The sequence below is a fragment of the Vanellus vanellus genome (assembly GCF_965231255.1).
Source record: "Vanellus vanellus genome assembly, chromosome: 11".
In the NCBI taxonomy this organism is placed as follows: Eukaryota; Metazoa; Chordata; class Aves; order Charadriiformes; family Charadriidae; genus Vanellus; species Vanellus vanellus.
Window position 1 is genome coordinate 7,558,609 of NC_138916.1, and position 114,733 is coordinate 7,673,341.

A 114,733-nucleotide genomic window follows, 5' to 3' on the forward strand; every position below is an offset into this window, starting at 1 on the left:
TATAAAAGCTCTTGAAAGAAGGACAATATTATCATATAATAATTTAGAAAAAGTTTTGGTTTTTTTTTTAATCAGAAGACTTCTTAAACTGAACAAATTTTTAACCAGCCTTAGTTTTTGTAGCTGGTTTCTTTGTGGCCATTGTATTTTTCAGATCAAAACAAAATTGTTGGAGGCAAGGAAAAATTAGGCAGTCCCCTGTTTCCCTTCTGATTTCATGCATGCTTCTTAGCTCCTCTTTCAGAAAGGCACAACATAGCAGTCTTCGTCCACTAAAACAGGTCTGAGTGGCAAAATATAGTTGTGTTTGGAGAAACTTGACCCAGAAAGCCATGTGTAGACATATTCTTGAACTGTCCTTGAACTTCAGTGACATAATACTGCTTTCACAATTGTATCTGTCCCCACCCCAAAGCATACTGACAGCCTTAAACTGTTGAAGAACAGTGATCATCATTGTTTCAAAGTGTTTAGGGAGATTGTAAGTATATGAAGTATATGGAGATTTTAATAATATGAATCCAAGATCTGCATTAGTGCTTTGTATAAATGAGGATTACAATAGAAGTCTGTATAGATTAAGAATCTGGCTTTTTTTTAAATGCTTGCAAGGGAAAACAAAACAACACGGGAAAGGTGTTCTGATCGGGTGAGATAAAAATGTAGCCAGTCTGTGTTTGAAGCAAATTCATCTGTGACAAATTTGTCTTTCATTTTGCAATTTCATTATGACAACACATGAGGAACAAGGAGCAGGAACAAGGAACAGTTTCTAGCAGTCAGTTTAAACAAAAAATAGATTTTACAGATGAGAACAGAAATTCTGCACATCTTGAGTAAATTTCAAAAACAAATGTCAAAGGGAAAAAAGTCTCTACAGCGAAACATGGTTTCTATCCATCAATGACTAAGACTAGAAATCCACATCTATAGTTGCAATTTCCCAGCACACTTGTCTCAACAGTGGCATTCTAAGTACTAGGTTTTGATAATTTTCTGCATAATAGTATGATGTTATTTGCCTCATTCTTCTCTGTTACCTTTTAGGAATTTTGTTTTCCCAAATATTCAGCACCTCTCTTTGCAGGGAAGGTGTACCACAGAATCATAGAATTGTTTAGGTTGGAAAAGACCTTTAAGATCATCGAGTCCAGACATCAACCTAACACTGCCAAGTCCACCACTAAACCACGTCCCTCAGCACCACGTCTATACATCTTTTAAATACCTCCAGGGATGACGACTCAACCACTTCCCTGGGCAGCCTGTTCCAATGCTTGATAGCCCTTTCAGTGAAGAAATCTTTCCTAATACCCAATCTAAACTTCCCCTGGTGCTACTTGAGGCCATTTCCTCTTGTCCTATCGCCTGTTGCTTGGGAGAAGAGACTGACGCCCACCTTGCTACAACCTCCTTTCAGGTAGTTGTAGAGAGCAATAAGGTCTCGCTTCAGCCTCCTTTTCTCCAGGCTAAACAATCCCCGATCCTTCAGCTGCTACTCATAAGACTTGTTCGCTAGATCCCTCACCAGCTCCGTTGCCCTTCTCTGGACACACTCCAGCACCTCGATGTCTTTCTTGTAGTGAGGGGCCCAAAACTGAACACAGTATTTGAAGTGGGGACTCACCAGTGCCGAGTACAGGGCAACAATCACCTCCCTTGTCCTGCTGGCCACACTATTCCTGATACAGGCCAGGATGCTGTTGGCCTTCTTGGCCACCTGGGCACACTACTGGCTTGTATTCAGCTATCTGTGGACCAACACCCCCAGGCCCTTCACTGCTGGGCAGCTTTCTAGCCACTCTTCCCCAAGCCTACTGTAGCACTGCATGGGGTTGTTGTGACCCAAGTGCAGGACCCGGTACTTGGCCTTGTTGAACCTCATACCATTGGCCTCAGCCCATCGATCCAGCCTGTCCAGAACCCTCTGTAGAGCCATCCTACCCCCAAGCAGGTCAACACTCACACCTAACTTGGTGTCATCTGCAAACTTACTGACGGTGCATTCGATCCCCTCGTCCAGGTGGTTGATAAAGACATTATAGAGAACCGGCCCCAATACTGAGCCCTGGGGAACACCACTTGTGGCCAGCTGTCAACTAGATTGAACTCCATTCACCACCACTCTTTGGGCCCAGGCTTCCAGACAGTTTTTTACCCAGCAAAGAGTATACCCAGCCAAGCCATGAGCAGCCAGTTTCTCCAGGAGAATACTGTGGGAAACAGTGTCGAAAGTTTTACTAAAGTCCAGGTGAACAACATCCACAGCCTTTCCCTCATCCACTAAGCGCGTCACCTTGTCATAGAAAGAGATCAGGTTTGTCAAGCAGAACCTGCCTTTCATAAACCCATGCTGACTGGGCTTGATCACCTGGTTGTCCTGCATGTGCCGTGTGGTGGTACTCAAGAGGATCTGTGCCATAACCTTCCCAGGCACCCGAGGTCAGACTGACCGGTCTGTAGTTTCCGGCATCCTCCTTCTGGCCCCTCTTGTGGATGGGTATCACATTTGCTAACCTTCGGTTAACTTGGACCTCCGTGGTTAGCCAGGACTGCTGATAAATGATGTAAAGTTGCTTGGTGAGCACCTCCGCCGGCTCCCTCAGTACCCTTGGGTGGATCTCATCCAGCCCCATAGACCTGTGTGCATCTAAGCGGTGTAGTAGGTTACTCGCCATTTCCCCTTGGATTATGGGGGCTTCATTCTGCTCCCTGACATTCTTCTCCCCATTGAACAGACAAGAAAGAATATGAGTTAAGGATATGTTACTTGTTCATAAAATACTGGTCAAAAGTTTATGCTTAACTCATTAACCATCAGGACTTACTCATATACTGTTTTGAAAAGACAGAATTTCTTTTTCTCCCCCACCATCAGCTCCACAGTATGTAGGTCTCAGTATCCCACTTGATAATGCTGCTTACAGCATTTTGAAATGCAGAGATTGATGGCAGACTCTACAAACGCATTGATGGCATCAGCTTTTATTGTTTATATTGTATTTTCATACTCCATCCATACTTATACCTTGAAATACAGCTACTATACTGAATGATCATGGTACCTACATAGACATTTTTGAAAGTTCAGTCATAATTTACTATGGGGTTTTGCTAGCTTGGTCTTATTAGCAGGTTTACTGGTTTCACTGTTGTCAGAACAGTGTTGACATTTTGCTTTTCGTGTGGGCTTCTCTTTCATTCAACTTTAGGGAACTTGACATTTTGTAAAAACAGAATGACATTTGAAATTGTTTCACTTCCATGTTTACTTCTGTGTTACCATTCTGTGCAACGATATAGCCATTTTGTATGTGTGGTTAAAATAGCCTCCAATTTGCCAATGCCTTTTTATTGTTTGCCTGCACACTCACCAGAAACTGATTCATTAACAAACACAAAGGGATGCAGCTTTTCAGCACTTTGCTAAACAAGCAGTATGCATTGTGGAACGAAATACAGTGTGTTGCATACCTCTTGTTACATTGTCTTTATAAAATGTGTGTTAAATCATGCTCTGTTTGACCAGTTATTTTTGTAGGATTTACATTACAGATTTATCAGATAGCATGTAGATTTCAAACAAAAACATTTTACCTTTGTATTTATTTACTTCCTTTGTGTAAAGATATTCATAAAGAAACATATGAAAACGATGTGAAACGAATTCAGTATAACAAATTTTTCACTATAGTGATACCAAAACACTTCACTTACCTCTTTCTTCTTATGCGGTGCATGGGCTGAATATGTTCTAAGCTAAGTTTCTTTTTTAACATTTGCCAGTGATTTTCCATAAAGTTCTCTGTACAGCGACAACTTTATAAGGCTTGGGTGTTTTCTGTGGTCTTGCGTAGCATGAACTGAAATGAGAACCATTCTGCCATTAAATGCAAAGTAAATACACCGGCTTTGGCAGAGTTATTTTAGACATACAACCATTTTAATACGATTTAAATATAGCTCTGTATGTGCATAGAAGACCAATAGTAGATTTGGGGCACACTAAACAGAGTAACGATCAATACATTTGCATGTCTGCCTACATGGTTTCTTGAATACTAGATGAAAGGACGCAAGCACAGAATTTGCATTTCTGAAGAGGCAGGTTTAATACTGCTTTTCAGGAAGATGTGTCCCTCCTCTTGCTAAGTATGTGGTGACTCCACAGCAGTGTCGCTGTAAATTCCACTTGCTATTTTTTATTGTGTGCTTGACCTATACTGAACCAGGTCAGTCCTAAAGTGTGTGTACTCTAAAGCTATGTCCACACAGAGACATTACACTGAGGAAATTTAAGTGTGTTCATCTTACAGTATCTTGCAATACAGACATTTCCGTCTCCCTCAAGGCAAATGTTTTAAACACAGTGACTAATTCTAATATTCCCATAGACAGGTTCTTAACTATACCAGCTGATTCCATGGATTATGCCTTTTTACATTGCATCATTCTGGGACTAGCCTGACTTTGCTGTTGCAAGCCTCTCCTATTGGAGAGTCAGTCTTTCCATTTTAGACACATGATTTTGATAGCTGAGAACCAAGAAAGTCCGTTTTCCATATTATTCAGTAATGAATTAAAGTAGCCATTGAAACCTTCCAACTATGGTTTCTCCATACGGCTGCTTTGGATGCTTTCCTAGGTTCTGGGCCTGACTGTCACCTTTGGCAAAATGTATATCTGTCCTTCTAAATAAAAATTAAAAGAATACAAGTATCTGTAAGGTCTTGTCAGAAAACGGGAACATGAGGAAGGTGCATGACCAAGGATGTCAACAAGATTATTTCATGAGATCTGCAAGATCCACAGGATTGTGCCCTGTTACAGGTGTTCTGGGTAGTTATTCCACAAAGCCAGTTTGCTGCGGAGCACTTGCTGTGGAGGAGGTGAGTTTTCAGAGTGACAGCAGCACTTGGACACATTGCTGGGGTCCCACCTAGTGGTGCCATTGCCAGCATATCACTTCTGCACCACTGTCCTGTCTGACTGGTCACTTCTAGTTGAACTAGCGTTAGACTCAAAAACTTGTTATGAGCAAAAAGGAGACACACCTTGTATGTAAAATCAAGAATTTATTGTTAGTGTAACAAATTTTAACAGTCTAATATATGATTCATTATTAGTCTAGATTTAATTACGAGAGGAGAGAGAAGAAGAGAGGAGAGAAAAGAATACTAGTGTACTACTACAGGAAAAAAAAGCAATAAGGTAAAATTGATATATGCACACTTCCTACTATCTCCCCCGTTTTTGATGTTATGCTCACATTTGCACTGATTCTCGGGTCTAACAGTCAGTGGCTGCAATGGGGCTAGTGAGGAAATATTGCCAGCTGTCAGCATGCCACAAGGATGAGCATGATGTTGATGTTGTTCATTTCTTTTTCCTTATTTTTTGCTTGCTTATGGGCATTTTTATGTTTGGTACCACCTTTACATTTTGTTTTTCTTCATTGGCCTTCAAATCCTACAATTACACCTGAATTTCCTAGTCATTAGAAAACAGCTAAACAAACGAAGGCACAGCTGAAAGCACGTTAAGGCAAGTTCAGACAAAGCAATCCTGACAAGCCTCAGTCCTGAGGCCTTACAAAGTCAGCAGAAAGCCGGTGGCCTGTTGCTAGCCGTGATAATACTGTATTTACTGGGCTACAAGGCTACATTGGCCCTAGAGGTGTTTTCCTCTCACTACAGCCACTGCAGATAAATGCTCTACTTTGTACTGTGGTCACCTGAGCCAAGTATTTCAGCCTAATTCTGGATTTTGAATCCCCCATTGGGGGGGGATCAGAGAGAAAGGCAAAACAGACATAAGGACCTGCTTGATATAGCCATTTAATGCCCATTTCAGCTGGTGCCAGGGTCCAGGGGGGCTGGGGTAGTCAAAAAACAGTATGCAGCAGTAGTTTGGATTGCAGGCTGACAAACCACAAGCCTGGGGAGAAGTGAGACAAGAATTACAGATTTCCTTAAAACAGCAATCTTCTTTTGCTTTTTCCAACTTTTAGCCTTATCTGCAGAAACAAAATTTGATATGGCAAAGTGGTGCTTTATGGTTGATGCCTTGTATCCTTACAAATGGATGTCAGGTATGTCTTGGTAATAGGCTTTAAATTATTCTTTGCAGTTGTTCAGCCAAAATATTTTAAGTGCCTGTATCTACCCTTCATTTGGTGTTAAAGCTAATGAAAAAGGAGCTGCATAATTTCATCTGCCTGCTCCTCTTTTGTCTCTACAACATTAAAACCCCTATGAAATCACAGTGCTTCATCCTGCATGATTCTAGATGCCAGTATCTCCTTTTTCTTTCACTAATTGGATTGCTGTGCTCATCAAGCTATTATCTGAGCAGACCAACAGCCTTCAAAAATGGCCATGGAAAAAGATTGGATTCTAGTTTAGAAGCACTGGTAATTTGATAGTCGCTATCACAATACCTGCATAAAATAGCCCAAGCCAGGGTGGAATGTTGTACCAATGAATAGCTCCAGATAACTCTAGGCAAGTAATACCTGCATAATGATTAACAAGAAAAGCACCTTTACGTAATGTAGCAAAGTTCAACATCATTAAGCCTTCACACTGAGAATACTACCTCCACTTTGCAGATGGGCCTTGAGAAGGAGCCCTTTTTCCTGAGATGCCTCAAGAAACTAAAACCTTTGCATAATTTTTATATCTTTGGTGTATCTTTGGCCAAGACTATCAAAGTTGCTGGTTTATGTAAATAATCACACTTTAAATATTCTTCTGGTGGATCTTCATCAAGGAGCCTCAGGAAAGAGATTTTTTTCCAACTGCTTAATAAATTTAAGGCGTAATGTTTTTCTTCTATAAGAGGTGATACAGACCTGTAGGGCTGGCTTCCTCACACATCCCCAGCAAAGTCCCACACTCTGAGTGCAGGCTGTGGCAAGCCGGGTGTGCAAACTGTTGAGTGCACAAGTAGGGAGGGGTCTAGAAAAAGTACTAAACAGTAACACTTGCCATGAAAAATAGAACAGACTTTCATCAGGGAATCCCTGGCTTTGCAGTCTTGCCACAGACTTGCTGTAGCTCTGGGCGCATAGCTCAGCTCTGAAGTCAGACAACACATATGTTGTTATGTCTTGGAGTTCAAACCAAGAATTGAACCATTCTTCAGAAAGCTGTGAAAACACATAAGTTGCTATAGAAAAACAAGCCCGGAAGAGATCATCTGCACTGAGGCAAATACAGCAGTGTAGATAGCATCACTGGCAGGTGGTGGTCTAACCTGTTCTTGAAGGTGTCTAATGAAAGCCATTCTCTATTCACCTGAGACACAAAAAGGGACCATTATAAAAATTTGTTCTGATTTAACCCCAGCCCTCATGCAGTGCACAACTGTACTTCTCCCAACCACAGAGCTGTCTTGTGTGGTTGTACCAGAACTTGTAGAAAGATACCTAATCTGACGTGCAGGAAACACAGCGGGTTATGCAGCATAGCCATAGCTAAGCAGATAATTATCTTCACTGTTACAAACAATTTACTCTGTATGTAAAATCAGCCCCTGGAAACTGCTACACAGCATGTGGGGTGTAATACCACCAGGAGAGAGCCCAAGCTGGTTCTGGGAGGGCCGTAACAGTGGACAAGTGTAAGGCTGGTCAGTCTAGCACACAGGAGATATCACCAAATAACTTAATGTTGAGGCAATGAAAATAACTGCACTGACTAAAGAAATGATGTTTTTTAAATTAATGAGAACAAAACCAGACATCTGCAGCCCTTTCAGTTCAGCTGGCTTTGCTGCATAGCTAGCTTCCCACCATTCTTTCAAGACAGTTCTCATAGCACAAAGGCATTTTCTGAAATCTCTTGTTCAGCAGAACTGTTTGAAGAAAGTGAGCAAGTGCGATAAGCCGGGATGGCTGCAGACGGGCAGGCAGTTGAGTGCATTGCCTAATTGGAGACAGGACCCAGAGGACTTCCCTGCCTGCCCTACCCTACCCTACCCTACCCTACCCTCCCGACCACCTACCGTGCCTGCTCTGCTCTACCCTGCCCTGCCCTGCCTGCCTACCCTGCCTGACTTGCCTGTCCTGCTCTCCTGTCTGCACTGTCTGCTTATATCCCACTGCAAGTTGTGACAGAATTAACTTGCTCTGCCAAAATACTCCCTTCTGTCAAATCAGCTTTGTCCTCCCACTGGCATAAAACTCTTCCAGTGGCAACCTGGGACCAGTTCCAACAACAGTCCTCACAAATCTTGTGATCTTATGTTTATGGAGAGCTTAGTTTTGATTCTGTTTGTTCCTTTTCAGAACAGCACTGCAATTTAAACGTGTTGGTGCAGTCCTTAATGGAAATTTATGCTATCCTATGCTTATTCCCTCAAGAGTAAGATTGCATTTGCAGCCACACCTCAGAAGGCTCTGTGCTGATGCAGAAACACTCTTGTAATTCTGGTGTAGTATAAATAATTGTAATTTTTAATATCTCTAGCAAATTTGTTATATGTAATTTCAAGCCTAGCTGATTTGGGCAGTTTCTGCCTTGCTCACCCCCTTGCTTTCTCTTCCCCCTTTTCTGATCTTAATTTGCATTCAGCAATATTCTGAATATGAACAAAATTTTTTAAAGAAGAATAGAGATGAGGGTGTGTCCCACAGTATTTCTCACTTATCAAACATCCAAAGGATTGAGCTTGTGAAAGGGGTAAGTCGGCAGCAGGAGAGGAGCTGTGGCGTGCTCTCGCAGCATTGTGGAGCACTCAGCGGTACACCACCCAGAGCTTCTGCAGCAGAGTGCACTCTCTAAAATGGATAGGGGCTGAGCCCGAGACCGTGCCATGCTGAATAATGCCACTTAGACAATGATGTTTGCAGCATAAAATAAAAATCTTGTATGTGAAAATACAGGATAAAAAGAAGGGAACTGTTTGCTGACACCAAATAACATGGGACCCTTGTGCAAGGAGGTGCACTTGTTTTAAAAAAACTACACCTGCAAGTCCTAGAGTGGTGTATGGTTATGGAGGTGCTTGCTGGTGTTCTCACCTGGGCTGCTGAAGAGCTTTAAATGTATGCACGCATATGTCAACCATACGTCTGTCTTCAACCTAGGCAGGTATCAGTGGGTTGTTTCCCTCCTCACTGTTGAAACAAACCTCCCTGCTGGCATCAGTGGGGCATCTCTCCTGAGTCGGGGAGTCCAGGTTGTGGCCATTGAGCACCCACCTCTGGCTTCACCAAAACATCCCAGGGTCTACAATGCAATGTGATGTGCATGTGACATGCTTCCTGTTAATGATCGTAAGGGGAGACCTTGACCTGATGTTGGGTGCTGCATGTGTCTGTCACTCTGTGTCTAAAAATGTGCCCATTTTTCTGGAGTCTCCTAGTTCTTTACTGTCTTTATGTCCTGGTGCTATTACAACACTGCTATGCTGTAGCAGCCCTTTACTGATGTTATCTTGCAGCTGTTACAGAAAAATTACAGTATGCTGACCAAAACCATGCTTTTCAATAAGGCGAGGCTAAAGTGCCCAGGTACCAGCAGTTAGTTTGGCGGGTCCTAGCCTCCAACTCTTGCCCCTAAACCACGGGCCTTGCAGGGAACTACACATGTCTCGTAGCTGGAACCATCGCTGTGGTGTGCCAACCGTGGAGCCAGCAGCCTTTCCTGCCCTACCCAGTGCATCAGACCTGCTGTCAAACTGGAGAGACGTGGCTGATTTTACCCAATTCCTTTGTGCTCGGACCATCAGCGGCAGAGCCTAGGCTCTCCCCGGGCCTTTGGTCTCACAGCTGGCGGACCCGTGCAGTCCCACACTGGGGTTCTCGATTAAGCCCCATTTTCATCCAAACTGTTCCTTCTTCTAGGGTCTTCCCAGTGCAGAGGGCAAGTGCATTGCAGTCGGTGCTCACATAAACGCCCACAACACAGACCTTTAAGGGTGCCAAGGGCCACTAAACACATGTGAGTACTCAGTTTCCTACTTTAAAAAAAAAAAGAGAGCAGTGCTAGATTTTGCAGTTTAGGTGCGTAACGGCATTATTTCCATGTCCTTGAGAAGCTCGAGTGTGCCTGGACGCGGAGGTTGGATCTGCAGCCGGAGGGTGACTGCGTGCAGCAGCCCGGAGGCTTCACCCATAGATCAGGTACATTCGGCGGCCACCAGCCGGGAGCCCTTGTGCACAAGGGCCTGGCCGAGCCGAGCCGCGGGGCCGGGCTGTAGGGGCTCTCCCGGGGCGCGGGCTTCCGGCCCCACCGGGCCGCGGCCGCTTGGGCCCTCCGCGCCGCCGTACGGCGGCCCCTCCTCCCGCCCCCAGTATGGCCGCCCAGGCAGGGCCCGCCCCAGCCCGCCGCCCGCCGGGGCCGCTGTCGCCGCCCGCCCGCCGCTGGCGGTAGAGAGGCGCGGGGCCGGCAGGCGGCCACCCTCGCGGGGTAGGCGGAGGGAGCGGCGGGGGGGCTCCATGAGGGGCTGGGGCTGCCCCCGGCCGGGCCTGCCCAGGCGGCTGGCTCCTCCCTGGGGGAAGGAGGGTGCGCTGGGGCCGCCCCCGCCGCCGCCCGCCGGGGCCGCCGCCGTGTGAGGGGGAGCGCGCAGCCCCGAGCGGCTGCGGGGCGCCAGGCCTGAGCCGGCGGGCGGCGACACCCTGCCCCCGCGGGACGGGGCCCGCCGGGCTCCCCGCCGGCAGCCACCATGTTTTCTCTCAAGCAGCCCAAACCCACCTTCAAGTCCTACCTTCTGCCGCTGCCTCAGGTAACGAACGGCCTTTCGCCTCCATCAGCCGCCCCCTCCGCTCGTCCCCGCCCTGCCCGTGGCCTTGGCCCGGGGGCCGCCGCCCGGCGCGGAGCGGGGCCCGCGGGGCGCCCGGGGCTCTGCCCGTGGCTTCTCCCCGCCCGCCTGCGGGTTACCGGCCCGGGGGGGTGTGAGCCCGCACAGGCTGGACGGGGGGGACTCCCGGCCGGCCCCCCCGGGAACGCTCCGCCGCGGCGGGGAACAAAAGCGGCGCGGCCGGTGCTGAGGTGCGGCCTCGGGGCGAGCGTGTGCGGGGAGGAGGCGAGCGCTGGCCGGGGGGCACGGCTCGTATCGCAGTAAACTCTTGCGTCGGTTAAAAACGGCCTATGTGAGATTATTGGGGAAAGTTCTGAGTAACGCTTCAGGTGTTCGGGCTGTGCGCGGTGTCACCCGCGTCCGCGCTGCGGGTGCTGTGGGGAGAGAACAGCTGGCAGCGGCGAGCTCAGCCTCGCCCTGGACATCGTTTATGACTTGGCCGATGGCGTGAATAAGAAAATCAAGTATGCATATCAACTACATATAGTAGAACACTGTATATAGTGCATATAGTATCAAGTGTATGTATTGTAGAACCACCAGGATTTTTCGCGTAGCCTGGATGTGCGCTTGACAGAATGTGATTTTTATTTACCTATTTTAGGCAAGGCAAGGCCTCTTCTAACAACACGTTTGACATGTTGACTCATTTTTGCGTTTTCACAATTTCTTGGTAAAAGTGAAATGTTGATGCAGCGTCATTCCGGATATTCTTAGTCCTGGGCCACGGCCATATCGCTGTCAGCGTAGGAACCACAGGCGTTAAGGTTACTTCACTGAAGGTTCTAGTCTTTTTATAGAAGTATTTTTATTTTTGAGGTTTGGAATTTAAATGCAGGTAGGCACATATGTGTTCTAGGCTTCATCTCTTTGGAAATTTTTCTTATGTCAGAAAGTCATGCACATTAAAAGTTGGTCGAGAGTTTTGTGCAAACTTGAGAGCCCATATCCACGTAAAGCTTGTTGTAGGACCTGAGCCTTTATGGAATGTCAAGCCAAATTGTTTTTTTGTTCATCCTGCGACTTGTTCCAGCCGAGGTTACACAATTAGTTCAACATTAGCACTTTAAATATTATGTTATTCTTCTGGTACGAAGCTAAAAGTACACAAAAATGTTATCATCTTTACAGAAAACTGTTGCTATGATTGGATCCTAGCTCTTTAAGATCAGCTTTTTAAGTTAAAAGAAGGGCTTTCTCCTTTGCCCAAATAGATCAGACTTGTGTCTGACTGTAAAGTTCTGATTCTTAAGTAAATTATCTTTTTTTTTTTTTTTTTTTTCCCTCCAGGCTGAAGACCATATAGCTTCAGAACCAAGGATTAAAAAACTGGAACCAGTACTTTTGCCAGGTAGGCATAAATCAAGAATTGGACAGATAGCTCAACAAGGATATATTTAAGCCTTTTGTTTATTATAACAGAATCGGTAAAGTGTAAATGGTTTTCCTTATTTTACTGTGATTATTGATTTTGGTATATTTTAATCTTGGTGTGCTCCTTGAGGGAATATAACTTCTAAGTAGGAAAATCTAATGATATTTGCATCTGTAGAAAATTGTTCTAACTTGCCTGAAACACTAAATAAATACATAAGCAATTTTGCCTGTGCAATGTGTTAGTATGCGTAGAATAATGTCTTGGCTTTATTGTTAATATTTGAAATTAAACCATTGTAAATCTTGTAACATTTATGACACCTTTTTGAAAACTACTAATAATTATATGGTAGGGGGGTTAGAACTCGATCTTCAAGGTCCCTTCCAACCTAAACCATCCTATGATTCTATATTCTCGTCAGATAGTCAGGCCTTCACCTGTGTGCAGAACCCACAACCATAGCATGTATTGTAGTCTTCCTTTATTTTAAAGGGAAATATTCATAGAATTTCTAGTGGCTAGGTACAATTGACTTCTGTATTGGAAAATTTCTAATGCCATCTTTATTCATTTACTCTTACTGAATATGCAGCTGTTACGTAATTTTGGAATTTGTAAGTGCCTTTAAACTTAAGCAGAATAACCTTTTTAGTGTGTCGATGAGAAAAGCAACGCTTTTATTATTGTTTATAATTACATATTTGTAAAAATGTAGGACATTCCCGACTTCCGTATTTTAAATAAGAAGTAATCTTTGGTAAATGACATTTCGATCAATGAGGATTTCCTAAAAGCCTTTTTCAGATACCAAAGGAACAATCTACTGTTTGCAAGGTTACTTTCATTGCAAACTATACATCACAGTAATAAATTTGGCTTGCTGTTTCTACGGGTAATTTTGAGTGTAAAGCAGAATGGTATACTGCATTTTTTTTCTTAGCATTCAGCTTATATGTTAACAAATGGGAATTGATGCACACTAACATAGGAAGCTATTGCTATCATGTTGTGTAAGTTGATAAAACATGTCAACTTTCAAGGTGATCAGTAGAATAAACAAGTTACTCTTTTTACTCTGTCACTGCTTCTTATGGGACTGTTAATGAAGCAGTACTAGTTGATATGTGGTATGGTCCAATGAGGTACTGATATATTGTGGAAGAGGTTCAACTGAAAGAGTAAATAACAACTGACTGAAACTCTTCATGAAACAGAATAATACAGATTTTGCTTGAGGCACAAATACCCTAAAATACATTGCTAAGATTGCTTAGTATTTGAAATACAGTTATATTTTCATGCTTGCAAAACTTCTGCTTACCACTTGGCATCTTATTGGTTGTGTTGCAGTTGATATTCATCCAAGGTCTTTGACTCACAAGGAAGTGACTGCATGTTCTTCTCTGAGACATTCCACAGCAAATGCAAGGCAGTACGAGGTTTCTTTTCTCAAAATGTAACTCATCTTGCCTTTACTGTGGAACGTGTGCATGAGCACTTACAGAAAACAACTTCTGTGCAGTAACTTTTTGCAGTGTGGTTTATTCTTTATTTGTGAAACTCCAAAGTGTACTTAAAATGATGCTGACTGAGTTTGTTTTTCTCAACCAGCTTATATTTATCCCATGTTTGCATCATTTCCCTTGTCTGCACTATCTTTGAAATAAGCAGTTGATGGCTTTTGGGACGTTTGTAGTAAGTCACCCCAGGTTATATAGAAGCTGACTGAGAGAGTATGACTCACCACAGAATAAAAATTTCCACCTCTGTATCATTCTAAGGTGTTATTTTGAATGATTTCATAATAAAATTTACTGCTCTGTACAGCCACAGAATAGCTCTGACAAAATCTTTTCATTTTTGTGAGCACCAGTCTGTATAAGGGTGGGGGGGAGTTTAGAAGTGACTTATTTTAAATTACTTAAATGAAACTCTTCCTGTTTAAAGTTAAGCGCCGGTCTAAATGCATTTCTTTTGTTTCTGTCATCAAATGGTGCAGTAGAAAAGTGTATAAACAAGTACGCATTGTACTGTTGGATAGACTGGCATTTGGATTTGTCATAACCCTAGTTGCTGGCCAAATTCCAACTCATTTAATTATATTAAGGCTGGCTTGCACTCCGTTGCAAGTACAGTTTGAGTATGGTATTCCTAATATCCTGTCCTTAACAGTTGTGTGAAATTGCTTTTGCTCTCAGGAACAGAGTTAAACCTGAGCGGCTGAATGTTTATTATGCTTCTTTAATTGGGGGAGTTTTTAAGGAGTTCTTTTGGAATTATATTAGCACAGGCAGTTACTGGCTTTAGTAATCTTGGAAAACTGCAAATAATTGTATTAAGCTTTTGATTCCCAAAACGTAGTCACTCTGAGGGAGTAGCTTACTAAAAATTGGAATTCCAAAGTAGCTAAATACCCTACTGTCTAACTTGTATTTCTCTGCAGTGGAGGTTAGGAGAGGGAGTCCCAGACATGAAGGTAATATGAGTCAGGTTACAAAATGGGGAGGGTTTTGTTTTTAAAAAAATATTGGAATTTACATTGGAATCAACTTTCAACCTGTAGAGTTTGTTTTGAAAGTTTCTTCTGGGCACCAGAGGAAAAGAGACTCATCTTTTCAGCTTTTGGAACAAAAGCCTGTGTTCTCATGGAACTGTGTGCCCTGAGGAGGGTGGTGTATTAGGAAAAGCAACAAACATAGTTTAAAGCAAGTAAAAACCTTGATTGTTAAGTGGCAACACTGATACTGCTGTAGGGAAAAGCAAATAATTTTATAGAATCTGGTATAGTTTCTTTCCAAAACACATGATAGAGGTTTAAGATGAAGTTATAAAAATGTTTTCTTTTTCTTTCTGCAGTTCTGTTCTAGTGTAGCTCTGATCAAGAGTTTTTGTTGCATTAGTTGAAGAGTTGGCCTGTGTAGCAGTTTCACTTTGTTTTCCTTTGTTTGCGTAGCTTGTTTTATAAGCATGTCAAAGGGGAAAAGTAGGGAAATAGCAGGTAGTCTACCAGTCAGTCTGTTAAAGCGCCTTGCCTGGCTAGTAGGAAATTAGTTTGTGTATTTTAGGGGAGAATGAAGTCAAAGGTGTTAAACTTGAAGGTGTGTTTTGTTCCGGTAATCAGTTGTGGCCTATTTTCCACAGCAACGTCTGTAGCATTTTTGAGACTTCAACCAAAGCATTCAAAAAAATGTACAACGTAGCTGAAATACAATGCAGTGTATGTTTTCATGATGGCACAGCAGCGAGCAGAGGGATGCATGACATGGGTGGGTAATGAACCAGTCCAGTGTCTGCACTGTAAGCAGTGCCGTGCCGTGGTTTAAGCAAGATCAGGCAAAAAGGTCCTCACTGTTGCTCATGCAGGATGTTCTGCAGGAGATTATAGAACTAATGGAACATCTCATTAAGTGTGAGAAAAGGATTGTTCCTCCTGAATCTTAATACCCACTTGTAGTAACTATTTTAAAGTGTTGCTCAGTATACTAATTTGCTAGTGGATTAAGTTAGTAGTTGTTACCTGTAGGTTTTTACAGAACAGGTAGAAATGGTTTAGTTATTTTTGGTTTTAAAGCTTTATACAGTAAAATTATAGAAGTAAACTCAATTAGAATAGTATTTTTTTTTTATCTTTAAGACTGGCTCACGTTAAGGCAAGTTAAGGGAATATTAGAGGTGAGCTGCTGTTGCAATTCGGTTATTCATAGTCTTTTGTGTCGGCACCATGTTTCATGGTTAGATCATAGAAGTCAACTTCAGTGCCGTTGTTGGTGTGCGATCACGCCCGTGGTGGGTTTATAAACAGGTCCTGAGTACGGTGGGACTGGGCCAGACATCACCTCTTGCTGACAGTGGCTGCCAGCAGGCATGTAGGAAGAGGAAAGAACCAGACAGGCAGCACTCCCAGCTGCTTGTTCTGCCCTCCCTGCACCTCCAGTGTGTGGCATGGGGACTTTCCTCTTAGAGTTAATGGGGAGATCCAAGCGAGGAGTTACAGAGCATCACAGAGCCAGTGCTATCATATTTAATTCCTCTTGCTGGATTTTTCTTACATGAGTTTATCCAATTGCTTTTTATAGCTGTGTAAACTTGTATCACCCACAGCTTCATCTGGTGAGGAGTTCAGCAGTTTAGTTGTATGCTGTGACAAACTACCTTTATTTGTTTGTTCTCAATTTACCACCATCTAGTTTCTTTGGATAAATTCTAGTTCTTGGATGAGACGGCAAACATCAAGCCGTATTCCCCCATTCCATGTGATGGGTGATTTTCAGACTTGTGTCGTATGTCTGCTCTTTTTTGCTTCCCTTTATCTTAGTTTTCTTAGCTGGTCTGTGCTGTGTTCTTGTTGAGGTGGAATTACATATTATGTGATTTTTGCCACTGGATATATTCGGCTTTTATCTAATAATGCCAATCTAATTGACTTTACCACCTGCTTTTTTGTTTTGGTTTGCATTTTTGTATACATGTGCCCTTAGATAGGCAACTGACTGTAGAAATTTAATTGTGGGAGGTTTTTAAGACTGTATCATGGAAAGTTTTAATCTTTTCGAAGTGTCTGATTCTCCCAGCTCTCTTTCTATTTTTTTTTTCTGCTTTCTGCAAATCCTTAGTACATTAAGTCATGTGTTCCAGAGCAGCTGCAACACATCTTGTGATAGGAGAAGGGAAGAAACTTTTTGGTGAGGCACCCTTGCGTGTTAGTACCCCAGGTACGTTCACTCCTGACTGCTTTGAACCCCTGTACCTCTTGCTTGGCATTTTCATTGATTTGTGGTGTCCCAGAGCTGGAGAACAGAGGCCGTGGTGTTGCAGTGTGAGTGCAGGAGGCCAGTGCAGTACTCGGGGGTAAGAAATAGGGACTGAGTTAGCGAGGTTAGTGCATAACCCCAGAGATTTGTCAGGTGTGCTTTTCTTGTGTATTAGGAATCATTTGGGCTTAACATCTCAAAGGGGAAACTGGGATGGCTTAATTGCTTGGTACAAGTAGTAATGCTGTTCCTGTCAGTGCCTTTTTCCATGTATATTCCTGGAATGAGCTTTTGATACTCCTGTATGGATTGGTCTGTTAAGGATGTTCATCTGTTGATGCGAGTTGCAATAGCCTATCAATGCTGATAATAACTGAATTGAACTTGTATGAAGTCAGTTTCTGATTGTTTCCAAAGCATGTTCAGTTGTTGATTCTGATTTCCAGTGTTGTGGTGTGCTAGCCAAGGCTCTCTTACTCGTTGTGCAGCTGATTAAGACATCATATTGCAGAGTTTGGGGGTTTTCCCTGCATCCAAGTTTCTTGTTTGAAATTGAAATGTTACTGTAAGTTTGTTTTTAAAGTTAGTGTGTGATATTAGACAAGTAAATGAAATAGCTTTGTAATTTCAACTCATTTTCAGGAATCATTGTTATCATAAGAGCATGAAATTATTTTCAACATTTCAGAATGACCAGATTAGAAAATCAGAATGGCAATTTAGAAAGTAATAAAATCCCCTAAAGCTTTTCTAAAGTAGATTTTTGGGGGGGGGGTCTACACCAAGAAGATTACCAAAAGTTTTATTTAAATAAATTATGAGAGATTCAAATTTTAGGTTTGAAATCTGAAACAGCAGCTTTCTGCAAACTAATCTTTCATACTGCAAGAAGTTTAAAAATGAACCAAGCATTTGATTTATATTTAGAATAAATGAGGCATCACTTACAGTAAGTATATAGTAAATACTCTTTTCTATTATAGCTCTTTTTTGTTTATTTGACTCAAAGTAAATTTTCAGGCAAGCTTTGGGTTCAGTTAACTCCTTGTTTTGTTTTTGGTTTTGCTTTTTTTAAAGATTGGCATGTTATTGGTACTATCAAGGCAGTCTGCATGTAGAATCTAAGTTCCAGATAGTCTTATAAGTGGATTTTGCTGGATGGAGTCAGTTTTGTTCTTTGTTACGAATATATAGACTGCATTTCTTAAAGTTTCTGACTAGTAATATATTTTAAGTATTTGTAAATATATACAAAAATACTTCCCTATTTGCAACAGATTAGCTGTAGGACAATATGGAAATAATTCTGTAAAGGTAGAAAGATAAGCATGCTTTAAAATTAAATATTTTCATGTTTCTGCATGTGCATTCTGCAAACCAGTTCCAAAGTAATTGGTTTGTGCCCACTCTGTCCCAAATATATTTAATGCCACAAGTCATTAAAATCCAGAAGTAGGATAAAGTGTTAGCGTAGATTCTGAATTGTCAGCTGACCAGACTACTGTTGGGTTTTTTTTTTGTCTCCTGGCAATTATATTTGCTTCCAATGAAGTAAGTGTTCAGCAAACTAATTTATATGGAACGTGTGTTTCTGTATTGATTTATTTATTTAGCCAAACCTGAGTAATTTATGCTAGACCCAGTAATACATTACAAGTTCAGAACAGCATCTATAACTTGTACTGGTGACATAGTTGTACAATAACAGGCTGAAAACCACTGTCCTTTCAAATTGTTACTGATTATATTGTTTAGGCAAAGTCAGGCTTTGGCAATCTGTAGTTTGTGGAGCCAGATTGAAAATACGCAAAACAGAAAGTGCTCTCCCTCCTCGCTGGCTTGTCTATTGTTCACGTTACAGAACTCTGACCGAATCGTTGCTAAAACTTGGGGGAGTGAGGACGTTGCAATAGGGTTATTTTAATTTGGCCTAAAAAGGCATGTTGATGCCAAGAGGAGCTGTTTATTATTCCATTCTTTCTCATCACAGGTGTTCCTTTAGCTACTTGGTGCTGACACTTTTTTGTGCAACCAGAGAACAAGCCAGATCAGAGAGCTAATTCTGATGAAATTAGAGCTGACAAAAAAGGAAGAAAAATACATGGTTAGAATTATTTTCACTGGATCAATTCTCTGATATGACTAACAAAGTCTTTCACAAATGGCAGTGCCGGCACAAGGGTCGAGGTGGGAATGAATGTTGGCTATGGAACTGTTCCCATTTTAGGGGTAATAGTGAGTTGCTGGATTAAAGCAACTCCGTAATCATGATCAGCTTTTTAATCTACTGCAATACTTTGTTTTGGATCTAGCTGCTATTGAGAGCCTTGCTCGTGGTGGATGTTCCTGTCTTGCCATGGGAACTCCTGTTGGTTGCCTGCACTACGTTCTTGTGTCTTTCATTGTGTTTCTGGGACACGGGGAAAGTTTCTGTGGGGCATCCCATCCTAGTTCAGAAAAGCAGTGCCTTATCAGATCCCTCCTGTGGTCAATTCCTTTTGCAAGGGTCACAAAGATTAGCCATTATTGCACAAGTACTGGTTTTAATCTTGTTATTGTGCATGGGAAAAGAATAGTTGTTCTTTGAAGGCTTTTACCAAAAAGTCTTCTTTTTTTTTTTTTTTTGCTACTTTTTTCCTTGTTGAGCGTTTCTAAAATTTAGCTGAGCTCTTGTCATGCTCTTTGTCTTTTTCTGTTTGTTAGCACACTAGAGAAACTACAATATTCATATGATATGTTAACAACAATTTTTCTAATCAGATTGGCAGAGCAAGCTCTTTTGGTACTGCACATCTAAAACACACCACTCTTCAAGCAGTGGTTAGAGTTGTGTGTTGAAATAAATTCCAGGTTCTCCTATTAAAAATTAATGCAAATAGCATATAGCCAAATTGTTTTTCATTCCAAATAATCACAGTATTGAGCTGTCCTTTCAGAACATTTTTACTTTGTTTTCCTTTTTTTGGTTTCTGTGGATGTACAGAAAATGAAGTGTAGTCTATTTTTTAACTAATTGTGAAAGTATTGAAAAATAGTTGGGGGAAATAAAAAGATGGGTGATATCTATAATACTGTGCAGCTTTTTTTGTCTTCACATACCTTAAATCCTTAAATACATTGTAAGAGCTCATGAAAATCAGAAAAGAGATAAAGGAAAATTATTTCATGAGTTTACAAATACTTTTTTCTTAGTTTGGAAGTGGCTGAGCACACTGAACAGAAGATTCATTTAGAAGTGGATTAGAGACATTTACATCTAAATGCTTGGTGCATACTAATAAACTCATACAATTTTGGTATTCTCTCTGCAAAAGAACAGCTAAGAAAAGGCAGCTAAATGGGTGAAGACGTTCTCGGTTTCAGTTACTTATTAATGAAGTTTTTTATTGGAAATTCTTACTCAGAAAATTACAGAAGTTAATTATTTGCCAATCATTTTGGAGCAGTTTTAGACTTAGATCTTTCCAAATGCAAGAGAACTCACTGATGTGCATTTTAAACAGCTAAATGGCTACTTGAAATAACTTTTGCTGTTCTATTGTGAACCTTTTAGGCTATCTTTCACAAAAACAAGTGGGTATAGACACTATCAGCATTATAAATGAGGAACAGGGGTTTAGTTTCCTAAGTTTATTTAACTGCTAGGTTTTCCTGAATTTAGGTAGGAATTACATGACCGCGTAAAGTACGTAATACCCTCTATTGTCCTTAGTCTATTAGACCTTGAACATACACTAAACATAATCAGATTTTGATTTAGAAGTTCAGTGCTTGTTAAAGGAAGCTTATACTAATACATCTATTCTTATGCTTCTAGTACAGCTTTGAAAAACTTCTCTTAGCATTATGTAGGGTACCTGCAAAATTCTTAAGCCTGTAGGATTTGCATTATTAATTTATGGAGTCTGATTTCAGCCATTCATTGCCTCTAGCAAGTATCAGGTTCTTAATGTGCTAGAAATACTCAATGTTACCATTTGAACATGTGTATATATGCATATGCACGCTCTGTCTCTGAGTATGTATCAGGAGGTGTATATATGCATACAATACAGTATGAATATATAACCTTGTAAACTGCTCAGTTACTTTATTTCATTGTGCAATATTTTTGTATTCAGTCAGTATTGTTAGATTTGTTGAATACTGTTCAGTCTGTTTCACCTCGTAAGGCTGTGGTCCTAGATGCTATTCCATCAGCATTCTTCCCTGAAAACTAAGGTTTTAAGATACACTGTCCAGCTGTATACCTTCTGTATCCACAGGCAGCAAAATTCTGCTAGAACCTGTTGGGTGGAAGGATTTGGCAACTGCTTCAGCGAGCAACTGAAAACCTGGAAATTACTTGAGGTCTTTTTCTTTGTTGGCGTGTTTCTTGAATTGTAAGCTAAGATAATACAGAATCTTAAAATAGCAGACACTGGGTATATAGGTGAAGGAGGATGATTTATGCATCTCCTTCTCCTATAAAGAATCCAGACCCTTGTCTCTAGAGAAAATACGGACATTTCCGATTACGAGTTCCAATGCAGTGCTAATTCTAGCAGCTGTTCCTCAGTTTTTGAGATCTATCAAATTTCCTTATTGTCTGATTGCCCTGTTATTGATAAAAAATAGTGATAAAACTGACGCAAAATAAACAAAAAGCTAAGAAATTTTTTTTAGATATTTTGTGTGATCTGCATGTATGCAGGTTATTGCATCCAGCATTCCTGATTGTAAGTTACGAATTACTACCTTTGTAAGATAAACAAAAAAATTAAACTTGATCGTGTGGGACATGGCAGGGATTGTGTCTTCAAGTTTTGCAGAAAGAAACTGCCCTGAAGCCTTGACCAGGCTTGCTTAGTGTGACTGCCAGCTGGGGGGGCAAAATGGGAGCTGCTGCACAACAGCTCTGATACCTATTGATGTCTCGTTCTGTTTCAGTCCTGCCTCTGTTGTCATCAATTCCCATGAATGCATGCTCTGCTTTCTGGCTTTTGTTTGGATTGTAGGAGGTTACGCACGATGGTGGATTAGATATATACCTTGAATTCTCTTAACATCCAAAACATGAAACGGTCAAATTGCACGTGCTTTTGGGTGGTTTAGCAGATTTTTTCCTGAAGTTTACAGTTTCTGAGGCTGTGTGTCAAGTGGAAGGTGTATTATCTAGAGAGATCCTTCAGCCTCTTGTGTTATTTTTGTGATTGGCGTATTCGACGTAGAAATATTTTTATTAAACATGATTAGGCTTTATATAGAAGGGTGGCAACCTGTAATTTTTCGTCTGGTTTCCTGTCAGAGTTTAAACAAACTGCTCTTGTCTCCTGAGATCATACTTTGACTGTTCGAGTCACATGGAAGTGTTGACTGCTGTTCCGTGTCTGGAACAGCTTGTGACTGTTTACTGGAAAAAAGCAGCAGCTACATTGTAAAAATGTGCAGTGTAATATCTCTGAATAGCTCTGTTGTTGACACTTGTATAGAAAAATCACCTACTTGACTACAAATACAAGAAGGGTTCATTGTATAAGACCAACGTGTACTACTGATGTTTTATCTACTTTTCTAAATTTGAGTTAAGTTTGGAAGGTTTGCACCTTTTTTTATAGCTCGTTATAGATGTCCAAATGAGGGATAAAAGCCAGGTCGATGTAAAATTCTAAACCTGCATTTTAAAAACAAGGTTCAGTTTCTAGAGGCTTTTGAAAACTGCATCTATTAAATTGTCATTGTAAACTTTCTCACGCTTCATTGTAAATGTTTAAACCCTTCAGCTGAAATCAGTATGCATGCGCTCTTGCCGTATCATAGTACTCAGGTTCAAAACTGACAGTTCTGTGTTAGGGCTGTAAACTTGAGTGCAAAGGAGAAGCTAGGCTGAAAAATCCAGAATGTATTTGTGTTGGATTAAATGAGAATAAATGAAATTGCACTAAAATAGGATTAGTATTAACATCTTGTGCTGTCGCCACTCAATTATGTGGAATGGAGGAGGGAAGTAAAAAGGACTGGCTTTGGTAAGGAGAATGATGTAGCAGGCGCGTTTTAAATTGTAGTAGATTCAAATTGAAGAAGTTTGCAGGAGAGCAGCAATGGATCTCTTATTTCTCTACTGTTTTGTAACATCAAAGACGTGAAGTACTGAAATAGTTTGGTAATAGTAATTTGTGCTTTTAGCAAGAGTGTCTCCTCTGTGATACTAAAAATATTACACTTTAACAGGTAAGAGAATGTTATATGGGGGGAAAAAGTACTTATGGAAATTGCACTTCATTTCACTGTGTATTTGGCCCTTCTTATTTTTTTATTACAAATGCAGTGATAGACTGGAGGTGCTGAGAGAGGAAAGAATAAAAACTGTTTAGGTTTAGAAGAACTGACTTTGTGGAGAGGGAAAGCTTCTCAGACAGAATGTGACTGAGAACTTGACATTGAGTAGTTGAAGATTAACACCAACTGTGAGAAGGAGTTGCTTTAATATACAGTTTGGGCTTTTGCAGTTAAGTAAATAGCTTATTAGAAAAGATGCTGGGCATTAAGAAGTTTCAGGCCAGACTCTGCTAAAAGTATTGAAACATTTTCATTACGATGTTTAACAGAAGTAGGGCTTGTCATTCTCATGTACCCCATTATATGACGTTGCTTTCAATTGCTGTGGTCTTGGCTGAGCTTTAACTATTTGTACTGAAGCTGTCAGAATCAGATTTTTTTTTTTTTTTTTTACCAAAATGTTTGAGAAAAGACTTTAAAGCTCCATCACATCTGTCTATGGGGCATTTTCACAACTCTTGCCACTTCGGGCATAGATTATGTGTGTATATGATAACCACAGGTCAATTAAACTTGTCCCCTTGCATCTTCAAACGGTCCCAGAATACTCAACATAATTCTGCCAGCTGAAGGCTACAGAGTTAGTCTAAGGAATTTTTGGAGCTGTTTATTATAACTGAACTAAAAGCAGGGGCTCTGATTGCTGCTGCTCTTAGTGGTTTCCAGGCTGATGCCTAATCATATTAGGGGCGAGAGAGCTGGCGGGGCAGCTTAGCGGGAGAGCTTGGGATGAGGCGCATGTGCAGGGACTGGGTCTCAGGACTAGCAAAAGGGACGTTTCTGCTCAAGCGTCTGGAATGCTAAAGACAGTTCTTTGAATGTATGGTTACTTGGGTGCAGTGATAACTACCTGAGGAAAATACCTTCTCTAGATCAAGAGACCGATGGGAGATTTATTCAAAGCTATATGCATACTCATTGGGCATACAGATAACTGATTGCTGCCATTATAGCCACCCAAAGAACTGATTGTTTTCTTGTGAACCATAGGACACTCTGAGATGGCATTTTGGGCAACTGGGACTAAATATGCCCAACCTGTTGCGAGTAAAGTAGGCGTTAGCAATCTTTAGTCCTTAGTCTTTTTTAAACAAAATCCTACAGCTGGTATAAAATTACACTTTTCTTGAACACGCTTCGACTTGCACGCTATTTATGGTAGACAGCAGCAGAAGGAAGTGGTTGATCTGATGACAGAAGTGAAAGCCCTATACAGGAGTGAAATAAATGACCAAGTTCATTTCCTGAAGTAAGAATGAAATTACTGTTTAGCTTTCAGAAACCTCTGTTGTGGAACTAAAAAGTAACTTTATGTATAGCAATTTACTTTTTATTTTTAAATGGTCCTCAGTCTCTGAATTCATGAAGTTCATAAAACTTTCTAAAGCACTTAACAATAGCCAGCTAATTTCAGATTTTAAAATAAATGCTAGCTGAAGTACATGAGTGTATACCTTTTTTAAAGGACAGTGTTGTCCAAACCAATGAATTTTTAATAGTGATGAATTGCAGATTTTGATCTCTGGGTATAAGGAAGGTGATGTGGGCTTTATTGGGGTTTTTATTGTTGTTTTTTGGGGTGGGGTGTTTTGGTTTTTTTGTTTTGTTTCTTTTTTTTTTTTTTTTTTTTTGCTTTTAACTGCTCCAGAATATTGTCTGTTTTGGAATGATAGTTTTCTTTTTTTCCCCTGGAGTGGTGTTTGTTAAACTCCAGGTTTACTCAGAAGATGTGTTTAACTTGAAACAGATAAAGAGTTAGGGCTTTCTTGGTACTACAGACTTAGAACTGTTGTACCTACAAGATTTATATAGGCTTGCTTTTCCACTCCCCTTTTTCTGTTTCAGGTGAAATTGTGGTAAATGAAGTAAATTTTGTAAGAAAATGCATCGCAACAGATACAAGTCAATATGACCTGTGGGGCAAATTGGTTTGCACTAACTTCAAGATTTCTTTTATTACGGACGACCCAATGCCACTACAGGTTTGTTATTACTCACATCACTACATCATGACAACAAATGTGGTAGGTAAAATGGATTTAATTAGAATACAGTGAATCTGTCCTATATCTGATATAAATATGATGCCTTCTAAAACAAAGCAACCTAAATGATGAGGTTTTACTGACCTGTTCTGAATGTAAAACAAAGCAGCCTAAATTATGACGTTTTACTGTCCTGTTCTGAATGTGTTGCTGTTCTGTCCCTTCACTGAGAATATCAGAACAGAGCAAGTTTGGTGTGGAAGTACAGCCAGCTCTGTGTACCTCTGTTTATAGAGGCTTCATTGGGAAGTGGTTTTATAAAAGGCAAAGCAGGTATTATAGAAAAATGTGTTCCTCCTTGAAGAAGATAATTGCAAATGTTCCTTTGACTAGACAAGCATCAGATCAGTAAAGGCTTTAATGCATCCAAGTTTTATTGGCGTTACTGATGGAGGACAACTTCAAAAAATTAATTTTTGACATGAAGTAGTTGTGAAAGCTGAAATCTGAATTAATTTATTTCTTTCTATGGTTACAGTTGGAAATTTTTTATATCGTGTATATATATATTTTACACTTCAGATTGTATTGAATTTCTATCAGCAAATTTTGAGGCTAGTAAATTTGATGCAAGTAGTGGGGTTATTTTGCATATTCCACTGGGGTTTCTAAACCATTTGGTATGCATTTGCCAGCACAAGAGAGCTGTTTCCACAGCCTCTAATTGCCTGTGAATAGGCAAGGGTTGTACATGTCAGAAAAGTCTCGGCATGCCCAATTTTTATCATGGTTTCTTCAAAATAGTGTTGTATATCTGGTTGTGAACTGCAGAACTGCAATTAATGGCTATGAGTTCATGTATTTCAGAAATTCCATTATAAAAACCTCCTCCTTGGTGAACATGATGTGCCACTAACATGCATCGAGCAGATTGTCACAGGTACGTCAGAAATAGTTAAGTATGATGATAGGCTTTACAATTACTCAGTTCAAAGTTGTTAACTGCTTGTTAGGTTGTGCAGAATTGTTGACGCTTAAGGTTTTATGTCATTAATCTTCGCTGATTTGAAAATGGGATTTATTTAAAATTAGGATAAAAGCCTTAAAAACTGAATAAAACTTGAGGTACAGGGTGGGACACGTGGAGGTGTCCTAAAACATTTCTCTTGAGTTCTGTGGAAGTACTTAAATTTAATCTGGAAGATACCTGCAGCCAGGCAGCCGTGTCAATTAATCACTCAACAGCTATGTGCCCCAGTTTTCCCAGTTACTACAAATAAAATCTCTGTGGCTTCTGTGACTCTTACTTTCTACAACTTGATGTTCTCTGTTTGAAAAGGCCAAGAGACATAGGCTGTCTATGCAAGTCTAGACAAGCTGGTAATTTACAATACTTACATTCTTGAGTTTTATGTAAGGAATAAGGAGTTAATCTTAGTCTTAGCTCTAGCACTTTTTTTATACATCCAAGTAACAAAAAAAACCCCAACCAAAATCACCAGCATATGTGCCAATTACTGTGCGCCAGAAGGCCATTGCAGCATACACGATCAACTGTCTGGGAACAAAAATTGCTCTTGGGAATACTACATGTTAATTCCTTGTTTGTGAAGTTGTTGATGGACAAAAGTAATCTGGACATACAGGAAGCAAAAGTTCAGCCACTTCTTTGAAAGGTCGATCAACAGGAGGCCCTATTGAACAGCTGAAATACACTATGAAATGGAAAAAATGGTGGTAGCAGTGTTACTGTATCTTTTTGAGCCAGTATACTTAAAAAACACAGTCCAGTAACTTTCTCTTTTCTTTACAGTGAATGACACCAAGAGGAAGCAGAAGGTCCTTGGTCCCAACCAAAAACTTAAATTTAATCCAACTGAATTAATAATTTATTGCAAAGACTTCCGTATTGTCAGATTTCGTTTTGATGAAGCGGGTCCTGAAAGTGCAAAAAAGGTATTATATCTTCTTAGGAAATCTTGCCTTGTAGTCATTATATGTAGCAACAGCTGTGCTAATAAGAGCAATTTGGTTTATGTTTTGATAGAGAAGTAGGGGAGAAGAATTGCACATTGATCACATTCTGTTACAGGATAATATCTAGATTTTTACAGTCTAAATTGTTCAGTAAAAAATTTAGCATGATGTATTAACTGTTTCTTTTCATATAAGATAAACCTGCATTTCTTGCCTTTATCTCTTGTACTTTTAAAAGTTACTAATTTATTAAACAAATTTTTTTAAAGACTGGAATTGGAATACTGCATTGCAGCTGCACAACAGATGTTTACATTTTTATGGAAAATGTTTGAAACTTTGATACATTTTCTGAAAGTCATAAGCTTAACTTACCCATAGGTAAAGTGTACTATCTTATATGTACACTTATTTGCTTCACACAGCAAGTCCTCTAATGAGCTCTTGGAATCATCACTTTCTCTAATCTACGTAAAACTATCTGGTCTTTCTCAACATTTTCTTAGAAAGACTTGCTTGCCTCATGAGAGAAATTACTTCTGTTTGTACATTCCTAGAAATAATTCCTTCCCCAGCTTTAACACTTGTTTTCATAAGTCTCAAGAAAATCGTACAACGTTATTTAACATAGTAAGGTCCAGATAAGTTGCTGCTACTCAGAGGTGGTTAGTCTATGTGGCGACATTAGCTCACCAGCTTCCTTCTTCTGGATGGGTGGGATGGGTTATTTGAGTTAGAGCTCCTCTGACCTCCATGGCACCCCTTCCTGGCCAGGCATGGCACAGCAGTCCTTTCCTAAGGAATGACCCAGTTTGCTCACAGAGCTTAAGAATTCCAATTCTCAGTAGGATAAAGTTTGAGCTTAACCCTGTAAGTCCTAAGAGCCATCTGCCCAGACATAAGTCTGTTTGCAGTTACCAACTGAGTAACTGATGAACCCGGTCATCCCTTCTTCACCTTTCAGCCTGGCATACAGGTCCCTGGGCAGAAGCCCAGTAACAAGCGGACTGTTCTTTCCCTGCTCCTTTTCTAGGTTCCTCCCTGCCTGCTGTCTTTGCTGTTCGTAACCTTTCATGTTTGGCAGTCTTTCAGCAGTCAATTCCCCTTTCTCAGCTTCTCTGAAATCTCCCTGGAGCAGCCTGACTGCTGCAATATCTTTATAGCAACTGTTTCTAATTGGCTGTGGCTGCTAAGAAGAGTGATTAGCCTGGAGGAGGGAGGAAGATAGCGTAAACTCAGCATCTCATTAACACTTTTTGTGCTGCGTTTACTTATGCAAGAGCAAAAAGTGAAACCTTTATATGAAGGCACTTTTATAATTACCTGGTCTAACGTGATTTCTTTTGATAGGAAAGAAGGATCTGAATCTGTGTGGTTATAAAGATAGTACTGGTGGTGACCACAAGTGCAGCAGTTGCCATATTCAAATAGCAGAATGCCTCAGTAGAGGAGTGGAAGGAAACTTGTGTGGCTGCTCTTGCAGTTTTGACGCATCAAGTAGGTTACGGCAACTTTGCGTGGGTGTATGATAGAAGCACACTTTTACTGAAGGGAGATAAGACTCCGTTAACCTAATCGAATGGTTCCATAACCACATTTTTCTGTTGGAGTTAAAATATAAACGTCTAAAAGCATGAGGTCCTTAGGTCAGGTTTCTTCTATCAGGATTTTGTTTAAATTATTTTGGGATGATAGTGAACTCAACTAGAATGGTCTTACACAGCCTATTGAATGGAGTTATTTTGTTCTTTCTGGCATTGAAATGGCATGCTAGCACCACAATCTTGAAAGATTTTTACTGGTTTCTGTTCCTGCCCTTCAAGTGGTACATATTAGCAAGGTTGTCCTGATGTTTAAAAACAAAGGTGGTCAGGTCTCCTTATAGTTCTGAAGGGCCACTTCAATATATATTTGCATCCAGCTATTTGTGCATGAAAACATTGGCAGCGGTCTACTTGGAAGTAATTGTGCGTGCATAACTTCTGTAGGGAGGACCAAGACTTAAAGTATAACTGAGCTCTGATGAGAGGGAATTCCTGCCCTTCTCTTTGGCTGAGTGTGCCAGCATTGCCTTCTGACCCAGAGTGTGTTGTAGTAGAGAATTGGCCGTGGAGTCAGAGATGCTAGACGGGAGGGGCCTGTGGAGATCACCTAGTCCACCTTTCTCTTCAGAGTTGCCAGGATTAGATCAGGTCAGCAGTGGGTTTGTTCAGTTGTATCTTGAAAACCACCAAGGATGGAGAGCCTTCCCCCTCTGTGGGTATCCTGTTCCAGTGCTGCATGTTCTTCCTGATGTGCAGCTTGAATGTCTCAAGATGAGTTTCTGGCTGCTGCCCCTTGTGCCATCTTGTAAGACTGAGTCTATAACTACCTTCCTAGTAGTGGTTTCCTGCAGTCTCATCACTGCACAGCAAAATGAGCCCAGTTTCTTCAGAAAATGTACTTCGGGACCATCGTCATCTTGGGTAGCCCACCACTGGACTCTCTCCAGCTTCTCTGCTTTCCTTTTTACTTTGGGGCCTAACCTCCAGTCAGCTCTTTCAAAAAACAACAACAACAACAACAAAAAAAAAACCCCAACAACAACAAAAAAAACCTACAAAAAAACCCCACAAAATAATTGTCAGCTATATTTTTCTGCTCCCAAGTTTCTTTATGCTTGTTTTGGAGCTAGATATGACCTCCTGAGTAAAACATGAGGTGGATAAATTGTGCTTATGTGTTTTATGAAGGTTTTCTAGGGTGCTTAGTGTTGAAAAACTGCAGAACTTGGAATTTCTGAATGGAATCAATGGATTGTACAGGCTGTAATTAAAATCATGTCTGAAATATTTATGACTGGAGTTTTTTCGAATAAGGTTTTTTCACTTGTTTTTAAAATAAGCAGAAGGGAAGGTGATGTTACAGGTTGCATTGCAATCTCTGTTCTGTAAAGCAAGAGACCTGCATGTTAGTGCTCTATAAATCATAAATTACTTCCTTTAGCAAACTTTACAGAAATAGAGTCAGCTATACAAATCAGAGCAGGGAGATTTCTAACTAATTGACATCCTGGTAATAGAGAGGAGTATTATCCTATAATATCTACCTTCTAAAGTATGCGCTTGAAACTGTGGGAGTATAAATGGCTCTAGCTTGTTGCCAGATCCTAGCAAATGTTCTGTTTAGAGCAATAGTTAAAGAAATAAAACCAATACGCTTGATAATTACTATTTAAAAGTGCGCTTTAAATATATGAAATAGTTACAAGGAGAATAGATACTAACTTTTTAGAGTGAAGTGATTTGTTTCATGCATAGTTTCCTTCAATGCGATGGAAATACCCAACAGCATTCAGTTACATAAATTGATGTCGGCAAAGGGAATGTAATCTGTTCCTAAGGAAGTGTCTGTATTTGCTGAACAGGGCATAAGGTAGAATAACCCTCGCTAATTAAGCTGCATAGAATAGAGAGTATTCTGAGTCTCTCTTTAAAAAGTGTGAAAAGAAGGCTCCAAGTTTGAAAGCAGTCAGGCTTCAGAGGTGGACAGTCTGACTGACTTGATTGCACAGAGACGTGATGCATGGGTAACGTTGGTAGAACTTGCAGAGGTGTCTTTCTTTACTTTTTAAGCAGAAACAAATTGAAAGAACACATTGAATTTTGGGGTGAGTTTATTTTGGGGTAAATTATTACAAAGAAGCTTAAAAATCAGTTCTATTAGCAAAATACTCTCAACATCAGTTGCAGCCAGTACATGCTAATAAAATACTGTCTCAACATTAATCAGTCAAGTAAATATTTCCTTCCTCGTTTTTATTAATGGATGTTTGGGAGACAGGAGTTAAGGAATAATAGAGGGAATGGAAACTCGCACTCAACACTATTTAACAGTTTAATTCTGTTTTGTCTCTAAAATCAAGCTATCAAGTCTCCAAAGGAAGGAAAGCCAGATGGGTGTGGGAGGAAGTGGAGGATGGGGAAGCAAGGGGAAGCAAGCTGGGGAAGTCTTAAGTTAGGCAGCGTGGAAGAAGCAGCATTTCACATTCCTTAAAGGAAAAGGAATGATTTTGTTCCAAAAATCACAACAAACAGTCAAACTGCAAGTTCCTGCTAATTTCTAGCTGCTACAATACTTGAAGTTAGACCAAGAAATTAAAATGTATAAAAGGTGAGGCTATAGATCTTAACGACTGTTAGCTGATGGATAGCGTGTTGCCTCACCACGCATGTGAATCTTGGCAGTGCACCAGAATGGCACACACCCTATAATCTCCTGTTTCCTAAATATATCTCCATTTTCTCAGTCTCTTTCTCTTCTGGAACTCCCTCAGTTCTTTTCCTTCAGGAAGCTTTTTTTAAATGAGTATGAGAGCAGTTTCAGAAACACATGCTTAATCAAAACATAAGGGAAATTATTTATCTCAAATCTTGTTTCCTGTGCAATCAAAACCAGCCTTCTCACACGTCATAACACTTGGGATGGAGCGGAACAATTTTTTCCTAATTGTTATGAAGAATAATATGAAACTCAGAGTTTTGGACAAATGATCCTGACCCTTTGTAATGTCTTTTTTCTTTTTTTTTTTTTTTTTGTTTCCCCAAACTTCTGTATTACCTTGTTCTAATTGTTTATACAGATCACAAAATTGGTAATTTCTCAAGACACTGGGAATGCATGAAAAGATATTATCTTTATGGTCTTTGGAGTGGGATTGGAGGGGGTGAAGAAAACTTTTTTCAGAAGTAAACTTACCCAAAGGTGTTCTAAAAAGTAGACATGTATTTTAATATTTCTCTCAAGTCTAAGGAAACATGTTCTTAGGATTCAGACACATTCTTTTACAGACAAGGATTCTGATATGTAAAAACTTGCTTCAGCTTCTGAAATCCTTGTACTGTTTCCTCTTGCGTAGATTACTTGTACTCAAACCAAAGTAACTGTTATGTATAGCTGGTATTGGAATTTTTATAGAAGAAAAAAAAAGCTGTTCTCAATTAGACAATTCGTAGCTTAGCAGCTAGTAGGAGGACATGCACGATGGTTAGGGCTGGAAGTCTTGTTACCCGAAAGCTTCTTTTCCCAAGAAGACTTCCCACCTAGGGAGATTCACAAATTCTGTCCATGGGATTTGGTCTGGTTGCCTGACTTTCTGCTACGGGTGTCTACTCAGAACAGGAGCAGCAGTAGTATCCTTCCAGTGAGTTCATAGGGCAGGTAGCCTGGACTTAGCGAAGCAGGTGGAGTGAAGGGCTATGCTAACTTAGATGTCTTAAATATGTTTAAGATATTAAACATACCTCATGTTTAAGACTGTTCGGAATGATCTTTTCCAAGAGCATTAGCAATATTTTGAAGCTCTTGTCCTCGGTAAAATTCCTGTTGAAGAAGAGGAGGGCTTGTCCTTGAAAGTACCATTTATTTCTCTCCGACAGGGGTTGAACAGGGGACACTGACATAGGGAAGTGTCCTTTGGACTATGAAATAATTACAGCCATTGTGTTTACTGCTTTTAATAAATTAACTTTCCAACAAGCAGCCTATTCTCTTGTTATTTGACTGAGCCTAAATATCTTCAGCTTTACACAATTGTAAATTGGCAAAAATACCAAACATTTTTCAGTTTGATATGAGAACATTTCCTGTAAAACATGTTTGTCTTCCAATTTGAGAGCTTTCTACTTATGGTGATAATCAGCTGAGATCTGTGGAATGTGCTTGTCTTTTGAAACTTTCAGACAATAAAACTACTATATGGATTTAATGAGGAATAAACTGAAAATGAATGTGTCTAATACTTGTTTAGTGTGTATATGAGTGAAATTTGTCTAAAATGTAAAAATGAAGACAGTAGCAGGATAAATACTTTATTTTTTTTTTTTAATAACAGAAATAGAGGCCCTGAACCTGTATGGTAACCCACAGGTGGACTGTTTCACCCATGCAGTACCTGGTATTGTGAGTTATGTCTATACTGTGGAACACCTGGGAGCATTTTTCAGCTGCTGGGTTCAAAAGCACAGCTACGGTCTCATTTTTGGGAACCAGATATGAATGCTCACCATCTCCCCCCTCTTAACACAGTACACACATACTTTCTTTCTCAAATGTGGCAAGTAAATGACAGAGATTTTAGCTGCTGCTTTTAAAAATAGGTTTTATTGTATTTCTATTGTGTTACTTGGCAGCACAATGGCATTTTTTAATGTCTTGCAGCTCATCCTCAAGCCTTGAGAGTAGACCAGCATAGTAAAAAGCTTTTCATCCTTTACTCCCATAAATGAAGATGAGGAGTAGCTCTGTTAGTAGCAGTTACTGTAGTGAAAATTTACATAGAAAAATGGAAGTAAAAATGTGTATGTACACAGGTTTCCATTTTATTTCATTGTGAATGATAGGCAAAAGTAGTCTGTTAGAAGCAGCCAAGTACTATGGAACAGCTGGCTTCTTCAGCTTTGATTTGTACACTTAAATCACAAGATTTAATAAAAAGTGCATGGCTTCCAGTTACTTCATGGTAGTTCTTAAAAGTTTTACTAAATCCTGGAAATCAGCTTATAAATGTTTGTTTGAAAAGTCATGTTAGACTGTTTCCCAGTGACACTTTTATTCCTCTAGTTGTGCGTCATGCAAATCTTTCTTTTATGTCTCTGACAATAAGAAAAATTTCCTTCACTAACAGAAAACAATTTCTTGGAAGCAGAATTTTTTTCAAAATTAATATCCAAAACTGCTAAACAGTGAATAAATTGTGTCAACATGGGAAGGACAAAAATGGAAAGGAAAAATTTTAGGTGGTAATAATGTGAACTTATACTCTGTCCCTAATTAAAAACTTTGACACATGGAATTTCTGTATCTGAACCTGTAGAATGGAGTTCTGTGGTTTACAACCTCCTTTTCATTAAATATTTTCTTTTGAGATAAGGCAGGTACATTTTGGGAACATGGAGAAGCAAATAATGAGGGAAGGCGGCAAAGCTAAGGACTCCAGATCGAGTCCTGAAATTTGGAGCATAACACTGCCAATCTCTACTTGAAAGGTTTTTTTTTTTTTTCTTCCTGAATTTGATTCTTCTAGATACTAGGTTTTTTGTCAAATCCTTTGTACTTATTAGTGACTATCCACATTTAAAGAGACATCTCTCTCAATTTAAATCTCTGCTGAATTTCCCTTTGCAGGGCAGGGCTTGTGACTCAGCCTAGTTAAACCTGATTAATGAATCAGATTGTCAGAGACAGTGGTGGAACTTGCTGTAAACCTGCAGGCATCTGGAAGTTACGGGTGGGTTTCTTCACGAATGAAATCCAGTCATCTAGGACAGAACCTACAAGGGCCGGACCAAAATTGAATAACGCTGACATCTTGCTACCCTCAGAAAGTTTGGCTGGTGTTTCAGTTCTCAAGATCAGCTGGGACTGGGAAGGGGGTGATTGCTGGCAGGTTTAATTCACTGCAGAGATCGCCCACGCTTGGCAAAAGCACCTACCCTAAAAACTCACTTTCTATTGAAATTGGAGATTGCTGGAGAATCTTTGGTTTGCCATTCAGCTGACAAACTACATGTGACTAACATGAAGAAAACATCTCCCACCGTGAATTACTTATTTCCAAGTAACTTGGGGGGAAAAGCTGTTCTTTATTACAGAACAGTTTGCTTTTTATTTACATCCATCAATGCCCTTCATAATTTTGGAATACGACTCAGTGAGATGCAGGATTGACATAGGTCCTAGAAGTCTTCAAAGAGCAACCTCTTGTTTTTCCCTTCCGAGAGCAGAAATTTTTGAAAGTTGAGTTTTGAGTAGCACAGATTGGTAAGCCTGATGCCTATATGGAGTGAATTAGTGGAAAAGATAATGAAACAAAGTTTTGGTTAAATATGCTACTTTAGGAAAGAACCATCAGGGCTTTTTAAAGGGAAGTAGCACTTCAAAAAACTCTTGCCCCAACTGACAACTTCGTAGAAGAAATATCTGTCAAATGCTGTGGAATACTGATACCAAATTTTAGTCCAGGAAGTGCCTGAACTGTTGAAAAATATCACGATAAAATTTCATTATATGCTTGCTCTATTTTTACCCTCTTCCTTAAGCATCAATTGCTGGACACTATCGGGAACAGAATGCTAGGCTAAACCTTTTGAACTGACTCAGTATGGCCCTTCTTATGTTCTTATGCTACATTGATAAGTACTATTTATTTACAAATATAATATCAAAAGACCAACTACAAATGTGATTTTGCTGTACTGCGGTCATCACCTGTGTGTTGTACTCTTCTCTTTCTGTTCTCCACCTTACATCTACGTGCAGGTGGACAAGCACAGCTCAGTAGCTCCGAGCCCTTGCTTGTCTCTGTTGATACAGAGAATGACATTTAGGGATGCCTGTTGCGGTCTGATGTTTCTTGCCAAACCTTAGCCTGCCCTTCATCGGTTAATTACTCTTAAAAGATGGTCGTGAACTCACCTACTAGGATTACAGTAATGGTCTCTCGGCAAATATGAGTGTGTTTAACTATATAATTCACTCCTCTTGAATAAAATATGGAAATAAGCCATCAGAAGACTGATTTTTAACTTTTGCTCTGCGTATTTCACGCTGTCATAACTAAGTGCAATAAACTTTATGTCTATAAGCTAAAAGTAATTAATGCTTCTTTCCTAGGTGTGCCTTGCCATAGCTCATTATTCTCAGCCAACGGATCTTCAGCTTCTCTTTGCGTTTGAGTATGTTGGGGAAATGTATCATAATCCAGGTAAGTATGAAAGTAGTTTGATGGGTTTTTTTTTCCTATTCCATAAGAAGTAATTTTAGTACAACTTCAGTCTAGAAGCAATCGCAAAAAACATTTGAGGCTTTCTCCAGGGGTAATAAAATTGGCTTGTCCTGCACCCAACCTCTTACTTTGGGTTATAAGTCATTCATTGTGATAGACATTAACGGCCAAAATTGAAAGAAATGTCTTTCCTGTCTGAAACAAAACAAAACTACCTATGTCAGCAGTTATGTCAGCATGAATACTCCTATTTCTCAATTCACGCTTCGATCCTCCTGTTGTATGTCTCTATTGGTACTCTAGGTACCTAGCTAATCTCCCATCAGGCAGGCTTGTTCACCTGCCCTTCTTTTGGGAATAAGTTTCTCTTCTGGTGGTATTGCAGGAGGATTTGTGCAACTTGGGACTCCAAACCTTCTTTCCTAGAGGCTTACTAGGCAGTTCTTACCACTCAAAACCTCCACCACCCCTGCTGAGTTGGAGCACACCCTCTCTGCTCAAGGCCAATCTCCAACTGAACCTTGTCAGTTAGGTAAGCCTGAAAAAGATGCCTTTGGAACTTGATTTCTAGTGTAATGCTGTGCGGTCACTGCCTAGTGTTCCCCAGCCAATACACAGCTGAAAAGCATCAGTTCTAGCGTAACAAGCCTCCAAACAGAGAAAGTGCCATCGATGTAGTTCTGTGGTACTGAAATACGTACCCAGCAGCTGGCATTAGAAACCACTGATCTGCCTGTTACAAAACTTGAATGTTGGGGAATTATGAGCTCAGGCCTTCAAATTTGCACAAAAATGCATGTTTTTCATGCAGGCGCCTATGACTGCCCTGTGCATGCACAAGTACGTGTGCATGTGATTATGTTGCACACGTAATTACACATAGAATTTCTTACTTGATAAAAATTGGGCAGTTATTAAGGTCCACGTACTTTAGCGTTATAAAGTACTAGGGAGGAAGCCAATTTGCAGATAAAATGTTAAAGCGGAGTGTGAACAAAATGCTAGTCTCTCACAAAGTTGCCTTTACTCTGTCCTTAAAATACCATGTGTTGTATGGAAAAATACCTAGTGGAAGAATTACATAAGGTGGGTAAAAACTGTTGTTCCTCTGGAGCAGCAGACCAGAGTGGCAAAAGATAGTTGTTCTGCTGTGCTGCAGTTGCTGGAGAACAGAGTTTGAAATACTGCTGAGTTGGGTTGGGGCGTTTTGTTGCTGTGACCCCTGGTGTCTGTAGCATCCACCTCTGACTTTGCTCTTCCAATTCCAGTCCTGTGTTTTATGACTCTCTATCCCTGCTGGTCCCAGCAAAGTAAAGTTGAAATACTGTCTTTGTGCTTCTTGAGGAACATAAAGAACCTGCATTGCTCTGCTGTATATGTCCATCGTTTTGTCCCAGGCTGTATTTGATAATTACATATCCTGCCATTGAACAGCAAAATTGTAACTTTTTTTTGGTAGTTATCGTATTTCCCCGTATGCTATCTTTGAACAACAACTTCATTCTGATTTTAGTCTAGTTTTCTTCAGCAAAAACATAAGCAGTCCGAGTACTAGTGCAAGAATGAAGTTGATAGACACAGAAGGCAGAAACTACACAATCACTGAGGCGACAGTAGAGCCATAACGCTGTATTCTGCTTTGGTTGGGCCGCCACTTACATCGTTACAGGCTCTTGTTAAAGCTAGGAGCTTTCGTGGGGGAGGTAGTAGGGTTGGGTCTGATTTATTTCACTTTCATCTAAAAATTTACTTCCAAGTGTCAAGAAATGAAATGCAGTCTCCTTTGACACAGCTGACTGCCTCCTTGGCACCTAAAGGTTGCCCAGCAAAGGAGATCCTTCTGTATTAGTAACAGACTCTATGATCTTCTTGGTCCTTAGCCTCAAAATGGTAGGCCATCTTTTTGTGTGGATATAAATAAATATATATAAAAATATATGTGTGTGTGCATACATATTTTAACCTGGCCTTCAGTTTATTCTATTTGCTGTTAATATAGCAGTCATTTCTAAGGAAAAGCTGTTGAAATTATCTCATTTTTATTTTGCTTTCTTCATAAGGTACCTAATTAAAGGCTAGCCTATAAGGGGTTCATGTTTTTAAAACGTCGCTAACTTTGGCATGTTGAAGAGAGAAACCCTGTGACTGAAGTTAACATTTGTTCCTGAGTGTTAGTATAGTATGTCTTGCTTTCTATCAAGCAGCACAACATACCAATTTTATGTTGCTTCTCTGTTGAAATTGCAGGAAAAAATACATTTGCATCATCACGTATCGCCAAGCTGTCATTAAATCACTAATGTGTTGTAATACAGAAATAGGTAGCGTTAGTCCTGATGCTAATGGCTCGTTCTCATAATTAGGAAGGTGAAGAGTTTGGGGTTTTTTCTCTCTTGTTTTTTTTAAATGCGCATTGATGAATTTTCTTTTCCTAGCAAAGAAGGTGAATGGAATAGACCCAGGAGGTGGTGGTGGTGGCATCAGCAGTGCCAGTGGCCAGCAGACACCTTTGTTTGAAACATACTCTGATTGGGATAGAGAAATCAAAAGGACAGGTGCATCAGAGTGGAGAGTTTGTTCAGTCAATGAAGGTTATATGATATCTACTTGGTAAGTTTCTCTTCTAACGCGAGTAGAAGAAAACAAGGCAATTATACTGTCTTTTTCCTCTCTCTTCTACCAAAGCCTCCATCCTCACTGTGCACTTCACCTCTTAAATGTGCCGCTCTCTGGAGAGGCCCTCAGCTGAAAGATCCTGCAAGTTTTGTCATTAAAGGAAATGTCATATTTTGGCATCTGTTGCTTTCATGCTTTTGTACTTCCCTCTGAAACGTGCAGTTTCTAAACAAATAGATATGAGCTGAACCAGTGGTATGTAAGATCACGCAGACATACTGGACCTGCAGTATTAGGGGCTGGTGCATTATAGTTAGAGTTGGTAAGACAGAGTTGCAACAAGAGAAAAGCTGGTAAAATATGTAGGGAAAAGTAACCTTCTCTATCGTATTTTTTCCCCAAGCCTTCCAGAATATTTTGTGGTTCCATCTTCCTTAGCAGATCAAGACCTTAAGCTATACTCCTACTCTTTTATTGGGAGACGAATGCCAGTAAGTGTAGTCTTTATTCTGTTACTGTTCTTGGATTCATATTGTGCAATATTAATCTTAAAGATATGTATGCCAATTAATGTAGTTTTATGTATAGAATTAAGGAAAAAAAAAATCTATGGAATAACATTAACCTGCATTATTTTGTTGTTTCTTTTGTGGTTTTTTTCCCCATATTAGTTATGGTCCTGGAATCACCCTAATGGGAGTGCCCTTGTAAGAATGGCCAACATTAAAGATGTATTGCAACAAAGAAGAATTGATCAAAGGTAAATGATTAGTTACATTATTCTTTAATCAGACGCGTAAGATAACACAAGTGGTGACTGTGTAACATACAGCAGCAATTGGTAACTGAGAGGATACTTGCTTCATAGTGTTGTAATGCAACAGCTTTTGAGGAGCTGTTCTCTGAAGACAGTTGTGGCACAATTTCTATTCAAGGTCCACTTCAGTTTCGAATACTGAATACTTCTTCAAATTTTAAGGGATGTTTATTTTTTAGGCAGCTAGTCATTCAGATAAAAGGATCAGGCTTTTTATCTGAAGAATAGATCCTTTCTATTGATGTTACTGTAATACAAGTTACATTGTGGAGAGGAGTTTCTTACCCACTTCAGCAAGACACAGTAAAAATTATTTCATTTATTTGTGGCATTGGGAAATACAGTTCTGTAAGTTCAGTGCCATGATGCACATGGTATTTCTGTGAAATATTTGTCATTCACTGTCTTTGATGAAAGATGAAGGTATTTAGAGCCTTGCATAAGTAGTTCACTAGCTTGGTATTTTTTGTTCTTTGATGTAATTTGTAGGGTAACTTTTTGTAGTAGTACAAATGCATGCGTGTGTGAGGCTGGAGCTTGGAGTTTTATTTGAAACCGTGGCAGATTTCCTGGCTTTATAAACTTTATATATGATCTGCTTATTAAGCATAGATAAGTCTTACTAAAAATTGTGGAAAATTAAATAGAGCTGTTTAACTGTAAGTCAGCCTCAGACTTTAATTTCCCAAATGTATTGTTTTAATCATCCAGTGTTTCCATTTTTTTGTTTTGTAACTAGCAGATACCGGAAGTATTATATCTCCTGAATATAAGCTAGGAAGCTTTTTCTTAAAAATAACATGCATGTTTTATGTGGTTTTAGTTGTTTGCAGTTACAGACTGTGGCATATTTCTTCAAAGACTGTTTCTCTCCTCTGCCATAATAAAATGGCTGATTCTTTTTCGTACTTAGGATTTGTAATGCAATAACTCGAAGCCATCCCCTGAGAAGTGACGTTTACAAATCTGATCTGGACAAGTGTCTCCCCAGCATCCAGGAAATCCAGGCTGCACATATCAAACTCAAACAGCTGTGTGTTAACGGTATGCTGGACTGTCCCCCTTTCATGGTGGTTATTTTCTTGAAATACAACAAATTCTAATAGAACTGGTTAACAGGAATAGTTACTTGAAGTTGTCCTGCAATGTGATTACTTTCCTTGTTGCAGAGCCTTTTGAAGAGACTGAAGAGAAGTGGCTATCCTCACTGGAAAATACTCGCTGGTTAGAGTATATTAGGTTTGTATCATTAATGAAGTGATGGTTAATGAAATGTGAAAAACTTTCACCAGTGTAAATAAGCAGTAAATCATTTGAAGGTTTCTGTTTTAATATATGAGTTAGGTAAATACAGATTTCCCAAATTTTTTTCCTTCTAAAGTGTGGACCTGTTATATTAACTGTTGTATCACTTTCTTTTCCCGTCTAGATCATTTCTTAAGCATTCTGCTGAGCTTGTATATATGATGGAGTGTAAGCACGTTTCTGTAGTTCTGCAAGGTAATACAACCGTATAGCATGCTGTAATTCTTAGCATTAGTATGGTAATGTAGATAAACACATTTAGATAAAATCAACTGTAATCTTTATACATAAACCCCATCGCTTCTAAATATTTCAGGCATTTGAGGATCTAGAAAGGAAAATAATTTTGTTATGTATCTGAACTGTAGCATCAACAAGTATTTCACTTTGAGTCTTTGTGGGTTTTATTATGATAATCCTGTGATAGAATCAAAACTTTAGGGTGCAGTTTTGTACAGTGTTAATTGGGCTAATACTCTGTGCATAAGCAATACCAGTTTTACCCAGAGATCCTATATACAAAAGTATTTCACTGACAGTGGCTGCTGTTGTGTAAGTGCAAACAGATATTCCAGAAAAAAAGACACTGAAAAACTTGCTCATATCGAGATCAGAAATGTTGTAATTTCTGTAATTTTTACAAGAACTGTTCAGGTGGTATATGCTACTCATATAATGGCCTTCCGAAAACTGCTTGAGGGTGGAAAACAGGTTGAAAATTTCCAGCAGCATGAACACCCTCCTTCTCATCACATCTTGGTTTAAATACCAAGCGTTTGGGTGGGTGTTTTGTTCTTGATGAATGCATTGTTGTGCTGGAGACTGCAGGAACATTTCTATAGTATGAGTCTTGGTTAAAAAAAAAAAGGTGGGTTTTTTTTCTTCTGGTTTTGTTTGAAACTATGAGAACAATTACAGCAGCAAAAAGCACGTTCTAAAAGAAATCCGAAGAAACACACTAGACCTAGTTGCCACTTCTTGCTCTTTGAGATCTAATTTTGTATATGTGCATATATATGTTTCATACATTCTGTATGTTGTTCACAGAGGAAGAGGGACGGGACCTGAGCTGTCTTGCTGCTTCTCTCATTCAAGTCATGCTGGATCCCTATTTCCGAACAATTGTTGGATTTCAAAGCTTAATACAGAAGGAATGGGTCATGGCAGGATACCAGTTTTTAGATAGGTGTAACCACTTAAAGAGATCTGACAAAGAGGTAAAAGTGAATTGTATTTGTATGGGATAACAGTATCTGGTTAATATCAGCCTGAACGTTTATTCACACAGAAATCTAAAAGTAAAAATATTTCGTAATACTTTCAAATCTCATGAAACTAATGTCAGAGAAATGAGCCCTTGTCCAGGATAGTGATGTGTTTTCTTTATTGTCTGTAGCCATGTGAGAATCGGTCACACACCAGGTGCAATCAAACGTTGCTGGGTTTTTATGTTGCCTCAGTGTTATACATGAAAAGGTCCCACTGTTACAAACGCTTCAGCCCACATTTTACATTGAAATAAAAGGGGGTTAGGAGTGGGTTGTTTGTTTTGTTTGTTTTACCATGGGTATCTGTTTTCATCCCCATTTTCTGGAATGTAAAGTCACATCAATAGGCAGTACTTTTCAAAGTATCGAGCTGACAGAGAAGCACCGCAGCTTTATGAACTGGTGCACAGCTGCCAAACGCATTAATAGAGGGTAGCGCAGTGCTTGATTTCCAGTATTTCCAGCCACTTTAATTTGGGCTCTCTGTTGCAAAGGAGAGACTTGTAATTACAGTGGGAAAAATAGAGGACCCAAGGTTAGCAGCCTTCTTCAGGGACAATGCCTGAGAGTCACAGAAGAGCAATATCCCCCGAGAGGGGAGCCAACAGATAAACTGAGGACACTGAGCACTAAGCAGAGAAAATGTATGAAGGGATAAAGAAATGGAAATATGAAGGAGGAAATAATGAGAAAGCAGGTATTTTGGCCCTAGGAAAGGATATACAGAAGAGTGAAACTGGGAAGAGGAAAATATTTCTAACGCTTTATGTAAGTGATAGTTTATACTTTTGCCATTCGTGGGCCACTGTGGAAAGAGCTAGAATGTGCAGTGAGACGTTAACGTGGCTGAATCGTAAGCTCTCCAGTCGTTTCGAACAAGAAGGAAGTATACACATTGTGAAACTAAGGTCAAGTAGCAAAGAAGGCTCATACAAGCGCTAATTTGGGAATTACGAGGGACATACAAGAGGGCAGACAGCATTTTTGCAGCTACATGAATATGAAGAGAGCCCAGGAAAGAATTGACTGGCGTTTACAGAGAAGGGAAAGCTGTGGAAAGGTAGCGCTGAGAAAGCCAATTGCCATAGTTGCTTGTGAAAGTGGCTAAACAGGAAAACAGGGTATTAGTTGCATAAAATCATAAAAAATACAATACTCCAAATTTACTCCCAAGTTTACCCTGTTGAGGAGCGTACCAGAGGTATAGCTGGATACTCCTGTGGAGCACTAACTGCAAAGGAATTGGTATGACTTGGGAAAAGCTTCTGTTAAATCCAATAATTTTCTGTTTCTTTTCCCAGTCTCCTTTGTTCTTGATGTTTCTTGACTGTGTTTGGCAGCTGCTAGAACAATACCCAGCAGCCTTCGAGTTTTCGGAAGTGTACTTGACCATATTGTACGATAGTGCACGTATCTCCCTGTTTGGCACTTTCCTTTTCAATTGTCCTCATCAGCGAGTAAAGGAAAGCACTGTGAGTATGAAGCGTTACACCTGCTTTTCAAGTAAGAGACTTCAGCGTGCCCTTCTGGAAATAACAGCATCTCAACTAAATGGCATTCCTTTTTTTTTTTTTTTTTTTTTTTTCAAAATGTCACACTCTGTTCAGGGCAAAATATTCTGCTCCCCAGATGAATATGATCAGAATGTCCTTTCAGGTGATCTTTGCATAGACAGTAACTAACTATTCAAGAAGAAAGTCTATTGAATTTCTTTTTTATTGTCTTCTAGAAAAGCATAGTTATTGTACATTATTATTTGTACTCCTCTAGGAAATGGATTTATATGTGGAACTGATAAGGTAGAATGACAGGAATTTCACACTTCAGGCAAACTTTGAAATCTCGACATAATTGTTTAAATAGTTGAAAAAGTTGGAAGAGCCTGAATGACCTTCTAATAGTAATGCAAAATGAAGGTATTTAGAAAACTGCACACTTGAGTTTGATTTTGAAAACTGGAGCTTAGAAAACATTTGATGGCTGATAAAAGTAAAACTTAGTTATTTTGTTAAATATTTTCCCTTTAAGGTTGTCGGTAGCTACCTTACAAAGAAGTAGCGCATTGAAGGACCATTAGTGTATTCTCAAAATAACAGCTGGGGGGATTTACAAGGAAACAAATAAACAATATCATTGAAAAGTAATTTTTTTGCGAAGTAAGCATTAGTCCTGAGCCCCCTGAGTGGGCTTTAAACTAAAAGAGGGAAGATTTCAATTAGATATTAGGAAGAAATTCTTTACTGTGAGGGTGGTGAGGCACTGGAACAGGTTTTCCAGAGAAGCTGTGGCTGCCCCGTCCCTGGAGGTGTTCAAGGCCAGGCTGGAGGGGGCTTGGAGCAACCTGGTCTGGTGGGAGGTGTCCCTGCCCACGGCAGGGCCGATGGAAGTAGATGATCTTTAAGGTGCCTTCCAAATCTAACTGTTCTGTGATTCTGTGAAATGAAAAAGAGGGTACAGCTGTTTTCTCCAGTGGCAAACTGTCTTGCTCCTCCGTTGCTTTTATCTGCAGCCACATCTAAATTATATCCGTGCCTTTCTTTCCCCAATAGTTATGCACTGGTTTATAATTAAGATTTGTGAATATGCTTACTTGGATTTTTAATATGCCTGAATGTTAACTTCTTGCAGGAGTTTGCCATAAGCAAAAATATTCAGCTGGGTGATGAGAAAGGCCTCAAATTTCCTTGTGTTTGGGACTGGTCTCTTCAGTTTACAAGCAGGGATTGCCTGCTCTTTCACAACCCTTTGTATGTTGGAAAGAGCGCACCATGTGTACAGAATGGAGCAGTGAAAACTTTTAAACGCTCAAAGGTAAGTATAGCAATGTCTGTCTGTGAAGGGACTGTTTCTCTGCTTAACCATACGATGTTAATGCTTGACAATGTACAGTTATAAAGTGTTTTACACCCTCAGTTTAGCAATAGGAGCATTAATTCCCTTAGCTTCCCAGCCTAAAGAAATTATTTTCTGTAGAAGTAAAGATGTAAATTGTTGAGCCTTGTGTTCCAGGACATTTTCCAACACGGCTGAGCTTACTGCCGACATTTGCATCATTTCACCTATGGAAAAGCGATGACATGCCACGTTTTTTCCCCAGGGCTGTCAATTTTTTCAGTGAATACTGCTTAATTGAATCGTTCATTTCTTTAGAAAGTCTAGAAAACATTATGTATTTCTTTTTAAAGGCCACAGGCGGCCACACTGTTTGCCCTGTGAGCCCTGCAGTAGTGACCCTCAAGCTCAGAAGTGTTTCAAAGTCACATCCGTTCTCTGGATGATGCATCCGAGCAGCTCAGGGAAGTCTGCTATTCAGATCAGCATAAAACTGGAAAATTACGAGTATTTCTTTTCTGCAGAAAAACTACAGCTCCACGTTGCGAGGTGTCCCCCCAGCATTAAAAAATGGAATCATCAATGAGCAGGAGTTCCTTCCAAGAAGAAACTCTCTGATACTCAAACTGAAACCAGACTTTTTACAGCAAACAGAGAGTCAGAGTAACAGTATGGAACAGTACTTCAGAGACTGGTTTGCAAAGCCTGTTGATTTGCACGGCGTAATTCTACCCCATATCTCTGGAACGCAAATAAAACTGTGGAAACTGTGCTACTTCCGCTGGGTTCCTGAGGCCCAGATTAATCATGGTGGCTTCATCACTGCTTTCCATAAAGTTTCTTTGCTGGCAGATGAAGTAGACATGTTAAACCGGAATCTTCGGCAGTACAAAAGCAACTCTTCTTTGCAAGGCAGCTGCTCAGAACTGGATCAAAGCAGGATGTACTTCAGAGCTAATAGTGTGAATGACACCTCTGGGGCCCCAGACTTCCTCTCCTCCTCATTCCCGTTTTCTCCTGTAGGGAACCTGTGCAGGCGGAGCATTCTGGGAACACCTTTAAGCAAATTTTTAAGTGGTGCCAAAATCTGGCTATCCACTGAGACGCTTGCAAATGAAGACTAAGAGGATGTGACGGTTTAAAGGTTTGGGAAGAATACAGTATATCATTTTGTCTTATTCTAAGTTAACACTGCTAAATGCGGCATTGAAAGCTGTAATAATTTTTATATACAAACATTACGTAAGTTTTGCACAAATATTTAAAAGCAAAGCGAGTCATGCTTCAAATCGCACAATTTTGTCTTCAGTACTTCTCATCTGCTAGGGTTTCCGGTCCCCGATTCCTTCTGTATTTTTGTGGTTTGGCTCATTATATGCGATGGAGCATTTCATTAGCTAATTGAAAGGCTTGGTGTGGTCATTAATGAGAGTTCTGCTTGAAATACCTTTTTTCCCAGATAACGACTGAAGTGACTCTTGTGTCAAAACAGCTTGGCAAAAGCAGGTTGGTGCAGTGGACACCGGCCGATAGCTGAAGTCTGGGAACAAACTATTTTATCAGATTGCCTCTTCAGGAAGAATACATATATGCATACATACATACATACTAATGTTCTGGGACTTGGTCACCCTACATATGTGTTAATGCAGTGTGCATCCCTGGGGAGGGGGGGTGGGGAGGGAGGGCGTGCGGCGGGGGGATGTTGTTCCCTTTTCTTTCTCTCCCCAAAATGTATTCATTAACAATTAGTCAGATTTGTGCTCTTTGTCATGAGCTTGACTTTAGACTATAGGAACCAACTTCAGGACAATGCACTGTTAACCTTAAAAAAATTACTGTAGATAAGGTGTTTAGTAGCTTTAGAAGTGCCTTTAATTGGGAGGAAACAGTAGCAAGATGACTCTAATGCAGCTGACCCCCCCCCACCAACTTATTACAGTCGGTTGTTACAGTAAGTTCTTGTTCCATCCCCCTCTCTCCAGTTCTGGAAATAACAGGTGGCCAGCTCAAGAGGCAGCAGGTTTTCCTCTTTGAGGTTAAGCTTGTTTGTAAGTAAGTCTCATGAGAGCCTCACTTTTGTATATCAGCACCTCAAATGCTCAGCATTGTATCCCTGCAAGGATCCTGATCCCTGCCAATCCGCTCCTCAGTCTGTTGCAGGATGAAGCAGCTTTCGGCAGAATTCATCCTCAGCCCTACTGGGTTCCAGAAAGGAGGACGTGCTCCCCGTGACCGAGTCCACAAGGGGTGCGAGCGCAGTTGTCACCTGTAAGCAGGGGCTGGAAGAAGAGTGCTTGGTGGTGCTGCCTTTTTTTGCATACATGCATGTCCCTATGGACAGTGCAATGGACAAGCACTGCTGCAGGGAATTAAATCCAACAGCCTCCCCCTGCTTAATGCAGCGGCCTCCTCTTGGATGGCTGAGATTGCTCAAGTACTTATTTTAGAGAATATGCATCCGGAGTTGCCTTATAGGTGCAGGCTCTGTGCTAGCGAAGGACCCCGTTTTCCCCAGGCTGAAAAAGCCCTGAGCCGAGCTGCTGCCAGGGGCTGTGCTCCGGTCTTGTGCTGGGGGATTTTGGGTGGTTTCATTGGGAATGTGAGCTAAGGGAGGGGGGGCTTCCTTTTTTAATTAACCAAACCCCCCAAAATCTGGGTTTATGCAAAGCAGCCGAGAGAGTGTGTGTGTGTGTCTGCATGCAGACACGCGTGTGTGTCATGACACAATGCCAGATTGGTTCTGGTCAACTGTTTGTGAGGAAAAAACGTGTATTCACCTCAATTGCCTAATTATGCTGCAAAATGGTCTGAGCATGTTAAATGGTCCACAAACTAGTTGTCTTTATTTACAAGCTTGCTGGAGCAGTCATCTACCTTGTTCAGTTCATTATTCAAATGTTTGTATTACTTTGCTTTTGATTTTTTTTTTTTTAATTAGCTTACTGCTTTCCCTGGCCTGATACTTGACATAAAAGACCTCAACCTGTGTGCTTAGTGTCTTTTGGTACCGATTTTTTTCTTTTTAAAATGACAGTTGAAACTATGGTGTCTCTTTTATTTTTCCCCTTAAAAGTATAGCTTTTTTGGTTTAAAGGTACCAAAAATGTGTAAATAAATTACTCCACACAGGCAGCTGGTGGAATAAAAAAAAAAAATAAAATTAATGTTTAGGCTAGTACCCTTTGGGGGAAAAATGGGTACTATATTTAAACAGGATTGTCTTTTATAAGGAGATTTCAGACATTTTTACATTTCAGCTCTAAGATGTGTACAGATGCTGCAGATGGTCTTTGTATTTTATATATATAGCATGGGAGGGGGTTAAAAATAATATGCCTTTATAATAAACAAAACCTGTCTAAATATCTGTTTGCCAAACAGGCTTAAAAATAACATTTACACAGCTCAGAAGGGGGAGCGGGCAGGTGGAGGCCAAGCTGGCGCTAAGCACAGGGAGCAGAGACATGGAGGAAGGCGCCCGGCCCCTTGCCTGGAAAATGCTGACAAGGTTCTGCTCCCTGTGTGCGCAGGGCAGGGGCCTCGCCTGCCCGGGGGCTTGAGCGACTGCTGTGTCTCTGTGCGGACACGTGCCTGCCTCTGGATGTTGATTCTTCCTCTTGACCATCTTCATTTTCTTAATTTACTTTCTAAAGACAGGTACTAAATGTTAATTTTAAAATACTCTTCCCTCTGCACAGTTGCCTTATCAATAGTCAGTAGGGACTGCTCTGAACATCTTTAATAACTTTCAAAAGCAATTTTGGGGTGCGAGTATATATCTTTTAACTTCTCTGTACAGAATACTGACATACAAGTGTGTATATATATGTGTGTATATATATCTATATGTACACATTTTCAAATTTTAATTTCTGTTCACCATTTAAAACAAGATACTGTTAATGCCATTATGGTGTTGTAGAAGAACTATCAAGAATCTTACCTTTTTATGTCTGTTTCTAGAAAAACGTGCACTATTTTGGCTGTTATTGGCTGTTATATCATGACTTTTGTACGACACTGTAAACCACATGGAGGGAAAGATGGAACGCCGGTTGATAGGGTTAAAGTGTACCTCCAGTGTTATTAATTACTGTGAGGTAGAGCGTATCGTAGACTTAGTGATCATGGTAGTACAACTTTATTCACCACTTACTGCCATGTATCAAAGAAATCTCTTTCATTCCAGAAATGCATTGAGAAGTGTGTGTTTGTGTGTATATGTATAGCCAGGCCTGCACGTGTGTTCGATGTGCACCTGCCTGCAATACCACTTTGATATTAACTGCCTTGTATTTTTGAAGAAAATGTAGCAAGCGGGGCAAAGGTTTTGGCTTACTCTCAGATGGAAAGACATTAAAACCAAAAAAATTCTAACATATATTTAAGCAAAGGACAAAATCTAAATTTGCCTCTAACGTAAGAGACAGAAATCTGTACCTCAAATTGCTCTAGGCAGTAGGTTTCTAATGCTGTTGCTGTGATGGTTTAGAGTTCACTATTTCAACTGAAACTAAAACCTTTGTGCCTGATAATGATTTATTGCGTAAAGTAGCAGCGCCAGGAAGATTATAAAATCCTGACGCTGAGTTGTGAATGTGAAGTAAATTAGACTAAATAAAAGTTCATACCTTTCCACAGCGAACTTCAGGCGGTTTTCTTTCTCTTCCTCTAATGAAAAAAATAGTGGGGTGTGTGATTGTTTTTTTCCAAGAGAAGCAGAGACACTGTGCTGTAGAAAGATTAATAAAAAGGATGTGCAAATCATCCTTAATTTCTCACTACCTTCTACTAACGATGTCTGCTGTCTGTATGGTAAGCAGAATTTCTGGTATCTTAGTATGAGAATGAAGACTCCAGAGAAAAGACGTTGGCTGTGTGTTAATTTAAAATTGAGACAATCCCACAGAGTTTTGGTGTCTTAAAAGAGAATGCATCCTTTTGGTTCCATTTCAATTGACGACTGACATTTCTGAATGAGAAAACACATCAATTTATGTGGGGCAAAACTGACTACAATGAATGGCATACATACTGCAAATGAGTGCAGCTATCTTGGCACTGAACAACGCTTGTCTACTACCAGAAATATTTCCCCTTTATACTGCTAATACAGGTATTCACAACAGAAGGAGCTGTCAAATAAATTATCCTTTCACAGACAGCAGCACATTAAAACAGCATTAAAAAAAAAAGTTTTATGCCTTACTCTATGCCGTCATTGACCAGCTGTATTTTTTTATATTAAAGTGAAAAATTGAAATAGGTAACACAAAGTGGGGACAGTCAGAGAACCACGGTGGTCCTGACAGTCATGGAAAGGTGCTAAACTTGCACCTTGCAAGGAAACTTGCACAACATAATGAACTCGGGCTACACAGACTGCAGGGAAATGATCAGGACTTGATGCACCACATTTGTTATTGTAGAGGATGTTCTCAGTTGGTTCCAGTGTGACTGCAGCTGTTCGTCTTTACCGGGCCAAGCCCCTAGATTACCTTTCATAGAAGTAAGTTATGAATTGTGCAGAGACAAGAAAGGCTTTGTTCTGAATGCAAAGTGACATACAGTAAATCATACCGACAGTTTTCTCGAACTATTTTTTAGAATTATTTGTGCTCAAAATAACTACAGTAACGTTCCAAGAAGCCAGAATTTTAGAAACTACTTTTAATAAGCAGCAGCCAGTAGTGTGTGTCATGCCAGATACTTTAAAACACCCAAGTTACCCACGTGATCGAGACTTCCTAGTGTCAACTGAGGCGTTTACTCTTGCCTCCAACAGCTTGCACATGACAAACTTCCACTGTCGCACCCAGCTTCTTCAGCTCACTCAGCCAGATGATCTGCTTGTGGGACAGGCGATCGTTGGGACCTTTCACTTCCACCAGCTGCAAAGAAATGTGGATGATTAGTAGCGTGTCTGTGGAGGAACTGAAAGATTCTTAGCTCCCACAGGCTAATATAAATGTTTGCTTAGGGCCAGTATTTGCAACAAAAATAATACAGATTAGGCACAAAGGAAGGCTCAGTGGGTGCTAAATTATTAGCCCATGTTCCAAAGTTTAACTGTAAAAGAATGAAATTTAATGTAGTAAATACCCACCAAAAGACAGAGGCACTGGTGAATGAAGATACCACATACTCAAAAATCGATCATCCACAACCTCTCCTGTTCCAGCTGAGGCTGACAGCAATTTCCTCAGAAGTTCTACAGAACTAATTTCTGCTATTCAGCTGTGTTTTATAAGCATGTAACAAATTGCTCCAGCAGCTGAGAGATGTCCAGTAGTGTTCTAGTACCAATTCCACTGCCATGCAAGACACGAGCCATGACTGTTTACTCTGGTTTTGTAGCAGAGACATGGACATAGTTGTTGTAGTCTCATATATTCAAGTTTTTGGTCTAAGCGGTGACGTTAGCACCCCTTATTAACAACAGTCAGAATATATATGACTGATTGGTAACAGCTACTTTACAGTAATTTTAATTGAAGACTTATTCTACAACAATACCTAGCCACTGCTTGCTCTTTCTTTACACCCATAAAAGCTAATGCGATGAAAGAGCAGATAACCAACCACCCACTATTTGCCATAGCTGGTGAGCAGATGAGCAGCACATGTAACTCCACCACAATGGGAAAATACACTTTGTATGGGCTGACAACGGGAAGGTGTTATACCTCAGGGTAAGAGCAGCTCAGCACTGAGCATTTCCATGACCTCCCAAAAATACCTTAAAGTGATTAGTGTGAGTACGCCACACAACCAGGTCAGGAAGTCCCCCTCTGCAATGGCGGAGATCTTTGGAAAGTCGCCTAAAAACACCACTCAGAAACATTCCTCCAAGGCAAGAAACGAGGCTCTGTAAGAGAAGTTTTAATAGTTGGCTTTTTTTTATTATTATTTCCTGTACAGCCATTTCCCAGCTCTCACAAGAATAGTCTATGGCCCATCTCAGCTTTTTGTTTAGTCACATGTAACAAGATAATTAAGTAGATGTTATCTACAGCAACTTCTCTCCTGTGTGCCCGACTACTGTTGCAGAAAAAGTGACCATATCAGTGACGAGTAACAGTACTTGGGATTAGGGAGAATAGTGCTGAAGTCCCCTTGATTCCTCCTTCCCACCATTCACCATCAGTCTTGGCTCAGCTCCTCAGGACAAACTGAGAGCATGCTACGGCTGTGTGTGATTTAACGGCAAGCCTAATCAAACAGTGTGCCCATTCTGGACAACAGTTACTTACCTGAACTTGCTGGAGGGAAATAAACCGCCCCCAGCTAACTAGTGCTGCTGCTTTTCCCTCCTGAGCGGTCCAGATGTCAGCAATCAACTTTGCCAGTGTCTCTGAGGAAGCTGTATGAAGCTGCTGGAGCCTGGCCTCAATGACATCCCTCCTGTTCTCATAGAAGCTGTCAGTGTATAAATCCAGGGGGAACGTCTGTATGAAAAGGTAAATACACCCCTGAGGAGCTGCCAGCAAAGCAACGATTCCAAGAGTGACAATGCCCTACTTTATATTTTTTTTATCATCTCAACTACAAATTCACTCAAACACTCCGTTGATTTAACTTGAACGTGTCCACCACATAAACCTCTGTTAAATGGGAACAGATTTGCATATATTTTACCACCCAATGCCAGTGCAGCAAATGCTGGCCACATCTTAGCCTGTGCGCTGTTGGGTTTTGCCCTCTAGACAAAGGTTTCCTTTAACAGACAACAAAGAAAGAGCTCCCTGCTCTCCTAACTTGCCGAGCAGTAATGTTCTAGTCAGGATCTGGGATCAGTACCAAGACTCTCAGCTACAGTGAGCAGTGTGAGGTGGGAAGAACAAAGCAGCGATGAACCGGGGAGTATCACACAAGCCACCTAAAAGCAGAGAGCCTTATGCATAGTGCTGAACACATTAGTGGATAAAGTCACCACAGCAATTAGTCAATTTTGAACAGAGCTGAAAAAGGCTATCACATAGTAGCTGAGTGCCATTGTAGCTTTTCAAAATCAAATGCAGAGCACTTACTTAGAAAAAGGCAAATATCAGTCTTACACAAATTGCTGCCACGGCTAATCCCACAAAAATACAGCCTAGGAACAACTGAGACTCAGACGCAAGCTTTCAGCTCATTCTCGTTCATGCCTGAGGTTTGTGATAGCTTTGCTCTGCACTATTAAGTAAAATCTAGCTAAAAAAAAAAAAATTTGCAAATGAGCTGTAAATACTGGGCTTGTTATAAACAGCTAAACATACAAGAGGTTTTTGTTGCTTTTTTTTTTCCTGGATTTTTCGTAGGTGTCATCTGCATGTAAGATTATATAAAAGGAAATGTATTTAGAAAGGAAATCTACAGTAAATAGCAGTTTGCACTGACAAAGGCTAGCTGCGTTTAACACGTGACATTCATACAATTAAGGCATCTTACAAGAATAGCAGATATTCCCCAAGAGTTGCTTGTATGACTTCCATTTACCAGTACATGCATGGCCTTTGGAGCTACAGCAGTCCCCTTCCTGTCCTGGCTATGAGCCTGCTAGTGCTCATGTCCCGCCTCAAAATGCCAAAGCAAGAAGGACAACCATATCTCAGTTCTCTCTGCAAACAGTATTCAACCCTAAATTTACTTGGTCAGATGAGCACAAGACACGTAGGAAAAGCCATTTCAAGGAATAGCCATTATTCTGTAATAAGAAGTTGCCTCTTTTCATTGAGTGCCTCTCCAAGGGTATGACCGAGAACATAGATACGTATACTCAAGTGCTCATGGCTTGAGAAATTATTTCAAGACATGACTGTATACAGACTCATAATCCATGTAAACATAAAATAAAATAACAGATTAAACATCAGATTAGTGGGACAGACAGTGACGCGTGTATTCATAGTTTTGAGTTTAGTCCTATTGGCCTAATAAAATAATTGTACTGTTTGACTCTCTAGATTTTTACATCCTTTGCTTATCTAAGGATGGCCTTGAGGGAATGTATCTCTTGTCACCAATTAAAAAGATATTTGTAGTGATCACTAATTAGGGAGACAGCAATCTCCAAAACCACCACGTGGTTTTCAACTCAGCTGCAAGGATTTCTACATCGTACCAGTGAAGACAAATAAAGAAGTAGGGGGGGGGACGGGACAAACAAGAAAAGCCTGCATATTTCACCTCTAAGATAAGAAGAAATTTCTACCTAAGGTATTTCATACTGTTATAAACCTATCAGTTCTTACAGTACAAATAAATCCAGCTAAGGAAGAGGACATTACTGGCTGGTTTACCTCTTAGCCAGGGCTCCAATAAGAAGCAACGGGTTAAGGTGGAAGAAAGACGACAATTGTCTGGCCTTTTTCAGTTCTACATCATTTGAGGTGGCTTTTTAGGGTTTTCTTAGCAAATGTCACTAAGTGATCAAATTTTCTGATTGCAATTATTAAAACTGTTTCTAGCTGTAATTTGTATGATGTAAAGCATTTAGCTAAAAGCCACAAGTTCACCTGGGATCATTAATCTTAGGGTGTGGCAGGGAGTTGGTGGGTGCAGTGTTGTTTGTTTCTCTGACAAAAAGGAAGGATGATCCCAAAAGCATAAATGTGTTGGGGTGCAGGAGGTGGGCGTGTTAACAAACCTGAGTTTAAAAATGTGACTTCCCTTTAAAGGCTACTGAAAAGAAACAGACTTTTTTTTTTTTTCTAATCACATGCATCATCTTCAAATGAGATGAACAATCCTCTGCTATAGCAGTATTCTTCCACTGACTATAAAGGAAATTTTGACCAGTGAGTTCAGATCTAGGACATCGTAATCATTTAGCCAGATGAATCCCACCTTATCTAACAGTCAATCCAGACTTACAGAGCAATTAGTTACTGAGGAGCCCTTTATAACAGGCCCAATATAACAAATAATAAAACCAACCAAACACCAAGATCTGTCTGGAAAGTCCCTCAGAATAAAATGTTAACCTAATCCCGACTCAGATTTTAACATAGTTACAGAGTCTACAGCAATGGGTAAAGAAATTAACTGAATAAAGCCTTTCAAAACTACCTGATAGGAATTTCTGAAAACGTCGGGTATGTCATCCATGAAAATGATGTCCCACATTAGAATACCATACAGCGTCATAAATGTTGAGCCTTCCCCGTGAATACCTGAAGGACAAAATTTAACAAAAATGGAAACATCAATTTCTACAGATATCTCACCTGAAGAGGTACTACATCACCACGACTCAAACCAGAAACATGCTGAGTTCAGGTTTACGCAGAGCTGAAGTCAGTATATACTAACATTACAGCATCAGGTTGTAAATGTAGTTTATTACTTCCACAATTTGCTCTTACTTTCTACTGCCACGGTACTGGCCCTCATTTACAGCATCAGCTTAAGTTACCAAAAATCAGTGGAAGTCTACCTTTCCTTAGACACGCCCTAAAATGATGCTGCTAGCATTTTACCCCTAAGAAATAAAATAGCTGTTTACTGATTAGAAAGGCAAAATAAGTGATTTTCTATGGAGATAAAGAAGAAGTGTTAGGGTTTTTCCCAACACATTTCAAAACCATTTTAGGTGTATGAAGGCAGCAAATAATTAATGGCCATGAAGCAGATCAGGTGAAAAATACATATTAGAGCATTTTGGTAAGGAAATTACATATTAGAGCCGTTTGGGAAGGAAACAGAGTCAGACTAAAATCTGGTCTAATGAAATCAGCTAAAACTGGTCTATTAACTAAACAGCTTAGTAAATTGGTTCTTTACTTCCACAGGTATTTTACTGTACGAAGAAAAAAAATTAGTTACCCTGATCAAAACCATTCTGCCTGTAATGAGTTAACGCCAGCTCCTCAACCGAGCACATGACTGTGGATACATGGAAGTTTTCACCTCCTTCTTCACCAATATCCTCCATTAGAAATACAGATTTTCCCATTCCCGTCTGAGGACACATCTTTCCTTTGATTGTAACCTGAATATATTAAAAGAACTAGTTACTTTCCAGCATTACGTTTAACAAGCTTTAGCCTAGGCAATTGAATCTCTCCTAAAACACGCATTCTTCCTTTTCAGTTTTCTTAAAATCAGAACTAGACTTGTTTCCAAAAATCAACTAAAAAAAAAATAACCTGCCATTCCTTTGAAAATGTTCTGTTTATCTTTTATAAACTGGCAAAATTTTCAGAAAAAAAAGCCTATGAAAAATGCAGGGCAGATGGGAATGTAGTGTTTCTATATGCAGGACCAGGAAGAAAGAACACCAATGACTAAGGAGACCGATTCTGTACTGAGAAAAAGAAGGGCTGTAAGGAGATACGCAGTGACAAGCCAAGAGAAAGCGAGACTCTGCTCCAACTTTGCCCAGATGCAATTATCTTTGCAACAGCAGTGAAAGAATGAGTTAAAAAAAAATCCATTCCAGTATGATGCAAGTGCATCATATTGTGTATTTGCATAGTGCATATTTAGAGCACATAACTCCCAAATATTACTAAAAAAACTTGCATTTTTAGAGCTATTAATCTAATGCTGACAACACTCTAAGGTTACTATTACCTTTTCTTACACACAAAATGCTTGGCCTGAAGACACCAGAGGCAATGCACTGATTTGATCAGTCTTCAGACAGAAAGGTTCTGAGAGTACTGCTGGTAAATTAGTGGAGTTCATAGCTGAGCAAATTCGTAATACACATTCAGTAGAGCAATGCAAATTAAATCAGTATACAGCTGACTAACTTCAGCTAAGAAGCTGACCATTTATTAAGTAAGTAGAAATATCTGTTTACAAGAGGCTTTTGTTTGAGAAACACATTTGTATTCATTTTCCTGCAGCACAAATAAGTCAGAGGCTGGTGCACAGCACACAACGGTCTCCCAGATAATTTTTTCTTGTCAGAAGAAAAAAGACCTCATGAGTTGTTATTTCTCAGAAACCACCAGCCACTTCACTTACATGTGTCACATCCTCCACAGTTATGACTGGCAGATCTTGAAACAGGCACCTGAACTGCTTGCAGCTTGGCGAGTCTCTGATTCGTAGGGCCCGCTGGTAGAGAGAGAGACGATGCCCAGTACGTACAAATGGGTCTGCCAGCCCCTTTCTAATGCAGTCAATGGCCTAGCAAAGAGCAAGGGAACAAGCAAGAATTTAGGAAGACCTACACACATCTGTCTGTTCTTACTAAGCCCAAGAGACCACTTGATTTAAGGAACACAAAAATATGAATGTAAAAACCAGCATATAAGACAGGGCCACCTTTCTTACTTATGTACTGAAGTCCTAACTAGTAAGTAATATTTTGCACTAGTAGGCTTCTGGATTCAAATTTGCACTAGTGCAGTAAAAAGAAATTACTCTTCATTTTTTACTGATCAATATAACATTAAGGAAGTGTAAATTCTACACAAGTGACCAGAAAAAAAGAGTTGGTTCTAAGGTAAATCAGTTTAGTATTTTTAAGCCAGTTTCTTAACAGCATGTAACACGGAAACAGAAGGACCAGATCAGTGGTGCAAGAAGGTACATACAGATCAAATCTTAGACCAATGCACTACTGCACTGAAGCACATCCAGGGTTAAATGTGGACTCCAAAAATTAATTCAAATCATGGTTCTGACATATTCTCTTTCTGTGACTTGAGGAAGGCCCTTTGTCCTAATTTATAAATAAGAAACTGAGACTAACCCTTCCTTTGTACAACATCTGATTCCAAATCTGGGAAAAGCTTGATATGGGGGTATGAGACGCAGAAGAGACAACAGCAGATGCTAGATAGCCTATGATATTATTTCCCTTTAACAGACTTAATTAAGGAATTAAAACGCAACACAAAATAAAAGGATTTTAATCCCAATTCTCAATAGCCTGAGTGAGGCAAGCAACCAACACCTAGGGAAAAAAAAAAGTAATTCTCTGCTTATTTTGAGTAACTCTGCAACTGCTACTGTTCTTGGACTTAAATCTTAACTTTTCACCTCTATTTTTCATTGCCAAATTAGTCAGGCATCTTAGGTCTGTTTAATTAGACTGGTCTTCTTTTTCTTTTACTTAAAAGTTGATTTTAGGTCTGCCCATACTTCACTGTGACCTAAACAGTCCTACAGGGTTTCATTTTCAATCATCGACAATATTTCTCCTTTGTATGTAACAGACAGGAAAAATGGATATAATCTCCTGTATTTGTAAATCCACAGACCAGCAGCAGACCTGCTGTTCCTTGCACAGAAAATTCACTGAACTGCAACTGAGCCCTAAAATGAGTGACAGTGGCTTCTACACCTTGTGGCTCTTGAAAAGAAAGTCTCTGAAAGGCTGGTGCTGGCTCACAAGGAATTCAAAGGCACAACCTGTACTGCAGCTTGCAATTTTCTCTGGTTTCCTTTATATTCTGCTGGAGAAATCTATCCAGAGGTGCCACAAAGTTCTACAGAGATTTACAATAATCCTTGCACACAATCCTTGCCATTCCCATATGGTTATTTTTCTCTCATTCGGCTACATGCCAGCTAATCACTTAGGGAAACTGAAAGACCGCTCACCACGTACACAGTGTTTCTAAAAGCCTGCACTGCATCATTCAGCCTCGAGACTGGCAAGGTTACCCACTGCACAAACAATGTGTTTTGCTTATACAAACACCCTACGGGTGTGTGTGTCCTACTGGAAGGGAAGAGGCAAAAGTTTCAGCAAAAGCTAAAATTACCTCAAAACCTCTATCCCCCTCCTCTGCCTTCCTAAGAGAATTAAACGGACCAAGATGAACATAGCCTGTAATACCTGCTATCTAAAATAATTAATGTTATTCTTTACTAGTCTAAGGGTGGTCAGTTATGGTTTGTCCTGTAGGTCCATGGAAATAGTTTAAATTTGTTGTTAAAGACTGATAACCCTGCCAGAGCTGTGTACAAGTAACAGATTAGAAATGGGGTTGTCTACTGCTTGATCCCTTACAATAGAAACCCCACACCAAAACTGGTCCAGGTATAGAAGACAAACTTCTCCTCACTGGCAACAGTTAGCCAAGGACTTAATTCCCTTAATTTCTTTGTTTGAAAACAGTAAAAAACTCCTTCCGATCATGCTTGGTTTTTTCATTCCAGATATGGCCTCATCATGACTCAGGTTCAGAAGCAGAAGTGTTTACTGGAACAAATGTCACTGCTTCTCACAAGTTAGGCAAATTTATAAGGCAGAATAGCAAAGAAGCTGCTGCCTGATAACTCCATACAATCCATCCTTCATGCCAAACAGTGTTCTTCTATGCAACAGAAAAAAGCAGGCTGACCAAGGATGAGGGTACACTCAATATTCAGTTTCTTGGGAGAAACTGGTTGCCTGACCTTGGGATTCCTACCACTAACTTAGGAGACCCTACCCCACTGTTCTTCTCACATGAAATATTTTTTCAAAATGTTTTCAGACAATGACTGCAGTGTTTGCAGCTTTACAGAATGGAGTTGTGAAGATACCTTCTTAGTGTTTTTCAAGTGCTGATGTAAATTCAGAGCTAGTCGATCCCACCATCGCCCTCTGCTGTCAGTACAATACACATCCTGAGACAGAAGAGTCTGTAGCTCCCACACCGCTTCCTATAGCAACAGGATTTTATCTTTAGTAATTGTGTTAAAAAAACAAGTTGAAGTTTCATTCTATAATTAGCTTGTCACTTTCCCTTCTAATTACTGGGTACTATAAAACTTTGTCTCTGCATAATTCAAACCCTGTTTTTACTCCAGCACCCAATGCATTCAGGTACATGGGTAAATCTTAAAAACTCTAGAATAGAGATATTTTTATGTAAACTTAAAAGATTAGCTGTCAAAAAGACAATATTTTTGTCCTTTATGTATTCCTTAATGTATATGAAAAAGACCTGAATATTTGTTGCCTTTTTGCAGAGGCAAAGTCTTTTTCAGAATAATCTGGTTTGCTTTAACATCTAAGTCAGAGGCCTTTAGAGATGTTAGCTCCTAAGGTGAAAATGCAGGGATTTCATAGAAGACTTTTCTTCCAGGATTTTCTTATTTAAAAGCAATAACCACGTCTAGTGAAACACAGATACCTCTAAATAATGAAACAACAATGTCTCAGCAAGTCTTATGGTATATTACATATGGTTAATCTCCAAAGCCCAAGGAGAAATCAAAACAATTTAAAACTTTCTAAAGCAGCAAGAAAAAAAGGCTCTTTTTCCTTAAAAGTAACCTGTTAAGAGAACTGTAGCAAGTCCTAGTGAACATTATCACCATTTTCCAGCCACATCAGAAATGTAAATTGATGTACAATGCTACATTAAACATGTACTCCTGTTCAACACTTTACCTTATACATGTGAAGTCTCTGCAAAATTTCAACACCTTGAGAAAGGATTCTTGTATACACCCAGCCAACGGTGAAATGTCGCAGATACTCAGGTAAAACTCTGTGATAGCTGAAAGATAAGAGCAGCTCAGATCAATTTAATGATAGCAATTGAAATTCTTAAAATTCTCTTACTAAGAATAGTTATACCTAACACATTTACAAAAATTAAATGCCTTGGATATCAAAACTGAACTGAACTGAGTATTCCAGCTGCAAATTCAAGAACCCAAAGGTAAGAAAACAGTTTTGCTGAGGTAGCAGCTGCAAGTTGCACTTGCACAGCATAGTTTGGTTTCAACAGTAGTGGAATTATTAGTTAGTAAGTTTTGCATCAGATACAAAACAGTAATTTATTACATCGTGTTTTGTTACTGCCAACTTGTTCTAGTAAGTCAGAAGGTTAACTTTAGAAACACAGCTGAACAAAACAAAAAGGCTAGAACAGGCATTTCCTGCCATAAAAGAAGACTAACTACTACCTTTTGGGTAGGCACTTCTATGCTTCAAGACACTTTTGAATGTCTTTTGAATGTCTTCTTGAAATCAAAATAGGTTTTTCCACTTTCTTCAGTATGTAATGGAATAGACCTCCAAATGACCCTCTGTGAATATTTTTTTAAATCAGCTGCCATGAAAATGTGTATCATTAACCCAGAAAACAAAATAATTGAAAGAAAAACTGATGAAAGACGCTTCAAAAACGCTATTTCAGTTCCCAGATCTTTATTAACGTTTCCTGAATAACACCCACTTGGAAGTCTGAAGAGATGAATAACCCAGTATGTTTTCCCATAGTGTCGGCGACATTCTTCTGTTCACAGTGAACTTTAAATTCTGCTTATTGCTATTTGTCTAAAGTCATAAAAACAAACTATGACAAGGGAAAAATAAGGCTCTTGTTCTCCTGCACTGACAGACAGAACAGAAATATGTTACTGCTTTATCCACGCCTACCAATTCGTTCCCAAGATTTTGTAACAAGGCCTTTTCAAATAATCACTTAAAAGCTAAACAAACAACCAGGAAGTTCAAAGCTTTCAGGAACATTAAAGCATCTAAATTTACCAGGCTTAAATAATATCACCCGTCCACAAGCCTCTCTCAAAAGGAAAAGTACCAAAAGTAAGATAATACAATTAATAGTTTAGTATGAACACTAGGCTAGTTTCCAGTTCACTACCTCAAAGAGGGGTGATTTTTCAGTTCTTTCCAGGTTTCCTTAGCACACATATATAGCTGATTAGCTTCTTCCCAGTTCCCATTTACCATTGCAGTGGCTATATCATTTGACAGATGAGCAGCAGTTGCATACCTAAGGGAAAATATCATCATAACTGTACCAGGCTTAAAAAACGTTTATAGTTAAAAGAAATCAATTCATCCATACAATACCTTTTAAAAACTCCCTTCCAGTCTCCAACGACATTGAACCATGCAGCCAGCTTTTTTCTTAATCTTGTAGGATCAGCACAGTTTACACTAGCAGGTACATTACTTAACATTACTTAAAAACTAGAGAACATATTTTTTGGTTTGTTCGGAGTCCATTCTAATAATCGTCACAGCAAATGAAGAAACAACTTTCATCACCGGATGATCATGAAGCAAATAAATATGCTATTTTAGTTCAAAATGCAAGCCACTGTGAATTACAAGCCCTACCTGGACACAAAAACACATTTATAATCATTGCGAAAGTGCACTTCTACCTATTTACATCTGGAGTTCTAAATGATGAATTCTTATTTGCCTACACAAGTACTGCAGTAAAGCTTTTCTAGAAATAAACAGATTTCCAAACTGCCAAAGCTCCCCCTACCTGATAAGATCTTCTCTGTCCTGGAAGACCCGTGTTTTCCTGTTTACAGTGTAACTGGGGAATACCATACGCCCCATGTTTACCATAAGGACTGTGGAGAGTTGGCTTTGACCAGCACTACCAGCTTCTTCATCCTCCATTGACTCAGACAGTGAAAATAGCAGCAGAATTCGAGAAAAGACAGCCCGAGGGCCTTTACAGACCCTCACAGATTTTCCAGCCAGGTCCTTCACCCTGAAAGGACAAATAAAATGATTATAACAAATGTTTTTTCCCATCACTTATAAAAATTCAAATATACTGAATGAAGTATGAGAATAAGTTTGTTTTCAAGCCAATTAATGTGTAAACTTGATTTTCTTTGAAAGAAGCAGCTTGAGAAACTATATAGCGCATGTAATCTCCAGTGAAAAGCCAAAGAAATGCATTAACTAAGAAAACATTTAAGGGCCAAACTTCAAGCTGAATAGATCTGGAACTAACTGCCCTTTGGGTGCAGCCACTCCTGTTACTATGCCAGGCAGTACCAACAAGTAACAAGATGTGGTTTGCTGTTAGAGCAATGTTTACAGACCACAATTTGAGATCTCTTGTTTTAGGGTATCTCCATTAGCACATCTTCATCCAGCCTTTTCATACAAAATTTCTGTTTCCACAGGACAGCACAGATTTAGAACAGGATTTTCTCTGATTTCACAGGGTAACTAGTATTTTGGCTGTCAACAACAGCAAAGGGTAATCAACATTACAAAGCTGTAAACAACATTCCCAGAGTCGATGTGGCCGAGCACATAGCTATCAGCCTCTTTTCTTGGAGTAGGGAGTAGGCCAGCACCAAGGACTTTTTTGGAATGTAACTCATTTTCCCAGGTCCCTTTCCATTTCCTGAACATTTTTTTTCTAGCCTTCCTTTGTATAGTTTAAGCCAACATTGTGAAAACAATTTTGTTTCTGTTAGAGATATTTATATAAATTATGCATCATGCACGGTCATGTAGTGTAAATAGCTAGTATCAAAGAGAAAAAACGCAATCTCAGGTGATACAAGTATTTTCATACTAAGCTAGCATTAGGCCTCTCTTTTGGCATAAGGAAAGCAGACCTTACTGACTCACTTAATAGTATTTTTTCATGGAGGGATGACTTTCAAGTTCTTTCAATATTAGGCCCATTTTAATACAAGGAATTTTGTGGAGAATCACATGATAGATTTCGGGGGGGGGGGGAATATCTGTCCAACAAACATAGCTATGCAAAACTTGGCAAAGCTTTGTATCTCTCTCATTTGAAAAAGAATACCACAGGAAAGACAAATTATGTTACTGAAGCAAATACAGTACCTATTGGTATCTGTCAGCTTTCCACCCCACTTGGATTTTGTACAGAAAGGATTCCACAATTACTGAGTTCAGACCCTAGTTCTCCAGCCTACTACACCAGCTAAGTGCTAGACATGCAACCTTTGTTTATATGCATTATTATTCTAACATTTACTTTTGGGTGTTGGCTGCTAACAGAAGTAACTGTGTAAGAAAGTTTATAAACTCCAGAACTGACTTGTACTCTAGCACCAGTACCCTGGCTATTACTTTAGTTCATATTCCTAGACTTTTTGTGGGTGTTCTAGCTACAGATCCAGCCCTAAACACCCAGAACATTAATGCTGTCATCACTCAGAATGACACCTTAAACCTGAATCTGGACCCCAGAAGACCTGGAAGTCAAGGGCATCTGATATATGCAGCTGTGATAGCCACAGTGAAAAAATTCTCAGGAAAAAAAGAACACTTTGTCAAGTAAACAATTTTTTCCCTTTAAAAATATTGCCAAAAAGGAGGTTCTACGGTAAAGTACAAAGTCAATCACAAAAAATGGATTATTGCTCCCCTCTTATTCTACTAAAAGAACTCACCCAGCAAACAAACATCAGATAGTTGGTTTAATTGGCAATGACTTTCCCTATGTCTTCCTAGATGTTTTTCTGCATTGACTTTGCTTTAAATAATTCAGAAATGTGTGTCTGTATAACTGAGTAACTTCGGAGACAGATAATCATGCCCACAGCTAAAAAGCATGACATAGTTTCAAAAAAGTGTAATATTTACCTTTCTGTTCGACCCATTGTGAATCAAAATTTAATGCTGCCCTTTTTATGCATAAATTTACTAAGTGCATTGCTCTCCTCAAAAGGCATCTAGATCGAGTCCTTTGAAGCGTAACTTACATTCACCTGCAGAATTTAACTACAAACACTTACCTTTTCAAAATCACTGTCCCAATACCAGCCTGACTCCTGCTGAAGACCGAGCGTTGTTTTGCCAACCTCAGAAAATCATCCACAAGTTGCTGTTTCTGACCATTTGGATTTGGCAAGTGAAAGATCTTTGCCAATGTTTTTAGCTCAGGGGCTGAAAGTAAATCCAACCCTTCACACAGGTCTTCCAGTTCAGATTCTGAAAGTAAAATGATCCACATATATTCATTATGCACTATACTTATACACAAAAGCAACAGCTCAAAGTATAGTATATTCATGTAACAGCTCAAAGTACAGTACATTCATCTAACCTAGGAATAATCTAATGATTTAGATTCTTCAAACATGCTAGCTGGTTCAGCTTGAAATTAATTCTCTTCACAGGTCTAGTTTGAAAGAATGGAATAATCAGAAAAAAATCCCTTTGCAACTTCAAAACAAAAGCAAACATAAAGAAATTCTGCTGAGTTACAAAGAAAAATGCTGTTCAGAAAAAACTTGCCATAATGATGGATAAAATTTGCCCAATGCAAAAAACCAAAAAGTGCTGCAAGAGCAGAGCTGCTCAACAAGGGGGAATGAACCAGGAGTCAAGAGCGACCACAGCACTGGCAGTATCCTCACCAACCCTAGTGCAGTCCCACTGTAAATGAACAGAACAGAGCAAAAGTCCCGATCACAGATGCCACTGGAAGACCCAGAAAAGGCATGACGATGAATAAGGTCCAGGGTCAATCTAAGAGACAAGCCGGCCATAAGGCTAGAGACAAGACTACAATTTACGTCCGAGATCCATCCACAGTACATGGTCCCAGACAAGACTGGAACCAAACACTCACAGGGCTGGCTGGAAGTCCAGCCAGCCAGGGGTGGACAAGGCCAGGGACAAGGTGCCTTCAAGACAGCTCAGGGCAGTACAGAAGGATATTAAGAAGAGCTGCTGGAGCAACGTGCCAGAGGCTGAGTTGAGATGAGGCTGGTGAGGGTAAGTAAGGCCTATTGTAGCACCTATAGCCCTGACATTTATTTAGCTCTCCCTATTACCTAATTTGCACTAACTGCTTTTATAATTCATGTAACACAACTCATCTACCTGAAACCTTTACTCTGCTCCTTTAATTCTCTTCTCAAGGCACAGACAAACATGTAATGCATTAAATTCTAACATGACACAACTGCAGATTTCATTTATAGTATCTTTAACATTTATTAATGCTGGCCATACCTGTTTGCAGAAATCTGGCTTCAGCCAGCTCTTCAATTATTGGTGACAAATCCATACTTATCTCTCCATACTCTATTTTGTTCACCTTTAACCAGTTCAGCTTGCGTTGAAAAAGTCTCACATATAACTTCTGCCCACCAACTGCAAATTTTATTTCAAGCAGGGAAGGAAAAAAAAATTAAATTCTAAAACATAGTACTATGCATAAGCACTACCTTACGTAGAAAAATTACTTTGATGCAGATATCCTCTAAAACACCTTTTAAATCTGCCCATGTTCAGACTTGGTAAAATAATAGAACTTACCTTTCCAAGTAATTATTGCTCATTAGAATCTTTAAGTTTTGTTGGTAGAAAATTATTACAATGTATTTTCTAGGTAATGAAAATAGCTAAAATGAGTTTTGGACATGCTTACTCTTTAAGAAATAATTTGTTGTCTAGGAAAAGACAACTTCATTTTTCAAACTCTGAATATTGTGATGATAAATCTTTTTGCTTTCCTTAACACTCATTCAATAACCAACTATTTGATGTTGGGGAACAAAAGAAGCTGTAGTCTCACAGAATGATTTCATAATCATAGAATACCTCTCTGCGTAGTCTTCAGATTCTTATTTTTCAAAGATAAGCTTAATTTTACTAATATATCTACTGAAAAAAAGGGAAAAAAACTATCCATTTGATTTCTATATGGGAAGTGCTGTCTTAAAGTACCTTTGAAAAATACTTTTAAAATACTAACAATGCTGAAATTCAACAAAATAGCCTATTAAATCTTAACTGAAAATAGTCTAGCTATTGTTACTACATTCAGCACCCTTTTGAATACTTAATTCATACCTCATTAACTTCTAATCTTTTTACCCCTGACTGCTGCTGCTTAACTGAAACTATCATTAATAAAAACATACAATGAAAACACTACTAGACCTAGATATATTTAAGAAATGGCAGAAAACTTGTACATGCTTGTTTAACTATTCTCCTGTCCTTAAAAAGAATTTTTCAGCCTTTTTTTGAATAGAATGTTTCCAGGATCAATTCACTGAGAGAACTACACATGCATAAGCTTGTCGTTTTTTCTGTGGGGTTATAACTTCTGTGAAGACTGTCTCCAGTTCTTACAACTCTGGAAAAAGGAAAAAGGCTGACTAACACTGAACTTCCTTTCTCCAGACCGTGGAAACTGACCAAACTAGGGTTGTAATCCAGCAAAGGCATGTGAGGACTACTTTCTAAAGGATTTGAATGACAAATAGAATAAAAAGGTATTGCACAAGCAATCAGTTGCTTCTTAAGCATCCTGTTCTGCAGCACATATTACCTTTGAAGGTTTGAGAGATTTTTTTTTCTTTTGTAGTTCTTAACAGTTCCAGGTGTTATCACTGAAATAAAAAATTTGCTCTAAGTTTAAATATTATCAGCAAAAAGATGCAGTAGATCTTAGAATAAGTTCACCCTCTATGATTCATTGAAACCCAACAGAAGAAAATTACATTATTTTTTCTTATTCAGTTTTCTGTACCTCAGTTCCACTGGTAACTATAAATCAATGTTCCTCAGATACAGTTTTTCTGTTATATAAAAGTTGGAAGGAGGATTTCACAAAGTGTATTAAACCATGTGACTAGAACTGCGGGCTTGGATTTAAATTTTTCCGTATGCTACACGTGGTGAAATTAAACATGGAGAACACAAAAAATATTTTTTAAATATTACACCTAAGTTCAGACAGATCTCATCTTGAGCACAAAGCCTGACATTGCACTGCAGATTACTTGTGGAACAGATAACCCATCTACCTGAACTTTTCAAGTATTCTGTCTAAGATTTCTTGACACTAAAGACATCCATCTGCCACTTGTGCAGAATTCATTATCTATTCACTTAATGCTATCCGATCACTTCTCATAGCTGAAACATTGCGTTTTTCCCACCCTGCAAAGAGAGCTTGTTTTATTTGTGACTCTAGCAGTCAGTGCAGACATGGATTTATCAGCACCATTTTGCAGTAATTCTTTCTGTATCCTGAACTCCTGTGAGAGGGAAATACTGAAATCACACTACTGAAAGAGAAACAAGCACTTCCTTTATTTTAACAGAACAAGTCGCTATCACTGATTGGTGTTGTACTCATCCAGAGAAGGGAGCATGGAAATCAGGAAGCTGTATCCTGAACATCTTTTAGCGTTTATCAAAGTAGCCAAAGCCTGCACCTACTAATGACCTAACTAAGTTTATTCCTAGATCTTCTTTGGATGTATATGATATGCATCTACTGCTTGCCTCAGAGGGCCAATAACAAAGAGTTGTGTTGCTTATACTCTATTCTTTTTTTATATATGCCCATTTTAACTATGACAACATAAACAAGGCATTTTCAAGCTCCAAGATGGCACTGTATACACATTTTGGTGGAAAAAGTTTACTACTGTAATATTCTTACAACCTGGAGTGCACCAATAAGCTCTGCAACCCCACGCCAGCCCCCACAGGTCTGGCTGCTTGTGTTCAAGGTCAGCTCTGATACAGTGCAGCTGCACAGGCTGGGCTCAGGCTGCTGGGGACAGCTGTGTGAGGCTTTGTCAGGGCCTCCCCCCATTCTCTCGAGAGCTGTACTTAAGCTCAGGCTGTTAGCCTGCACTCTTGCCTAAGCTCTGCTGTGGCATACCAGTACCCAGCCAGGCACCTTGCTGACTTGGCTTCACCTTGCACCTGCCTTGTCACTATGGTCTTGCCTGAAGATCTGCCACTGTTGGAGCATGGCTGACCCCAGTACTGGCACTGAATCCACTCTGCTCTTCTTCTTTGGGCAAGATGGGCTTGTGCCCCTTGCAGGTGAGGAGAGAATGTGGCCCCTGCCTGCCCTGCTGTCCCCTTTGTCTCCTGGCTCAGCTTCCCATACGGAGTAGTCTGCTCTTGCTGCTCCCTGACAAGTACAGTCCAATGTTATGATCTCATCTTATTTACAATGTTCTCATAACTTATGTTAGTAGTATTATTTAATTTTTTTAAAATGTTTGGTGTTACTGCATAATTGTATTTGTAACAATATAATCTGTAAGAGCTTAACTGTGACTGGGTAACCACTGCAGAAATACCTATGTAAGTTTAGAGCCCTACTTCCTCCTCTGGAGTTTCTTCACCCTTTTAGCAACCATCTCTTAAGCTGGGTTGAGTCAGCTCAGCTGACTTTTCCACTAGGGCAAATGAAGAATGTTCATATACAGTCCTTTCCAGTTGCTAAACTTTGGAAGAAGATTTTAAGTCAAAAAAAGATGTTTCTGAGATTGCTCCACCACAGTTGAACTGTTTCCTAGAGAAAAAGATATGCACTGACTCAATTTTTTAAGGAACTGAGACTGTGACCTACTTATCAGGGCTATATTTCTTCCCAAAAAGCTCAAGTCAGCACGTTTCCATTTTTGTCACTCAGTATCCTGCATTAAAAACCTTGTGATGTCATACACACTAAACTAACCTTATTCTATTATTCTCCACATCTATACAAGTTATTAGAAAAACACTTACTGAAAAACCTACTTTTGGCCTTGGAAAAATTTTACATAATTGCTAACCACAAGTTATGGCCTTGATATTCTCCTTTCTAATGTCCTGCGGTGTCAATCCACAATACCATTTGGAACTTTATAGAAACAAACACTAAAGGACTAAGTGCTCTGAACAGCTAGAATAGTTTTCTTCCACTTTGCAATGGGGAAACAATCTAAAGACTGTTGTACACTAGTGCAAAAAAAAAAAAAAAAAAAGTAGTCTACAGACAGGAAAAAAACCAAAACACAACAATTTTATACAAGGAAATACTATTCTTTCATGTGATAAACTTTACAGCCTGCTAAGTTAAGCCAAATTCAATGAACACGATGCACTAATAAATGCAGCCTGCATCTGATTTTTTTTTTATTTATTTATTTTTACCAGAAGCTATGTAGGCAACTGTCACTTTCGTATGTTCAGCTCAGATGCATGAGCTCATTTAATCATATATCTAAACATAATTTGACAGGCAGCTGTATATTACCATAGTAGTTTAAAACAATATAAATGGTTATGCCTCTAATACTCTGAGATACAAATTTTCTTGTGGAAGTTATAAGCTTACTTCCATTTTGATGCTCCAAGTCTGAAACTCAAGTGCTCATAAAACTACTCTTAATTACAATTTAAGACAAGTTATAAACATACATTAAAATTTGCATGGTTAGTTTTAACTTACATCATTTCTGCCATGCTTTTACTGTAAAACTTGTATCGGGCAACATGTCTGGTTTGAATCTTGTCTAAATATGGAGGGGTTAAATCTCCAACATTCTGGCTCCTACTGAAATGAATGAATTAAATGTACTAAGCAACCTACAAGAAAATGACTGTTAATTAGTAACTATCATTCTAAACACTGGATAATAATCCTAGGGATAACTATCGTTTCATACCAAGTACAAGTCATCTGTAAATGTGCTGACTCAAAGCGTACAAATACCATTTCAGCAGTATTTTTTTTCCCAAGCTCTATGTATCCAGCATGAGCCTCTTCATAACCCCGATTTATAGAATTCCCATACATATTAATCACCAAAATCTTGGTGTTAACTGATACTACCTTTCTGTGCTACGAGTTTCCTTCCTTGGAAATGTGTTTAAATGCAGCAGCAACTTGACTTAAGATTCTAAAAACTAGTATTAAAACAGTAAAAAAAAAGTATGCCAAAAAAACCAGAAATATACATAATCATTCTCTCCTTATTTCTTACAAGTCTCCACTATTTATCATTACCTTCCATTAAAGCATCATTAGGAAAGTTTACCTGCAAGAAGCCACTGAGGGATACATCTCCTGAGAGAAAGGAGCTTCTTCCCCTAAGGAATTTATCAAGTTGAACCGCCCATTGTTATAGTACCCTTCACATAAAACTACGTATCAGTTCTCTCTACAAGAGGTAATGTGAAAATATATTAGGAAAAAAAAAGAAAGATACCTGATAATTTGCAGAACTTGGTTATAACGTTCTTATCTTGCTCATCAAAGAGTCTGACATCATCTTCGTTCTCCAAGACTGCTCGCAGCACCACTAAAAAATTCTGGAGGTAATATGGGTGACCAGGAGAGCTGGGCACAGAGCTAATCTCATTTATTTTGTCTAAAATGTCCCCAGTGGAATTTTGAAATTCCACCTTTTCCACAGTTTCTGACAAAGTATGATTAATCTCATCCTTAAAGTCTTCATGAACTTCCACAGGAAGTACCTGTACATCACCCTTGCTAAAGCAATTTTGTGTACCACAGTTCACTTCTGGCTTGGAAGAAGGAATAACCTGAGTGTGAGGCTGAGTCTTGACTTCCAAACTATTGGTCAGCTCTGCTGAAGTATAAATGGCTAGATGTGTTTCAAATTTATCAGGACTAAGTATCACACCTTCAGATCTGCTTTCTGGTTTGGTGCTCCTTGTACCAACTGGCAACCTTTTGCCATTAATGTTATCAGCTGGTAATGGTACCTGAACAATATCCACAAGGTCTTCTCCGTTACATTTGTTTGTTTCTTCTTGAAATTCAGGTTCCTTCTTTGAAAAATTTTGTTCCTGGTGCTCTCTCTGAGCAAGCTGATTTTCTTTCTGAGAACTATGCCCAGCATAAATCTCATCACCATCTTGTGCTGCAGCACTTTTGCACATACTGTGAACAGCTGGAGGTGAAGAGTTGATCTCTTTATACACGATCTGTTTTCCTCCCTGGGTACGTCTTCTGGACAGTTTAGATGACAAGCTTCCCAAAGAGACTATTTTAACTGTTTGAGCCTGTGGTTCATTGTTAACACTACAGACTGAACTATTATTGCTAAAATAAGGGCTAATCTGTTGTGCTGCACTCCCTTCTGTTTTCAATAAAGTGCTTTTGGAAGGGCTTGTTTCTAAATTTAAGAGTTTTTTTGAAAAGTATGAGCTGGAATTATTGTTTGCATTTGCAGCTGGGGGACTCTCATTCCTAAAAGAGTTGAGTGTTGAATCAATAACGCCAATCTCACCATGGTTTCTGCGACACGTTTCATCCATGTGCTCATTTATTCCATATCTTGGCACCATTTGCCCACACATGGGACAGGTAATTTTGACAGGGGGAACATTGTTAAAAAATGAAATAATAGAGGAGGATGCTGAAGATATAGATGGTGTTCCTCTACCTTCCACTTTTTTTGTTGTTCCTTTTTTTGTCTTACTTCTACTGAGTGACAAACTTATTCGGGATCTTTTAATTTCTGAAGACCTAGCTTCTGCCATTACAAAACTTCAAAGCATTTACATGGCACAGGCAACTTCATTCAGGCCATGTTTCCTTATTCTGTATTACTTAGAAAAAAAAAACAGACTTTGCTTTGCATTTTCCATCTGTAATCCTCTGACATTCCTTCAAGAAAAAAAAAAAAAAAGATATTGAGTGAAAGAGCTTCTAAAGCACCAAATGCAACCAAGGTAAACAGTGAGGGAAAAAAAATAAAACCCTTAAAAGTGGAAAAGTCAAGCAATCCTTAACTGCTACAAGGCAACTGTCCCTTTGCATTCTCCGGAGGCAGGCAAGCAAGCACTGCGTGACTGTCAGCGAGCACTGCGGCTGGCTTCATAGGAACGCTTTAAAAAAATGGAAATATTGCTACACACTTTGACTATTTAAACGCCACGTTCACCTGCTGATATAATGAAAACTTAAAATAAAATTCCATGTAAGGACACAGTCAAGTCCTCTAATTTTTGTCATCACCTTGTTTGCTATTTGTAAGCATATATATTTTCGGTGCCAACTACCCACTTCTACAGAGCACATACAGCGCGCGCGCGTGCGTACCGAGCGCAGGCGCGGTGCCGTGCCGCGCGCTCCACCGCTGCTGTGGCACCCTGGAATCCCGCGGGGTCGGCGCCGGCCGCGCCGCGCTCTCCCGGGCCTGTCCGGGGCCGCAGGAGGCCCTGCGCACTCTCCACGCGTTCCCGACGCGGATGGCAGCGCCTTCGGCCGCCACTCCCGCCCGGCGGTCCCTCCCTGCCTCTCGCCCGTCCCGCCGGTCCCCACGCACCGGCGCCACCGCCGCCGCCCGTCGCTCCCTGAGGGGGCGCGAGGGGCCGCCGGGCCCCGCCCCGCAGCAGAGCGCAGCCGCTACGCGCCGCCAGGCAGACCAGAGCAATGGATCGCCGATGGCGGTGCGCAGGCCTGGGGAGCAGAGCACGGAGCCTGGCAGCAACCCACCAACTAGGAGCCGTTCGTTTTAAATGTCTCGCCTTCTTTGAATTTAAAAGTGACGAAAGGAAACGGGTTTAAGTTATGTCAGGGGAGGTTTAGATTTAATATTAGGAAACACTTTTTCACTGAAAGGGTTATTAAACATTGGAATAGGCTGCCCAGGGAGGCAGTGGATTCACCATCCCTTGGAGGTGGATGTGGTTTAGAAGTGGTTTTGTCAGGGTAGGTTAATGGTTGGACTTGATGACCTTAAAGGTCCCGTCCAACCTCAGCAATTCTATGATTCTATGATAAAATTTCCTTTTACAGCAAAGGGCAAAAAACAGCTGTGATCTTTCTTTAGAAAGGGGAACCTGAGGGCCTTCCTTGTTTTATTCAGCCAAGAAAAGAGCAACACACAAACATTTCTACCTCCAGCAATATTCTTTCAGTCAAAAGATACATGTGCTTACTCTGAGTTACTGCAGGCTTAAACAGCTCCTATGTCCTCCCCGTTTGATAATCACAATTTTGAAAGATAATTTCCAATTATACTGCCAGGATACATCTTAAGTTCTTCAATAAATGCAGCTACTCCTGCAATAGATAGAGAGCTATGACAGCAGCAGATACAAAAGCTATGGGCTATAGCCTAAAGAGACCGAACAGTCAGCACAAAGCCCCAGTATTCTACACGGTTACCTATCTGCCTGTGGCAAGAAACCTTCTTTTGGGAATAAAAAGAGGAAATCAGAGTTCTATGGTAGAGGAAAAAAAAAAAAAAGTAACACCTGAAGGAAAGTGTCTTTACATCACCTTAGAAGTTCACAGAACATTTTGAAGATCGGCACAGAATAAAAGCTACTCAAATTCAGCATTAATGTAGAAACAATTTAATATATACAAGATGCAGTGTATATAAAAAGGTAAATTACAATTTCAGTTTATGAACAGAGAGTGTTTTCTGCTGCTTCTGTTTCTTCTTTAATTTGTTTGCATCTTTGATTTCCATTTTTACTTGATCTTGTAGTTGAGAAAAGAAGGCCTGGGATGATTTCAAGACCTTGTCTTTACCTTCATCCTGTCAATGGATAAAATATTTGTTAGAACCAAAAAAACATACAATCAGTACCATTATACTACTTACTAGTTACTCACATATGGTATTTGACTTAAAAAATAACCTGGTATTTCATTTTCAAAGGATATTTTTCACTGCATTCTTATACCACTATTTAAAATGAAGAGCACATTCCCTTTCTAATTAGCATGGCAGGTAAGAACAGACATCAGGAATAGACCCTTGCACATCATGAGCTACAACTACATTGCTGTATTTTGTGTTCTGCTCTCCTTTTGAAAAGGTAAGCACAAATGTTTTAGAAGGAATCAAGTTATTCTTCCTATTAGTTTTTAATACCTCAACATTTCACAGATTGTTAAAATTTATAAGGCATCAGAGGTGATACACAAGTTTACTGTTTTATAGCATGCAGAACAGAATCAATCCTATGAGATTATAGAGAAGGCTCCACAATAAGAGGTAGTTAACTAAGAATTCTATTTTGAAATACCTTAAGTTACTCAAAGCTAGAACTAAATAGAAACCTCATCCTCCATTATGCATGCAAGTAGTCCCATTTAATCAAGTGACACAGTTCAAATGCAGGAAATAAGAGTGTAAGTCTTAGTATTTGCAGGAACACCACCTTGTGAACTTTGAAATAAATAAAGAAGTAGTACCTAATGCAAACAATCATTTCTGCTTTGTGAATATACTCTCCATTTAAGTAATTGTATCATACAATTTTTCCATTTCTAAAGATTAAGTTGCTTAAAAATTCAAATATATTTCATACTCTGAGTAAGCTTCTAAAGGTTCCAACAACCATTTAGGTCGGATACAATTCTACCATAGTGAAAGCAATAACATTACATAAATACACACTATAAACAAAGGAGTCACTGCAAAGTGCAACCAGAGCTGTATTTTTTCAGACCTCTTACTGGCATCGTGCCATCAGGATAATTAGCAAAATCAGGACATTCAACACTACTTTGCATAAGACAGTCACAAGTATGGATTAGAACAGTACTTCCAAAACAGTTCAAAAGAACACAGGGGAAAGTAAGGGGGAAAGAGAAAAAAGAAAAAAAAAAAAAAAGAGTATTCATCTGCCCTTTCTACATCTTCTTTCTACATCTTCTTCCTACCTCTTTTTGCCAGCAGCTACATGTACCTTTTATATTTGCTCAGACATAAATAAGGTAACAAGGTTTGGCAGTAAGCAGATATACCACTTGTGTACAAGAATTTTTGAAGGGATGGAGAAAGATTAGGAGATGCAGCTGTGCCAAGAGGGATGGGAGGGAAACAAACCCTATACTTTGTAATTCTTTGTGATAAAAATTCCCTTTCCTCCCACTAGCTAAATATTATCTGTCCTTGGGATTTCAATTGTCTTTAATCTGGGAAGCTCCAAGTTATACAGGACTACTTAAGAGCGCCTCACCTTGAGCAGAGATGCTTTGCCTTCTTTTGTAAGCCTTTTTAATTTTGCTGCAGCAGCTTTTTTGCTAAGTTTTATGCCTTGTTCTGGTTTCATCTTTTCAAGCAGCTTTTGACGTTTCTCCTTTTCTCTTAACTTCATACGTTTACGAAGCTTCTTCTTTCTTCTTTCTCGTTTTTTGTCTGTGGGAGTCTTTTCTGCATCTGTTTTTACATCACCAGCTTTGTTCTTTTCCTAAAGAGAAGAAGATTTCTAGATCCATAAGCGTTCAAAAGAAAAGGCTCACTTCACAGTACTCAAATCTGTCTTAGAGTTTCCATCCTTTCCAGTGCTTAGCCAGCTCTGGGCGATGCCGCATTAAGGCAAAGGCCAAAAACTGGCAAAAGTTGGGAAGTGAGATTTGTACAGATGATTGAAGACATGTTAATTCCTCTTCCCTACTGTCATTTCACTTTTCCCTTCCATATATATGTTGTGAACATAATTGCCATCACATATGAGTCAAGAACAAAAACAAAGCATAATATTTGTAGCCTAGTGTAGCCAAATAAAATTAACTCTTTCCCCTCTTTCCAGTTACTGAAAAAAAAAAAAAACCACAAAAACCCAACCCCACCACCACCACCCAAAAAAAACAACCCAAGATGAGGAACCCAGGGAGGGGGCAGAATTCTCCCAGTGATCTGGCAGCCAGTACACCCTTCTATCAACAATACTGATCCTTACATGATTTTTATTTATATTTACCTTGATCTCCTCTGGTGCTAAGAGAGCAGCATCACTAACAGCAACTGGTGCTACTTCTTCCATACTTATTGCTGGAAGGTTCGAAACTATTTTAACTTCTGGCACAGGCTAGAAATAAGGAAACATATTCAGGACTGAGCACACCATCTCACAGCAGCTTGCAGGTAACTGAATATACCAAATACTTGGTTTTATTCACAGGTAGTTATAGAGCATTTAATATGAAACAAGAACAAGCTCAATAACACTCAATGTTCACTTACCATTTCCCAAATGTATTTTAAAGTATCCAGTTTCAAAGAGGGGAAAAAAAAAAACAACCCGCAAATTTATGAAACATGTACTTACTGGTTTGGGTGTGAAGTGGAAGTTACAAAGCGCATCCAGCTTCAGGAAGAGTGAATCCATCATTTCCTGAATTTCTTTGTGTTCAGGATTTTCTTCCTCTTCAGTTTTTTGCTGAGTTAATAACACAATGTTACTGCAACGTCATTCACAAAGCCGTTTTACTTTAGTAAGACTGATAATACCACAATATGCAATTCAGAGCCATTTCACTGGTGAACACTCAGAGAAAGATTGAAGTACTTCCACAACGCTGAAAGCAGAGCGAGCAGTGTGCACATGAACATGTAAAATGATGTGATGTGAACTTCAAACTGAAAGGAAAGGCATTGCTTATGTTACCTGGTGAAGTTTCATGTATTCTTGCTCATAGATCTCGGCGAGACTCAGTTTACTCTTTTCATGATCCAAAGTGATACGTTTCTTGTATTCAAAAGCCTCTTCTTTTGGTTTTTCTTTCGGTACTACATCATCCCATGCCTGAGAAAGTCATAAATTAATGACCAAATGCAACTACAGTCAAAGATCAGGTGCTATTTAGCATATTTAGAACATTATTCATATTACTTATCTGACACATGAACTAGTTTATGCATGTGGCTTCCCAGGAACTCATTAAGTTTCACACTTTCATTTGAAAAAAAAGGTAGTAAAAGACTTACAGCTCTAACTTGTGTGCTTATTTTTAGTGGATTGGGGCAAAAATTGTACAACAAATAACAAATGTGTAATTTTCTTAAGTACTTAAATATTCTCCCCCACATGTACCTATTTTTTTTATTCAACTAATAACAAGCCTCAACAAGCTGTGGGATACAAATCTTCTATCAGTGGCTTTTAAGAAAATTAAGTAAACAATTGAGTTTTGGTTAGTATTCAGAAAGCTCAGAGAGCTACAATTATGGTCACAGACAAAATTTACAGACTGGCATTATATTCCAAATGAACTCCTCATAGTTTTATCTGCAAATGCTCATTTTTTTTTGAAGCACACCAAAACCTAGCATGTAACAGGCATGTAAAAATAGAGCTCTTCAGAAATCTAAAGATACATTCATCAAGACAAAACAATAAAACAGCCAGTTGCAGAAATTATTAGAATAACTCTACACCTTACATTTTAAGAGCTTCAAACTCATCCTTGGAATATGCCCTGTGAATCAAGTATATGAACAAAATAGAGAAGAACAAGTAAAATATTAACCTCATCCAATATTCTCTGTTTAATGATATCTTCAAGCTGAAAAGTAGTTTCTTCCGTGATCACAGGCGCTGAGAAGATAAAGACAAGATTTTTAAGATTAATGTTTCTCCAGCAAGAAATACTTTTTCGTCTATGAAGAATAAACAACAGAAAAAGACCGTAAAGCCAAAAATGTCATAATCGGAGGCAAAGTGAGTAAATAATGTTTTCCTCTATTTTGAAAGATTACTGAAGACAGTAATCGTATTATGCGAGGCTTGTAAATGACTAAATCTGCCGCCGAATTAATGAACTTTCAGTTAAGTTAAAAATGAACAATAAACATTATAGTTTCCTGTCGTTTCCACCATGGAAACACACAACCTCAAAAACGCACCAAGAAGTTTAACTCAGTGTTTTGTTACCCTGCTGTTGAGTCACGGGTGTTTTCAGCAAGGTGAAAGGGAAGAAAACACAACATGGTATGCAACATGCTTTCAGGAAAGTCCTCTCTCACTGCTTACCCATTCGGACTGCATGGTCAAAAAGTACAGTTTCCTCCAAAAGGCTGTTTTCAGGTCGTTTTTGTGCAGTCACTTCTCCTTTAAGCTGCCAAGGTTTCTCCTCTAACAATTCTTCTTCTAAACTTTTTATTTTTTTGCTCATCTGAAAAACATAATTTCCTAAGAAGTTTAAAACAGAGCTCACAAGTAAACTCAAGGCAAGAAATTGTTGTTTCAGATACTTCTAAATCCTCCTTGCATAAAGATGAGGGAGTATACGATTGCATATATATCTGATGTAGATAAGCCACTTTTTTTTCTCTTAATTGTAAATAGCCTCTTCATATTTGCCAAACTCTGAACAAACTACACAACTACCTTAAAAAAACTATATAGGCCACTATTTTGACATATTAGCCAAAAAAAAACCCAAAACAAACAAACAAACCAACCAACCAAAAAAAAACAATTACCTTTTCCTGTCTCTTCTCAAAAGAAGACTTTATTACACTGGGATCGATGCCCGTCTCCAACTGCATATCAGTAACATCTTCTGTTTCACTGTCATCTGGCAAACTGAAAGTAACTTTTTTAGAAGCTTCTTTACTTCTCATATTCTCCATCATCATTTCATTCATATCCTCAACCCTGTAACATTAAAATTTAACAGAAAAAAAAAAAGGTTGAAAAGCCTCTATAATTTTTTACATGAAGCTATTTCAGCCATTAGATGTTTACCCATTACAACTAACCCACAGTTAAGAAGTACAATAGGCTTTCATTGAAACCTAAAGGCAGGGGACACTAGGGAAACTTCTAATTAAAAATAATTTTCAAAACCTGAAGTTACATTAATGATATATTCAAATAAATATCCAGAGACAATACTCAAAAGATTCATAAATAAACTACTTTCTAAATAAGGTGACAATGCAAACCATGAACAGACAACAGAAAATGGCAAACCACGACCAAAGTGAGCCTGGAACTCACACTTGATTTTCTACTCCACTTCAGTGTAAAATTACAAGGATATTTTAACTGCAAATAACGCATATACTTACTCAGACATGCTTTCCTCATTCTCCTCTTCAATAGCACTCTCCGCTTCCTCTTCCTGATCATCTTCAACATCATTAGCTGCTAAATCATCGTCATCGACTGGATCAAAGAAATCTTTATATGTCAAGTCTCTAGAACTTTTAATTGGCTAAGAAGGGGAGAGTAAAAAAAAAAAAACCAACAAAAAAACCCAAAACTGTTAGACTGACAGAAGTCTCAGGGTATCCTGTCTTTTAAAGTCTTTGGCACCTGGGGAATAGCACTACTTGTGTAACAGTAACTCAGTTTACTGAAGCACTAACCTGTGCTAGGGCATCTTAGTAAAACTAATCTCTTTTACAAGTATTTAAAATATTCTATCACTTGAATTCATTTCCAATTTCAACATATACAGAAGTCAAAGAGCAGTAGATCTTGCCAATTACTGGTTGGTATGTGTAGATTCCAGGTTCCCTTATACCCTGGGCATAGTTGTTACTTGCTAGTGAGAATCTCTGGTAATATTAAATACTAAAAGATTTATTTCTGAAACAAGCACTCAGCAACTTAAGTTAAATCAGAATTACAAAGCCACGTCCCTGGAAAAAGAAGTTGCCAAAAGCCCTTTGCTCTGCATCAGTCACCTTAGTGATCTCAAATTGCCAGATGTCAATGCTGAGTGACAGCTTTTTCATTGGCTGGGTCACCTATTCTGCAAGGTCACTTATTTCTTATGACATACTATCTCTTCCTTTCTTCATGCAAAAACCCAAGACCCATCTAAAGAAAGACTAAAATAGTAGGACGGTATGTTCTACTACACTGGGACATTTTGTTACCAGATATTCATATTAAATATATTACTAAAGTAAAGCTTCAGAAGTAATCATTAGTCACGTAATCAAATTAACTTTCTAGTTTCTACTCAGAGTTCAACAATTTATAGTCACTCTAACAGGTATCAGATATTGATTTAAAGGAAAAGAGAGATCAGAAATTTGATTTACTTATATTCTTACTTTGACTTTAGCTTCTTCAGACTCTTCTTCCTCATCATCTGAGATGATGTCCTCAAAATAATTAATATCTTCTTCCTCCTCCCTGTTTTCATTCTCTGCATGTTCTAAAAAAGCCTCCATCTCAGCCAACTTGAAAAACTTGTCATCCACTATAGATTTTCTTCCTATTTTTTTCAACGTGGTTTCCTTGGCCGTTTTAGTTTGTTGCTCCAGTGCTTCAATATCAAAGTCAATATCAGAATCCTCATCACTGTATTTCTGCACTACGCTTTCTTCAAGTTTACTTTGCTTTTCTTTAGCTTTAGTTTTATCTTTTGCACAAACGTTCTTCTGTTCAGTTTCTGCTTTCATTATGTTGTCTTCCAATTCCTTGTCACTGCTGGTCTCTGCATCAGAGCTATCCTCTTCCCGGTCTGATAGAAGGCAAAGATCTTCATCCTCGGCATCCCTTGCAATGGATTTCTTGAAGAAATCAAGAACTGCCTTGTTCTGGAGCTCTAGTTGTTGCCAAATCTGTTCTTCATCAAAATTTTCTATCACCAGTTCTTTTAGAGGACCCCCACAAATTATATTACTTCCCAGAGCTTTATTCAAATCATATAGAGTCTTTGTTAATGCTCTGAAGTCAGCAGCCAGTCCATCTTGCACGCTAAGAGCAGAAAAGAAATTAGAGTTTTAAAAAGCACAACAGTTAATATTATTTTTCTTCTCTATTTTGCAGAACTTACTAGCTTTCATTCATTTCACACCTGCCATTAAGTTAATCACACAGTCACACTACAGCTCTTTTTATGTCTGCTTAGGTATTTTAGTGCAACAGAATAGCATCTTTCAACAATTACTGCTGTTGCTTAATATTTCTACACATCTCTTGGCCTACTGCTCCTAAACATTCCTAGAAATAAAGACATTATAATTATTAAGCCTTTCAGTTTCGTTACACTTTGTATATGATGTAGCAGCTGGGCAGAATATTCCACCTTTGTATAGTTCATCTTATTGTACCTTGAGCATATTTAAGCCCTCCAGACGTTTTGGGGAAGTAAATAGTACAACACTAAACACCTCACACATCCAAGATACAGACTGTTGGTTTTAAAAAAGGTAATTGCCTTCCTCCAGTGCCTTACCCCTCAGCTTTTATACTTGGGTAGCCTCCTCCAGTTTTTTCTCTAGAGCTACCAATACTTCAACATAGCCAGTACAAACAGAACTCTCCATTCCCCAATTCCCGAACGCTGAAGAAGGGAACGGGATACTGCAGCAGCCGCGGCACAGGCCCCAGCCGGGTCTCGACACTGCCAACAGCACGTTTTAGGTGAGCTCGGCGGCAGCGGTGGGGCGCCGGCGGCACCAGGCCTCCCCCCCGAGCACCGAGGCCTGCAGGGATCGCAGCGCTCTACACACACACACACGGCCCGGCAGCTGGGGCTCCCCAGCGCCCGGACACCCGCCGTACCTGAGGAAGCGCTCCGGCCGCGCCGCGGCGGCGCCCGCCACCCGCAGGCACGTCTCCAGCCCCTTCACAGCCGCCATCTTCCCGCCGGCCGCGGCGCGTGGGGCCACCTGGCACCGCCCCCCGAGGTAACCGCCCGAGCGGTCCGGGCGCCTCCCGCCGCCGCCGCCGAGGTTCCGCGCACGGCAGTTCCGCCCCGGCCCGGCCCGCCTCCCGAGGCAAAGGCACCGCCGCCTCCTACCCCCGCGTCACACCCGCTGGCCAGGTGGGCCGAACCGCAGGCACGGAATGGCAGCCACCATTGGCAGCGATGGCTGCTCCTTCCTCCCCTGGGAAGAGCGTGGTATTGCTCCAGAGTGGGGTGTTCATCAGCACTGAAAAACCGGCTCTAAATATAGTAAAGCTACAGTCATCCTACTCTGCAGTTTTGCCTCTCTGACCTAGATACAAGGGCTATTTTGGAACCACGCGTTTGCAGCCAATTCTGTGAACAAAATGCCCGACGATTCCCAGCGCCTCCTCACTCCCAGCTAGCTGGGCACACATCCACACGCCAACCCCATTAGCGAGCGCTGCCCAATGTTCTTCAGCTGTTCTGCTACCTTACATCACGTTTTCCTTAAAGTTTATTCTAAAGTCAAATTAAGCACTATACCCACAGACCCTGGGGGAAGCAATCCATCCCTCCTTCATGCTGCAAAACCAACCTGGCTGCCCTCTCCAGCCAGCCCTGGCTGCTCGGCACCTGGTCCGAGACTGTGACCAGCCACCTAACTTGGTTCTTGCTATTGCCACTCCTATTCCTCTCCTGCTTTTGCATTTCCTTCCTACCAAAAAAGTCTCTTCAGCACACAGATAACAAAGCCCTGCTATGCACCTTCTGCGTGTCCTCCTTGGCGCTTTGCACCCTCAAGCCGCCGTTGTGAGGAGCAGGGCCCCCAGCAGAGACACGGGTACGGCCTGTGCTGGTGCTTCTCTCAGCATCCTCGACACACCTGACCCCTTACAACCCAGGCTAGAAGCAGAAAGTGCTGTATATTCCCCTTTTGACCTCTGATTTTGATCTGCACTTTATTCAGGTATTATCAGATTTGAAACGGCACAAGGTGTTCCTGTATTTCGGATGCATCACAGCAAGGTGCCACGTCCTACACCCCTGACACAACAGGAAGGCAGCACCAGATGACAGCCTGCCCGTTGCCCTCAGCCTCTTTCGCACAACGCTTCACTCGCAGAGCTCTCTCTCCACAGCCGCCCCTCGCTACAGCCGCCCTCCTGCTCGCTTTCTTTCTCACACCCGGGCAGGGCCCGGCTGAGGCCCGCTGCACCGCCGCAGGCTGCAGCTCCGCGCTGCCGGCGCCCGCCCCTGCCCGCTGGAGCCGTCTCCTCCCGAGACGGGCACCGGGTCGCTGCGCCCGCCCGCCCCACCGAGGGCCCACCACGCCCTGGGCGAGCCGCAGCCACTGCCAGTGCCTCCCGCCGAGACGCCCCGCTGGCGCCGGGCCTACGAGGGCGGCCGCGGGCTGTCACCGCGCTCCCGGCCCGGGCGCGCCCTCGGTGCCGGACGGCCGGGGGCCGGCGGCGGCCGCTGCCGTGGTGACGGCGGAGCGCTGCCGCCAGGCCCCGCCTGCCTGCGGCCGGGCGGGGTGCGAGCGGCGGGGCGGCGAGATGGCGGCCTCCCTGGGGCGCGCGGCGGCCGGTAACGCGGGGCCGGGCGGGCCGGCGGCGGGGCGCGGCGGGGCGGGCGGCGGAGGGCTCGGCCCGGGGCGGCGGCGGGCCTGGGTACCCCCGGCCCCGCGGCGGCGGGTAGCCCCGCTGCGTGCGGGGGCGGCGGGCCCGGGGCGGCTCCGCGATCGCTGTACGGGCCACAGCGACACAGCACTGCGGTTACAAATAAAAACAAGGGCTTCTGCTCCAGGTGGCAGATATATTAACAACTGATGTTAACTGGCTTAGAATAAACCTTCACAGCAAACTCCAAACAATATTTATGGCGCATGGAGGAGCTTGTCTTTCTAAGGTAGAACGTGGAGGTCAAATGCAAAATCATTTACCCTTCACTGTAATTATCTGGAGTGTTTGCTCTCTTTATAGTAAGCAAGGGCAGGTTAAACTCTGTAGCTAAAGCTGTTTCACTCAGTAGCCGGAGCCTGCAGGAGAAAAGCAAACGAGAGACTCGGTGCTGTCAACAATCGATCAGGGGGATATGGGAATGAAAACACCTTTGTGCAATTGCATTTTGATGGAAGAAACCAGAGCTGCAGCAAAATGAGACTTGGTTTCTAGGAACTGTGGAGCCCATGTGATTTCCAAAAGCCACCCCCAGCACAAAGCAGAGCAGCACCAGGGATGACCTAAGCCTTGCTGGCTGGCAAAGTTTCTGAGATGCCAATGTTGGCTGGCAAAGTTTCCGAGGTGCCAATGCCATCTTGAAACTGCTGGGATTGAAGAACAGCCAGACTATGCCCTTCCTCCATTTGGTGCAGAGAGCTAACACGCAGCCCCCGTGTGCCAGACTCGGCAACAGCATCCTCTCCACCCTTGGGAGTTTTCCTCAACCTGACATGGTTGACAGTAGAGTAGTGCCCAGTGACAAGGTTCTTCTTGTGCGACCCACAGTTCTGTAACCTCCCCCTAGAGAACATGACTGAATTCAGCTAGATTTGGCTTGTATTTGATTGCCTAGCCATGTAAGTCAATGAACACTGCCCCACAGAAGGAGCAACAAGCCTATAAATAAACATTTGAAGGGTGAGCATCTCATTTTATGGGGTACTTCAGACTTGCTACTTCATGTTCATAATCTGCTCTGTTACAGAATGTAAGTCTCAATTGGCACAACTCTACATCTTTAAACTCTGATGTGCATAATACTGGTAGATCAGCCAACTATTAATAGAATGAAACCCAAATAGATTTAAGGACCACATCAGTTGTCTTTTCAAAGAAAAGTTCACAGATAGCTGTAGAGTTTTAATTCCTGTGAAATAGTAGTTCTCAGTTTCATACAGTGAAGCCAGCTGATTACTACTTACAGCTATTACTAACCTTGCAGAGTACAAAGAGTCTGAAAAAATGCAAGCCAGGCTATCCTCAGTGTATTGCAAAGCATCCGGAATCTCAGTGCATCCTTGGCACAATCTCTTAGCAAAATAGAAAATTTGTGTGTTTAAAGCTAAGAATGTCTCAAAGACTTCCAAAATGCTAAGATGCCTCTAGCTTGGCCTTGAGGCACTGGGAACTCTGTCATGGCCTAAAGCAAACTGGCATGAAATTAAAATGCGGCTTTTATTAATATATCCTTTCATCTAATTCGAATTCTGGTGCTAGAAACAACTGATATGATCACAGTTTCTCCCCCACCCCCAACCTCTCCAGATTCTCATACTCTGACAGATTAATTTTTAATGTAATTCATTTGCAAGTATCCTCATTTTTTTTGTCTTTCTTCATGATTTAAAAACAAAACAAAACAGAACAAGCAACCCTAGAACTATTTGTGAGCAACACAGCAATTTGACACAAATAGTGCAAAGTTCAGTACTGCCTTGTCAGAGCAGTCAGTGAAGAGTTCTGTAGATACCTAAGCAGTTTTTCATGGCACTGAGTTTCTACATGCCTTCTCCATCTTTTGTCTACATGTTAGCCCTTATCTTTGTGTTTTGTTTTGTTTTTCTTGTTTGTTATAATTTCTAGAGGTATAGGCATATCCTCAAGTCTTTCTCTATTTTGTAAGAAGCTCTGAACAATTCAGAAGTCACTTTTAAGCATATTATAGAGTTGGCTGTTACATTTGGCCATGTATTCCTCTCTGTAACAGGCATATGTAAGCATTTGCACCAAATTTGTGTGGTTTGTTTTTTTTTTTATACTTCTGAATAACTACATAGTCTCTGAAAAAAATTTCCATTGAGCTGTTAGTACTACAGAATACTTCTTTCCTTGGTTTCAGTCTACCTTCAACTTTGCACACTGGTGTGCTTATGACATAGGAGTTTCATAGGCCCCATGAAGAGGAGAAAGAGCAGATATCGATACTTTCTCAAAAGCGTTGTATCAGTGCAATTCACTTTTTTTCAGGGCTTCTTACCAGATTGCAGACTTCAGCTCCCACAGTACGAACTCTGTCATCATCGAATTCCTTCTCTCAAAACATTCCAAGCTGTTTGTGGAAACTGGGCCGACTTAATCACGTAGCAATTGCAGTACCTGACTTGGAGAAAGCTCAGTCCTTGTATAAAGATGTGTTGGGAGCACAGGTTAGTGAGACTGTTGCTCTTCCCGAACATGGTGTCTACACTGTTTTTGTGGAGCTGGGAAATACAAAGCTGGAACTTCTACATCCTTTAGGCGAGAAAAGCCCCATTGCAAGCTTTCTACAAAAAAACAAAACCGGAGGAATGCATCATATCTGCATTGAGGTACTTTAACACAATATATCATATAATAAGATAGAGATGTTGAAGTACGCAAAATTTTTTCCCAGGTTTGACCTGTATCAAGAAATATATATAAGTATCAAATATATAAGGCTATCATATTTGTGAGAATTTATATTGCATAAGAAGAAGTCTTAAAATTGCCTTTTTTCTGTTTTGGAAGTCACAGTTCAATTTCATGAGCTATGTGATGATTTTTTCTTCTTTTATGCTATAAGGATTAAATTGGGGAGGGGAGGGTTAAGTATCCAGTGTGCAAGGTGGACAAGCCCAAGGGCTTGCGAAGTGTGTTTGACGGGTGTCAACTTCCTGACATAGAAAGGACATACACTGGAAAAAGATGGAGTTTTAAGTTTAAGCTAAGGCATAGTTTAGATTTTCAGAAGTTTCCTTCTGTTTGATATTTAGTTGATAAACTGTATACAGAAGTCACAAAAGATTGTTAGTCCTACTTACCAAACAGCAGTAAAGTCTCCAGAGTTTCTTCTGTCCTGTTGTTCCTTGTCCATCAAAGAGAGTGGTCTGGAAGTACACAAGATGTAAAGGTGCTGGGTGAAGTAGTTACCTTATTTAGTACACTCATCTTTTAGCGTAGATGTTAGATGGAAATTTTCATGCTGCTGCCTATGATCTATGTTTTTAATGTTTTACAGATCTGAGTCTTGCAAACTTTATTATTTCATGCAAAGTGTAATAATAAAAAGTAATTATATTACTTACATGAGTAAAAATTGTTTTCAGAACACAAAATAAAGACCAGTGTTTGCAGTTGCATGGTTTCACTGAAAATTGAGAAATTTTGCATACACACAGGCATTGCAATTTTTCTTACATTAAGTGTTCCTATTTGCAGATGTTCAAGAATAAGAAAATTTATTCTGCTTAAATTGACCCTAAATTGTATTCCTAGGCAGTTCTGCTATAGAAATGTGAAATACCTCAGCTGAATTAAGAAATGGGAGGTGTAAGAGAAAGAAGTGATTTGCAGTAAGACCAATACCTCCAGCCCTCTGCAAGACAAGTGGTACTTAAAGTACAAGAGAAAGAAGTTGTAGGCATTTCTCAGCAAAGAGCTCAAACCTCCCAAGGGTTTCAAGTATATGTAATCCTTTTTAAGACATTTCAAGAAATAGTTGTTACCAGTGGAAATTGCTCTATGTAGATCTCCATTTTGTATGAGAGATGATCTTGTTGCAGATAAACCAAAGATGGTTGTCAAGGGAAGTCATACTGTTAATTATGAAAATTGAGAAGAATGGGACATGCTAATTATATCATGTTGGACAATGTAGAAGTGTTGTGTTAAAGAAAATGTATAACTCTATACAGTAGGTCAAGCAAGCCAGGAGTCATAATCTAGCAGTTTTATTTCCATTAATCAAGTGAGCTAGTGCTACTTGCAGACAGATTTTCCTAAATGAAGCCTTGTAGCTCACTAATAGATTCTCTATGCAAAAAAAAAAAAAAAAAGGATTGTCCTAAGTCCCTCATGTTTGTCTCCATATAAAAACAAATGGAAGATTATAGACTAATTTAGATGGAGAAAAAAGCAATCGGTTGTTGTCCTGCTGTTTAAGTGGGACTGAAAACAGATTTAGTCACTCCCATAGTCAATCAAAAAGATATTAACCTCCCTCCTCCAATTTTCCATTCTCCTCAGAATGGAAAATCTTACCATTTCAAAGATACGTCGTCTTCTGAAGTTGAGCAAAAATCATTTTCAGAAAAACAATAAATGAACTTCAGTGCCAACTAATTGTTCATTTGAAATTTAAGAAGTATTTTGCAGAAATATTTTTCTATGAACAATTTTATTGCAAAAAGCTGAATTGTAAAAATTCTTCCCATATTGGAGAGGAAGCCTGACAAGTTTATCAAAACGCTTTTCATTTCTTCCTTATGTCTTATTATTCAAAGAAAACTTTTAGACAGATGTTTTGATAGGGAATTTGTTTCAGACAAAACGAGTATTTTAAGAAGAAATCAAATTATTCCTGTCCAGGAATAATTCATTAATACCTGCAATGAAAACCATGCTGGACACTTGGTAGAATGAGAGAAATTCGAGCCTGATGCTCTCCTACCACAGATGCACCCACAGGCTTTCCACTTGTTTACTCTCGCTGCTTCCTTGGGGATGCAGTACTTCATTCCAGCTGAGCCCAGACACAGTTCGTCTTCTGGCTATCTCTGCAGGACAGGAGCAGCAGCTGCAGAAGCTTTTCTCCTTGGGGAAACAACCTGGAGGGGGCTATGGCACACATTACGCGTGACCTTTTATTTTAGATAAAACTTGACAGTTATTTCTTTTTTATTTTAACAGACTGGTAGTTGCATGTAGGAAGAACTGTAGTGAGTTCAGAATTTTCATGAACAAAACTGCTGCAAATGAGTAGGAATTGACTAATGTCTGTTCCTCTGAATTAAAGCTAGGTATTTCCTTCTTCCCTACAATGGCATCGTGCATTCACCAAGTTATGTCCAGACACCTCAGTCTTGAAAAACAGCAATGCTGTTATTTTATTTCTAGGTCTTTGTTGATTATTAACTATTAGATTTGATAAACTGAATGCTAGTTTTATTATTTCACAGAATGAATCTATTTAAGGTTTGGAAAAATTAAAATTTCATCTGATAACATGACATGACATCAGACTTAAGATCACATTATACAGTGTAGACCTTTTTGTTAATTATGTATTTCTGCAGGAAACTGTACTGAAATATTATGTTGAAGGCTATTATAATTAGTTCAATAGGAAAACCAAGTAGTCATATTCTGGATATGTTTCTGATAATTCCAAGGTTTTTCTTAGGAAACTTCACAAAGCTTAACCTACTCAGGAGAATCATAGAATAATAGAATGGTTTAGGTTGGAAAGGACCTTGAAGATCATGGAGTTCCAACCCCCCTGCCATAGGCAGGGACACCTCCCACTAGACCAGGTTGCCCAAGGCCACATCCAGCCTGGCCTTGAACACCTCCAGGGATGGGGCCTCAACAACCTCTCTGGGCAACCTGTTCCAGTGTCTTACCACCCTCAAAGTGAAAAACTTCTTCCTAATGTTTAATCTGAACCTGCCCTCTTCCGGTTTAAAGCCATTCGGGATATATAAATCTAAAAGAGACTTTCCTTTTACCTTCTGCCCATTGACCTCCCTCTTCACCAGCATCTAATGAGTCAGTGTTCTGTCATCAATTAGACAGGGAGGCATTCTTCTTTAGTTATTGATAGTTTGAAAGCAATGTGATCTTCTTGGTACTAGTAATGCAGAGTTTAGATTATTTATGGAGTCCATATAAAGTAACAACATAAAAAAAATCAATAGGCTTTGTGCATGGGTGATTTTTGTTTAATAATTTCTTAAATGTAGCACAATCTATTTAAAATATTTTATAAAATCTTCAAATAACATGCAAACTTCTGTACAATTTTTTTTAAGGCTTTATAATTTTTATAATTTCTTTTCAGAATTCTACTAGAATTTAGAAATAAAATTTTAGTAAGGAATTATATTATTGCTGCCTAATACAGTGTAATATGTTAATTTGTGTAAACTGTATTTTTCTTTTATAAGGTTGATGACATAAATGCAGCTATGACAGAACTGAAGAAAAAAAAGATACGAATATTGAGTGAAGAGCCAAAAATAGGTGCACATGGCAAACCTGTGATTTTTCTTCATCCTAAAGACTGCCACGGAGTCCTTGTGGAACTTGAGCAAGCTTGAGCTGTAATATATTCATAATAAAACAAGAGATTAGTTGTGAAGTTACTGAGCTGGTGCTGGGAATATTGATGTGGTATTCAGCCTTTACAAGTTCACTGTAGTTCCTGTGGATTAAGTACAGCTTTTGAGTACTGAAATAGTGCTACAGATTTAAGGTCGTTTTCTTTTTGTTGTTGTTGATCTGATTTTCAGAATTAGTATGTTGACATTTCTTTGTGATTCTAAAGACAAATACATGAGCCAAGTTACATATATAACATAGTAATTTATTTTCTGTTACCTCATGTTTGCAACATGGTTTTACCTCTGTAACCACAGAAACTGTACAGTTTCTAGGTCATCCCACATTATTTTGTTCTACATTTCAGAGCAGAGACCCACTTCTCAGTGACAACAATATAGCTTAGATATTCCCTTTAGAAATAAAGGAAAAAAGAACATTGTATTTTCTGTTTTCATCATTCACCATCTATGCTTCACACTGATTGATTGGTTCATGCAATAAAAAAATCCTTATGTTATTGTATGGGTGTCTGCAATCAGTAAATAAGTTTTCCATGGCATAACAGTTACTGCCAAGGAAGTTACCAAGCATAAATCATTATTTAATTGTTTTATTAACTCTGTGGATATGCAGGCAATGCGGGAAAAGTACCTGAAATGTATTTCAGACTGTAATGTACTTGTCACATTTTAGTTTTTTCAGGTATTGAATATTTGTTTTTCAAGCTTTATCCATAGACAGATACCTGCGAGAGACCTGAACAAATAGTGATTAATCTTTTCACTTACTTTATAAATAATGTTTTTCTATGCAAAAGTACTTACAAAATCAGTGGAAAACACAAGCTGCATAAGTCTTGGTTATGTACACTGTCTTTAACATCAAGGAGCACGCCAGCATACTTATGTTTCGGATAGACTGCAGTCAGTTTGTTGACTTATTCATGGACAGACTTGGCTTTATTGGTGTACCTTAAGCAAGCAGTGTTTGTCCTGATACTTTCTTTTATAGGTTTGTTTTGACACATCAGATGTAGAAATTGAAGACTTGCTGTTTCTGAGTTTTGTATTTTCCTACATCTCTGCATATACATATGAATAGTTTTGGCTTAATATGAAGTAAGTTCATTTTAGTTTGGGAGAATTTTTACTTAATAGAAATGGAATTATTTGGGTTCTGTGTCATGTTTACTACAACAAAATACAAGTAAAATGTTGACCAGAGATCTAAACAGGGCTTTAAAGACATTTATGCTTCCCCAAGAATGTTACTTCTGAAAAAAACTCTGCAATGCCATGCATTTTTTTTTAAACAAGATAGTTTTGTACTTAAAATAAATACTCCTCCTGTCATATTTTAAGAAAAATACAGTCTTCTGCAGGGTTCTTGCATTTCATCAAATCACTGTTTAGAGAGTAGTTTGTGATCTAAATTCTAAATTGTTTGAATATTGAAATCCTAAGGCTCATGATGGAAAAGCAGGATGATTTGATATTCCTGAAATATGATTCTGCCATTCTAGGAGACATTCTATTAGCAAAGCTGCTTTTGTCTTTCCATCCTTTCAAAGATGGGGAGGCATCTTTTCTGCAAAAGTAGCATAGGAATACCAAGACTAGAAGCCTCGCTGGTTACATGTCAAGACATTGAACAGAAGTCTTTGAACCTAATAATGTTTGGTGCAACAGAAAAAATAGCAGGCCTCCCAAGGTTCATACTCCATTTCTTTGTCCTGTCTGAAGGAGATTAATTTTGTGTATGACATCTAGAAATACACTCAGAGTAGTAGCTTGATATAGTACTAGGTAGTGGAGATTTTGAGTAAGCAATACTTGCTTCCCTTGCCTCATTGTGCTCCCCATCTTATTAGCAGAAAGAGACTTGTAATGCTTTTAGCTAGTAACCAGCAATTTTCCTCACTGACTGCAGTGGGGTTGCCTAGCACTAAGTCAGCTGATGTATTTTGTTCATCGTAACTAAGTCATGCTCTTATCTCATTCACAGTTTCTACATTTCATCTGACTCCTCCTAAGATGGAAGTCAAGATATTAACAACAACAAAAAAAAAAAAAACAGAAAAAAAAAAAAAAGAGAGTTTAGCTTTGTAAAATTAGTCAATACCCAAAACTGAGGTACACTTGCTACAAGCTCTTACCATTTGGTGGGATCAGACTCCCTTACTTCTCTGCGTATGTGCTACAAGATATGAGAATTTCCACCTCTGGAGCTCTAGGCTTGGAAGGGATAGCCAAGAGAGCTGCACAGCTGAAGAATCTGAAGACAGCTAAGACGCATTGAGAGAAGTTCCCTGTTCATATGCCTAAATCCAACAGACTTCAGTGGGAACAGGATCAGCCCCTGTACTTGCAACAAACTTCTAGTTCTTCATCTTAAACAAGAAAGCCTTCACAAGTCATTCTTTATTCTGACGTTCTAAGGGGTTGGGGGAGTGTTAGATATATAAGCCTTACCTTTTGTCACTGCCATGATTATAAAAAGGGAATAACATCAAGAAAAACAGTGGGAATTCAGGAATGGAAACTGGAGCAATAGAGAACTGTGATTTGTTTCTTCAAGTGGAGGGACACTTAATGATATACCTCTGTTGCACCAGTATACAACTTCTGGTAAGAACAACATTGATTCAAATAACTGGAGCATGATTGGCTCAGAAGGGAATTAGGCTTTGACAATGGCGATTTGTTTGGAGTTTTTCTTTGTTTTGGTTGTTTTTTTCCAAAAGGTACAGTGAAACCTTTTCTGATAATGTCAAGTTTTTCAGAAGATGAAGTGTTAATATTTTGTCAGTAAATTTTGTCACACTTGGGTCATTTGTCAAGTGCAAGTTCCCTGTTCCAATCTCTCCATGTGCCTTTTTTCCCCTCTGAGCTCAATCATGTTTCCATCTTATGCTTCCTAAGGCAGACAAAACACATTTTTGTGGGCTCCATCAACATTACTCAGGCAGCTAAAGGGCTCATAATTAAATGATGTAAAATACCTTTTTTGACTTCCTCTATACAACCCTCAAGTCTCTCCTAGGCAGGAGAAGGAGAGTGGGCTGCAGAATGAATCCCATTCCGTATGATGAGACAAACCTAGAAGTGAATTAAAAAAGCTGAGAAAAGAACTAACTACATGCCTTTTAAAAGCTAACCTTACAGTTTTGCAAATCTGCAAAAACTCTGGTCCCATCATGCTTATACTGCAATTAATTCACCTGAATTTAAAAAAAAAACAAAAACAAAAACAACAAAACACCACACTGGGTATTTCATTCTGAATTCAATTGCTTTCATTATTACTGTATTTACCCAATTTATCACAAGTTTTGGAAGAATGTACTCTGTCATGATATCACAGCTACAGTGCTTAATACAGTTAACAGCCTGAAAATTTAGAAAGCTGTGAATGAATTACAAGAGGAACTGAAGATGGCACTTGGTTCTGCAGACCACTTTCTGTGTTTAATGCTGAGATTAACGTTTGCTTTCTCAATGCATGTGCAGAAGCATTGCTGTCTACTGTTAGGGACAGTTCTTGGATTTGGACTTAGTTGCTAAGATAGACGAATGGAAGATGGTGTGACCAAGGAAATGTCATAGAAAGACCAAGTAACATGGAAATGTTTACAAAATCTAGTTGAGGTACTTACAGTAGGTGCTCTGAATCATTTCCTTGGTGCTTCATTTGATTCTCTCCTTGCAATAAATTCTTCCTGTAGTGATCTGACTTGGGTTTGTTGGACTCAAGAACCCTTAATAAGAGAAAAAGTTAATTTTTTCAATAAACACTCGATTCTTTACCAAAGTGGTTGTCATGTTGGCCAAATTATTAGACTGTGAAACAGAAGAAATCCCTAAAATGGTAGCCCTGGTGGTTCTCATAAGGGTGCTGGGTGGCACTAGACACAGCAAGGTCACCAACAGTTTAAACTTGGAACACTGAATCATAGAAGATTAATATGGAAATGGAAACTAACAACAATGTATAAATTAATTTGCCTAATGCTGACATTTTAAAATGGAAGACCTCACCTTAGGAATGCAAAATCTGTCACCTTTGATAAGCATTTTCAAAGCAGTTTGAACATTTTATGTAACATTTGACTCTTGGGATGGTATAATCCTTAAATATCTATAAAATGATGCCATCTATCTAGTTTCATGTTCATTTGCACTGTCTTGCATGTTTGTTAAACAGCATTGTTAACTGCAAAGTTTATAGCAGAGATTCATAAGGGAGGCAGAGTTCTCTCTTCAACATTTTAAAGTAACAATACATTTTGAAGCACTTCATGACTTTTCTAGGTATAATCTAAAGTGTAATCTAAAGTGATCTTTTAACTGTTATGCTTTGTTAATATAAAAATAGCAAATGGGTACTAAAATGTTCTATAAAGTAGATCTTTAATGAATCGTTTTTAACATTGCCCTTTTCAGTAATAAAGATAGGTTTAAACCATGACTTAAAAAAAGAAGTTCTGAAGTAACTAGTAACTGTGGGTATTCTGAAGGTGAATGTGACGATGCGCAGTTTGCATTGAATAGGGGGAATATCCTACTGCTGCATCTGTGGCTGGCTTGTATGGAAAAGATTCTTTCCAGAAATTGAACGAGTAGCAGAGAGGCGCATTATTGGACTGACATTATGCACCTTATTTTTACCTTCCATTTTGGCATATGATTTTCTATAATAATCATCTGTCTGAGTCACTGTCTCCAAAATGAGGTGGAGAGAGAATGTTTGTTAGGAACTTAAATTTAAGAAGTTAAAAAATATATCCCACTCTCTTTGGGACGCCTGCATCTTTGAGAGGTCAGCTGTAGTATAATACTTGCAGCTGCAGTAACTTCAAAAAGAAAACACATACCTGCACTATCAAGCTGGGAATACTGCTTTTGGTATATTGATTGAGAAATCCAAAACTTCCTTATATACATGAGGCTATTTCTTCAAGTTAACGATGCTGAGAATTAATAACATGAAGTAAAACATGATTTGCCAACATGTTTGTTTAAACAATCCATCTGCAGATTATATATAACTTCCAGTAGTTCTATGTAAAGCATACATGCATTACAGTTTGTGTCATGTTTGAGTCCTCGTTATCTTCAGAAGAGATCCAAAATCAGTCAAGTAATTAGAGTATAGAAAGGGACAGATAAGAAAAGTCACCATAGAGAACCATGACAGAAAATAGCCTCTTAGTAGAAAATTACTATCCTGTAGTTAGTGAATCTTAACAGAAATCTTAACAACTAAACAAAAAACAAGAATAAAAAAAATCATAAAATGGTGTTTCTATGAAGGGCCTTTGCACGTACATTGAATTTGACTCAGTGCTAAGCAACTGGTATAGCTACCGTAGGGCAAATGAAAGCACACCAAGTTGGACATGCAGCTACTGTAGTGAACATTGCTATCTAGCTGACTGGAATGCAATATAATTACATTAAGACAGCTTTTCACTTTTGCTATCACAAGAAAGATTATGTTTTACACTCAAGAATAGCTACAAGTCTCAAATTTGCATACTTATAAGCAAGTCCTGTCATAATTCACCTAAGAGCACTTCATGTCACATATGTTCCTTTATATACAAAGTCATCACCATCACCTAGCTGCAGTAGAAAGATCTAGTAGTTTCTAACAAAAGGCCTGAGGACTCAACTATGTTTTTCACTCACTATAAGAAATGGTTTTGGAGAAACACACAGTGAGCTTTTAAATATTACACATTGCATCTTCCATTTTTAATCTTTATGGGGGGGATCCACGTATTATCTGCACAATGGCATAAAAATCACTATTTGATCTCATAAATCTGGCCGTATGATGGAATGTGACTAAGTCTGGTGCTGTCCCCTGCTGTAATGTTCAAACTTTTGGCGTTTAGCTTGATTTTTGTTGCACTGGAACACCTCAAGCAAGAGGGAAACCTGAAGTCATTAGCTAGCAGGATTATACATAGCATTCAGGAATGAGCTTCACAGAAAAATGGCATGGAAGACTCATAGAAAACACCACATGCTACAGCCCACCACCAAAGCAAGGTCCCCAAGTGTATAGACCGCTGGTACAGGGTGGCATTGCCACTTGTCACAGGACTGGAGGCCTCCAAAAAACATACCTGCCCACCGCTGCTGCTGGAGGGGCTCCTGAAGGGCAGCTGGGCCGAAAGGTTGCTCCATCCTGGGAGGGGCTCTTTACCAGGGAGTTGCTCCATCATGGAGAGAGACTCTTTAGCAGGGAGTCTAGCAATAGGATGAAGGATAATGGTTTAGATTAGATATCAGGAAGAGATTCTTTACTGTGAGGGTGGTGAGGCACTGGCCCATGTTGCCCAGAGAAGCTGTGGATGCTCCATCCCTGGAGGTGTTCAAGGCTAGGCTGGATGGGGCTTTGGGCAACCTGGTGTGGCGGCAGGTGGCTCTGCCCATGACAGGGGGTTGGAATGAGATGGTCTTTAAGGTCCCTTCCAACCCAAACCGTTCTACGATGTGAGGATCCCTCATGCTGGGGGTGCAGGACTGACACGCCCCACAGCCACCTCTCCTCAGCGTCCAGCTCTGGGCAAGCTCCTCCATGGGCACATGTGAAACTGGTGCAGAGCTGGGCCTCCGCCTTCGGTACCTGTGAAAGAGCGTATTTAACAGGTTAGTCTGTGCCACCAAGCCACCCATTTTTTGTGCCATTTTGTGAGGTAACTCGGGGGCGTAGAAGCACGGCATCGCCGCACCGGCCCTCTGTGAGGCAGGGCAGGGAGTTCTGCCATTACCTCTTCCAACCTCGCCGGGAGCAGTGCGAACAGGACCCTGTCAGCGGAGAGCGACGCCCGCGCTGCGGGGCACGAAGGCTGCTGGCAGGCAGGGCCGGGGGCAGCCGAGCGGCGGGGGGCGGCGGGCCGGGGCGGGCGGGCTGAGGCGAAGCTGAGGCGAGCGGGGGGGACTCCGGGCCGCCCTGAGGCGCCGCGGCGGCCGGGCTGTGCGCCATGCAGGTTCCCGGGCGGCTGGCGGTATTCTCACACGCAGCTTCCCGGGCCCAGCAGCCGTCTCGGTGTGTGGCGCTGAGGCAGGCACACAAAAGAGCGGCTGCGGCTGCCCCCGCGTCCCCGCCGCGGCGCCTCAGGGGTGGGGACCGGCCCCGCCGCTGCCAGCAGGGGTAAGGAGCGGGGGCGCGGGGCGGGGGACGGGCGGCCGGTGTCGTCGCGGGGACCGGCGGCTCCGCCGGGGGTGGGGCGGCAGCATCCCCGCGGGTCCCCCTCAGGGGAGCGGGCAGCCCGTGGGGCCGGGCGGGTGCTGGGGGAGGGGGAGCGCCGCGGCCACCCCCGCCCCGGCCGAGCACGGACGTTGCTCCCCTCGAAATCGGGGTTGGGGGCTGCGCGCCCCGCGAGCAGCTGCCCTCGCCTCATGCCCGTCCCCATCCCCATCCCCTGGCAACCGAGCTACCCGCGAGGGGCCGGGGAGCCGGGGTGACGGGGAGCCCCTGCGGCATGGCGTCGCCGCCGGTGTGGTGGCGGCGGCGGGGGGCTCCGGCACAGGGAGCCCACATGTCCCCGCTGGCACGGAGCCGCTCTCCTGCCCGCTGTGGCGAGGAGGCGGCGGCGGAGGCTCCGCGCCGCCACCACCTCCTGTCAGCCGTCGGAGAGCCGGCAGCGTCCCCTCAGAGCCGGCTGCCGCTGCGGACGGCGGCTGCCCCGTACTGCCGGGTCGCCATCGGCTCCCTCTCGGGAGGGCTGCGAGCCCTCGGGCTCAGCCCGCCGTCCCCACCGCCGCGCCTCGCCTGTGCCGGAGCGTCTGCTTTCCGTAATGCAGGGAGCGCCAGTGCAACATATGCATAATGCCCGTGTTCTGTGGGAGGGCGGGAGGCTTAAGAGTCTTGTTTGTCTTCATCGAGTCAGGAGAAATGCGAGAGGAGCCCTCATGTAATGCAGCACCGCTAAGAGTTTGTATTTGTTTCCGATTTCATGCCTCCGGTGTGGCAAATGGATCAGAGCTCTTGATCCACTCTTTTCCTGTTCCCTTCATCGTGAGGTCTGGAGGGAAAAAGCCACTCAATGAAGAATACTTGATTTTTGTTGGGATAAACAGCATGAGACGTTATAGCGTAGTCTGTTTTCCCCTTTTTGAACAGTTTTTTGAATGGCGGGGGTTGTATTGCCATAACAAAAGGGATGGGGGTGGGGGAGAGGAAGGGAATGCTGCGTTTGGAGCTGCGTCTTGGAAAGGCACAGACTGGCTTATTTTGCCTCAACTAGCAGCCTGCGCTTCCAGATTTATGTACTTGGCATCCTCAATGTCGTTTTAATCATTGTTGCATGCTAGTGAGGGCGTACAAGAAAAGAAATTTAAATAAAGACAAGAGATCATACAACGTTCATTGTACAGAGATAATGTGCATTGCGGTGGTATTTAAGAGAAGTATTAAATTACTGTGACCAGTTTGGGTAGAAAATGCAAGTAGTGTTTCGGTTGTATTACCTGGTCAAGGCCACCCTATAGTCTCCCAGGAGGGTCTGGGAAATCCGTTTGCAGAAAAGGTATTTCATGTATTATGCCCGTTACAAGCATCCCTCATTACTTAACCAGCAGAACTGAAAAACAGAAACAACTGCTATTGTAGTTTTATGTGGTTGTGTGTAAGCAATAGTATTTCCACATAAGGTGATTTTTAAAAGGGAGGAATTTTAGTGTGATTCTTCATTGCCAGTTAAGTGAAAATGCAGTATGTGCTGGTTACCTGTATGTTGAAAAGCATAAGATTGAAGTTGATGTTAAAGCATAAGAATGCAATTTATCAGTGTATAGTCCAGATTCTCCTCTGTATGGGACAGACAAGGATGAAAAAGCTTTTCTTTCCATTTGTTGTTCTATAGGTACTAAACTACCAAAGGGGAAGCCACTGACCTTACTCCACTTTGGGCTCATAGGATTTCAGGCTGCAGACTTGATTGTCAGGCTTCCTAAACCTAAATTCTCTGATAGTTTAGCCCTTATCTGCACTTGGAAATATCTAAAGCTATTTTTAAAAATGCAGCGTTGCCTCTAATCAGCAGCTGCATTATTGCATCCCCTTGATCTTCTGATTGTAAAGGAAAAGTGTTCTTGAAAAGGCCATAGCTGCTTAGCTCTTTTGGTCAAAGTCTTACGATTCTAAGGAAGAATCTCGAAAAGCATTTTTTTGTGCAGTTGCTTGGTTAATGCCAGTTCAGGTTGGAGACTGGATATGAATTTAAACAAAAGCTAGGTTTTTAAAAAGTGACCTTTGCTTAAGGCTGTGAACATGAGGAACCACTTCAAGAAGCATAATTTTACCATCTTTCCAGCTGTTCTGATAAGAACATTTGCTAAGAAATATTTCTGAAAATACCATGGTTTAAACCTCTCTCAGCTTATATTCTTGTGCTGAAGATAGAGAAATCTAGCAAGAAGTGATCTGTTCCAGGCTACCAGCTCACAGAGAGAAATACAGAAGATCCTGGTTTTGTCCAGAACAAAATCTTGGTTGTAGTCTTTGAACACAACAACTTTTAGGTGCTTTTGCAGACTTTTTATATTTTGTAATCTGTGTTTAAATAAAGAAGGCAATGCTTTCATGCTTTAAGCCATTGCAGTGATAGACACTGGGGAGCAGCCCTGCCAAGAAGGCCCAGAGGTCCTGGTGGACAGCAAACTGCATGTGCACCAGCCGTGTATCCTGGCAACAAAGATAGCCAGGAGCATCCTGGTCTGTATGAACAAGAATGCAGCCAGTAGATCAAGGGGAGTAACTGTTCCCCCCTACTCATCATTCGGTAGACTGCATCTATAATACTGTGTCTGGTTTTGGTGCCCCCTGGCACAAGGAAGATATTAATGAACTGGAGTTCCGCAGAGGCCACCAAAGTGGTTGGGGCTGGAGGCCACGCTCTGTGAGGAGGGAGTGGGGCTTGCTTAGCCTGCAGAAGGGAGGCTTTGGGGGGGCCTGACAGCAGCTTTCAGTACTTACAAAGGAAGTCTTCAGGGAAGTGGACCCAGACTCATCACAGTGGTATGTGGCAGAGAATGAGAGACAATAGGCAGATGTTTAAACAAGAGGGTCAGGCTGGATATAAAAACAAGGACAATCATACGTGGGAACAGGCAGCCCAGAGAGATTGTGTGGTCTCCATCCTTGGAGGTTTTTAAGACCAGACTGGATAATGCCCTGAGCAACCAGATCAGGCCTCACTGATGACCCTGGTTTGAGCAGGATGTTGGACAAGACACCTATGACATTCTTTCCAACCAGAATAATTCTGTGATCCTATGAACAGTTGTATGTTAATGCCTATCCGTACGTGATATAAGGAGCAGACATGTTTCCAGAGGTCTGAATTTTTTTTTTAGAAAGAACCAGAGCTTCCATTCTAGGGCTAATCCATGCATCTTGGCAATGATAGAGTATAATACCAGTATGATACATTGGCCTCTATTACGTGTCTCTTAGTACAAACACCTTACTATAAGCCTCCCAAGGAAGAACTATTTCCTTGAAATATTTTCATTTTAATGTAGATATAAACAAAAGGAAGAACATACTTCTTGCAAGCAAGAACCTTTCTATGTAGTATCTTTTGGCACTCCTGTGAGGCAATTAAAGCTTTGCAACATTAGTGCAAGAGACATAATGGTAGCTCTTACAGCTGGAGAAAATAAAGCACTGATGCAGTCACATGTGTTTCACAAGTTAAGAGAAGGAGCTGAAAGCAGAATCAGAATTCAGTAGTTTTTTAGACACTTCACAAAACATGTGGTTGCTGCGTCGGATGTTCATTATAATTACTTTGGATACTTGCAGATGCTTTTAGTCTACTGGAGAGAGCATTAAAATATAAGATTGTTTGGTGTTTGGTTTTTTTTTTTTTTCCCCCAAGGACAGATTTTGCCATGAGAGCTGTGTGAAAAGCAGCTCAAGAAAGCACCATGTGTTTCTTGAAGTGTTCTGTGCTTTAGGCTTGTGCTGCCTGTGGGAGCTGAACATGCAGTACTTAGGCTTTATCATGGCATCCATGAGAAGAGGGCTTTCATTCCAATTCTCAGTTTTCCTGAACTTAAGTCTCATGTTGGCTAATACTATCTTCCAGAAGAAAGGTCTTATACAACTGGTAAAAACACATATAGAATGGACTGTTTGTTTCTGATGCTGGTAGGTAAATGCACTGTCATTTGAGTACATGACATTCCTTTCATTTTTTTTGTTGCAGTACCTACTGTCTTCATTCACCTGCTGCAGCAGAGGAGGGTGACACGCACGTCAAGAGGAGTGAGTTAGAGCTGAGCAGAGGCTGGTGCAGAAAACTCTGAGACTAATAGGTACTTCCACCAAAGCAAAAGAGGGAGAACTAGAAGTACTGTAGGTAGGGATGACAAGGAGGAAGTGTCATTGTTCTCAGATTATAAGGTTGCGTGAAATACTGCTGGAGATGCATACTGTGAAGTATACTCGTGCATAAAGGGATCATTTTCTTTTGAAATAGAAGCAAATGAAGAGGAAAGTTGGCAAAAAGGTATACAAAACGTCTTGGAATGGAAAAATATAATATCAGTTATAACCAGTGTGAGGGTTTGGAGCCTAGATAAGGGTTTTCAAATAGCAGTACTTCTGCAATGCAGACATATCCACCTGGACTACCAGTGGGAGCTGCAGGGAAGAGTATTGTGGGATAGTTGTCTGTTTTGAACTATTAAGATGAAGTTTTCTTCAGAAAAGAGCCCTTCTAGTTACAGACTTACTAATGAAGTCAGCCACATAGGAACAACTTGTTATTGTTTTATTACCTAAAAGGCAGATTGAATATTTCCATTCTATTAATTGAAGTAGTTTTTGAACTTCGTTTTGTACATTGATGTTAGGAATGTTTGTAAGCATGTCATCAGCTAGCGTTATTTCAAGACTTCTGTCTTTTCTTTTACTTTCTGAGATCCCCCTCACAGACACACTTGTCAACTACAACTTTTGCAGAAGTTCCTCTCCTCAAGTCAATTGTACCATAACCCCGATCAGTTTCAAAGAGTGAAATCTGCTGGTTTTATTCCTAAAACTTTTCTACAAGAGAAAGCCCTGACCTTGCAAGATTTTTCTTTTATTTGTCATCTACCTTTGTGTGTTAAGGGTTCACAGGATCTAATGCTTGAAGAATTTAGTGAAATTCTTTCACCTGAGTACAGTGGTTAGATTTAGCTAAGATTTTGTAATGTGGTAATAGCAGGCAAGTTACTTCTTACTGTCACCAGTATAGCAATATCTTCTTAAAAAACAAACAACAAAACAACAAATAAACAGCTCACAACCAAACATAATAGTTTTGTAACACTAGCCATGAGTGGCGACACTGTTCTGGTGGTTGTGCAGATCTAGATGCTTGACCACTGTAGTCCAGAATGGCAAGTGCTGTTGTCTAATATGGGAACATAGGGCTTTCTGGGTTTATTTCCATTTTCTCCACTAAGGTATTTTTTGTGCAGTGACTGTAGAAGAATCATCTCTGCTTTCCAGTTGTTCTACTTTGGATTTGTTGTGAGTGACAGCCAAGTGATTATCTTAGCATGACACTGCAGGGTTCTCCGGGGGCTTTAGTGAGATAGTAATTCCAGTAAAAATTGAACAGAAAATTCATATTTTAGCAGATAAACAGAGATAGAGAATTCATATTCTTATGTATAGACTTTCATCATTCTGTCTCCCTGTGTTAAGAGCCTGAGTGCACAGAAAGAGCTTCATTCAGTTGAGGTTTTAGGAATGACATCAGAGTGATCCCCTGGGATCACAGTGTGGTCTGCTCCTCTAGATAAGCTGCTGAAGAAGGAAGCGTAGGAATAAATGTAGAAGACCGTGCTATCTTGGGGTACTAACAGTAAACCTTAGTTGCACTACAAACTAGCAACAGACAACAGCGACAATATCACCTCAATTATCCGCAAACATACTGTGCCTGTCTTTGGGAGAATCACATGTACAGATCTCTTAAGGGCCTCTGGAAGGCACTCCTTAGGCATCCTGGCTTGCAAAAGACCACTGGCCTCATGCAAAGTGACCTTGTAGCGCCCAGAAATCCTCAATGACAGGGAAGATTAAGTCATTACAGCATTTCCTACTAAGGAAAACCAAAGTGCATCAAAAGCCAGGTGGAACCAACTCTTGTTGTCACAAAGCATTTGTGATAGGGAAGGCACTTTTGAAGTGGTTATTGTAATATAACTTGGAGAAAGCTCATCTTCTGCATAAGGGAGAGACCTGTAGACCTATAAGTGCTGACTTACTTTAGGAGTTCTAAACTGATTAGAGAAATAAAATTAGCATATCAGAGAGCAAGAGAACATGGGAGGGAGGGAGGAAGGAAAGAAAGAAAGAAGGAGGAGGAGGGGAAACAAGACATCTGTATTGTTGGTGGTGATAGTGGTATGTCTGTATATGAAAATTCCCTGAGGAGGAAGAGGAAGTGACAGGAATTTTTGAAGTGTAGGCTCCAAAAGTGTGAATGTTTAGGTAGAATTGGGAGCCTGGATGAAACGTTAGCTGCAGTTCCAAAATCAAGGTGATACCTGCCTCAAATTGTATGAATCACGAGACCATGAAGTTGTCTGCATTAAACCAGGACAGATAACTACCAAGGAACAAAAAAAATCAGGCTCTGTCTTCTCTTTTTGGTGCTCAATTATTCCAAAAATATTTAGACAAGTATTTCTAAACACCACTTTTTTTCCCCTCTATACAAGCTATAATATAGGGTGAGAAGCCCAAGTTCCACAAGCACAGCGCCTATCTAAACAGTATTAGAAGAAACTCCCAGGAGTAGCTGTGTTCGGCATTCAGTATTCAGGTTCAGTGAAATAGGTGATCTTTATGTGAGAGAATAATAAAGACAGTAAGATTCCCACACAGCCCTCCATGTATTTACTGCCTTCATGCACTAGAGACGGAAACAAAGGTACTTGGGTGGACTTTCTGTCATCTACTTCAGTATGAGATCATCTGCTGTACTTTACTGGTTAGCCTGTCTTCCTAGGGAGTCTCAGAAGTGCTAGTTAACTTTGCCTTTTCCTACCCCAGCAAAATGGTAATATAATCCTGAATGCCTGGTTATTGAAGCAATCGGAGCAACTGAAGAGAATGAGTGTTGCACAGACCAGATTCTGTTCTGAAATGACATAGGTTTTTAGTTTTTTTTTTTTTCCCCTGTCACAAAGAGTGAAATGACATCAAGCAATTGATGTTGCTCTCTAGAATCACTGATACCAGCTACTGCGAAAATATCATTTCAGCGTAACAGCAAGTGTACCCTTTTGGTTTAGTCAAATCTTAAAATAGGCCTCAAAACTCATACTCTAAAAGCCAAGAGAGATGCCTTTTCAGCACATCGGGAGGAGAGCATGGAGATGGGATTGCTTGTTTCTTGTTCAGAAGCCAGATTGCTTCAGAGTTGCTATACTCTTCAAATCCATACCAAATCTCTCTCCTGGGAGTGAAATCTTGTATTAAACAGTGTTACTAAGCATATCCTCTTTTGTTTGTGTGTTGTTTTTTTTTTTTTTTTTTTCTTTTAATGCTTTCTTGTGATCTGTAACTTTTCTGTCTATTAAGGATGGCCATCCTGACTGCTACCAGGTTTCACAGGGTTGCTGTGCTGTCTTGAGTTCCAAAAACCACTACAGCTACTAATATAGGAATAGTCATAAAGGCAGTTACACAAAGAACACAAATATTTCTACTCATATAAACTGATCCAGTATGGGAAAGAAGCAAAGATCTGCCTCGGTTCCAAATTCTTGCTATGCAGCATAGCATGTTGTTGCCATGCTACCGGAATTGCTTGCCTTGATATTTAAATTTACCCTTAACAGATTTGCATTTAAAAAGAATGAACTGTTAACAGTACATTAAAATCTAAAATAACCTGACAAGACATAAGCCTTGCCACCAATTTGTTCATGTATTTTTGACCTCTACAGATTTTTATTTTCTTTCCTAAATAAACCCCACCGTAATAACAAATCTCAGAGATGAATGAACCAATGAAATATGGAAAGGTTCTGTTTGGTAGTGCAATGAAGGTTTATATCAAGGGAGGAATATAAATTATATTTTCAATACATAATGAAAATGTGCATTTTGCCTACCTCAGTAAGTGCCTCTTGCCATCCGTCATAGTCTCTGATTTAGCACTACAAAGGGAAATCAGAGTGTAATGATATTTTCTTGTTACTGCTGGGTTGTGGAGGAGAAAGGAATGTTATTTTTATATATATATATGTGTGTGTATATATATAATATCCTTTAGGCACAAAGTCTTGTGTTACTGGAAGAGAACTCTTGAATAGAGATAAGGCAGCTTTAAAAAGAAACTTATCCCTGTGATATTCTTAGCCAGTCAATCAGTATGGCTTTAATTACGTAGAAGTATTTGACATATTATGGCCCAGGAGATAAGAGTTGTCGCATACTGGATGATAGAACGGGAAGGAATTCTGTTAGTGACAAGAAATTCCATGCTCAGTGCTGCCTCAGAGGCATAAAATAAGCAGTGGAGGGGAGCACTTCCTAATAAATACTGATCTGCATTGCATTTCCGATTCCAACATTGTGAAGGTTGTTGTTGGCAGAATTCTTTATTCCTGGTAAATGACTGCCTGCTTTCCTGATGGAAGACTTGCCATGAAAATATCTGCATGAAGTGTGCCTTTAAGTCAATTGTGTTGGTTGTTGTTTTGTGGTGTTTTTTTTTTTTTTTAATAATAAATGGTTTTTCTTTGTGTTTTCAGTGGTAGGTGGAAATCTCTCTCTGTTCTTCCCTAAGTAAAAGGCACAGAAAGTGACTGTTGTAATACTTGCTGGTTTCGGTACTTGCAAAGAGACCACCTTAGGGTTTCTAGCACATCTATTCCACACCTATCTGCAGTGATAATAAATTATCTCTACAGCATGTGTTTCACCTGATATTTGTCCTCCATTTATTATTCAACGCATAGGCAACATAAGTGGACCCACCAACTAGCAGATGATCTAATTAGAAATAATGATTTGGGGGAAAAAAAGTGTTGTTAAGGTTATACTACGCTAGGGATGAATAACCTCGTGTCAGTTTTATTGCAACATAAGATGTATACATTGGAACTGTAATTCTTTTGTACTGTCATGCTAGGTAAGATTTAACTTTTGAACTTCTTATTAGAGAGTGTCGAAGTAAAGGAAATAAATTTGATGGCCCTGTTTTACAAATAGGGAGTCACTGAAATGACTTGTCCAGAATCATTCACCCTGCTGGATGACTGAACCGGGAATAACATCAAGATCTCCAGAACAGTTCCCTAACGGTTTATGCATGGTACTATCTTAACCTGGTTCTTTCTTTCTACAGTAGCATTTAGGAGAATAGCAAACTCTTAGCTGATCTGCTTTCTGTCATGCAAACATCTTTCTCACATTTTGGTACAAGAATGATTTACTTCATGAGAAGGTACTTTGTATGAAACGTAGTGAAGAACGTTAGTAATCTATGCTTTGTTCCCTAAAAACTGAAATGAGGGAAAACTGAGTATTGTGGGTGGGGTTATTTTATTACAGCGCTACTAGCCCTTTGTGCCAGTATTATTATTTTTTTCCTGTGCATGTTTCTGTCTTTGTTTTGGATGTTTAAAAACACAATTCAGTAAAATCTCTGGTTTATTCTTGAGCCAACATTGATTTAACTTAGATTTGTTAACACTTTTTAGTATTGGGGCATTTACAATATTTCATGGTTGAGTTAAGGCTCCAGCTGTTGGTGTGTGAGAATCACAGCTTTGAGTTTCTACCCACACAGGCTTTAGAAATGAAGAAACTGTGAATGTGTACTTTAAACATCTGTGGACAATATGATACCTTTAAATAATTTTGGAATTCTTGTGATTGGTAGTGGTATAGCAGTCCTAGTGGAAACAAGTTCCTTAATATTAATCAACATCTGTTTGAATTATATAAGCTTGAGTTACTGTTTTTCTTTCTGATGGTACTTAATATTTTTATAGCCATTCATAATAAATCTAAACAAGCCGAATGCCATCCAGAGTTTCTGAACCAGCTGTTTTGTCAGTAAATGGTCCATGGTGTTATATATTTTCTTCTACGTAGTGATAGTTAAGGCAATGTAGTAACCTACTATAGTACTAGTAAATACCATTGCAAGGTTGGAAAACATGAAATCTGTATACTGCTGCTCTAAGTTTCCCACCCTCTCCATGCTCTGGCACAATGAATCTTGTCTTTTGATGGGATAAAATTCATATCGCTTTAAGATGATACCTCTGTCATCATCGGATGAACTTGTGACTCTAACTGGGATTGACCCTAGCTGACTGGTTGACAACTTGTAACACGTTGGTCCCATCCACACGATGACTATCATCTCCTCAGGCTGGACTGGTAGAAGTCCTTCCTCCTCCTCTCTTCTTCAGACCGTCCTGTGAGGCCTGTGAGGCTCAGCAAGAGTGGTTTCTCTTGCTGAGCTGCATGCCAGGCTCCCTATCACAGGATGCACGCTGAAGACTGCAGAGACTCTCACATATCATAAAGACAAGCAATGGGGGAAATTCAAACAGGAATTTTTAAACAGTAAAGTTTGAAGTTTACCATACATATGGAACTAAACTAACAACATAGTAGCATCCTGAATGAAACGGAGGTGCTCGGAAAAAAAATTAAAAATCTTTATCGTAGTAGAGTCTAGAAGGCAACTTAGTGTTTAGGATGCCTTTGTGGTAGGCATTTACAAAGACAGCAGTAGGCTCATTGCTCAAAAGACTGACCTACCTAAATAGTCTCGTCGGTTTGGTATCTTTTGTTTGCATTTATCTGATAGAGGAGAAGAATATTGCAAGAGTGTAAAAATGTGGTACAGAGCCAATATAACCTGATATTATGGTAGAGACAGTGTGAAATACTGGATTTAATCAGTAACACACAGCCTAAACATTTACTGAAAACTTGAAATAATGGGTATGTCTATAATTATCAGTTAAAATAACTTAAATGCTCTTAACTGGAAAATCTTAATTTGGTTTTGCTATTTAGTTGTGGTTTGCTCTTAACCTTCTTGCTGGCTTAAACTGTTTTTCTTGACCAGTACTGTGTCTGTGTGGGTGTGTTTGTTTCTGTGTTTTAAATGAACCCCGAAGTCTACCTCATTCATCTGTCACCTATAGACAGACTTACAGATTTTTAAGCTCTTTGTGGCAGGAATGTCTGCAGAATACTTCACATAATGAAATCTTGGTTAATGGACTTTGCCTAAACCACGACAGACTTTTCCACAACACACATAATTTTAGGATTTATTTGCCCCCAGCTGACAGTTGTTACTATAGCAAATACAAGATGAAGAATTAAATGGAAAGGAAAATATTATGTGACTGTTCAGGGCTTGAATCTGATAGAGCGATATCAAAGGGCACAGAAGTTGATTATAGCCTTGCAATGCTAGGCTACACATGATGGTACAAAGTTGTATCCTGCAGGGAAGCCTCCTAAGTGCCTGCCAAAATACACTGAGAAAGCCCAGAAAAGGTCTGCACAGTGTTAGGTTCTTGTTTTACAACTATGGGCAACTTCTATTATTAAGGGACTGTGGCACATCTTTGAAAGTTAAGTGGCTGGAAACTAACCTTTGATTTGAACTGGGTGCAGCTCAACAGTATTTCGAGACTTCATTTTTGCTACAAGCTACAAACTTCCCTGAAGTACTCTGGTCCTCCAGAATGTCCCAGCAGCCCCAGCATGACTAAAGCTGTACGTCGCTTTGTAACGTGGGAAGTTCTAATTAACACTAGGAGGCTGCCACGGTGTAGTTGTTCAGACCATAATAATTAAGCTTACAAATATGAAAACTAATTGACTTAATGACAGAAAAACAGTTTAGGCCGACTGTAGCTCTAATTAACCCTACTGACACTGCATCTTATTCAACCACAGGGTACTCTTACTAATGGTGCTTCAAGGAGAGCGTGACCAGCAGGTCGAGGGAGGTTATCCTCCCCTTCTACTCTGCCCTGGTGAGGCTGCATCTGGAGAATTGTGTCCAGTTCTGGGCTCCCCGGTTCAAGAAGGACAGGGAACTGCTGGACAGGGTACAGCAAAGGGCTACGATGATGATTAGGGGACTGGAGCATCTCTCATGAGGAAAGGCTGAGGGACTTGGGTCTTTCTAGTCTAGAGAAAAGAAGACTGAGGGGGGGGGATCTTTTCAATGCTTTTAAATACTTAAAGGGAGGGTGCTGGGTGGATGGGAACAGTCTTTTTTCAGTGGTGCTCAGTGATAGGACAAGAGATAAAGGGCACAAACTTGAACAAAGAAAGTTCCATCTAAACATGAGGAGGAACTTCTCTACTTTGAGGGTGGCAGAGCACTGGCACAGGCTGCCCAGAGAGGTTGTGGAGTCTCGCGCTCTGGATAGATTCAAAACCTGCCTGAATGCCATCCTGTACAACCTGCTGTAGGTGAACCTGCTCTGTCAGGGGGTGGGACTAGATGATCTCCAGAGGTCCCTTTCAACCCTGACCATTCTGTGAAACTGTATTAATACTTTGGAATACAGTATAACAGTGAGTTTTTAGACTTCTCCCTTCCAAACCCCAGGCCTAAAGTCTCCAAATAGTTAGGAGTTTGGTAGAACACTAGAACAATCAATGTTCCCATCTCTAGCAGAGCACATGATGGCACAGAAGACAAAGAAGAGATAGCCAGCTATTGTCTCCTGTACTTTACTGGAGTAGTTATCGACCCTGGAGGAATGACATGCATACAGCCAAAGACTATTCAAGATGTATAGTCCAAAAAGATATAAACAGCATAGTATGAAGTGCCAAAGGCTCATGCCAATCTGATCTACAATTTCTGTTCTAATACTTGTGTTTACTTTTAGTTTCATAACAACAATATTTCAGCTTTTATCACATACCTGTAGTGGGCAGGATCTAGAGTCTGCAGTGTTTGAAGAAGTTGCTGTTGCTATAATGACTTTACAAATGTGAGATAAACATTCAGTTCTCATCATGAAGGTCTAAAGGGAAATGAACACTTCCTCAGACTTTCAGCAGCCTCATGTTATAAGGGGAACTATGCTCAGAAGTGATTTATCTCTTGGGGTTTCATCTCCCAGCAACAGACTTGTTTGATTTTTTCCTTGAATCATAAAGATTCCATTGTGTTGCTACAGAAATCACATCAAATCAAGATGCCTTTTTCCAAAGAGCGTCAGAGACTTTAGTAAATATTCAATCCCTTCCTCTTCTTACCAGAACCACTCAAGATCAGGAGTAAACCAGCGCTTTGTTGCCCTTCTTTGTCTGAGAAAGCTTAGTTCTTCAATTTCCAACAACAACTTCAACTAGACAAGATCCACACGCCTCCCTTTTCCTTTACAAGCCATTAGGATCTGATGGGATAAGACTTGTGCATCAGAGCCTAGGCACCTAATGATGTCTGACTTCCTGGCTTTAAGTGGAGCCTTTTAAACAACAGTTAATACCTACAGTTTCAGCACAGAAAAGTCTGTTCAGTCAAGGATTTGCCTGCGGATTTCTCAAAAAGGATCTCTCCACCTTTACTGAAAAACTTATTCAAACTAGAGTAGGCAGTTGCGATAGCCCAAGTCGTGTTTTTTCGAAGAATCCTATAACTGCAGGCTAATTGCATATTTTATTTCATCAGCATACATTGTGTCTGTTGAGTTTGAAGGCAATGCTCCCTTATATCCCAAAGGATGAAAAATCCTATTAAAAATTGTGCTTCACCCTTGATGTTATTTCACACCCTCCATTTTGAACCATTCACAAAGGTATTTAATTATTTTCCAAACAAAGAGTGGTTTCCTACAGCAATCACTACTACTTACATAGCACTTGAGTGTTGAGTTGTTTGTCTGAAACCTCAAGACTTTCCTATAACTGGTACTTGGAGCTGACTCTGTCTCCTTACCAAAGATTACTGTCAGAATCCATGAAGTCATCCCAGTTGTCTCTCTGCCCTTCCACTCAGCTTCATTGCTCCCCAAAGAGAAACAGTGGCATGTTTTGGAAGTTAGCAGGGACTTCAAAGTGTGTATTCCCTGAAAGGTGAATGTTGTTTGTTCTTTATGTAGCATCAGAAAAGAAACAACGCTTTGAAATCTTCTGTTTAGGCAATAAAGATACTGAGTGAGGAAAAAAAAAAGTAAAACATAGCTCCATCTTCCAAAATAAAGTATTTTGGTATTGCAGTTCTGTGGGTAGAAATCTGCATTTGTTTATCTGCTCAAAGGTTTTACGTAATTGGCACTTTGTCATCTTCTGTCTGTAAATTATAGGCAGTCATTGGTGAAGTATCTGAGTAACCAAGAAGAGGGTTAACTGCTTTGCCTATATATGTAGCTACATACCTGGATCTATGTGAACATAAATACATACATGAATGTATTCTTGCTCTTCAACTAGATGCATGGGAAAAAAGACCCCTAATGTCATACATCTGTGAATTCTGGTATAAATATGAAGCAGATAACAGGAACTAGTTCCTCTAAAATAGAAAGACAGAGGAAGATTGATTTGGGAGAAAGATGTGAGTACACAAATATGGATAAATCACATAAAAACAAATGTAGGTTGTTACAAGCAACTAAGAATTAAATAGACAAATTAGGTGCCAAATTTGTGTCAAGTGTTTTTGACTGACTTGGTGAAGTGAAGACTTTTTCCAAATGTCGTTCTTTGCATTGATAATACATTAGTAGAGACAGTTTACATCTCAGAAAACTCACTCTGGATTGACCCAGTTTACATCTTCCCTAATATCATATGACGGTAACATTTGGAGATAGGTCCTTAGACAGAATTGGAAATAGTCTTTCTCTAAATATTCACCTTACTAATTAACTATTGCTGATTATAAGATCCTGGTCCTTCAATGTACAGAGCATCCACAGCTGTCATGGAAGATTTAAACATTTGTGTAAGTGCTTGGTGCTTTTTTGGAAACTGAAGGATCTGTCCGTTCCACATACAAACTAAGCTGCAGAGAACCAGAGTTCTAAGGAATTTACAACATCCTAAATGTAAAACTCCACCTACGCTAACTTAGGATAAAAGATTATATCCTCGCTTACAGCATACTGGTTAGTGTGGATGATCCAACTGCCTTAAATAATATGCTGAAATGTGCAGTGCAGATTGTAGGATGGTGGGCCATTTTTCTTTACAACTAAATCATGTCAATTCCACCAAGGTCTTCTGTATCCAGCCACCCAATAGTGACGAGCATTTTGGCCACCCTGTTTTTCATCCTTTGTTTGCTTAAATTATTTTCTATTGACCATAAGGGACAAATATTTTTGTAAGTTCACTGTTAGGTTTCACAGATGTAGGTTTAAGGAGATTATTTATGCTTTAGGATTTAATATCTACCAACGTGCTGTTCATTTGCCTGATATCACTAGGGACTTGTTCTTTCATTTGCAGTTTACAAATACTCATCTTCAGACATTCAGGTTTTCAGATAGCTGAATGTTTGAAACATCCTGCAGTTATTACTATTGTGAATTTCATCTCAAATGACTAAGAGTTCTTATTCAACCAATATTATATATGCTATATATATGATAGGTCCAGGGGTGGGGTTTGGCGTAGGTATTTTTTTTGTTTGGGGTTGTTTGTTTTTTGTTTGTTTGTTTGGTTTTTTTTTTTCTGTTGTTTGTTGTGTTTTTTTTTTTTTATTTAAATACAATAGATAATGCTAACATAGTTGCTCGTTGAGGAGTCACCTTGGGAGCTGTCCCTTAGTTTTATGCACGTTTGACGAGGAATGCTGTTTTCTTGTGCCCTCTACTGATAAATGTGGTGATTTGCCTTCCAAAAGGGCAACAGCTGAAGCTCACAAGCACATATCCAATGCTTCTTCCTTCCAAAGCCTTGCATCTGGAATGAGGTAGTCAAACTTGTGCTCTGTGTGCCTAATAAGACCCCAAGCCTCGGCAAGAGTTGTAAACAAAGATGTGACTGAGTCTTACATCAAAGCCTCACGATACCTTAAGGTAAGTGTAAATGGGTTGCAGTAGCTTATGAGGTCTTACACTCTGTGCAAACAACCTATTCATATTCCTGTAGGGGCAGCTCCATACAGTACTCTTTGATATATAAGTACTTTATTCCCTGCAGTAGTCTAGATGTAAGCTGTCAACTGATGAGATTCTGCCACTTCCCTTCTAAGCAATATTCTTCAGTGCGTAGCTCTAGCAGTCAGTGCTCGTAGCTGCTTTCCCCTGCCCCCATTCGTTGCTAGGCTTCACGTCGGCTCAGCTATTTCCTATCAGATCGTACCAGAGACAGAACTGTCAGGTCCAGAGAGAATAGGAGCTCTCTGAGACTTGCCACACAATAAGTGATAACCTTCTCATAAAGCAGGATGCTTAAAACATTAAAATGCAAGAACAGAAGGTGAAATCAAAATGTGAGTCTTGCTTGAAATGTCTGAGTTAGCTAAATCTTTATGCTGCTTTCAAAGTACATTGCCTGTTCTTTTATAATTAAAGCTTGAAATTATTTTATGTATGCTGCAGTGATTGATTTCAGAATGAGAAGGAATTTTAAAAATTCCTATGAGAGAAAGCTTCATAATAATTAATAATAACATTAGAAATTTGAAAGTAACTGAAAGTAACCCTGTTTCTTTCTCAGTGGTTTTTGTCCTATTCTTGGCAAGCATTTTCCTATACTGTATTTCTTGTGCTATGGGAGCCATTCTGGATTGCTGATAGGCTCAAAACTCAAGCAGTTTGCAGTCAAATGACCAGATGCCTTGATTTGATCATTCTGGGCTGGGATGCTGTGAGCTACCAAAATGCAGTCCAGCATAGGGGCTGCAATCCACTACTACGGTCTTACCAAAAGCTCATGCTGTATTCAGTTTTCCTTGGACTATGAAAAGGACAGAATTTCCCCTTTCAAGTTTTATTATGTTTTCAGTGCTACTAAATCAGAAATGTGTATTCTGTTATACTGAAATTTTGCAATATAACACATTTTAAGCATATTTTGGTACTGCCAAGTACCACAAGATTATTAATATTTCATGGAGCTTCCTTCTCCCTGTATTAAAAAATAATAGTTTCTCTGTCTTGTCTGACATTTAAAGGCTAGAAAAATGCTGAGAAACCAGAAAGAAGACTATGAAGAGACAAATAGTTACGTATCATTTCCGCACCTGTGCAAAGGTCATTTTCATACACTAGAAAGCTGAAAGATGCTGCAAGATGAAGCCTGCAGCATATAAGGAATTATGAAACAGGCAAGGCCGGAGGCAGAACCTCTGGATCCATCTGCTGTCATCACACATGGAGTGGGAAGCTTCAGTAGGTACTGCAGAGCAACTATGGAAAAAAATAACTTCCCTTCTAGAACTGGCAATTTTCTGCATTATACAACACACATACAGTGCTATACTCGGAGAACATCATTTGACCTTGAAAAAGTCAAAGTGTTTTTCACAAACCTCCAGAAAATACTCTTTGCGTGGAAAGGTACTTGATTTTCTGCATTTAAAAGAGGAATTCACTCTTCCATGCGATGTCTAAATTTAATTTCTTGTATGTCTCAGTGGTGCTTACTAAAATTGCCGATACAGGTATGTCCAGTTTTAATATAGTTGCAGCTGATCCTGACTCTGTTTCATAGGTCTCCTAAAGATTCGAATGAGATCCGTTCATGAGGTGTCTTGTACTACATACAGAAGTACCCCATGGGCATTGTATAAATTAATATTCCATCCATGATTGTAGCTAGTAGTTAATTTATTATTTGGCAGTGAGAAACAAGAGAGATTACTGATTAATTATAATCAAGCTGAACAGAATGCTCACGTGTATGCTGAAGCAGAGTATTAATATACTTGTGACGGCCTTTTGCAATCTGCAATCTATTTTAGTAGCGTTAAATCTAGCAGTTTAGCAAGCAAATAAGAACACTGGTAAATACTACCAGTATTTTTAGTTTAGCTAATTAAAATTTTATGAC

The 114,733-nt window shown here is 40.0% G+C and overlaps 4 protein-coding genes across 4 annotated transcripts; 2 read left to right on the plus strand and 2 right to left on the minus strand.

Annotated features, from left to right (window-relative positions):
* Nucleotides 1-10,671: 10,671 nt before the first annotated feature.
* MTMR10 (myotubularin related protein 10) lies at nucleotides 10,672-46,446 on the plus strand (the record flags this gene model as incomplete). Its single annotated transcript, XM_082488946.1, has 16 exons — nucleotides 10,672-11,058; nucleotides 12,097-12,157; nucleotides 25,099-25,235; nucleotides 26,106-26,178; nucleotides 27,052-27,194; nucleotides 35,868-35,958; nucleotides 38,415-38,589; nucleotides 38,999-39,086; nucleotides 39,267-39,355; nucleotides 40,326-40,456; nucleotides 40,582-40,651; nucleotides 40,842-40,912; nucleotides 41,765-41,934; nucleotides 43,287-43,457; nucleotides 44,614-44,796; nucleotides 45,342-46,446. 16 exons carry the CDS (start codon nucleotides 10,672-10,674, stop codon nucleotides 45,939-45,941), a joined length of 2,640 nt encoding a protein of 879 aa, XP_082345072.1. The 3' UTR covers nucleotides 45,942-46,446.
* Nucleotides 46,447-50,394: 3,948 nt separating this feature from the next.
* On the minus strand, nucleotides 50,395-71,877 carry FAN1 (FANCD2 and FANCI associated nuclease 1). Its single transcript, XM_082488731.1, has 13 exons — nucleotides 70,489-71,877; nucleotides 65,489-65,629; nucleotides 64,264-64,459; nucleotides 62,007-62,240; nucleotides 61,368-61,499; nucleotides 60,146-60,254; nucleotides 59,293-59,412; nucleotides 56,776-56,940; nucleotides 55,627-55,792; nucleotides 54,871-54,974; nucleotides 52,074-52,268; nucleotides 51,560-51,688; nucleotides 50,395-50,711 (listed from the first exon to the last, which is right to left on the minus strand). The coding sequence occupies exons 1-13, from the start codon at nucleotides 71,786-71,788 to the stop codon at nucleotides 50,574-50,576; spliced, it is 3,129 nt and encodes a 1,042-aa protein (XP_082344857.1). The 5' UTR covers nucleotides 71,789-71,877; the 3' UTR covers nucleotides 50,395-50,573.
* A 1,706-nt stretch (nucleotides 71,878-73,583) lies between these two features.
* MPHOSPH10 (M-phase phosphoprotein 10) lies at nucleotides 73,584-81,642 on the minus strand. Its single transcript, XM_082489030.1, has 11 exons — nucleotides 81,527-81,642; nucleotides 80,068-80,716; nucleotides 79,072-79,217; nucleotides 78,481-78,655; nucleotides 78,029-78,170; nucleotides 77,526-77,593; nucleotides 76,664-76,801; nucleotides 76,325-76,435; nucleotides 75,977-76,084; nucleotides 75,233-75,463; nucleotides 73,584-73,800 (listed from the first exon to the last, which is right to left on the minus strand). The coding sequence occupies exons 1-11, from the start codon at nucleotides 81,601-81,603 to the stop codon at nucleotides 73,651-73,653; spliced, it is 1,995 nt and encodes a 664-aa protein (XP_082345156.1). The 5' UTR covers nucleotides 81,604-81,642; the 3' UTR covers nucleotides 73,584-73,650.
* Nucleotides 81,643-83,125: 1,483 nt separating this feature from the next.
* Nucleotides 83,126-90,201, plus strand: MCEE (methylmalonyl-CoA epimerase). The gene is made up of 3 exons (XM_082488837.1): nucleotides 83,126-83,222; nucleotides 85,604-85,944; nucleotides 89,542-90,201. The coding sequence occupies exons 1-3, from the start codon at nucleotides 83,192-83,194 to the stop codon at nucleotides 89,692-89,694; spliced, it is 525 nt and encodes a 174-aa protein (XP_082344963.1). The 5' UTR covers nucleotides 83,126-83,191; the 3' UTR covers nucleotides 89,695-90,201.
* Nucleotides 90,202-114,733: the final 24,532 nt, after the last annotated feature.

Coding starts and splice junctions, on each gene's coding strand:
- FAN1 (XM_082488731.1), bottom strand. CDS start 71,788: ATGGCAGAAGCTAGGTCTTCAGAAATTAAAAGATCCCGAATAAGTTTG. Junction 52,269..54,870: donor TTTTCAGAAATTCCTATCAG/GTAGTTTTGAAA, acceptor CTTTTCATACAG/ACGTTCCCCCTGGATTTATA. Junction 50,712..51,559: donor CTCACACTAATCACTTTAAG/GTATTTTTGGGA, acceptor ATTTCTTTGCAG/CTGGTGGAAGTGAAAGGTCC.
- MPHOSPH10 (XM_082489030.1), bottom strand. CDS start 81,603: ATGGCGGCTGTGAAGGGGCTGGAGACGTGCCTGCGGGTGGCGGGCGCC. Junction 77,594..78,028: donor TGACCATGCAGTCCGAATGG/GTAAGCAGTGAG, acceptor TTATCTTCTCAG/CGCCTGTGATCACGGAAGAA. Junction 76,436..76,663: donor AATACATGAAACTTCACCAG/GTAACATAAGCA, acceptor TTATTAACTCAG/CAAAAAACTGAAGAGGAAGA.
- MCEE (XM_082488837.1), top strand. CDS start 83,192: ATGGCGGCCTCCCTGGGGCGCGCGGCGGCCG. Junction 83,223..85,603: donor CCTGGGGCGCGCGGCGGCCG/GTAACGCGGGGC, acceptor ACTTTTTTTCAG/GGCTTCTTACCAGATTGCAG. Junction 85,945..89,541: donor TGCATCATATCTGCATTGAG/GTACTTTAACAC, acceptor TTCTTTTATAAG/GTTGATGACATAAATGCAGC.